General features: G+C 49.4%; 3 protein-coding genes across 9 annotated transcripts in view; 2 read left to right on the top strand and 1 right to left on the bottom strand.

The window, feature by feature from the left end:
* The first annotated feature begins 22,680 nt into the window (after nucleotides 1-22,680).
* Nucleotides 22,681-83,764, top strand: ASB18 (ankyrin repeat and SOCS box containing 18). Its single transcript, XM_077869336.1, has 7 exons — nucleotides 22,681-22,960; nucleotides 24,129-24,131; nucleotides 41,200-41,319; nucleotides 44,789-45,056; nucleotides 64,776-65,280; nucleotides 81,502-81,615; nucleotides 82,383-83,764. Exons 1-7 carry the CDS (start codon nucleotides 22,756-22,758, stop codon nucleotides 82,566-82,568), a joined length of 1,401 nt encoding a protein of 466 aa, XP_077725462.1. The 5' UTR covers nucleotides 22,681-22,755; the 3' UTR covers nucleotides 82,569-83,764.
* Nucleotides 83,765-101,502: 17,738 nt separating this feature from the next.
* On the top strand, nucleotides 101,503-104,328 carry GBX2 (gastrulation brain homeobox 2). Its single transcript, XM_077869672.1, has 2 exons — nucleotides 101,503-102,063; nucleotides 103,114-104,328. The coding sequence occupies exons 1-2, from the start codon at nucleotides 101,541-101,543 to the stop codon at nucleotides 103,635-103,637; spliced, it is 1,047 nt and encodes a 348-aa protein (XP_077725798.1). The 5' UTR covers nucleotides 101,503-101,540; the 3' UTR covers nucleotides 103,638-104,328.
* Nucleotides 104,329-131,832: 27,504 nt separating this feature from the next.
* AGAP1 (ArfGAP with GTPase domain, ankyrin repeat and PH domain 1) overlaps nucleotides 131,833-143,012 on the bottom strand; it is a 529,451-nt gene continuing 518,271 nt past the window's right edge. For 6 of the 7 annotated variants that reach the window (XM_077869332.1, XM_077869330.1, XM_077869331.1 and 3 more), the window contains 2 exons: nucleotides 140,629-140,884; nucleotides 131,833-139,611 (listed from right to left, as the gene is read on the bottom strand). In XM_077869332.1, the coding sequence (XP_077725458.1) occupies nucleotides 139,408-139,611; nucleotides 140,629-140,884 (460 nt within the window). In that variant the 3' untranslated portion in view covers nucleotides 131,833-139,407. Of the gene's footprint in view, nucleotides 139,612-139,904; nucleotides 140,145-140,628; nucleotides 140,885-143,012 lie in introns of those variants that run through there. The other variant, XM_077869329.1, reaches the window with a different exon arrangement.

Raw genomic sequence — 143,012 nt, 5'->3', positions numbered from 1 at the left:
AATGATGCACTCACACCCTGACAGAAGAAATGTCAAGATAATGGTTCCATATGGTCCCATAGCATACTCATTTCAAAGGGACCAAGTCACAGGTGCTCAGGTATTTGCCAGAGTGAAGATAGTAACTGGGACCCAATGGACATGAATCCAGTAGCCGAGAAGTGGGCTCTCCTGACATTTAAGACAGGTTTTCCCGAAGGCAGGGTCTGCAGGAAACTGACTTTCTGCTCAAAAAAGATTCTGACTCACGAAGACACCCCTCAGAGTGCTCAGATCTTCCCAAAGATCGCCACTGTGGGGAACAGAACAGGTGGGGCTGTGTTGCAGGCTGCGACAGGTGACAAGGTGCTAGAGGCCACTGGCTTGTGTGGCTGTGGAGACCAACAACTTGAAGGAGACTTGGCCATTCTGCCTGGTGGAGCTAAGAGCTAATGACTATTTTCATGATTAAGAAAAGCTATAGAATATGCTAAAGACATGGGGGAAATGGGAAAAGGGGCTCAGAAGGTACAAACTCTCTGGTATAGATAAATAAGTCCTGGGGATGCAGTGCATTGAGTGGTGATACTAGTTAATCGTACTGTATGGCATATTTCAAAGTTGCTAGGACAGTAGATCATAAAAGTCATCATCAGAAGAAAAAAATTTCTATGTATGATGACCAAGGTTTGCTAGTCTTACTGTGGTGATCATTTTGCAAACATCGACTCCTTATGTTACACACCTGAAACTACTATAATGTTAAATGTCCCTTATAGCTCATGAAGAAGGACGAAGAGGAAGAGGAGGGGAAGGAGGAGGAGGAGGAGGAGGAGGAAATGTTAGTGACGGTTCTGCTTGGCCTCCTCTCAGCACAAAAGTCACAGGACTGGCCAAATGCCCGGTCCGCTGAGCCCTGGGCTCCCAGCTCAAGACCCCCCGTCCCGGTTCACATGCACAGTATACTTCCTAGTATATGTTCCTCCCCTGTCCTTCTCCCAACTGGGAATCCATGAGGTCAAAGGTTTGAAAACACTTTATTGGCTCCTTGTTGAATCTTGATCACGAGCGACACATTTTTTCACAATTGAAAACAAGTGTACAATCTTCACTTGCACATGCCTAATTGTCTCTAGGTAATAGGAAAAAATATGGAAAACTTTATTGGGAATAGGTATAATTTATACATCTCTTTTTATACACTTCACTCAAAGATGATACTGTTAAAATCGATAGTTAAATCTGGAAATGGTGCCAATAGAAACCCATTAGGTCGAACCCTATTAGATGGGCTTTCCTCAACCACTTTGACCTACAAAAGCACCAATTTCATGGGACTGGACCGAACAGATGCCATGAGCTGCAGCAGAAGCATCTACTCTTCCCCCTTCCCCTATCCTCATCAAAAAAAAGGAGAGAAAAGTGCCAGGGAAATGCCAGACTTTCATCATACCACTCATTAAAACATTATATTTTTTTTTGAATAGTAAATGGTTTAATTCATAAAGTCAATAGGAAAATATATAGAAGCAAAACAAATACAACAAAAACACAAGTTGGTGATTCTAATACAGATTTTTACAAGGATTTGGTCTGATCAAAGTAGGGTATTCTCCAGTTTTATATCAGGTGTTATCTAGGACAATGTTGCCCAATACAAGAGATACCATTTGCCTTTCATTTTTTAAGACTGGCACAGCTGGGTGATACATCGCAAATGGTGCCCCTTGGCATATGAAATTGGTAATATTGCGTCCAGCTCTCATTTCACAGATGTGGAAACTCAGGCCTATGGAAAGGAATCCTGACAGCTTCATAAACCTGGCTTTGAAAGGGTAAGTCCCATGAGTAATTGGTGTTGGCAAATCCTTCATGCCATTGTTCTTGGAATTCTACACATGTTTTCTTATACCTGTGTTCAAGGCTTGATCCATCTAGAATCCAATTGCTTTAAGCTGTCCCCCATGATTTTTTATTTTTTATTTTTTTTAATTTATTTTTTATTGGTGTTCAATTTACTAACATACAGAATAACCCCCAGTGCCCGTCACCCATTCACTCCCACCCCCCGCCCTTCTCCCCTTTCACCACCCCTAGTTCGTTTCCCAGAGTTAGCAGTCTTTACGTTCTGTCTCCCTTTCTGATATTTCACACACATTTCTTCTCCCTTCCCTTATATTCCCTTTCACTATTATTTATATTCCCCAAATGAATGAGAACATATAATGTTTGTCCTTCACCGACTGACTTACTTCACTCAGCAAAACATTATATTAAACATGAAGTAACCAAGCACAGTGAAAGGTAATCACTAGTACACTTTGGTGCGTTTTCTCCCAATTTTTTTCAAAATGTTATACTACCATCAATCTATTTATACTAATAAACATATCTCAGTAGAGCTGTTTATAAATGAAAGAATGCCACAATACCCCATATCTATTTTCTAAGGAGCCATGTGGTGAGCGGACAATTCAATGAGTTTTCACAAACTGAAGCCCCCTGTGTAAGCAGCACCTGAAGCCCCTCTCCAGTTACCACCCCCCTCCAAGCGTAACCACTACCATGATCTCTCCCACCATCACTTAGCTTTGCTTTGTTTCAAACCTTATATAAAATCACACTCTGTGTACGCTTGGTTCTGGCTTCCTCCACTCAAACGTCCTGCAGGGATCATCCACCCCGTGCATGTAGCTGCAGAGGGTTCGTTCCCTCCGGACTGTCCCATGATGTGAACATGTTTATTTTTTTTTTAAGATTTTATTTATTCATGACAGAGAGAAAGGCAGAGGGAGAAACAGGCTCCATGCAGGGAGTCCGATGTGGGACTTGATCCTGGGACTCCAGGATCACACCCCAGGCCTAAGGCGGTGCTAAACCGCTGAGCCACCGGAGCTGCCCCGCGAACATGTTTATTTAACTATGCTACTGGCAGGGTGCATCTGCATGATTTCCAGTTCCTTCTCCGTGTTACAAAGAGCATTCTTGTAGAAGACTTTTGGTGAAAGCCTGTGTGCATATGAGCCCGACATACGCCCAGGAGTAGAATTGCTGGGTGTATGTTCTATTAGGTGTTTTCAGTGTTAGTAGATCTTGCCAAACAATTTTCCAAAGTGGTTGTTCCGACTTACACTTGACCAGCAAAGTACCTGAGTTTCCTGTGCTCCACACTCTAACCTAAGCTAGGATTGCGTGGGTGTGTGTATGTGTGTGTGTGTAATTTGTTGTTGTTTTAAACCACTCTGGTGGCTTGCTATTTGCCATTTTCTCTTTTTTTTAACCCTGTATTCATCCACGTTGCGCTGTAATAACAAAGCTATCACAGATTCAGTGGCTTGTGAACTAATCACCTCCCAAAGGCCCCACCTCCCAATACCATCACACTGGGGGGTAGATTTCAACAGAGGAATTCTGGGGGGAGGGGGACTCACACTTGCAGTCTATGGCAAACCCCAACTGGTAGAGTATTACCAACGTCACCAAGAACATGAAACCATCCCCAAGATCTCCCTCTGCACTAACTCAGGTCATCAAGAGGCTAAGTAAGTGGACAAAAGGGCTCCAGCCCCTGCAGAAGTGATAAGGGCTGTGCCCTCCTAAACCTCTGCTCTTGTTACAGCTGTTTATGGAAAGTCTCCCTGTTTTGCATCGAATAACAGTGAGGCCGACACCCACGCGACCGCTTCACGTTCTTTCACTACTGCGTTCTCTATCCTGAGGTGTCTACTTCTGTAATCTGCTTTTGCTCAGGAAATCAGATACGAGCTAGAGCTTTGACTGCAAATGCCATCACATGGCTCCACTTCTAAATGAAAAATACATTCGAGACCCTACATGCAGGTAGTTGTGTTTTACCCTTTCTCCCTAAACATCTGCAAATCTCAGAGAGAAAAGCCCCCCATTCCTTTACCCATTGGTGTTTCCTTGTCTGCCAAGTCAAATGCTGACGCTGGCCAGGCTTGTCCCGATTCCTTGGTGACTTTACGGGCACCCTGAGCATCAGAATGAACGGGGCCACCCTCGGGGGGAAGCAAACGTCCGTCTTAAATGGAGTAAACGACGTCTGACAGCTCAGCTCTCTCCTTTTTTCTATTAACCTTTTTACTTTGAGATAATTGTAGATTCACATGCAGTTGTAATAAATAATACAGACAGATCCCGTGCACCCTTCACTCGGTCTCCCCCAGGGGTAACGTCTTACAAAATTATAGTACAATGTACAGCATCGCAACAAGAATACTGTCAAGGACACACTCCGCTGGTGCTGTTCAGATCCCCCAGCTTCACTTGTAGTCATTTGTGTGTCTGGGTGTGTGTTTCATTCTATGTGATTTTTTTCACATCCACGTTTCAGCATCCCCCACCACACTACGGACCCAACACATTTCCATCTCGACCATCCTTTGAGTCACCCTTGTGTTAACCCCAGGCCCCTCCCCGGCCACCTCCTCCATACCCAACCCTTATCAACAACAAATATATATATTGCTTTCTGTTTTATTTACTTTATTTTTTTTAATTGGAGTTCGATTTGCCAACATATAGTATAACACCCAGTGCTCATCCCATCAAATGCCCCCCTCAGTGCCCGTCACGCAGTTACCCCATCGCCCGCCCACCTCCCTTTCCACCACCCTTTCCAGTTAGGAGTCTCTCATGGTTTGTCTCCCTCTCTAAATGTTCCCACTCATTTTCCCTCCTTTCCCCTTATAATCCCTTGCGCAACAAATCAACAACCACGTTACTGCCCGTGTCAACAGTTTGTTCCTTTATATTGCTAAGGAGGGCTCCACAGTGTGGATGAACCACAGCCCACTTACTACTTTCCTATTTAAAGACATCTGCGTGAAATGACAAATACCCACCATTTGCTTCGACGTGGATGGAACTGGAGGGTATTATGCTGAGTGAAATAAGTCGATCGGAGAAGGACAAACATTATATGGTCTCATTCACTTGGGGAATATAAATAATAGTGAAAGGGAATAGAGGGGAAGGGAGAAGAAATGGGTAGGAAATATCAGAAAGGGAGACAAAACATAAAGACTCCTAACTCTGGGAAACGAACTAGGGGTGGTAGAAGGGGAGGAGGGCGGGGGGTGGGGGTGACTCGGTGGTGGGCACTGAGGGGGGCACTTGATGGGATGAGCACTGGGTGTTATTCTGTATGTTGGCAAATTGAACACCAATAAAAAAATAAATTTATTATTTAAAAAAATAAAGACATCTGCGTTATTCTATTTGGGGTGATTCCACCTCCCCCCGAAAAAAAAAACTGCTACAAATACTTGTGCAGAGGTTTCTGTGTGAATGTTAAGTTTTCATTTCTCTGGGATAAACGCCCCAGAAACAAAATCTCTGGGGTCTGTGAAAATGTCCCGTTTAGTTTCACAAGAAATTGTCATTCTGGTTTCCAGAGCGGCTGCATCGTTTTAAATCCTCAGCAGCGACGGCTGAGCGCGTCAGCTCCTCTGCAGCCTTGCTAGCATTTGGTGTTGTCACGATTTCTTACCTTAGCCCTCCTGATATGCGTGCGGAGATATCTCCTTGTCGCTATAATTTGCGTCTCCCTGATGGCTAATGATGTTGAACCTCTTTTCCTGGGCTTATTTGCCATCTGCATCTCCTCTTCGGTGAAATGGCTGTTTGCGTCTTTTGCCCATTTTCCCTTCTTTTAACAAAATTTAATTAACTAAAAAACTCAGTGCTGCTTTTAGAGACATAGAAAGCATGCATCCCTGCCAGGGGGGAAAAATCAGAGATGTGCATCCTAAAAGCATTCACAGACCTGCAGGAACAGCCTTTAGAATAAGCTGCACTCACTGAATATTGTCAAGATGAGCATCCAAGCACATACGCCAAACCCTCGATTGTTCCTGCCAGGTCTCTGAAGGTTCTGGAAGAATATTTCTATACGATGCTCTTCAGCAGATTAATATCTGTACTTATCCGGAGGGGGGTGGGTGTGTTCACCACGTGGCTAATGGGTCCCGGAGGCGCCGTTGGGATGCGGTCCTAATCCTAATACCCCGCGCTGACTCTAATACACTGTGCTAGTAGCAGCATATCAGGATGCTATTTTGGTAGAAAGGGACACGGAGGCATGCCTGGCCTACGGTTTTCCAGACCTCAGTCGTTTCTTCTCTGCTCTCTGTTGCAGCATGTTGGAAGACACCTGGGTGTTTGAGAAAGTGAGCCAATCGGAGTTACTTTGTTCCAGAGAAGCCCCAGCTCCGGGGACACGAAGCTTCTGCAGCCCCTCTGAGCAGGCGTAAGGGCCCACGGTGGAAACTGGGCCCAAGACCTGCTCCCCGCAAGTCCACACCCGGGTTCGCAGCAGTGGTATTCGCGAGAGCTGAGAAGTGGAAGGAACCCAGGAGCCTGCCCACAGAGGAGCGGATAAACAAAATGTGCTCTAGCCATATAACGGAATGTTATTCAGCCTTAAAAAGGAAGGAAATCGGGGATCCCTGGGTGGCTCACAGGTTTAGCGCCTGCCTTTGGCCCAGGGCGTGATCCTGGAGTCCTGAGATTGAGTCCCGCATCGGGCTCCCTGCATGGAGCCTGCTTCTCCCTCTGCCTGTGTCTCTGCCTCTCTCTGTATCTCTGTATATCATAAATAAATAAATAAATCTTTAAAAAAAAAAAAAAAGGAAGGAAATCCTGTCTCTTGCTACCATAATGATGAGCCTTGGAGACCTTAATACTAAGTGACATAAGCTGGTCACAAACAGGCAAATACCATATGATTCCATTCCCATGAGCTCCTAGCGTAGTCGAAGTCACAGAGAAAGTCGAAAGGTGGTCCCCAGGGCTGGGGAGGGGCGAATGGGGAGCTACAGTTTACTGGGTACCGAGCACCTGTCTGGGAAGATGCAAGAAGTTCTGGAGCCGGATGGTGGGGGTGGTTCGCGTAACAATGAGAGCAGACTGAAAGCCACTGAACCGCGCACTTCAAGATGGCTAAAATGGCAAACTTTATGTTGTGTATATTTTACCATGATTTTTTAAATGGGCTAGTTCCTTTCGAGCACACTTTGATCCGCTCTTCCCGGTTACAGCCCTGCTTTGATTCCCCAAACCTCCAGGGAAGAGCAAAGCCTGACAACCTGGCCACCACTTCTCATTACCTGACAAAGCAAAGACTGTTCTCCTGTTTGCCAGCAGTTGGGTCCAGCTTGATTAGATCCTCCTGGCAACACTCCTCTGGCCTTTGGAGCGGCAGGAAAAGCTGGCTTTGGAGCAGGGATTTAACAGAAATGCAGGTCTTGTTGGCAGAGGAGATATTTGCTGATTTTTTTTTTTTTTATCTTCGCCATACCTGGTGGACCCGCCTGGGGGGATGCGAAGTACGAACCTGTTCAGATATCAAGGTCTTCCAAACTACAGTGGGCCCTAGAGGTCATTTAATCCAAGCCCACCTGGGGAAACAGACCACCGATCACAGCAGGAAGGGACAGACCCAGGCCACCACCCCGGGTCCTACAGCCAGCCTTGGGTATTCTGTGCTGTTTGTTACACTGTCCCCCGGTGAGGTTGTCACTACAGTTCAAGAACCCTGGGAGGACAGTGCCTGGACTTCTTACCTGTGGCCACTCAGGGGTAGGTACTGAGCACTGTTGTGCACATGAGCCATTAGCTAAATAGATCCGCAGTCTCCTGCGAGGAAGGGGAGAGACTCCATACTCCCAAAGATCCCAATATGCCCACCGTACACACAGGGTGCCACGTCCACGCCTCACTGAACAACGTTCACAGAATCATAAAGGAACATTCACTGCGTCCTTGTCACGGGCCAGCACTGCTCCTCGTGTGTCAGTGCACGAGAAGCACTACATTGCTCCCATGGTATGGATGAGACAACTGAGGCACAGAAGCCCAGTTAACTGCCCAAGGTGCAAGGCTGGTAAAACGTTACCCCCGACCGCCTCCAAAGACTAAGACGCAAGGGGCTTTGCTGACCGATTCAAATCCCAGGTCCTTGTGGTTCCACCCCTAACGACTAACCCCACTCCGCCTTCCGATGGATGGACAGCATCCTGCTGGGTGTGCCCTGTCACCACCTGCAGAGCCTCTCCTACCAGGCCTTTGTGAGGAGGAGTGTTCTAAGCCTGGGTGGGAGCAGGGCCAGTGACCAGTAAGAGGACTGACCGCTGGCCGCCGCTGACCTCTGCTGGGAGGCCTGGACTCCACAGCCACATCCAGGGGCCCACAGCCCCAGCAAGCCACCTTGGGCAGGTGCATGCATGGCCAGCGATGGTGGGGGCAGGGGGTCATCCATCCCATAGGCCTATGGGGGAATGGGTTGAAGGAGCTGGGGTGGATTTCAGAGCACCCTGAGACATCCTCCCCAGCTTCCCACTGAGGCCAGTTGCTCTTCAGCCACCCTAGACCAGAGCCCCCCTTCATCCGAGGGAAGAGTTTCCACCTCACCTCTCCTCCATCTTCCAGGTATATCCAGATCCCAAGATCCTGCCGACACGTCCACTGCCAATGCCCCGGGGCCACGCCATCCACTCCCCCTGAATTGCTGCAGTAACTTCCTACTTGGGTCCCTGGTTCTACCCTCATCCCTGCAGCTGCCCCGAGCTCAGCACCAAGACTGAGTCATCTCTCTGCTCCAGACCCTCCGCTAACATCCTGTCTCCCCCAGCAGAGCTGCCAGGGTCCTTACAATGACCATCGCACCCCTCCGAGCCGCAGCTCCCATTCACTCTCTCACTGAACTGCAGCCCACTGCCTCCTGGCTGCTCCTCACACACACCTAGAGCGTTCCTGGATTGGGGACCTTCGTACCTGCTGTTCTGCTAGTCGGGGATGCTCTTCCCTCCGCGGTCTGCAAGGCTCTCTCCCCCCCCCCCACCTCCCTCCGCGTTGCTCAATGTCACCTCATCAAAGGAGCTCTCCTAATCACCCACAGCAAACAGAGGCCATCCTGGGCACCCACACTTCCCACCCTCTTCTTGTCCTTGGGGGCCCCCTACACCCTCTGTCTCCCATACTGTGGACACTCACCGAGTGTGGGGACCTCTCTTCTTAGGTTCGTGACGGTGCTTCCACCGCCAGGGCTGGACCAGAGGATCGCTGGTCGAGTTCATGAATTGATCGGTCGGCCCTGATCACCCCTTTACCCTCCCCCCTGGGCTTGCTTCTGCCCAAGTGTCCCTACCAGGAAGCCCCCCCTCTGTCTCTCCAAACCATGCTCTGCTCTAAGGCCAGGTTCACTCTCACCTCCTCCAGAAGGTCTGAGGAATGAATCCCAAAATCACATTAATCTTTCTTCCTGGGAACTCCTTCACTTACATCTCTACCACCTTTCCCTTTGATGTAGTTCATTAAAAACATTCTCTGGATGTATGACTGGTTGTCTACTAGTCTTGTCGACATGTTATAAAACCTAGGGGAGGAGAGATTGTGTAGTTTTACTGTTCCCACGCTCTTACAGGGTCAGGAACAAAGAAGGCCTTGAATGCAGATTCATCCAAGGTACTAACTCTTTATTTTGCCCTGACTTCTACACATGGGTGGTTCCCAGACCCAGGGGAGATGGACTCCCACTCGGGGAGAGAGCGACCCTCAGCAATGAGTGGCCTGGAACCCTGCAGCCCCAGACCATCTGGCAAGGCACGGAGGGAGAGAGGCCCCCTGTTCTTTCCCGGCACACCTTCCTCCCCGCAGTGGTAGACCCTGGGAAGCAATGGGATTCCCACTGCATGACGGACTTGCCCGATGGCCCATGAGTCTGCAGGGAAGCAACAAATCAGCAGAACCTCAAGTTCTCATGTGCACGGGAGGCTCCTGCACATTTGTATGAAACCAGTGTCCCCTCCTTTCTATATTCCCTCTTCGATTCCACTCAACCTTCCCTTAGGGGATTCTGAACCACCCACAGAAATTCCCCCAGCTGGGCATGGACAGCCACCACCCTCTTGGAAAGATATCCTAGGTGACCTTGGTTGGTGCCTGGAAATTCTTGATCCTGGGCGTCTAATTTCCTCCAGACACAGAGACCTCAGAACCCTTCTGGAACGCACTCCACCTGGACCCTGCTGTGCTCTCCTCCAGGGCCCTCGCCAGCTGCAGACACAGGGGTCAGGGGCGGCGGGGAGGCGGTGCAGGGAGTGCAGCCAAGAACACAGTCCACATCCTGGAATGGCAACCTCTCAAAGAAGGTCGAAATCAGCCAGGAAGGCAAGTGGCAGCCCAATTTAGAAGATAAGATACCTGGGGAACGGCTGCACGCCTCCGAGGCTCTACGGTAGAAAGTACAGATAATTCTGATTGTTGACTTGCGCTCACTTCCCCTCCGCCCTCCTCCCCTCTCGCCACCAACGGAGAGGGGGCTTCAAGCCAGAATACATTTGAATGGCAAAATAATTTATGCTTAATTAGGGTGCTGGATTTAAAATTAGAAGTTTAAATGCATAATCACATGGATTGTTTAATCTCATTGTTTTGCCACTCATTAGCCAGTCTTTTTAGATGTCTGTGACACCGGGGCCTGCCCCCTGTTCCGAGGCTCCCCTCCTGCTCCTTTCTGTAAACTGTGCCAAATTAATCCGCCTAAAGTACCACTCTGGTCATTTCACAAATATCCTCTAAATAATTGAATAACCGCTCATAACAGCCAATCCCTGGCACCCGGGACTGTGCATGCTGACCCATGTCCCCTTCCCGTGACACCCCGCCTGCACACACACACCTTCCACCCCTGCTGACCTGGTCTACATACCTAGTGGTCTCTCCATGTCCCTTTGCTCATTCTCTTCCTCCATCTGGAAGGGAGCCTTGCTATCCATCAAAATCCTCCCCCTTCTGTGAGAATCCATTCTCCCCACAAATTCTCTGATTATTAGAGCAAGAAGTCATCTCCCCACCAATAATGGTTGGGCTGACCAAGTTCCCTATTATGCATCCTATCTGGCTGGCCCTGGAACCAGGAACCTTGCTCTACAAGTCGTTCTGTAGCCTAAAATAGGGGCTCCCGGAGATGATGCTTTTGGATTAAAGATTACTGAGAGGGAGGCCATGTCTGTCCTTCACCCCTCCTGAGAACAAGACGTTGTGAGCTCAGGGCAGGATGCTTCCTCCACTGTAGGTGCCACTAACACTCGCAGGCTTGCAATGCTGTCCACCAATTTTCTCCATGCTCCTGATCAACCTCTTCCATTAGCCACAGCAAATATTTCTGATTTTCGCTGCTGTGTTCATACTCCCTACCCTACCCCCTCTTCCCTCTCTCAGCCACAGACTCTTACTCATTTCATCCAAAGACAAGATACCATTAGACCTCCTCTCTCAGGAATCTGGACTCTGGGGACAAATGTAATTGGTCCTGGGGGCATCTCTCCCACCCTCCCTCCTCAGCATCAGGAATTTTCCTGCTTTTCTGCAACCGGAGTCTTTTTTTTTTTAAGATTTTATTAATTTATTTATTCATGAGAGATACAGAGAGAGAGAGGCAGAGACATAGGCAGAGAGAGTAGCAGGCTCCATGTAGGGAGCCCGATGCAGAACTCGATCCCAGAATCTTGGGATCATGACCTGAACCAAAGGCAGACACTCAACTGTTGAGCCACCCAGGCATCCAGGGATGGAGATCTCCTAAAGGCACAGTTATATCCCATTATCTCCCAAGCCTCCCAGGTCATCAAAGGTGTTGAGGCAAGTAAAAGACCAAGAGGCTGTCACTGGAGGTCATGTTTGATAGATTTTCTTCGGCCAGAAGATTTCCAGGGCAAGGTGAGAATACAGTCATAATTCCTACCACTCTGGCCATTTGGCTGGACTTGTGCAACCAGAGTCTTATACTCACTCCCATCACCAGCCTTTGTGCTCATCACTGGCCCCAACTCAGGGTCCTCACCAGCCCCTCTGCTCTGTCACCAGCCCTAACTCCATCGCTTACTTCCCCTCTCCAGGGTATTTTCAGTATTTCTCTATATATAAGGTTTTTACCTCCTAGAATATAAAATGCTCAAATCTCTGCATCTCACCATTAAGGTCCATCCTTGGGAAGGTTAATTTTATGTGTTGACTTGATTGGGCCCACATATGTGGTTAACCATTATCCCTGGGTGCATCTCTGATGATGTTTTCAGATTAAGATGAACACTTGAATCCCAAGACTGGGTAAAGACTGCCCTGCCTTGTGTGGGTGGGCTTCATCCATTCCTTTGAGGACCCGATAGGGCACAAAGGCACGGGAAGGGAGAAGCTATTTTCTCCGCCAGAATGGTTGAGCTGAGACGTTGGTCTTCCCCTGCCCTCAGTCTGGAGTTTGCCCCAGTGGTTGTCCTGGTTCTCAGGACTTCGAACAGACTGGAAACACACCACCAGCCTTCCTGGGTCTCCAGTTTGCTAACCACGGATTGTGGGGCTCCTTAGCCTCCATGATCATGTGAGTCAATTCCCTGCAATAGATCTAGAGAGCTAGTCGGGTGATTGGACTGTGTCACGGCACCAGCTGCGCGCCCTCAAGCTTCCGTCTTGTAAAGGAGATGGTCTGGCCTGTGGGTCTTTACTATTTGTGCTGGAGGCCAGAGGCAGAGGTCTTCTCCCCTGGGCTGGACTTGGCATTAGCATCTTGTCTTCTGCTGATCGACCCCCCATCTAACCAACTCCTTCTCGGATGTATTGATTGATTCAGTCATTTTAGAGCTGAATCTTGTGGATGGGAAAACCATTCTCCCTTTTTACATTTTTATATAGACTCTATCTACTGTGTGTTCTCTTCTGAAAGACATAGATGTTCATTAAACACACAAAAAAATAAAGAAAACCACACAATTAAGTGAGCAGAATGTTCTTCAAGTCTTTATATTTTTTTTAAAGATTTTATTTATTTATTCACGATAGCCACACAGAGAGAGACAGAGAGGCAGAGACACAGGCAGAGGGAGAAGCAGGCTCCATGCAGGGAGCCCGACGTGGGATTCGATCCCGGGTCTCCAGGATCGCACCCCAGGCCAAAGGCAGGCACCAAACCGCTGCGCCACCCAGGGATCCCTCTTCAAGTCTTTAAATAAATGTGTGTTTTTATAAATATTGGTTCACAATATGCATTGTTTTGAAATAAGATGTTCACCAACCTTAAACTGTAAACAAATTTCTATGTCATTAAATACGCTACTGTCACAGCATTTTAAAGGCTTTGTACAACTCCACTGAATCAATGTACCATAACTTATTTACCCAATTCCCTTTTGTTGGATATTTGAGTTGTTTCCAATCTGCAGAGGTTCACCAAGTGGACCCTCCCAAAGAGAAATCCCACCACAGAAATGGCCTGCAATTCTCCCAGTGACAGTATTTCAGCTTCAACAATTTTAACTAATATCCCCTGAGGACTATTTCTCCACCATCTCCCCCAACCCATTGGTCTGTTAATTCCCACACGGCACCACACTTCTAATCATTGTCCCTGTGCACCTTCTGGGGGAGCTTGCATCTTTCGTTCCTCAAAGTTTCTTAAACTTGCCCTTAAAAAAAAAAAAAAAAAAAAAAAAAAAATATATATATATATATATATATATATATATATATATATATACCTTTTTCTAGCATGATTACAAAAGTAATTATTACATTGTGGAAAACAGAAAATATAGATAAAAATCTAAAATACTTATTTAGAGATAACCACTGTTAGTATTTAAAATCTGTCTTTCCAATCTTTCTCTAAGCATAAAATCATACATACTTTACCCAAAATAAAATCATGCTATACATTCTGACCTCCAGAAATTTTATACCCACCAGGAGTGTTCATAAATGCCCCTTTTCTTATAGTCACCTCAATACACAAATACGTACATTTTGAAACTTTGTCAGTTTAATATCTTTTTTAATTTGCATTGTTCTGGATGTTTGTGAAGTTTAACATTACTTTCAGCAATTTATTGGCATTTAAACTTATTTTCTGTGAAGCATCCATCAACATTCTTGACTGTTTTTGCCATTGGAGATTTGGAGTTGTGCTTATTGACTATTAAGAAGTCCTTTACATATGAAGGTTTGATTGTCTTTCATATTTCTCACAAGGTCTCTCCCCAATTTGTTTTTTAGAGCTTTTTAATATTTAGGAGTTTAAAGTTATTTGTTTGGGCAAATCTTTTTTTTTTTTTTAAGATTTTTTTTTTTTTACTTATTCATGAGAAACACAGAGAGGCAGAGACACAGGCAGAGGGAGAAGCAGGGTCTCTGCGGGGAGCCCGATGTGGGACTCGATCCCAGGACCCCAGGATCATGACCCGAACCAAAGGCAGACACTCAACCACTGAGCTACCCAGGTGCCTCTGGGCAAATCTATCTTCTTTCAGAATTTGCCTTTATTTTAATATTTAGAGAGACCTTTTGCATCCTGAGGTAATAAAAATATGCAACTCCTATTCTCCTTTAATGGTCACATGGTTTTATTTTCCCTATTTAAATTTTTAAATCATCTGGGATTTCTTTGGGCATATAATGTGACAGATTTGACATTTTATTTTTCAATGATCTCAGCTCAAATTATTGAAATCCTTCCTTTCCTGGTGACTTAAGTGCCTGATTTCACATTCTAAATCTACTTATTGGTTCTGTTTCTGAACTTTCTATTCTCTTCCACTGATCTTCCTTAGATTCTTCTGCCACAACCACACTTTTCGATTTACTGTAGCTTCTTGGACATTGGAATGAATTTATTTTTCCAGGATTCTCTCCTCCACACCTTGCCCAATTTCTAACTTTACTGGAATATAAGTAAGCTATTATCTTTTTTTTTAATTTTAGGAGCGCAATAGGCCAGCTTGACGAACATTTATGGAAGTTCAAAAGAATATTTTTTTCAGTTGGTTCACTTGGGTTTTTCAAATAGCTGCCTCATCTGCAGATAATAACTGGTCATTCTGATTTATTTAAAGATATTTATTGAGGAAGCCTGGGTGGCTCAGTAGTTGAGCGTCTGCCTTCAGCTCAGGGCATGACCCCGGGGTCCTGGGATCAAGTCCCGCATCAGGTTCCCTGAGAATAGCCTGCTTCTCCCTCTGCCTGTGTCTCTGCCTCTCTCTGTGTGTCTCTCATGAATAAATAAATAAAAATCTTTTTTAAAAACGATATTTATTGTTCTTTTTTTTTTTTTTTCTATTTATCACACTGGCTAAAACTTCTCAAGGAGCATAGAATACTGTCAGAGGTCCCCTTGGCCTCGTGCTTCCATATGCAAAACTTGAACTTATATAGTGCTCCTGGTCTCCCTCTCATCTCATAACTTTTTTCTTGGAGAACATTTTATTGGTATCTTTGGGAAAAAGAAATAGCTCCCGTGGCTCAGCCCCTTCTGGATTCTCTACAGGTCTGCCTATCTCAGAGGTTATTCTGATCTCTCTGCGTCCTGGGAAGGGTCAGCCCTAGTTGGGTGTGGGCAGGGAAGGGAGGGTCAGAGCTGCCAGGGACTGTGCATCTTGCCTAATTCAGGGATTGCTAGCAAGCTTCTCTGGCTTCAGATCTGAAGCCACCTTCTTCAGTTGGCTTTATCATATTGAACCTGACATTTTGAGCCGCATCTGTTTGATGCCTCCATTTGATTGATTCCAAACTGAGACAGGAAAGAAACGATGATACTGAGCTTTCCTGTTTTGTTCCTGATCATAGTAAATTTATCTCTATTTCAGCATTAAGTGTGAGGTTAGTTGTTACTTTTAGAAAGATAATCTCTATCATGTAGGAAAATAATCCTTTAATTCTAGCATACTAGACTTTTTCATCAGAAATGGGTCTTAGGCAGTGCCTGGCTGCCTCAGTCAACAGAGCATGGGACTCTTGATCTCAAGGGACTGGGTTCAAGCCCATTGGGTGTAGAGATTACTTAAATAAATAAAAGGTTTTTTAAAAAAAGAAATGAGTGTTAGATGCTATAAAATGTTATTTTCGCATCTATCAAGGTAATTATATTGTTTCTCCTTTGATATATTATGAGATAAACTATATTAGTAGATTTTTAAAGTTAAATTTTGCAATCCTGCAATAAACTATTTGGTCACATGTATTATTCTTTCAATGCATTGGTAGATTTGATTTGTTGATATTTTACATGGAATTTCTGTAATTGTATTTGTAATTGATGTTGGTCTACCTTCCTGCTATGATTGTTATTATGTTTGCTATGTTTTATCTGGGCCTTTTGTAGATATTTCTTTCACAGAATTTTTTAGCTTCATAACAAAATTGATGTATGTTGGTTTTTCTGTCCTTTCCTTATTTGTATTTCTTTTCATTTTCCTTAAAAATGACTCATTTCATTAAAACTTTCATGTGAGTTAAAATATATTTTTCTCAAAGATTTAAAACTATGTTCTTTCTCTAGAGATAGCCTCTTTTTCCCCAAGATTATGTATTTGTACCTGTTCTTTTAGTATTTTATTGCTCTTGCTAGAGGTTTTCTTTAATAATTTCTTTTCAAAATAATGTTGAGTTTTTAGATTATCTTGGCTATTTTTCTATTTATTCTATGTCTTTCTTTTCTAAATATATTGGTCCTACATTCTTGCCTTTTTATTTTTTTTCATTCTTGCCTTTTTAGTTTTACTTTTATATTGCTGTTAAGTTGAACACTTAGTTCCTCTATTCCCTTCTTTCTAGTTTCATAATAAAAATACTGAGGGCTATGAATTTTCTTCTAAGGATGGCTTTGGCCACCTCCAGTAAATTTTGTTATACCTTGTCCTTGTTGTCATTCGTCTGAAGCAATTTCTTATCACTGAAATACTTTTGTTTTTAATACCCAAGTGCTTTGATGATCTTCACTTGTCCTAAAGATATTGTTTTTTTTTAAGAATTATTTATTTATTTATGATAGACACAGAGTGAGAGAGAGAGAGGCAGAGTGTGTCACAGGCAGAGGGAGAAGCAGACTCCATGAGGGGAGCCCGATGTGGGACTGGATCCCAAGACTCCAGGATCACGCCCTGGGCCAAAGGCAGGCGCTAAACCGCTGAGCCACCCAGGGATCCCCATAAAGATATTGTTATATTTTCATTTTATCCACTTGTGGTCAGAGAATATACATACGTTTCTCTAAAAATGTATTACTACTTTCTGTATGGCTTTGGATATGAACAAATGTCTGTGCATCAACAAACACTGCAAGGACATTTGAAAAGACTATGTGCTGTCGATTCACATACCACAAAGTGCACTATATATCTCCTATGTCTATTTATTTGTGATATAATAGTGGCCCATCCAGGACATTGGGCAGTTTCCTACTGATTACTTTCCAGTTTCATCTTGGTTGAGGAATATTTACCTTCACATCACAATTCCATCACAAGTCTCTTGTCCACCTTTCCACTAGGTTGCCTATCTTTTTCTAACTGATTTGCAGGAGCTCCCTTTTCAGTAAGATTTTGGGCATTCAGACCACTAAGAATGAGTTTCCCACAGGTGACAAGTCAATAAGAGGGAGAGGAAAAAAACTGGACAATTTTGGAAACACCAAATATCATCCAAGCCAGATGCTGATTGGCCAATTGGTTGACCTTTAGAACACTGGGTCTAGAAGATGAGCTAAAAGCCCTGAATCAGTCCCCATAGAGCTTCCTAATATTCTAATGGAAAGTCAAGTTCTCCATTTGTCTACAGGGATATTTTCTTCCATTCTCCACCTCCTCTAGCCTATCATTTTTTGTTTTCAAAGCGTGCAAAAACTCTCAGCAAAAGCTCTTCCGGATATTTCTGTCTTGTATCTGTTTCAGCTGCTTTTTTCTTTGAAACAGTCTATTCCTATCTTTTTTATATTATGAAGTACAGATGCTTACAGAAAAGTTCACACACATAGACAGCATAACAGTTCAATGAATTATCACACACACCCCTGTAACCATCAAGCAGTTGAAGAAGTAAAACACTGCCTGAAATTCCTCTGTCCCTTCCCATGCACTACACTACCTCCTTTTTCTCTTGAAAAAAGCAATCACTGTCTTGACTTCCCTCTCTATAGTTTACCTTTGCCTGTTTTTAAATTTTATGTAAATGGTGTCCTATGGCATTTATTCTTTTGTGTCAACTTTCCTTTATTCAACATTATGCTTGTGAGTCAAGCACTTATTGCAAGTGACTGTGGTATACTCCTCCTCATTACTCTAGCTTTTCCCCTGCAGGAATATACCACATTTTATCTATCCATTCTACTGTTGATGACATTTGGATTGTTCCTAGTTTAAAATGGCTGATGTAGGACCCCTTTCTGAAACATGTATGACTGGCCTTCTAAGAAGCCACTGCTGCCTCTGTCTGCATGTGCCAGACATCAGGAATGGAGTGCGACATGAGACACTGGTGTTCTGGGTGCACTGTGGTTCTCAGGGCCTCTCTTTGAACCTGTTGATGATGCAAAATCAACTCCATACTCACCTCAGAGCTCCTCTCTGCATTTCCTTCCAGTCACTCCCACTGTAAGCTGGTCAGCCCTTCCTCAATCTTGCCTGGTCTATTTCCTTTTTTTTTTTTTTTTTTTGAGATTTTATTTATTTATTCATGAGAGACACAGAGAGAGAGGCAGAGACACAGGCAGAGGAAGAAGCAGGCTCCCCACAGGGAGCCTGATGTGGGACTCCATCCCCAGACCCCTGGATCACGCCCTGAGCAGAAGGCAGACACTCAACTGCTGAGCCACCCAGGTGCCCACCTGCTCTATTCCTCACAGGAGTTGCTCAAAATTTTTGTCATGGTGATGCACTCTGCACTAAGTTCAACCACTGACATAGATTTTTTTCTATTTTTCTCCTTTTCCTTTATTTCTAAGATTATCTGAGATGGGAGGAGTTAAGATTTGAAAGCAGATTACCACCTCAAACTGTTTTTCTGCATCCCCAAAGCAACTACACTATCTGCTTTCCATCGGTCTGATTTTCACATTTACTTCTCAGAAGGCAAACATCTCACCTTCCATCATTGTGCTTGATGGATGCTTCACTGTCACCCAATCAATGGCAGTGATACATGTAATTAGCTGTTAAGACTCTTTAAAAGCCCGGTGGTCCAGTCTCAATACAATGTTTGGCTTAAGGGAACACCATCCAGCTACCAAAGATTTTATCTGTCTTTGTCCACTTACAGCATATATGACAGTTGCTCCTAGACCTTTGTCTCCCAAAGTTCCCCAAATACTCGTGTTCCCTGCCTTGCCCCTGTCCCTTTCTTCTTCCTTCCCACTGTTTCCTCATCTTTTCTCACAAGACTCCATCTCAAAAAAGACAAAAGAACAAAAAGGAAGGAGTAGGGGAAAACAGAATACAAGAGAGCAGAATGGGACCTGCAGGGAGGGGGTCAGGCGGTGGAGAAGCTCGACCGGGACTTTGAAGGAGCACACTTAGACTGTGCATATTTGCATCTTAGCTTTACCTCTTGGCAGCCATGTGCCTGCAAGCAAATTGTCTCACTCCTCAGTTTCTCCCTCTGCCAAGTGGCAATAATGATAGCACTGCCTCGAAAGATTGTTACGAGGAGAAAATGAGTTTATACATGCAATATCTTTAGAAAAGTGCCTGGTGTGTGTCACGAACCATATAATCAGTATGTAGTATATAGTATGTTTCACTTCCAGCACATGGAGAAGTGGCTGGCACATATGCTTGGGCTCAAAAGTGTTGGGAGTTGAATGAAACTCATTTGTTATTTTGTCTGTGAGGGTTTCATTAATGGAAATGTCTGCATCTCCAATTGAACAACTACATCCTTGTGCCATCATAAATCATGCTCCAATAGAAAAAAAAAAAGAGAGAAAAACCTTGCAAAAGTTGCAAATGGCTTTCATCACATCTCGTTTGTGCCCATGTCCCATTGCGTTGTTTCAAGCCTTCGAAAACACAAAGGAAATGAAAGGGGCCTCTGTTTTCTCCTTGCACAAAGAGCTGCCCATAAAGACCACATAACAATGCCACTTTACAAAGTGGCTCCCCATGGCCTACTAGGTTGATGGGCAAGCAAGTCCTGCCACACAACGGTAAATACATTCACACAAATGTCCTGGTTGAAACCATCAAGCCTGAAAAGCTATGAGAGACCCATTAAAAAGGCATTTAGGGGAAACTTCAGCCAAATTAAAAAGCTTCCTACCACAGGGAGAAGCATCTGTGTTGCTGGAGCAGGGAAGTGGGAGACTCTGGAATCGGGCTGCAGGAACCAGAGAGAGAAGAATCACAGAATGGTGAGAGATGGGAGGATGGCTTGGGAAAGGAGCCCCAGTGCAACGCTGAGCTGAGAGGGTCTGCAGCTGGATTTAAAGGTGAAGTATAACCCAATAGACCCCCAGGACTAGTGGGGAACTTGTGTGTCAAAGGAGCAGCTCTCCAGAACCTCAGGAAATAACAAGGGCATTTCAGGATCAAAGAGGAAGTCAGTCTCAGAAGTGGATCCGATCCACTTTATGGTCACTTTGAGTTAATCCAGATATGCCCAGTGCTTGCCCCTTAGCCTGAGGTCACAATGGGGTCTGGGGATTTGGAACTGACCATTTCTCCTAGACCACAACCCTCCCTTGGCAACTGACCCTCACTGATGTTCAACCCTAACATGGTGCTGAGACTGAGTTAGACCCACACGGTACTCCTTTATTCAACAAACATTGTGATTTTGCTGCATAATAATTCAAAACCAAAAATATTTATTTTTTTAATCTGCACAGCTACACCAACTTCTCTACCAGCCTGATATCATTTGGATGCAAGCTCTCATGACATAAAAACCTCCAGATAATGTTTGTGCTTTTCTGTAAGGATCTGTGTTATTAGTTCTCAGCTAAACACATTTGTAAACAAACTGACAAAAGTCACATACAATATATCACTGAAAATATATGAATTATGGTGCCCTCCAGTGATTATTTAGACATTAAAGTAGAACAATGAAGCAACCTTTATCTGATTCAGAGAAAGCCAGTATCTGTCTACCATTGATTGCTTAAATACATTCTGTACCTTTCAAGGACAATCACTGATGGAGGTAGTCACATATAAGAGTTCCAAGAAGTTGGAGGGCGCAGGTATTGGTGCTGAGCTCCTTTCTTCTCAAATAATAGCCAGGTTGTAGGGCACTGAGGCAAGGTGGGCAGTGGAGAGGGTGGGTCACATGGGCGAATCAAAAAAAAAAAAAAGAAAGATAAAGAAATAGAGATTAGAAGATTTCACACTGAAATAAAGAAATTCATGTTGCCTTAAATATAATTTGTGTTAGTTACATTTCAATTCCTAATTTATACATAGCAGGGTTGATAAAGAATTACATTATAACAAAATTAGCCAGAATAATTAGCATAGTATATGTGCTACTGATTAAACACCCAGCAGATAGCTTGGTAATTAAGATCAGCGAGTGCCATATTTTGAGGCTTTGTCATCTTATTATCTGCCTAACAAGTGCTTCATCTTTACCTCCCTTCTGATTTGAAGTTTGATAGCAATCTCTAATAATTCTTGGGTTGTTTTTTTTTTCTTTAAATTACTGTACCGAAATTCCAATAATTTTCCTATGGCTACTAGTCTCACTCTCTTTGTATTTGCACAAAATGGTGCTGATGTTATATTCTTTCTAACTGTAAGGCGTTTGATATGCCAAGTATTTGTGCTTGGAAATTCAGGTTCAAAAATCTCTCCCAAAACTCATCATTCTTTGGCCGAAGGAAGAATCAGAGGCCAACCACACTCTGCAAGTTGGTCAGACATCTGAAGTCTGATCCATTGAGTTAAGATCTCCTTTTTGGGCAAAACCCATTGCCAAGGATTCCCAGAATATCTCTAGCAGTGTCCATTTCCAGTCTCTGTGACACCGGAAGGCAGTCTCTCAAGTGGACCTGGCCACTTGCTCATTGATGACCCCCGCCCACAATGCCACTGCTCCTCCTTCAAGGAGTCTGGCATTGGCTGCTGTCCTTGCAACATACAGTGGGATTTCATCATGGAAGGCAAGAAGAGTTCAATGGCCAAAGACCAGAAGGCTTGGAGAGTTCATCACATCCCTTATTACAGGCTAAGCCAAATATGCTGCATCTCTGTAGACTAAACCAGGACGTTTCCATGATTTTAAAGGTAGAGTGAATACACTACGTATCAACCCAAAATACTTTGAGCTGCAAGCCATTGAAAACTTGTGAACAGTGCTTAAGGAATAAAGACAGGAAGTCTGGTGGCTGGCGGTCCAGAGCTGAAGCAAAGGTCCAGAAAGGTCATCGAGAAGCCATCTCTTCCCCTCCAACTGTTCCATTCCCTTCAGTATGTTGGTCCTTCACTCTTGACTGTCACCTCATAGCTACAATGCAGCTGCCACATCTCCACACACTGTGTCCATGTTCAAGGGAAGAAAGAAGCACCAGCCACTACTACTTCTCCTTTCAATCAGTTTCAGGGGCTGGTGTTGCAAATCATAAGGTCAGCCTCACAGGCTTGCAGTACCCCTCTGGATCTCCCTCTTCATCTCACTTCTGCTAAAAGAAGGCATTGTTCCATAGGACCAATGAGGGCTCTCTTTTAAAGTAGTGTCCCCTTTTCATCTTCCCCCACTTGCCAACATCTGCACTGCCCCATCTCTAGAATAACCCTGAACCGAGACCTTCAGGAAGATAGATTCCCAGGGCCCTGTGGAGAAAAAGGCCACCAGCCAATGCCCTCCCCAGCAGCTGCAACAGGAGCCAAGATTTGTTCTATTTATAACCATGCCCACAGTGCCCTGCATGACGCAGCTGCTACCTTTGGACTCAGTTGAGAAGAAGAGAAGTTTAGTCAATACACAAACAACATTACAATGTCCAACTCCGATCGCCTTCCGGATTACCCGGTCAACTCAGATTTGGTGAAGAGATTAAAGTCTGCCCTGGACACCAAGGATGAAGAGACAGTGAGCCACTTGATCTGCGCTGAAGTGAGGCACGTGGACGCTGTGATAGAACTGGCCAATGACGACTGGATGAAAGACCCCTCTGCTCAGCTCCCCGCCAGCGTGCTCGTAGGTAACCAGGATGTACCTGACGCTAAATTCCCTACCATGAGCGCATGCGAGGGGTGGGCCACTCCTGGAGGTGGAAGGCTGAACGGTTGAAAAAGGCACATGAGCTGTGCTCGGCTGCCTGGTCCTTGTTGATATACATACACACACGCTGCGTATAGTGCGTGTATCCGTGTGTGTTGCTGTGCAACAGCTGGCGCGTGATACAAATAATTCAAAAAGGGGGAAAGCACTCCGTGGCACCACCATCTTCCCACAGCATCTGTTTTCATTTCTCCACTTCTGCATGTGGATATGTCCATGCAATTTTGTGTTCTGCTCTGTTGGGTTGATATATCTAAAGTATTTTCCGCGGTGCTAGGTCGTCTTCTTAATTTCAATCACCTATCCAGGTGATGAATCACAAAATACTTAAACCAAATGCCTACAAGAGAGGAATATTTGTTTACGTTTTTTGCTCCTACCAATAAGGCCATAATTAGCATCTCTATTAGCATCCGAATGGCTTTTCAGGTTATCTCCTTAAAATAAATCGCCAGGGGCAGAATGATTGGAACAAGGACAGAAAAATTACCAAACTGTTTTCCAAAAGAAAGGGCTTCTATTTCCTCGACAGTGAGTGTGTGTGTGTCTTACCACACCCTGAACATTGCTGGTGATGCGTATTTATTTATCCTTAAGCCACCCACTGAGTAAGTGTGCCCTGGTCATCGCGCACCGCCCACCCGCCCACAACGTCTCATCCACAGGGTTTTTGGTTTTGTCCGTAGACCTCTTCATAGGTGACGTGTCTATTCAGGTGGGCAATCTCTCCCCATTTCTTTGTATTTTGGGGGAGGTCATTTTGTGGATCTTCTTTGTGTAACATATGGAAATATGTTGCCTGATGCAAGATTTACTTTGAATTTCATGGTGTTGTGTTCTAGCTTGTCAGACGTGCTTGACCCCGACAAAATGCACGGGGCTCCTCTCCACCTGCTAAACGGAGTCCCTCCTGACATACATGTATGTGTGCATGCACGTACGTGTACACCTGCACATATGCACCCACACACGCAAACTCATGCTCACACGTGCAGGAAGTATACCAAAGAGGAGTATGCATGGATCATTGGTGCTAGCCACTGGGACTTTCGTGCGATGAAGAGAGGGTTCCAGATCGGTCCTGCAAGGGGGTGACAATCCCTCGACTCCCTCAGGACATGGATGTACTCCCAGGGCCGCCTTTCACCATGGCCTTAAGCAAGCTGCTTTAAGGCTATAGAGAGAAACCATCCCCTGCTTCTTCTTTTCCTTGGTTTTCCTAATATCTATGGCCACGATCAGGGTGAGGGCCCAGGAGCCACGAGCCCAAAGAACAACACACGTTTGTTCTGACCCCAGCTTTACATAGACAGGCACCGTCATCTCCCCAAGTGCACCCAGTGATGCAGGAGATTGCACGGGGGTAGGAGGAGGGGACTTTGTAATCATAAACTGCAATTTGATCAGGAGCCTTGAGCTCTGTGTTTTGCATTTGCCTCCCCCCTCCCGTGGCCCCCCACAGAGCCCCTCTGCACACTGCCTGCCTTGTGCCTGCCTATGAGGCTGACCTTATAAGTTACATCACCTGCCCAGTGCTCTCTGACTCCTACTGGGTGTAGCTAATGGAAAGTGCTCAGAGGAGCAGGAGAGGTGGGATATTTGCTCCAGGGACCCTTCCCTGCCAGATCTCTGCTGCGATTTGGCTTCATCCTTGTGCCAAAGGCTCAGCCCCTGGCTGACATCCTTTACCTCCCTACTCACCCCTTCAGGCACAGGGATGAGGGCTCCCACTGTAGCTGTGGCCACCCCTCATTGGCTTCCCTGAATCCTGCCTACCTTTATTATACTTCGTGGTTATGACATCTGTTTTCTGCTATACTTAAAAGCAAGTCCCCCCTCTCCACCTCCCCCTTTACAAAGCCATCCCAGCTCATTGGGGATCTTTGTGTTTGGAATCTCCCATTTAAAATATCATTCTTTTCACCTTACTAATTGCCCAGCACCATCTGTACTGTCCCCGCACCATAACTTTGCTGAACTCTTGAAATCAATGGAATTTCTGTTAGAGTTTCATTTTTTCCCACAATGAACCCATTACATTCTTAACCATATTTGTATGTACTTCTCCCCGTCAAACTGCCCCATTCAGAAGGACAAGAACAGTTCATTGCTGATGACATGTTTTAAGGTCTTGGGTTAGTTCGAGGTTGATTTCAACTCAGGGTGATTGTAACACTGAATGATTAAGGCACATCTTGTTACCAGTGACTCTATTTTAGGGAAAGCCAGCCATCCTTGAACCCGAGGCAGAGAGTGCAGCATGCTCAGTCTTGTGTTCTAGGTATGCCGCTCCAGGCACAATGTGAAAGTAAGACTTGAAGGAAACGAGAAAGGGAAGGAGAGCCTATTTAGGAGGTGACTCTCCCAAGTGAGAGATGACAAGGGCCTAAACCAAGAGAACAGGATAAACACAAAGATAAATGGCAAAGATGAGAACTGCATGGGTACCCACCCATGGGAAGGTCTTGGTGACAAGTAGAGGCTAGTGCCGCCAACTGAGACCAAAAAACCAGAGGGACCTGATGGTGACGGTGTCCTGAGCCTATGCAGTGTGCCTGGCAGTATGGAGAGTGGAGAATGCAAACAGGAGTAACACACGGGATGCCTCCTAGGCTCATGGCCCAGGCAACGTCAGCGCTGGGTGGCTATTAAGGGTCTGAAGAAGCTCTTGCCGTGGTGTGGGATGTTCCAAAAGGAAGCTTGGGCTCTGCCACCAGTGAGCTGTGTGGCCTTAGGAAAGTCACTTTCTCTTTCTGGGCCAATGACATGAAATTCAATTAAGGCTTTCCAAACAGGTCCATGGTGGAATGAGCTTGGGAGATGCTTCCTGCTGAGTCACATGCTCAGAAATTGGCACAACGGTATATTAAAGGCTCAGTGTGGTTTTGCCACCAGGGGAATTGGCAGTTTGTATATACTTTTTGGGAACCACTGGCTTGGATCAATGTTGAGGTCCCATCCATCTCCGTGCTTCTCTGAGGCTATGATCCCAAAGACTCATTGTCACAGCCTGCAACAGAGCGTGGGTTCTTTTTTGCTGAATGTGGGAGCAAATGAGCTCTTTCTCCAGGCAACTGTGAGTCCTTGGGGACCATTCTTGGCAGGAACGAGAGCTGTTTGGATTTAAATATACATATGGGGTCTTTAGAATGCTTGAAGAGTGGTCAGAACTTACAGCAATACCTTGAAATGCAGCCCATACTGGGAATGGATACTGTGAGGAGTTTAAATCCTCCAGGGGAAGAATATGAAGATGGGGAATGGGGCTGGGCCAGCGATGACCAGCACCAGGAATGCCCACTCAGGCCGGGAGAGGTAGGAGCCAAATGGCATGGTGGCAAATGCATTTGGGGGAGAGGAGGAAAGTTTCCATCCCAAAGATAACCCTGGTTGGCAGGTTTTTGAGTATTGTTCAAAGATGACGACTTGCAAAAATAAGAAAAAGAAAAGTAATCATTCTCTCTTGTGTGCTTGTCAATATGAACACACAAGGACCTTGTATCTGTCAGTGAAATCACCGTGTTCATTGCACTGTGAACTTATTATTCCATCAAATGTAACACGCAAAAATAATAATAATTTATTTCATTGTATCCACGTCAGTGTTACAATAAAAGCATAGAGAAAGAGAGGCACCAGCTGAGAAAATGGTGGGAACGGCTTTTTCTGGAGAAGTCTCCCCCAGGCGTATATGGCCCCCCTTGATGATGGCAGAGGTCAGAGGAACTTAAATTTTTAGCCTAAGCAGATCATGGGGCAAAGTGCAGAATGTATCCTCCCTACACAGTTGGCAGAGAGACAGGGGAATGGTCATCAACTGGGATTCCCCTGAAGACACAACTCACATAGCCCCTGCAGGGCCATCTGCTCCCCTGCAAGGATAGGCTTGGGATGGACTGGGAGTGGGCCATGGTCCGTCTCTCTCTCTCTCTCTCTCTCTCTCTCTCTCTCTCTCTCTGACAAACTGAACAGGGCTGAGCACAAAGCTCCTCCGTAATCAGCTCCCTAATCTGACCAACAGGAACCTCCCACCAAGCTGCACCCAAATTCTGGGGCACATGAGGACTTCTTCTGCTCACCTAAGCCACTCCCTCCTTCCAGACCCTGCTCAGTGGATGGCTTCTGCCCTAGGGCCACCTCTGCCCATCTGGCCCACAGACTCTCTTCCCTCCACAAGGGCATGAAGCCCTCAGTCTCAATTAGTTACTGAAACACAGGCCTTGCTGGGCTAGTTGTTATATGGACTAGATATTTAAAACTTAAAAACAGCTCCTTGCAGATGAGATCCCTGTCTAACACTTATTGGTATCCAGAGCCTAGCACATGGTCTTTGCCCTGAGGAGGAGCTCAAGGTCCGTGTGTCCTGCCTGACATGGACAGGCTAAATGCCTTTGCTGACATTTAAGGTGAGTGGACACAGATCGCCTTCCCACAGACACTACTAGAGTTAGTCTTTCTACAAAGAAACATTTAATTTTACTTTCTGCTAAAACCAAATCTCTACTGTTTAATATTAATGACAATTGCATCATTTGTCCTTGCATCTCTTCAGTGCCTATCAGCTCACTAACCACCAAGAACATGGGAAGGGAGAAAGGATGGCTGGGGGATGGGTGGTGAGACCCATCTTGTCCCCAAATGCATCAACTGTACAATTTGGTAACTGGCGTAATCAAACTACTTAAGAAACAACTGATTACTAATTGCTATTATTAAGGATGTCAGCATTCCATGATTTTGCTGCTGATATATTATATACAAGTCAAGATGCTACTTGAATTCTTGATTGAAACAGAAAACTAGAGACATTATGTTGTGTTTGGGGTAATGGTATTTAAGCGTCTGGAGGCGAGTTAAGAAATACTAATTGGGTTTTTATTAAGAGATCGCACCCAGCAGCACATATAGGTGGGGAATGAGTGTGGGGAGTGTGTGATAAGCGTGTGCATACATGTCAAGATGGGGTCTGTTTGTGGAATATAACCCTTATCCAACCAGCACCCCTGCAGACTTGACACCAAGTCCACCACCACATTAGGGCAACATCCACCACTCCTTCCCTACGTATGGAGGAGAATATAACCCAGGGCAAACCAAACAGTCAAACATCAGTTAAATGAGCACAGCCCCTCCCTTGTCGTATTCAAGCCTACAACAGAAGCATGCACACTGCTGGTGGCTCTGAGATTTGATGTATTGGGGACAGCAAGAGACTAATACTGAGATGATCCAGGTTCTTCCATTGGCTCTACCACTGCCTCTGTGGTCTTGAACTTGTCAGTCCATCTTTCTGAACCTTAATATCCTCACTTTAAAAAAATGAGATTGGTCAGGCCATCTCTCAGGGTCTTTATAAATTGCACTAACTAAGGTTTTGAGACCATTGACTTGTGTTTGTGGAGGACATTTAAAAAATCCCATCTCCTTCATGTGTTGCATCCTAACAGAGGCCTGTGTAGATCCCACCCCACCTACAAAGAGATGGCTAACGCCACACCCATGGGAGAAGGAAGGTGTCTCCTGGAGTGCTGGTAGTTTAGGAACTTGGCTCAGGGCCAGGCTATTCTAATTGTTGGGGTGAATACGTCCCCAAACCAGAACATGTTAGAACTGGATCACCCCTAAGTAGAAGCAACAGAGAGGAATCACAGGTAGTGAGGACCTTCATGAGGTACATATTTCCCAAGGGCTTTTGTATTTCCCACTTACCCAGCTGAGGAAAACAAGGCTCTAAGATGCTGTGTTACACACCCGGGGTCCAACAGCTGGTAGAAAGTATAAACCCAATGCTCTTCCCAGCATTCCATGATCCCAGCATTCCATGATGTGTATAGTTCTTCAGTCCTACATCTGCATTTTACAGATGGGGACACTGAGGCTCACATTTGTTCCTCCACTGATCAATAGCCAGTTAGCAACAGTGTGTAAACAAGGTATGTTTCCTGAGTTTCAGGCAAATGCTCTTGATATCTCTCCACCCAGACACATTTTGCAGGAGCAAATTTCCCCACTGAAGCTGCATACAACCCTTTGATTTTACCTTACGCATGCATATACTCACACCCACACACGTCAATAGCATGGAGTCTCTGGCTTCAAATAATTCAAATATGAGTATTAAGAAAAGACATGGATGAATGAGTGGGGTCCCTGGTTGCAGAATAAAAACAGAAATGGCAAGCAGGAGGTCAGTGGTGACAGGGAAGCATAGACAGGGAGGCACTCCACCATCTCGGCTGCACACCCTGAGCAGAGAATGTGGGGGCAGGGAGACCCTGCTCGAAGCAAAATGAAATTAAACCTTTCTAAGTACTTATAAATCAGCACCTAATGACACTATCCCACCACCAGCCGGAGCATTGCTCTTATTACTTTGATTCACAAGCCAGGAAAAGATCCGGAATTATGCACAAATTATTGTCCCATCTTCTTAATTAACACTGATTGCAAAATTCTTGCTAAAGTCCTTGCTAACAGACTCAATTATGCGCTGCCTGAATTGATTCACCCAGATCAAGTGGAATTTATTAGAAATACACTTTCCTACAATAACATCAGATTATCTTTGAATATAGTTAAATTATTTAGGAATAAAATGGCTCCAGCAACCAGCCTGTGCTTTAGATATAGAAAAATATCTCCCACCACCTAGAATAAAGATATTTCTTTGCTTTCAACCAGATACACACCCTAGGCTCTCTTCTTTCCCAGAAGCAGGTTGAAGCACTGTGATGAGATGAGATGCATGCCTTAGAGCTAATGGTCCAGCTTCAGAGCATATGGGGCAGGAAGAAAAATCCTACAGGGTCACGTCTCAGCTCCCCCCAGTATGGATTGTCACTGCCTGTGGAACACAGTGAAATTGCAATTAGACTAAATCAGGATATTTTCAGAATCAAAATTGAGAAACAGGCTAATAAAGAAATAATGTATGCTGATGACATACTTCTATTAGCATCACTCCCAAGCACACTGGAGAGTTTTGAAAGAACAAAAAGAAATGAGGATGATAGCAAAGAGGCTTTTCTCGTTCCCAGGAGGATGATGGTTCCTGCAATGGTGCGTTCTGCTTAGGAAAAACATTCCTAAGGCACTAATTGGAAGTAGCAAATGCACTACCTGTAGCCTGGTTCTCCTTCCCAGTCCCATTGCCCATTATCTTCCAACACCAAATTCAGCAACTGGGTATAAACAGGGGCTGGATTTGTCCTACTCACCATGTCCTGGCTCACAGTAGGTACATGATAAATATTAATAAACCAAATAGCATATGGATGACACTAAAATTCTCTTGGGTTAGCCTTTGATAGATGGATATGTTCTTAATAGGCTGGGATTGAAAAGAAGGGAATCCAAATAAAAGGAGCAGAGTGAGCAAACGTGGAGCAGACAAGGTCATACTGCCCTGTGCAAGGAAGAGGGACCTGCCTGGAAAGGAGGGTGTGTAAATCAGAGCAGAGGAAGAAAGTCAAGGCAAGTAAGTTGGGATAATATTACGTGAGGCCACAAATTCTAGACACAGATGTTTACACTTATTTGGAAAAGGCAGTGAGGATCCATTCAGCAATGGAATGAGAGCATCTAATTTGGAAAAAAACAAAAACCCTTTTACATAGGAAGGATGGCAGTGGGGGCCAAAATCTACTCATTGAATCCCTCAGGCCATACAACACTCCCACCTCTCTTGAAGCCAGAGTTGGCCTTGTTCTAGTCAACAGTGGGCTCAGCAGTAGATCCAAGATGACAGAAGGAAGTCTGTGAATTTGCAAATAGATCAACAAAAAGCATCCAACCTGAAGAACAGAAAGTAATGTGATGGAAAACAAAATGAACAGGGACTGTGGGACAGTTTAGAAGATCTAATGTACCCAAATAGAGCCCAAGAAAGAGAGAAGGAAGTAATGGAGAAGAAAAAAAATATTTAAAGAAATAGACACCAAACATTTCCCAAATTTGATGAAAGACATAAATTTACAGATTCAAGGAGTTCAGCAAGCCAGAAGCAGGATTTGGGGAGGGAAATAAGTCAACTGTGTGCCAGGGTACCTCGATGCTCTGCGACTATGGTTGAGTTGAGTTTGTCTTGAGAATAGAAAGGAGGTTCACTGGAGCGAGGGGAGGGAAAGGCACACAGAGAGCAGGATGCAATAACAGTTTCCTATTCAGAAGTGCATACCTCTCCCTTTCCCACAAACCTGCAGTGGCTCCCTACTGCCTACAGCAAAGGTCAGCCAACCTTGACCTGAGACCTGGCTACCTGTTTTTTACAAGTAAAGTTTTACTGGCCATGCTCATTCATTTTCATATTCCCAATGACTATTCTTGTGCTATCATGGCAGAACTAAAGAGTTGCCACAAAGACCATAGGACTTGCAAAACCTACATTTACTATCTGGCTCTTTACAGGAAAAGTCTGGTAACTCCTGTCCAATAGCTTCCAGTTCAAATTTTATAGCAAGTGTTCAAGGGCCTGAAGGACATGCCAGGAGCTATCTTACCCCATCACTTGCTTCTCCCAGCATCCTTTCACCCACCCTATATTGCAGTGAGTGATGGATAACAGCACCAGTGAGAGCACAGGTGATGCCCTGCCAAGTGTTTGCCATGGAAATGACAGTAGGCATTTAAAAACATTGATAGCAGGCAGCCAGGAGGCTTAGCGGTTTAGTGCTCCCTTCAGCCCAGGGCATGATCCTGGAGACCCAGGATAGAGTCCCACGTCAGGGTCCCTGCATGGAATGTGCTTCTCCCTCTGCCTGTGTCTCTGCCTCTCTCTCTCTCTCTCTCTCTCATGAAAGGATAAATAAAATATTTAAAAAATAAAATAAAAACATTGACAGCCACTTGACAATTAATATGACAGTGAAGATTCCTGGACTTTTTTCCACTGTATTTTTTCTTGTAATTAATTTTAATTGTATTTTTTAAAAGAATCAGTCCATGGCAAATTGAGACAAAAAAAAAAAAAATCCCAGGTCCTTCAGTAGTTGAGAAACTCTCTCAAACCACACCCTCAGTGATACCATCAATCCCTTACGCCCTTCTTGGCTCTTGGGCAAGCCACCTCTCTGCTCTCCTGTTTTCATCACCTGTTCTTTTTTTTTTTTTTTAAAGATTTTATTTATTTATTCATGATAGTTACACAGAGAGAGACAGAGAGGCAGAGACACAGGCAGAGGGAGAAGCAGGCTCCATGCAGGGAGCCCGACGTGGGATTCGATCCCGGGTCTCCAGGATCGCGCCCCAGGCCAAAGGCAGGCGCCAAACCGCTGCGCCACCCAGGGATCCCTCATCACCTGTTCTAACAACACGTCCACCCATCCTTCCGAGTGGCCCCGGAGCTTCAGGGGCTCACAGTCTAACACTGAGTGGAGTTTGCCCCACAGGATATTTGCAGAGCATGAACACCTGTGAAGAAAGGGCAGAGTAGAGGTTGATCTGTGACACAGGCCCCACAGTGCCATGCGTGGCCAGCTCTAGGGGAGCTCTGGAGCTGAGACCCTTCTCATAGTTTTCCCACATTGGGTCAAGATGGCAGGACCTCCCCATCCTCCACAGCTGAGACAAACCCCAAAGGGAAATAAGACCTCCCTAACAGCAGGGCCTGGGTGGCCTATTTCCATGTCCACCAAAGATCTAGTCTCTACCACTCACCTCGGCTCTGACCTCCCCTGGGCATGCTGGCTGCTGCTTCTTTTCTACCCATATCTTCTCCTCTGCCTGGCCCTCCTTCCAGACTGCACCCATGCCTCGTGCAATGCAGCCCTGAGGCTACTCCTTGCCTCTTGCTCAGCCAAAAATAATGGGATACAGTCCCTCGCTCCCACCATAGGTATAGGAAAGGAAACAGACACCCTCCAGGGGACATGAGCCATCCTGGTCCTTCAGCTCCCTCTGTGCTTTGCACAGATGCCACCTGTGGAAAAAGCCTGTCCCATCCCTACTTCCTGTCACAATAACGCTCTGCTTGATACATTCTTCCCATCGGACCTGTACCTCTTGTTAGCACCAGTTACTGGTTGCCTCATCTATCTCTCCCACCAAGTGCAACACTTCCTAAGGCAAGGACTTTACTCTTTGCCTCTGTAGGCTGCTGGTACCTGAAAAATCCCCTGTACTTATAAGCTCAATATGGAAATTTACCCTTCCACTTGTAAACTAAGAAGCATCAGTTGTGCCTGTTTTCCAAAATTCGATTTTTTAAAAATCTTATTATTTTAACTTGCATCTGAAATCCGTGGAATTGTATATTGTGTGTGTCTTTAACAGTCATTTATATTTTTATAATGCCTTTTTCCTATCTTTCTGTTGGAAACCCAAAGTTTGCATTTTTCTACCAACAGAAAAATAAGTGAAGTCGGCTTTAAATCCATCCGATAAAACTGGCCCCAGTCTGCTCCACGCAGAGCTGCAAAGCAACGAAGCAAGCCCACCAGGAGCCCTCCCTCCTCAACCACAGGATCAGTCAAATTCTCGTTTCTGGAAGGGATATGAAGGGTGACAGGACATAATGATCAGATCAAAGCAACTTCAAGAGAGAAGTATTTTGCTCCCTGTGTGAGATTCATAAAAAACAATCAGTCTTAACATGCAATTTGTCTCAAGAGGCAGTAGCTGCAATTTTATCATGTAATTAAATCCCCATGACAGTCGTAAAGAAACTTCGTCACCTTTATCAGGGAAAGCTTCGATAATATGCTTTCCAGCAACGTCCCCAGAGTCTATAAATGTCCTTCCAGGGCTATTTACTCGTGGCTGTGCATGCTGAGGACCTGGCTGCTCTGTTTCACACTCCACCACAGTGGATATGCAGCACTCAAGGGCACCTTTGTTTCTGAGCTTCCAAAAAAGCCCTCCTGGGCTATGGATGAAAGCAGCACTTGACCTTTGGATAAGATCACATTCATAATGAGAAGTGACTTCGTTGTTTTGCGTAATCCACTTTGGGCTGGGTAGCAATGTCGGGGAAAATAGGTTATCGAGGTGTTTCCCCCACCCCCCCACCCCCGCCATATTGTGTTCTTCTACATGATGGGAATGAGATTTCTTAATAATGTGGAATCAGTACAGACAATTTAAGTCATTATTAATAGATACACTTGATCTGAGGAAGTAAAATGTTTTAATGTTTTGTTAAATGAGGTGTGCTGTGCTAACATTGTTATTCAGAGAAAAGGTTGAGATATTTTAACACTTTTTTATATTAATGTCTGTGTGACTAACTCTGGTGGATGGGTGAATGTGTCCTGGAGCTCTTAAAAGCAGAGCCTTACACACCCTCCTAGTTTATTATTCTAAAAACTTTTTTTTTTTTATTTGAAACAGCTACAGGGAGTGGGGATGAAGGAGGAATGGCCTTTAGAAATTAAATGGGAGAGTGGGGAACCAAAATAAGATAAAATGATCTACAGGGAAAGTAAATTCACTGTAAGACCTTTGCTATTGGCCAAGCGGTATAGTAATGCGAATATTCTAGGGTCTAATGGGAATTTCATACGTGGCCATTTACAGAAACGATTCGTGTAGGAAGTATGAATTGACCAGGCTAACAATATACATTCACATATTTGAGAACATGCTCAGAATCTCACAATGTCCACCTGAGGAATGACTTCCTGCCCTAGCTTGTCCATTTACTTGGACGCTTGACCCCAGAAGGAAGTTGACATTTGCCCAATGGCACAGGAAAGCATCCACCCATTTGGCTGTCTCCAAGAACACAAAATAATGGCAGGACATCTTGCGGCCTGGGGAACTCTACCTTGGGGCCTGAACACATGGAAAGTCTCTGTCCTGGAGAAACAGCCTGACCCTGTAATAAAATCCACATTTCAGGCTCAACTAGATTCTCCCACTAAGTACCACAGAGCTCATCCTCAGATACTTCTGAGCAAAAGAAAATCATTCATTGATTCAATGGCAGGATGCAAAGATTCTGACATCACTTGAGAATAATAACTACCATTTATTCAAACACTATCATTTGTACATCTCATAATTTCAGGGTGGATTTTACTTTTCCATCTCATTTGATCCCAAGACCAAAACTCCTTCTCACTAACTACCTACCCTTCAAGGCTCTGTGTTGAGAGCCAGTTTTTCTGTCTCCTATGGCTAAAACATTATAAGTCCCAAAAATATTCTTTGCAAAATTACATTTAAGTCCAGTTGACTACCTGGATAGTTAGTAGAGAGATTTAGTCCATTCACTGGGCCGTCCAGATAGAAGCTGGGTATCCACCCCATTTGGATTTTTGTCCTTCTTTTCCCAGGATTACTTCACTGTATGCAATAAAAGGCCACCACAATCAAATTTGTTTAGTATTCTGAAATGCTCCAGAGATACAAGTTAAGTTCCTCCATCAAACAGGTATCGTTTGATAGCTCTTCTGAAGAACTAAAACTATTAAGCGTGTGATTTGGAGAAAATTATTTTCATCAGAATTCCTCTCTTTCAAGAAGGGCATTGTTTGCTCAGAAGAATTTCCTGGACCAGGTCCCTGGAGTTGAGGCTAAAACTGGCAGGGATGAGAGAATGCCTGAAACCACAAGGAAGGGGAAGGATGGGGGAGGAGGGACTTAAGTGGTTGAGCCAGAGACAGAGGAAGTGTGGACAGAGGAGAGAGGTAGGATATGGTGCCAGATGCTTCATACCCTCAGGATAGTCACCAAACTCCCTGTGTGATGTTGGTAGTGGACTTAAAAGCAAACAAACCCAACCAAAAAACTAAGGAGCTAATTTTGTGCCTCAGTCTGGGGGCAGGACAGAGCGTACACAGTCTGAGCAAACAGGGAGCCATCGGGGTTCCAGGGAGGACTCTGGGTGCTATGAAGCCCGGGGTCCCAGTGAGGAAGGAAACTCAAACTGACATCTGGCTGACATGAGCGACTCTGTAGCCATATGCTTTGAATGGTTTAAAATAATGTCAAATAGGGCAGCCCAGGTGGCTCAGCGGTTTAACGCCGACTTCAGCCCAGAGCCTGATCCTGGAGACCTGGGATCGAGTCCCACGTCGGGCTCCCTGCAATGGAGCCTGCTTCCCCCTCTGCCTCTCTCTCTCTCTCATGAATAAATAAATAAAATCTTTTTTAAGATTTTTTTAAAAAGTCAGTTTGCTGCATTTATGTCACCTAAATTTGGGTATAAACATTAGCAATAACACCACTAACCTCAGACCCTAAAATCAAGAAAAAGGCAACTCTAGTACTACAAACAGGAGCCCCCAGCAGGGTGCAACAGTCTCAGCCACCTGACCCAGAGGACAAAGGAATCCTATGTGCCTGGGGTTTTAATGTTACCTTGGGGCATCAATTGAATCAGCCCATTGCTCTGGCCTGTTGAGATTTTTCGTGACTGTGATTGTGTCAGGCTCTATGTCAACCACTGTCAATCTGATATCCACCCTTCCATATGTTCACATAAATCATCCACAGGCATATATCATACGAGATCAGAATGAAACCCTTATCTACACATTAGAAGCACCTTTGGGGGTTGGGTGCGGGTATTCTAACAGACCTGATGCCCCGGCTACACTCCCCAACCATGACACCAGGACCTCTCAGGTTGGGATCCAGACAACTGTATCTTCTTAATGTTCCCCAAATGGTTCCATCTTCGAGCCAAGATTTAAAACACTGGTCTGCAGATATAGATATTATTTCTCAAGTTAGAGTTTTTAGCAAGGTTTTCCTAAAAGAAGACCCATATTTTTTTTTCCACCTTCTCTAAAAGGTTTCCAGGAAACTTTCTACTACAGGTGGAACTATAACCTATGCCTCATCCCCTCTACATATTAATGAATAATTCCACGTCACAAAGGAAAATTATCTTATGCACTGTGACTTGTTCCTAGTGACCCACAGAGATCCAAGTACCTGCACTCCCTTTTCTAAATGTTCCCAAACCATCTTTTTCAACCCTTTTTAGGGATCTTGCCCAGCATTGATGTCAATTCAGACTTTGAGGAATCAAATTCTTTATTTGAAAACTAAAACTCTAGTCTTTCTGGTTCTTCTGTTTTCTCATAATTGCCCAAGGATTTTGATAATCATATACACAGCACATACAAATTCACTCTTGGAAAAAAGTTTTCATATGGTGGTATCCCTGGATGGCTCAAAGGTTCAGGGCCTGCCTTTGGCCCAGGGCGTGATCCTGGAGTCCCGGGATCGAGTCCCACGTCAGGCTCCCTCTGCCTGTGTCTCTGCCTCTCTCTCTCTCTTTCTCTCTCTCTCTCTCTCTGTCTGTCTCTTGTGAATAATTAGGTAAAATCTTTAAAAAAAAAAAAAGTTATCATATGGACTGAAATAGGCAGAGAGGATAAGGTTTGAGTTGTATCTTCAAGCTTATGCATTGGCTTTGACTAAGCTGAGAAGGGTGAGAACAATGAAAATGAAATTAAAATGGCCTGATCCAAGCACGGTATAGGTGGAGAGAACTGCTGTGCAATGAGCAAGAAGGAATCCAGTGCTGGGGCAGGAAATAGTGCCATTCACCTGTCACTAAGGGACATTGTTCAGCTGGCCGGAAAGAGGACTAAAAACTCCTGTGTGTTAGGATCCTGTGGTCTGGGCTTTTTCCCATGCGATCCTTGGTGGCAGGATTGCTGTATTTTTTTGTCTCTGTATCCCCAAAACCTAACAACACACCCTAGAGCATAATATTCCGTGAATTCTTATTGAATGATGAACGAATGGATTGGTTTGCAAGTGTTTGTAGGTTTTTTGTTTTTTATATTGTTTTTTAAGTGTAATAATCACACATATGGCTATTATTGCTCTTTAAAAACAGAAACTAAACACTTTTGTTATGCTCCTGAAGTAATCTACATGTCCTACTCGTGCTGTCTCCCATGAGCTATTTTTAAAGCTCTCACATGTCTGTTCCTGGACTACTACTCTCAACCCACAGAAATCAAGCTTGGATATTTAGGGCACTGTTGACAAATATAATGCATGGAAAGCTAAATTTAGCACAGAACACAGGCCAGAATGGCTCTTATCCCTGGACTCACCTCCAATTTTCCCACCCCTTTTAAAAATAACCCATGACAAAAGAGTTCAGGAACAAAGACATTCTCCAGTTTAAAGTGAAGCATAAGTTGGATCATAGTGTAGCTGTGTATGAGTAAGTCCTTCAGAAAGAATCTAATCACAATCAGTCTGAGAAAAATAACATGGCAAATGGCTAAGCTTATAGAAATGAAAATCCAAAGAATTAATAGAGCAACTGCATAGTATGTAAATGAAGTCAGGAGAGGGCTTGGCTTTATTCTAGTGTCTATATAGTGCTGCCTTTCTTCATTTTCTGATGCACGTGTTTCTTATGTCTGATGGAGGCTGTGCGTTCCCTGCAAACATGGTCCATATATTCTTTACCACTGCATTGTCCACAGTACCCAGCAGTGTTAGAGGCACATAGGAGGCCCTTGAAAAAAATCTTGGCTCTTCCACAGTTGACACTGATTCTATCTTTGCTACTGATCTGGAGACAAGAGAGACAAAATTTAAAACATGTAAAACGAAGTTTCAAAGAGCCCTCTTATGGATCAGTTCTTATGGATTGAGAAAAACCAGTATTGTTAAAATGTCCATAACACCCAAAGCAATCTACAGATTTAATGCAATCCCTATAAGAACATTTTTTAATAGAACTAGAAAAAATAATCCTAAAATATAGAGAGAACAGCAAAAAAAAATTCAAATAGCTAAAACAGTCTTAAAAAAAAAGAAGAACAAAGTTGAAGTGGAGGTATTACAATCCCAGACATCAAGATACAATAGAAAACTGTAGTAATCAAAGCAGTATGGTACTGGCACAAAAATAGACACATAGATCAATGGAATGGAATAAAGAATCCAGGAATAAACCCATGATTATACAGTTAATTATTCTATGACAAAGAAGGCAAGACTATCCAATGGGGAAAAGTCTCCACCAAATGGTACTGGGAAAACTGGACAGCAACATGGCAAAGAATGAAACTGGACCATTTTCTTACACCATACACAAAAATAAACTCAAAATGGATTAAAGACCTAAATGTAGGGCCTGAAACCATAAAATCCCTAGAAGAAAACATAGGCAATAATTTCATTGATATCAATCAGAAACATGTTTCTAGATATGTCTCCTATGGCAAGGGAAACATAAACAAAAGTAAACTATTGGAATTACATCAAAATAAAAGACTACTGCATAGCAAAGGAAACCATCAACAAACAAAAGGGCAACCTACTGAATGGGAGAAGGTATTTGCAAATGACATATCTTATAGGAGGTTAATATCCAAAATATATAAAGAATTTATAAAACTCAACACCAAAAAATAATAATCCATTAAAAATGAGCAGAGAACCTAAAAAGACATTTTTTCAAAGTAGACATACAGATGGCCAACAAGCACATGTAAAGATGCTCAACATCACTGATCATTAGGAAATGCAAATTAAAACCATGAAGAGATACACTTGTCAGAAGGGCTAAAATAGAAAACACAAGAAATAACAAGTGTTGGCAAGGATGTGGAAAAAAAAAAAAAAAAACAACCCTGTTGGTGGGAATGCAAATTGGTGCGATCACTGTGGAAAATGGTACAGAGGTTCCTGAAAAAATTAAAAGTAGATTCACCATTTGATCCCGTAATTCCACTACTGGGTATTTACCTAAAGAAAACAAAACCACTAATTCAAGAAGATAAATCCATAGGGCACCTGGATGGCTCAGTTGATTAAGTATCTGCCTTCGGCCCAGGTCATGATCCCAGGGTCCTGGGATTGAGCCCAGAGTTGGGCTCCCTCTGTCCCTCCCCCTGCTTGTTCTCAATCTCTTTCTCCATCTTTCTCGAATAAATAAATAAAATCTTTTTAAAAAAGAAGATATATACACCCTATGTTCATTGCAGCATTATGTACAAAAGATATAGAAGCAACCCAAGTATCCATTGATCGATGAATGTATGAAGAAGATGAGATATATAGATATATAGATATACACACACACACACACAATGGGATATTAGCTATAAAAGAGAGTGAAATCCTGCCGTTTGCAGCAACATGGGTGGATTCAGAGGATATAATGCTCAGTGAAATAAGCCAGTTAGAGGAAGATAAACACCACATTATTTCAGTCATATGTGGAATTTAAGAAACAAAACAAAGAGAAAAAAGACAAACAAAAAAAAAAGACTCCTATATGAAAACAAACTGGTGGTTGCCAGAGGAGAGGTAGGTGGGGGGTGGGTGAAATAGATAAAGGGGATTAGGAGTACACTTACCGTGATGAGCGCTGAGAAATGCACAGAATTATCAAATTATATTATATACTGGAAACTAATATAGCACTGTGTGTTAATTATACTGGAATAAAAAATGAAGCGCCCCCATGAAGCCTTCAATAGACAGTCGTCTGAAACTTGGTAAGGCATCTTGACATGTGGGGAAAGGTAGGGTGAAGCCCACAGGTCTGCGGTAGAACCCCAGCCCCAGCATCCGAGTCCCTGTCCTCAGCCAGCCAAGGGTCCAGGTTACCACCCGAATTCCCTAAGGGAAAAGGGTAGCAGATGGCCAGGAACGAGAGGAATTTAAATGGAGTTGGGCAAATTTCAAGGACATCAATCCATTGGTTCTTTCACCATCTGCAGGGAGGACCAGATGAGAACCACAGTGACAACACTGTGGTAGGTACTAGAACTCCACGCAGATGGAGAAGCAGGAAAAAAGAAGGCCTGCCCGTTTTCAGGCGTCTGCCCTTGTGTGGAGAGCTGTCTTGGAGATAAACAGATGTGTTTGTCTCTGGAAGTCGAATCTATATAATCACAAAGGGGTGGCTGAGCACTCTGGCCTGTCAGTGGTCACATGATACTGGTCATATCAAGTAACCAGGATCACATCGGAGCCCGCAGGAGTTATAAATACACCACCACCGAGCCCCAACGGGAGGACAATTGAGTAATGACAATAGAAATAGCTCACGCTCCATAAGACCATCCTTGCCCTTCCTGAAGAACTTCTCTGAAGTCAACGGCATTGCAATGGAGAGATGGTCAGAGCCAGTTAGAGGAGAACTTCAAATCTTTCAGAAGATGGACAAAGAGCCTCAAGCTAGAGCCGGGTCCCCGGTGCTGGAGTACCATGCTGCCTTGGTCACGGGAGACCTGAGCCGTCTGGAGCAGCTCATGAGCCGGTTCTTCCAAGATGCCAACGTGGTGTTTGAGATCAAGAAGGACGAGATGGAGTGGCAGGTGAAATCCCCAGCCACATTTGGACTGTCAGGTACCCGTTGGCCTTTAAAGCTCAGCTATTTATGTGTAGGGAGCTACTAACTAGCTGGACGTGTAACCCTGGTGTGTAGGCTGCTCACACGGGCGCTGCATTTAACCCACGCGAACCAAGGACGTCTATACATGAAATTTGGTTTGTGTGATGCTTTCGACGATGGGATGCGAGAAATCAAATTGGAAAGGCCAAAGTGTGGATGAGAAGTTGCTCATCCGATGCTGGAGGTGCCTCTTGTCAGGGAGCACTGGTTTGGGTGCTGATCCTCCAGTGCCTGCCTCTGGCAGCCGGGGAGGCAGGTCCCCTGGCACGCAGCTCTGTGCTTCTATGAACCTGTGAGCAGCACGGCCACAGCAGGGTGGCTGGGGCCCAGCGAGCGTCAGCAGAGGGACAGCCCTTAGCAGGTGCTCCTCCTGGAACCCAGGGGAGCCTGAGAAGGGAGAGGGAGGGGAAGAAATCAGAGGCCCCCACGTCTGAGTGCATTCTTGCAGCCTGAACTCTCTGCTATGTGCTGGGCCGGCAAGAGACTCCCCCACATCAGGGAGAGAGACACCCCCTTCCCCCACCTGGGAGGAAGAGACTTGGGGACCACCAGGCCAGGGCTTTCTCGGCCAACACTCCACATTGGGCACCCTTCCCCCGGGGTGTCCAGATCCAACACATTTACCAAGAGGGTTCATGTGTTGGAACCCACAGCACCTCTGCCAGCCCAAAAGGATTTGAGACTCTGTGGTCAGCGGGCCAACCGCCAATGTCCCGTGTCCCATGTGCCTGACTTGTGGGTTCAGACAGGGAAAGAATGCGGAAGGTCGGCTTCCAAAGAACGGACATCATCCTGTTTATACCTACACGGGGGGAAGGAAATAAACCCCAAACTGTCAAAGGACTAAGCAGCCCATAGCAACCAGTGAGGCAGCGGGGGCTTCCTGGAAGGCAAGTGCAGTTCTGGTCTGGGCCACAGCACCCCCCAGCTCAGGGGGTCCCGGAGCCTTTCTGGGCCTCCCCTCCTTCATCTGTCCCAGACAGGGGCACACATTCCTCCAAGGAGCTGGGTGGTGATTCGATCAAGAATGCCAACTGCCTGAATGCTCGAGCAATGTTTATTTTTTTTTAAACACTTGCCTCCCAGCCCTGGACACACTCACCCACGCTCAAATGTTGCAATTTCAGATACGTATTAACGTTAACCCAGGGTTTGAATCCAAAGGCTCCTTCCTTTTTTTCCACCTTACTCTTTCCACCCCTGAGCTCTGCTGGTTTTCTATGGCACGCCGGAACCGCAGAAAGTTGGGGCATGCTGACCAAGGCGGGAAGCCGTTGCTGGGAAGGGGCAGCCCTGAGAGCCAGCGCTGGCCTGTGGCCTCCCTGCAGATGGGGAAGAGAGGGTGGGTGACGCTCGGGATGGCCACATCCCATGCTCGTTGCTGCTCCGCCGCCCCACTGTCCCTGCAGATGACCCAAGCAGCAGAAATGACCAAACACTGCTTGGCAGCAGCACTGTCTCTCATCTGAGGACTTCCTGGTGGCCAGTTTCCATTCCCCCTGGAGGGAGCCATGGGCAAGGGGGTACCCTGGCACACCAGGTTCACAGTGCCAGTCTGCCAGCACCTAAGAACATCCAGGAGGGAACACTGGCCCCACCCAGCTCGGGTCCAAGGACAGCGCTGGCACGAGGAGCTGATGTTTAGAGGGATGGGCCACATGGGGAGAATCCTCCGTCCCTGTTCCTCCTGGGCCAGGGAGTGGGGATTATAGGCAGCTGATTCAGGCGTTCTGTTCCAGACAGCTGCCTCACAAGGCAGGTTTTCCTGAAGGCCTTGTGGCAGCTGGTCACCATCTCCCAGGACCTGGACAGGAGGGCTGGCCCTGAGCCATGGCTGAACCCAAGGGCCTCAGAGACCTCTCCCATCAGTCCATGGGAAGTCCCAGGAATCCAGGGTGGGTGAACAGAGCTACTGGGGTGGGTGCAGTTAGGCTGGGCACGTGGTGTGCAGCTGGGGAAGGGAGCACCTCCTTCCTAGCCCCCCACTCACCAGTAGGTAGACATCCTGGTTCGGGAAAATGAGGACAGTCCAAACCAGGAGCTGGCCCCCGTAGGAATGTAGACCACGGCTGTCACCAGGGACTCTATGCATCCATCCCCCTCCAAATCAGACCTGGGCTTCACTGGGAAGGGGAGAACAAATCCGTGCAGGCCCACATTACCAGGCCCTCCAGCCACCATCATCCAAGGCCAGGACAATAGGCCCCACATCCCCCACCGAGTGCACAACAACCCTCAGGCCGGGCCTTGGGGACTCGGGGCAGGCTGGAACCCCGCACCACATGCAGGTAGGTAATTATGAGTGGTCTTTCAAAACCTGCTCAGCATGGGTCCCAGGAAGGAGGTGGCTTGTAAAAAGGGTCTCCTCTGCAGCTCATTACAGCCATGGTATCGATTCTTCCATCATTATCAGAAGGCATTCCTGCCATGTGAAATCCTGTCCCTTGAAGTGTATTCACCAGGGACTGCTTCCCCCATTTCCACGAGCGCTCCTGGCCGCTAACAACCTTCCACGGGCCTTTTGAAAGCCCAAAGTTTTCAGACAAGTACAATGTATAGCACCTGCTCCATTCATCCACCAAGAAAGAGCAACCCTATACGCGCGCACGCACACACACACACACACACACACCCCTAAAAAGCGCAAAGAAACAAACCAGAATTGTGCTGAATGTGGACACCACATCAAAGAGAGCCTCTGAAACCCAGCGCTTCCAAGAGGACTAAACTTTCTAAGGCCTTTCCTTGAGCAACCTTGGTGCGGCGGGTCAGTTTGTTCTGTCTGCTGTCTTCTCCTGTTAATGATAAAGGGATTAAGTTTGGGGTTCAACGGGAGAGAGCCGGATTCCAGAAAAATCCACAGCGCACTTTCCTGCCTCAAGCAGTCCCTAATTCAGAGCCTGGAAAATGTGAATTCCTGGCTTACATTCTCCCGCCATCCACCTGCTGGGCCTCAGATCCCCGCGGAGTCCCCAGTCACCCCTATATTTGGCACCTCTAGCTTCTCCGTACCTTCCAATCCCTCTGGCTCAGTTTCGGCCCTATTAACCTCCCTTTATTCCTTTACTCCCCCTGCCGGCTCCATCTCCCTCTCCTCCGGGTGCCTCTCCTGTGCCGGGTGACTCTTCTCTTCCCATTCCCTACGCTTGGTTTCCCCTCAAGATCTCTCTCTGCCCCTCTCTACCTTTGTCTTCCCACGTCCATCTGCCTGGGGTGGGAGATACATATCCACCTCCCCTTATCTGTGGAACTCCCTGGGTTTCCCTGGGTTTCTTGGTCCCAACCGTCTGCATCTAAGATACCTCTATATAGTCTATGTGCATCTTGATGCATCTACACCCCAACGAGGTGGCTACTTCTAAGAGGTGGTTTCACCCCATTTCGGCCTCAAGGGACCCCCCACTCACTTTACCTCTCCCCCAGGCCTCTGGACCCTGGAGTACAAGCGCGAGCTCACCACGCCCCTGTGCATCGCCGCGGCCCGCGGCCACACCACCTGCGTGCAGCACCTGCTCAGCCGCGGCGCGGACCCCGACGCCAGCCCCGGAGGCCGGGGAGCCCTGCACGAGGCCTGCCTGGGGGGCCACACGGCCTGCGCCCAGCTGCTGCTGCAGCACGGCGCCGACCCCGACCTGCTCAGCGCCGAGGGCCTGGCGCCCCTGCACCTGTGCCGCACGGCCGCCTCGCTCGGGTAAGGACACGCGGCGGGGGCCCGGACCCCGGACCCGACCCCGGACCCGACCCCAGAGCCGGCCCCGCCCCCCGCCCCGCCCCCAGGCCCTGCGCCCGCGCTGCCCGCAGCCCCGACGCTGCTCCCAGCCTGGGCCCGTCCCCCAGGACCCGGGCACACCCCGCGTCCTCACGCCGCCCAGGATCCGCCCCGGGGCTGTCCTCCCCACCTCCGGACCCCGCCCCCAGGCCCTGTGGCCCGCGCGCCGCAGCCCACCCAACTGGCCCCGCGCCCCGCCCCCACACGCGGGACCCCGCCTGCACCCCCGCCCCGGTGCACCCCAGCCCCGGTCACCCGGCCTGGCCCCGGGCCGCCACCGCCCTTCCTCCCTGCCCCGGCCCCGACCCTGAACCCCGGAGCCCGGAGCCCGGACCTACGCGAGCCCCAGCCCCTGCCCCGCGACTCAGATCCCGAACCCCTGAGACCCCGGACCCCGACCCCACCGCGCCCCCGGGGAGCACTGGCTCCTCCTCCCCGCGCAGGGCCCCGGCCCCCGCGGCCCCCGACCCCCGATCCCCAGACCCTGAACCCCTGAGACCCCGGACCCCGACCCCACCGCGCCCCCGGGGAGCACTGGCTCCTCCTCCCGGTGCAGGTCCCGGACCCCGCGGCGCCCGGACCCTGATCCCCGGACCCCGGACCCGGTCCCCGGACCCCAACCCCTGGACCCCGGACCCCGACCCCACCACGCCCCCGGGGAGCACTGGCTCCTCCTCCCCGCGCAGGGCCCCGGACCCCGCAGTCTCCGGACCCCGCAGTCCCCGACCCCCGGTCCCCGGCCCCCGGCCCCCGGCCCCCGGCCCCATCCCCGGCCCCGGCCCCCGGGAGGGTGTAATTAGCGCTTGATTGCGAGCGGGCGGGAGGCGCCACACCGAGGTAATGAGCGCGGTGATCACAGGCCTGCAGACGCCGGCGCTGAAGAATGCTAAAAGGCCACTGGCGGGGTTGGAGGCTGAAAAATTAGGGTTTTTAATGATAATTTTATGCAGAATAATTGTCACAGTGTGACATAAATGGTTAGCTCCTCGGGCGGGGCCTCGGGGTCCCACTGGAAGCCGCGGAGTCTGGGCCGGCCCAGCCCCGTCCTGCAAGCTCCGAGGCCCCGGCAGGGTCTGTCCCCACGGGGCCCCCGGGGGCGCAGGAGGGCGGGGAGGGGCACAGGACTCCTGCGTGGGCTTCTCAGCTTGTTGTTGTCATCCTGACACTGCCTAGTCCAGGCCCTGGGGGTTACATTCCCTGGCCTTCTCTCCCTGGGATGAGGATTAAAATAAAATGACATGTTAAGAGCAGGCAGGCAGGGCTACAGGGCTCTGGGTGACCCACCCAAGCAGGGGCACCACCTTCCAGTATCACTTGAGAGGAAACCAGGGACTCAGAAAGGCACGAGGGCCACCGCGTCTTCAGAGTGTTTGAAGGAAACAATATTCTAATATATATATTTTTAAGTAGCTTTGCTCTGCTTTACTGGCATCCAGTAAACTGCACATGTGCACAATCTGGTAAATCTGGACCTACATAGCCCTTCCTGGAACCATCCCCAGGATCAAGACAGCGCACCCACCCATGCCCATCAGAAGGTCCCCTGCCCCACTGCTCTCTCTCCTTCTCTCCTCTTCCATTATCCCGCCGATCTGCTTTTTGTCGCTATAATTTCCTCTGAATTTGCCAGACTTTTCTGTTTTGCCTGGCTTTGTTCATGGAACGTAATTACTTGGGATTCATCATATTTTTTTCGTGGATCTATGATTCACTCCTTCTCATTGCTCAGTGGAAATACCACCCTTTATGTGCGTGTATCCATGCATATGTTGAAAGACGTTCGATTGTTGCCGGTGGAGGCTATTACAAATAAAGCTGCTATGAAGGTTTGTGTATTAGCCTTTGTGTGGGTGTTTGCTTCCATTTCTCCTGGATGTACACGTAGGATTGGAAGGGCTGGTTCCGTATGATACGATTAAAAGATCACCTTTTAAGAAACTGCCAAACTGGTTTCCAAAGTGGTTGTGCAATGTCACGTTCCCACCAACAGGGTTCTGCTGCTTCACATCCTCGGTAGCACTTGGTATGGTCACTCATGTGGTCGTTCTGATGGGTGCGTAGAAGTATAGTATTGTAGTTTTGATCTGAGATTCCTTAATGACAAGTGACGTTGAGCATCTTTTCCTGTACCTATTTGATACCCATAGATCTGCTCTAGTGAAGAGCCTGTTCAAATCTTGTGCCCATGTTTTTCAATTGGGTTGTTTTCTTCTTAAATTTTGAGATTTCTTTATATATTCTGGCTAAAAGTCCCTCCTCAGACATGTAATTTGTTAATATTATCTTCTAATCTATGGATTATATTTCCTTCTCTTAAAAGTGTGTTTTGAAGAACAGCAATTCTTCATGTTGGTGGAATCTAGCTCATCAATTTCTTTTTCTGTTAGGGATTACGTTGGGTTATTATATCTTAAAAAAAAAAATCTTTGCCTAACCCACCTAAGATCACAAACATTTCCTCCTGTATTTTCCTCTATAAATTTAATAATTGTATATTTTACATCTAAGTCTGTGACCCATTTTTAGTTAATTTCTGGATACGGTATGAGGTATGGATTGAAGCTTTTTTCTTTGCATGTGGATGTCCTATTGTTCCAGCACCACTTGTCAAAAAGCCTTTCCTTTCTCTGCTGAACTGCCTTTGTACTTTTGTCTAAAGTCAACCGACTACATACATGTGTGGATTTCTTTCTGGACTCTCTTGTCATGTACACACAGGACAGGACAAGGTCTGACTGTTTCAACTAGTAAAGACCCAAAAAGCCACCCTTAAATTCAGATCATTTATCACTTACAGACACAGTGAAAAGAGGAAGAGTCAAAGGTGCCAACTCCTCATCCCACACACCAGGAAGGACATCTCTAAATGAAAGGTGCTAGATGATTCACAGTATGAGTCGTAGGACATCCAGTGGCAGAGCAGCCAACTATAGAGCTCAGCTGAATGGCCTTATAGTCTGCAGCTCTATTCTGAGGAGGCAAGGCAGGAAGTCCCAAACCTCATCAGTACCCAAAAGATGCTGACAAACTATCTCATGATAGGGAGGCAAGTGGCAATGGTCTTACAGCAGCACCTTATAAGATCCCCATCCATAAAGATCACAGGGTGGCCTGCCAAGACTTAGATCAGCAGTGGTTCAAGACTTTTGCTTGCATGGCCTATGTGGATACACGCAAGGTTGCCAGGGCTCCATGACAGAGCCATTCCTTATATTTGTATTCTATTTCATTGATCTATTTGTCAATTTTAACACCAATTCACATTGTATTGAATACTATATAGTTCTATAAAAAAAATTCTTGAAGTCAGGTAGAAGGTCTCAGGCATTGTTCCTTGTCAAAGTTGTTTTGCCTACCCCAGCTCTTTGCATTTCCATATAAATTTTATTTTTTTGTTTTTTTAAAGATTTTATTTATTTATTCGTAAGAGACACACACAGAGAGAGGCAGAGAGACAGGCAGAGAGAGAAGCAAACTCCCTGTGGGGAACCCAATGTGGGACTCGATCCCAGGTCTCTGGGATCATGCCCTGAGCCAAAGGCAGATGCTCCACCTCTGAGCCATCCAGGTGCCCATCCATATAAATTTTAAAACCAGTTTGTCAATTTCTATTTTTAAAAAAATCCTGCAGGGCTTTCACCTTGTTAAACTCTCTAATTGTTCTCCTAACTCATTGTGAATTCCATAAGATTTCTATGTAGGCAGCCATGTGATCTTTGAATAAAGTTTTACTTCTTTTTCAATTGATGCATTTTATTCCTTTTTCTGGCTTTATTGCACTGACTAGAACCTCCCGTGCAATGATGAATAGAAGTGGTAAAGAGCAGAAAACTTTTCTTATTCTTGATCTCAGAGGAAAGCATTAAGTTTTTCACCATTAAGTATGATATTAAACATTGGATTTTATAGATGAACTTTTTCAGATTGAGAGCTACTTTCTATTCTTGACTTGCTGAGAGTTTGTATTATGAATGGATATTGAATTTTCTCAAATGCTTTTTCTGCACATTTAGAAATGATCATATGGTGTGGTTTTTTATTCGGTTAATATGATGATTTACAGCGATTGTTTTTCAAATGTTAAACCAACCTTGCCTTCTTGAGATAAACTACACTCCATCTAGAGTATTATCCTTTTTAATAAAATCTTGGGTTTGGATTAGATGGAAAATTTTTTTAATCTTCATTTATGTCCATGAAAGGTATTTGTCCATAATTTTCTTTTCTTGTAATATATAGCTAGTATAAAAATTGTTATCATTTCATTCTTAAATGTCTAGTAGAATTCATCACTGAAGCTATCTGGGTCTAGAGTTTTCTTTGTGAGAAGGTTTTTAAACTATTGATTCAATTTCTGTAATAGCTATAGTTTGCTACTTGAAATATTTCTTTTTGAGTGAGCTTTGATAGCTTGTATCTTTCAAGAGACTTAGCTCTTTCATCTACATTGTTGAATTCATTGGCATAAGTTGTTCTCTATTATCCTTTTAATCTGTAGAATCTGTAGTAGTATCACCACTCTCATTCATATTCAAATTCATTATATTGTTTCCTTTATTTTCTTCCCTGATCAGTCTTGCTTTTGATTTTATTGATTTGTTTGTTTGTTTTTATAAATACACAAAGGCTTTATTATACACTTATGTCTAATTGAAATCCGTGTAAACAGTTACATTTAACACATTCTTTATGCACTATACTTGAAAATATAAAACACCAACCTAAAGTGCTTCTCAGATTAAGCCATTTTTTCTTTTTTCTTTTTCTTTTTCTTTCTTTTTTTTTTTTTTTTTTTTTTTTTTTTGGCTTTCTTTGGCACCGTAATAAAATGAAAAAGAAACGTACGTAAAAAGAAAACCATTAGGTGAAATTTTTAAAAACTTAATTTACCTATCATACTTAACATTCCCAAGTTTTACTGTTTTCCATTTCACTAACCTCCCCTATGGTCTTTATTACCCTCCCTTCTTTGATTTTCTTGAATTTCGTTTGCTCTCCTTTTTCTAATTTCTGAAGATAGAAACTAATGTCATTGATTTGATGATTCTTTTTAATTTTCTAATATAGGCTTTTGGTGCTATATATGTCCCTCTATGTATTACTTTAGCTAAATCCCACAAATTTTAATGTGATATTTTCACTTTTAATCAGTTTTAAATTCTTTCTAATTTCTCTCTTGATTTTTGTCTTTGAATCATAGTTGTGTAGAAGTGTGTTATTTAGTTTTCAAATATTTGGGTATTTTCCAGATATCTAGTATTGATTTCTAATTTAATTGCATGTGATTAGAGAACTTACTTTGTATCACTTTACTCCTTTTAAATTTGAGTCTTATTATCCAAAATATATTTGGTCCTAGCAAGTGTTCTGTGTACACCAGAAAGGAATTTGTATCCTGCAGTTGTTGAGAGGAGTATTCTATAAATGTCAACTGAGTCAAGTTGCCTAATGGTGTTAAGTCTTCTATAACCTGACTGATTTTCTGCCCACTTGATTTACAAATTGTTGAGAGATGTTGAAATCTCTGACTACAATCTTGGATTTGTCTCTCTACAGTTCTATCAGTTTTTGCTTCAAATATTTTGAAGCTTTGTTATTAGGTACATGGATGTTTAGCAGTTATGACCTGTTGAAGAACTGACCTCTATGAAAAGATGTGTTTTTAGATTTTATTTAAAGTCAAGTTAATTAACAGACAATGTAATATTAGTTTCAGGGGTAGTGTTGAGTGATTCATCAGTTGCATATGACACCCAGTAACATTCTTTGCTCTAAAATCTACTTTGCCTTGGCGTACTTGGGTGGCTTAGTTGGTTAAGCATCGGACTCTGCTCAGATTGTGATCTCAGCCACATGTCAGGCTCTGCACTTGGTGTGAAGTCTGCTTGAGATTCTCTCCCCCTCTCCCACTGCCCCTCTCTACCCTGCATGCTCACTCTCTTTCTCTCACTCTTGAATAATCTTTAAAAAATAAAATAAGTAAATTTGAAAAAATAAAATCTACTTAGTCTCATATTAATATATCTAGCCTGATGTGAATATAGATTTCTTCTGAACAGTGTTATCATAGCATATCTTTTTCTAACTGCATTAGTTTGCTATTGCTGCATAACAAACCACCACAGGGGAGCCTGGGCAGCTCAGTCTTTTAAACCCCCAACTCTTGATTTTAGCTCAGGTCTTTATTTCAGGGTCACAAGTTCAAGCCCCATGTTGGGCTCCACACTGAGCATGGAGCCCATTAAAAAAATCACCACAAACTTAGAGACTTGAAACAACACACATTTATTACCTCAAATTTTCTGTGGGTGAAAAGCTTGGGAATGGCTTAGCTCAGTTCTCTACTCCAGAGTCACTCACAAGACTGCAACCAAGACATCACCAAGCCCTGGGGTCTCATCTGAAGGATCAACTGGAAGAGAATCTGCTGCCAAACTCATATGGTCATCAGCAGAATTCAATTCCTTAGGGACTATGGACTGAAGGTCTCCAGGGTTTTTTTTAAGCTTTATTTATTTATTTTAGAAAAAGAAAGAGAGTGCTTGTGGGTGGACAGAGGAAGACAGAAAATCAAGCAGACTCTCCACTGAGTGAGGAGCCCAACACAGGGCTGCATCTCACAACCCTGAGATCATAATCTGAGCTGAAACCAAGAGTCCAATGCTCAACTGACTGCACCATCCAGGCACCCCTAAAATTCTGTTTCTTCCTGACAACAGTTTGAAGGCCAGCCTCAGTTTGTGTCTTTATATTTAAAGTGGATTTTTTGTAGGCAGCTTAAAATTGGATCTTTTTAAAAAATCCAATCTGAGGGCAGCCAGGGGGCTTAGCAGTTTAGCGCTGCCTTCGGCCCAGGGCGTGATCCTGGAGACCCGGGATCGAGTCCCACGTGGGGCTCCCTGCTTGGAGCCTGCTTCTCCCTCTGCCTGTGTCTCTGCCTCTCTCTGTGTCTGTCATGAATAAATAAAATCCTTTTTAAAAAAAATAATAAAATAAAATAAAATCCAATCTGATAGTCTCTGCCTTTTAATTGGAAGCTTAAAGCATTTACATCTAATGTAATTTTGATATGGCTAGGTTCAAATCAAACATCTTCTATCTTTGCTATCCATTCTTTGTTCCCTTTATCTTCTTTTTCTCTACCTTCTATATTAATTGAGGTTTTTTTCGTGAGTCCATTTCATCTCCTTTTTTGGCTTATCCTATACAACATTTTGTTCTGTTATTTTAGTAGTTGCTTTGGTTTATAGTATACATCTTCACTTTGCCAGTCTGCTTTCAAGTAATACTACTACACATAGAGTACAACAATATACCTCCACTTCTCTCCTCCTAGCCTTTGTGCTACTGGTATCACATATTTTACTTCTACGTATAAGTCCCACAATGAATTATCACTGTTTTTGTTCTAATAGTCAATCATCTTTTTCAAGATTTTATTTATTTATTCATGAAAGACACAGAGAGAGGCAGAGACATAGGCAGAGTGAGAAGCAGACTCCCTGCAGGGCCCCCGATACAGGACTTGATCCCAGGACCCTGGGATCATGACTTGAGCCAAAGGCAGACACTCAACCACTGAGCCACCCAGATACCCCTAGTCAATAATCTTTTAAATATACTGAAATAATAAGAAAAAAATTTTTAGGTTTACCCAGGGAGTTCCTATTTCCTATTTCTAATTTATTTCATCCTTTTTGAAAATCAAAGATTTAATCTAGTATCATTTTCCTTCTGCTTGAAGGGCTTTCTTTAATATTTTTTACAGTGAAGATATGCTGGTGATGAATCCTTTCAGGGTCTGTATATTTGAAAAAGTCTTTATTTCACCTGAGTGTTTGAAAGGTGCTTTGTTAGGTAGAGAATTCTGAGTTGGCAGAGTTTTTTTCTTTTGGTGTTTTAGACATAACTCCACTGTCTTTCAACTTGCTTTTTTTTTTTAAATGAGAAATCTACTGTCTTCTTTATCTTTGTTCTTTTGTAATAATGTCCTCTTCCTAGCTTAAATCTTTTCTCCTTATCACTGATTATAAGCAATTGGATAATAATGTATTTCAATGTCATGTTTCTTGTCCTTGAGATTCAGAGGGTTTCTTCGATCTGTAGGCTCATACTTTTCATCAAATTTGGAAACGTTTTGGCAAATATTTCATCACATTTTTTCTGTATGATCCCCTCTTCTCTTATAGGAACCCTAATTACACGTATATGACACCATTTGACCTTGCTCCACAGGCTCACTGATGCTCTGTTCATTTTTTTCTTCTATAATTAGTTTATCTTTTGTTCTAAAATACCTGCTCTACCATTATTCCCATCCAGTGTATTTTCCATCTCAGACATGGTTTTCAACTTTAGAAGACCAACACATTTACTTAATATGTTCTGTCTTTCCTCTAGCTTCCCAAACATGAAAATCGATGTAATAAGTGTTTTACCTATCCACTAATTCTATCATCTAGGTCAGTTTTAATTGACTGAGTTTTTTTTTTCTTTGTTTATTTCACCGGGTGCTGGATATTTTTGTATCCCTATCCATATTCTTGATCTCTTCTCTGGAATGTAAAATTACTTGGAAATACTTTATAATCTTTTTGGGTCTTGCTTTAAAAGTTTGTTAGGCAGGAGCAGAGCAGTATTTAGTCTAAGATTAATTTTTTCCCCACTACTGAGACAACACCCTTCTTAGTACTGTAACCCATGACCCATTATTTTTTTTCATATATATAGAAATATATTTATGGTGATTCTAGGGGATTCGATAAATAATAAATCCCTAACATGTATACCTAATTCTCCATATGTATGTTGTTGTCAGGTTTTTTAAAGAATGTCAGGGGGCTTTTTTGGGTATATATTTTTATTGGAGTTCGATTTGCCCACATATAGCATAACACCCAGTGCTCATCCCGTCAAGTGCCCCCCTCAGTGCCTGTCATCCAAGCACCCCATCCCCCCGCCCACCTCCCCTTCCACTACCCCTTGATCATTTCCCAGAGTTAGGTGTCTCTCATGTTCTGTCTCCCTCACTGATATTTCCCACTCATTTTCTCTCCTTTCCCCTTTATTCCCTTTCACTATTTTTTATATTCCCCAAATGAATGAGACCATATAATGTTTGTCCTTCTCTGATTGACTTACTTCACTCAGCATAAAACCCTCCAGTTCCATCCACATTGAAGCAAATGGTGGGTATTTGTCCTTTCTAATGGCTGAGGAATATCCCATTGTATACATATACCACATCTTCTTTATCCATTCATCTTTCAGTGGACACCAAGGCTCCTTCCACAGTTTGGCTATTGTGGACACTGCTGCTATAAACGTTGGGGTGCAGGTGTCCTCATGGCCCATTATTTATGAGGTTTTACACTCTGGTTGATGAGGACAGGCACTATTCCTGAACCTGAACATATTATGGGCATGATTCCCTCTAATCCTTTTGGGGGGGGGGCTATTTCTCCAGTCGACCAGTTCCCTCACACATATGCACTAATCAGTACTCAAATGCATACTCAAGGGGACCCTCTGGAAAGTTCTTTCTCTGTAACTACACTCTCTGCCCAGTATTTCACCTTGCCAACACTACGTGCCTTGGCCTCCCCAGAATCCTAGATCCACCTCCTCAATTCTGGGAGTCCACTGGGCTCTGTCTGGGATCCCCTCATGAGCCCCAGTCTAGGAGCACAGAGGCCCTTTGAGAAGTCAAGCAATTCAGTGTTTACCAATCATGTTGCTAAGTTCAAACCTTGTGATCCATTTTTATCTTCAGCTGCAGGCATTCTCCACTTCCTAGCTTAACTTTAGGGGAAGCTGAGTGAGGGGCAGTTGGAAATTCTCTGTGCTACCTTTGTAACTCTTCTATAAATCTAAAATAGTTTTAAAATAAAAAGAGTTTTTAAAACTGAGTCAGCTTCTCACACCTTAGGCTCCAACCTCCCACTTTACAACATCAGAAAAATATTGCTTTTTACTAAGAAGTGAGATAGAAACACCTACTCAGAGTACAAATTATTGTGAATCCCATCAATAGCTCTTCCAATAAGCCAACAAGCTCACATTTGGATATCATGAAGAGCTGAGGTATATGCAGACCATTAGAGCCACAGTTTATACACTGTGTGATTGAAAGTAACTTCCTGGCTTGAGTTAGTTTTTCAGAAATCATACAAGTCCAGAACATTTCTTAATAAGGACTTTTAAAGTGCCTTTGTATTAATGTGGAGCTTTTTAAATCTCTTGTCTTTTGTCTTCCTCTTTATCCTCCTCCTCCTCTTTTTCTCATTTCTCTCCTGCCTCTACGTGTTTCTCTATGTGAATCTTTCTCCCTGGTGAATTCATTTGACAGTCTTGACTTATTTAAATCCTGGTGATTGGGGGAAAGTTTGAGATAAGTGATGAATATACCAGAAGTTCAGGCAGAACCATGCAACAGCTGACTTAGAATCCCTTCGATATCAATGATTATAATGGGAAATGCTGGCAGATTCCATTGAACACCTCTACAATAACATAGCCAACTACCTTGAAGGATAAAAAGGTAATAGATGTCAGAAAGGGCTTGGGGTTTCGACCACAGCTTTTCAGCTCTAAAGAGTCCCCCTAAAGTTAGACTCCGAGGAGGTCTGGCTTCAGGTAGTATAAACATATTATCACTTTGACAAGAAAGAGCTACTTTCTCCAGAATCTTTTTATACATAGTAGATTTTAGGTCATCCTTAATTTTTTTACCGTACAGTAGAGAGGGGGTCGTTGACCTACATACAGAGCCATTTCATTTTCTTACTCTTGATGACAATGGTCTCCACACCTAGGGACCCACTTCTGCTCCAACCCCTTTTAGTCAGCAATTCACCATGGGTGCAGGACTTTAAAACCTTTGAGTCTCTGAGTTCCTGGGATTAAAAAAGAAAAATTATCTGTGCTTCCTTCCAACCAGCAAGCTTCAGAATTCAGAATTCAACACACAAAAAGGGATATCGAAGCTTTAATCTAGGAGCCTTTTGAAGAGATTTTCCCAAAAAGAAAAGTTCCAGTAAAGTTACTCTCTTCACGTTAGTAGCCTGCATGTCAGCCTCGCCCTATTTATTATCAGACTCCTCTCCTTGACCCTTTTTTAAATTCTGAAATAATTAAAATGAGAAAAGAATTAGGAAAGTCCTGATTCTTTTTTTCATCTAAAGTTATCTTGACTTAAACAGAAGTGAGGAGGACTCGCTTCCTTCATGAACATATTTGTAAAAAGCGTGCGTGCATGTTTACTTTTTTTTGGCCCCAGGTAGGTTCATTGAACTTGATAAAAAAAAAAATCATAAGCCAGCATTGAACCTGTGAAAGCAGCTAATTACCTTAAAAATCGTTGAAGAAAGTCATGAGACAATGCTTTTCTAGCTCAGACCAGGCAGGCTGAAATCTGAGCAGAGAGAACGTGGGTATTACTTTTCTTTCCTGAGGCAAGAAAGGCACTTTCTGCTCAGGTTCAAGCATGGATAACTGTTCAAAGTACTCACACCAGCCCCAAAAGTCTCCACCGGATAACAGGAAGAAATACCTACCTGTACAAGGTGCCAGGCTCACAGGCATTGATACATCATCCAGAAAACTGTCTGCTCTTTCCACACCCTAGATGAGTGAGTGATTTATAGAGGGGAAAAAACATGGCCTGACCCAAAAGGAATTATTAGGCATCATAAGGATACTAAAGAGCAAGGTGTCAGAAAGCAAGGTGTCACCCCATCGAGTGGTCTGATTCTGTGCAGAACATCACCCATTCCTGAGCACTTGCAACTGTCTTACTGCCTACAGTCCTCCAGCAGACCTGCAAGGCACAGTTATCCCCAGTCTACAGATCAGGAAACTAAGGCTCATCGAGGGCCCGCGTTTTGCTAGTGAGGTGGCACACAGTGGAAATTGTCAAAAGCCAAGTCTTGTTATAAAGACAAGTGCTGAACGATGACCTCTCCCTGGTTCACTTAAGTTCTCTTCAAAAACTGTGTATAGTCCGGAAGTAGCTCTGTTCACCTCTAGCCACCACCTTTCAGACTAGTTCCATCACAAGTTTATGCCCCCTCCTTGACCCTGGATGGCCTCTCAGGCGTATTTGTCAGCTTTCTGGTCACTTGTCAAGTCCTATTTGAACATCTACAACTCATTGTCAGGAATGAAAAGAGGTAATGCAGGCCAAATCAAACCTTTACCCTCTGGGCAAAAGCCTTGATCAAACACTTCAAGAAAGACATACAAATGGCCAATAAGCCAATGAAGAGGTGCTCAACATCATTAGTCATCTGGGAGATGCAAATTCAAACCACAAAGAAAAACTTACTCTTTCACACCCAATAGAATGGCTAAAGTCAAAAACGCTGACAAATACTGAACTTTGGCAAGAATGCAGAACTCTTGTACGTTGTTGCTGGGAGGGCATAATAAAAAATGTTTGGCAGTTTCTTTTAAAGTTAAATATACACCTGCCAGCAATTCTACTCCTAGATATTTACCCGAGAGAAATCAGAAAATATGTCCTCAAGAAAACCTACACAATGATGTTCATAGCAGCTCTATTCACAAGAGCCAAAAACCAGAAATACCCAAATACCCGTCCATATCAGTAGAGGAGGGAATTTGAAAGTCGTAGTATGTCCATTCAATTAAATATGACTCGGAAATAAAAACGAATGTTACACATGCAACAATAGGATGAATATTGGAGGCATCATGCGGAGCAAAAGAAGTCAGACACCAAAACGGAGAAAATTCTAGAAAAGACAAGACTCAACCATGAGAGAAATCAGAAACCAGGTTGCCTGTGGGGGGTGATGACTTAAGGCAAACACAACGGAACTTCTTGGAGAGATAGAAATACTCTACGTCTTTGGGGGGGCCTGGGTGGCTCAGTCCGTTAAGCATCTATCTTCAGCTCAGGTCGTGATCTCAGGGTCCTGGGATGGAGGCCCTGCTCAGTGGGGAGCCTGCTTCCCCCCTTCCTTCTGCCCCTCCTTCCTGCTTGCTTGCACAAACATGCACACACTGTCTCTCTCTCTCTCTCTCTCAAATGAATAAATAATCTTAAAAAAAAAAGAAATATTCTACGTCTTGATTGAGACGTTACACAGGTGTATTCCTTTGTCAATATGTATAGAACTGTAGTCTTACGACCTGTGCATTCCTCTGTATGCAAAGTTTCCCTCACCTTAAAAATCCATCCATACATGCATTCGTGCGTATATATACACACACACACATAAAACTTTTCTCTCATCCGATTCAAAGTTCTCCCACCTTATTCCTACCCCTCCTTAAAAGGGGAGTTGAGTCTTTTCCTTCTTCTTTTGCCTATTCTTCATTCTGCTCATCATTCTGATGTTTCTGGGCCTTCCTCCTCATCCAGTGTATTGGGACCAGGGGAGGAGAGAGAGGTTGTCCATTTCTTGTTGAGGAAGGGACACAAGTGAAGCTTCTAGAAAGTCAGACACTGCTGCAGGGGCAAGGGAGGCAAACAGTGGAACTGACGTCCCACTGTGCTCCTTCAATCATTTCTGTTTGCCAAGATGCAGGGTTTCGCTTGCAATCTGGGGAGAATTTGCCCAAAATATCATCACAGCCACAACCATCGATCACTTCAGAAAAAAACTGAAGTGGTGGCCATAGCTCCAAGAGAAACCATAAGGATGGGAATGGCCGGCCGATCTCTCTCTCAATCTTCCCCCTACCCTTAAGGATTTGTCCGTTCACATCAGCCATTTCGATTGTAAACACTTATGCCTGTTAGTCTCACAGCTTAGCATCCCTGAAGAAAGAGAAGAAACCACAGAACAGAAAGGGGCGGGTGGCAGGTCCCCGAAGGAGAGCCTCAGCAGAAGGTCCAGGGAAATAAAGTGGAACTGCTCTTCCATCAAAGTCTTGGGGCAGTGGCTTCCCCGTCCTTCATTCGGAGCCAGCTGGGGAGTCTAACCACGGGAGGGAAATCCCTTGCAAGGGCTTCAGTAGAAAACACGGCTCTATTTTCCTCCCAAGTCTCTTCCCCGTGGCCCTTGCCCCCCACAGGCTGGCACTCGCCCAGCGCTCAGACGGTGGCTCCCACCCCCTTCCCACGGACCTGGCCTTGGGGGTCCGGCCACCCTACCCTGGGGACGTGTCTCCAGCCCATCAGCCTGCATGTCAGCTGTAAGGAGGAAACATAGTAGCAACGATGATCCAACCAGACTGGTTCATAACACTCACCGCGCACATCATCTGGTGTGAAACCCCCTCTGCCTGTCAGCAGTCGTGGGCAGCAGTCGTGTAAGGAGGACGGTGAAGGGCACCGGGATTGTCCAAGGGCTCCGGCGGCCCCCGGCGATAGGAAACGCTGCTCAGGAGGCAGATGCTTAACACACCAGCGAAGTGCCTAGAAGCCCTGTCTCCCCGCGAGGAAGATTAAGTGATGTTTCTGAATCTTGAATTTCACGTGATTTTGGAGAGTGCCTCCTCTTTGTCGCATCGCTCCTTCGGTCCGGTGTCGGGGGGTGGCTGGACCATGCTATTATCCAGTGACGGCTGGAGTTCACATCCCAAGCCGGATGTGCTGGCTGTGGGTGGGCTCACCGTCATCACCCACGTCCCTACCCTCGAGATCATCGCCCAAACCTCAAAAACTGAGTCCAGCTGGGGAGAATGAGATCTCGCGTGCAGAGGTGCTAGCACGCCTGGGTGAGAAGCAGGCTGCTGTCCCCGCCCCGCAGCACCAAGTCCACAAGGCCGATGACCTCCCTCGCCTTGTCCCTCCGTCTGGGTCCTGCCCCAAGTCTGTGTAGAAATTCTCGTGAAGTGCTCAGACAGCACACACTTCTCCCTGCCTTGAGGACAGTACCGTCCACAGCACGCACGGTGTTCCCTTTTACTGAATGAGTGAACGAATGCATGAAGCACTAACAGAAGAGTCCAGAAATAACTTCTGGAAGATGCCTCGCACAGTGCCTGGCACGGAGAGAGTGCCTAACAGATGATACCAGGAGGAAGAGGCAGCCGGCGGGTGGCATGGCTGAGAGCTTCGAGCCAGGGGAGGAAGACTTGGCTCTATGGCTCTTATGCAAGTCACTGGTCTTCTAAGCCTCAATTTTTCCACCCACAAATGCCACCCAGAGTGCAGAGTTGTTGCAAAATCTGCAGATAACATTTTTTAAAAATAAATGTTAAAATCAAGTACTCGGGACCTCTCAGCTCATGTCCAGGGGCTGTGAGATCCCACTTTTGAGGGCCTTGTGTAAACCGAGTAACAAGGAGGAGGGAGGACAGCTCGGATGAAGGGAAGCCTTGAGCAGGCGCTGTCTCACGGGATGCAGGGAGGCTTGGCAGGTGCTGTCAACCGGGACGGAGCGAGTAAACGGCAGGAAAGCCCAAGTACTGGTGTGGACTTCCACACCTGGGAGGTGACCACGCGAGGCCTCAGGGTGGGAGCCGTGTGTGGGACATGGGCTCCCCACTTAGAAATAAGTTAAGATGACGTGAAGTCAACAGCCTTTGATAGGCTCATCTCTACTAACTCCTGCCTTTTGGCTCAAGCTCGTGTTCTATGTATTGTGAACCCCGGGCCCCTGTATGGGCCTGTCCCCACGATCAAAGACGGCGATGAGGAATGGGGGGTGTTAGTGTTTGCCCAAGCTGCTTTGTATCGGAAGCCGTTCAGACAGCACAGTGTCTCCTTAATCCCTGCAAGATAGAGACGAGTGGTTCTGACATCGCCTAGGTGGGCTTATACCCCTGGCTCCCCACAGTGATGGCCCCACCCCGGCCCCGGGCCTTCCTGATTCGCCCGTCAGGAGAGTAGGAAACCTGCTCCCCGAAGCTGCCCCGAAGGAAAGGACTCAGCCGAAGCCGCCGAGTGGCCCACACAGTCCAGCAAAAGCTCGGGTGGTGCTTTCCTCGCTGGGCCATTTCTTCTTCCACCCGAGACACTGAATCCACAGGCCAGGTCCGGGAGGTGCCCCAAGACTGTCATCACTTACCGCTCCGCTTCTCACGGCCCCTGCCCGCTCTTTCAGGTTCTCCTTCTCGGAGGTACTGGCCATACATACTTTCTGAGATGGTGGCTTGCACCTGGACAGAGAGCCATGGAAACTTGGAGCACGTTCTGGGGACCTGGAAAGCTCAGCTGACGTTCTTAAAATCCACAAACTGCTGCGGCCGGCGGGGGATGGGTTTGTGATAGTGGGCCTCTCTAGATGTTCCCTTCTCTAACGCCGATTCATTATGGAAATTTTGAAAATACAGGCAAGCAAAGAGGACATAAAAGCACCCCTCACCCCATCATCCATAGGTAAACACATTGGCCTGTATGCTCCTGGGCTTGCTTTCTCTCCATGCCTGTATGTGTCTGCTGTTTTTTTCTTTTTTAAGAAAAACAAGGCTGTTCACTGCTGTTTTGTACCTAATCTTTTCACATAACCACCGCAAATAGCTTTCCATGCCATTAAACAGGCTCCCACACCTTCATTTTTGATGACTGCCCAGTGTGAGCCACCAGACATCTGCCTCCCTCAATTGTTTGTGTTAGTTCTCTCACACCTGTGGTCTGCGACTTACATCATTACCTGCTCGAAGGAAGTGCCAAGGCTTAGCCAATTAGAAGCTCTTCATTAAAAACGAAAAAGGGCACCTGCAGCCCTCCAGAGGGTGGGTGGGTGCCCTGGTTCTTCTGAAGGGTATGCCTGTTGCAAACAGCAACCCGGCCATCAGCCAGTTAGGCTCTGGACGTGCAAAAGAGCCCGGTTGTATTTCCCGGGGGACTTCTTTGGAGAGGCGGGGCTGCTTTAAAAAAAAAAATAGGAGAAGGAAATGTTTTGTGATTGTTTGTGAGCACACACAGGCTCAGCGGCAAAATGAGACAGAACCCTTGATTTCTAACCTCCTGCTGCACTGCTCGAAATGCCTCCCAGAGAGGCAAAGAGGAAGCTGCTCTGAAGCACTCTGATTGTAAAATTTGCATCCTCTCTTAGCTGGTTATTGTCCCAAAGGACATTTCACATCCAATTGTACTTGTTTGTAAAGATTTTTCACCCAAGACAGACCACTTCTCCAGATACTGCTGATAGGGAGGCTGGAGAAATAGACAGGATTTAAAATACTGGGAGTCCCGGGGTAGAAATACGAATGGATTTAAGGACACCAACTTCCAGCCTGGAAAGTGGGTGATCTCGTTCGGAGCCCGGCCAGGTAAATAACAGGAGAAACAGCAGCAGCCCGGAGGAGAGCTTGAAAGATGTTCATTAACGAGCTGCGTTCGTGCAACGTGCTTTCAGGGAATACAAATTGTGGGCTAGCTCTGCCGCGGGCACCAAGCACAGAGATGAAAAAAAAACAAAAACATTTCAACACTCAAGGAGCCACCAGTCTTAGGAGTCAGATGTGCTAATGAACATTTGAAACATGGTGTGATAAATGCTATGCCCCGGCACTTAATGCCCGAATATGACCATACAGAGGTGTGACCCTCTGCTGGCGGCACTGGGAAGGCGTCAGAGGGGAAGAAGAGGGGAAGTGAGGAATGCATGCATGGTCAGATGGGGTGCAGCACCCCAGGAAGAGCAGCATGCCAAAGCCGTGAGGGCACGACACAGCAGGTGTGTTCTAAGAACGACACATAGGCAGGATAGAAGCACAGGATAGAGCGCCAGGAAATAAAGGTGAGGCCCAGGGGAGCTGGGGCAGGCCGCATCCTGGGTCTGGAGGCAGGGAGAGGGGCTGGGGGAGAGGAGCCGAGCTTTCTGCAGTGGGCAGGAGGAGCCCTTGGCTTTTCAGCTGGCCCATGTGTGATTCAGGCTGGAAAGGCTCTTTCCGGGTGGTATGGAGCGTGTTGGATGGGAGCAGGGGGCAGAGTAGGAATCTGGCTCGGGCTCAGGCAAGAAATGGTGTGGGCCGTGGAACGCCTGGGTGGCTCAGTGGTTATGCGTCTGCCTTTGGTTCAGGGTGTGAACCCGGGTCCTGGGGTCGAGTCCTACATCGAGCTCTCCACAGGGAGCCTGCTTCTCCCTCTGCTTGTGTCTTTGCCTGTGTCTCTCATGAATAAATAAATAAAATCTTTTTTGAAAAAGGAAATGATGTGGGCCTTAAGGGCAGTGCCAGTGGGAGCAGAGGGAGGAAGCCGCCCCAGTGATGCTTAAGGAGGTGGAGTCCACGGCGCTGGGTGGCCAGTTGAAATGCAGAGCAGCTGGGTGACAAGGAAAAGGCAAAGAACAGAGCAAGACCCCCTCCCCACGTCCCCGGCCCGCCGAGGCAGGACAGGACTACATCTGGGGCCAGACCATCAAGAGGGACTTCCTTCCCAGACATATGGGGGAAGGACGGTTGCAGAAACAGATCCTAGTGGGTGTCAGGGTGGACTCGTGGGCAGCAGGCAGGCTGGGTGGCCGCTCCTGAGAGAGCCCGAGGTCTGGATGAAGCAGGACCCCAGGGCTGGCAGAGACGACAGGAGAACTGGACAGGGAGCAGCGGCTGACGACGTTTGGAGTCGCTATCAGAGGGCAAGGAGGGAGGAGCAGGCCTTCATCACTGGACTGTTGGGCGAACCAAATTTCCCGAGGCCATTATTATTATTCCCGAGGAATATATAAATAAAACCTTTATATATATATATATATATATATATATGAATTTCATTGATTTATTCATGAGAGATGCAGGCTCCTTGCAGGGAGCCAAGAGGCGGGACTTGATCCCGGGTCTCCAGGGTCACAAGCTGGGCCAAAGGCGGCGCTAAACCGCTGAGCCACCCGAGCTGCCCAAATAAAATCGTTTTTTTTTTTAATTTTTTTATTGCTGTCCAATTTGCCAACATACAGAATAACACCCAGTGCTCATCCCGTCAAGTGCCCCCCTCAGTGCCCGCCACCCAGTCACCCCCACGGCCCTCCCACCTCCCCTTCCACCACCCCTAGTTCATTTCCCAGAGTTAGGAGTCTCTCATGTTCTGTCTCCCTTTCTGATATTTCCCACTCATTTTTTCTCCTTTCCCCTTTATTCCCTTTCACTATTTTTTATGTTCCCCGAATGAATGAGACCATATAATGTTTGTCCTTCTCGGATTGACTTACTTCACTCAGCATCACACCCTCCAGTTCCACCCACGTCGAAGCCTATGGTGGGTATTTGTCGTTCCTAATGGCTGAGGAATATCCCATGTATACACAGACCACAGCTTCTCTATCCATCATCTGTCGATGGACACGGAGGCTCCTTCCACAGTGTGGCTACCGTGGACATTGCTGCTATGAACATCGGGGTGCAGGTGTCCCGGCGTTTCCCTGCGTCTGCATCTTTGGGGTCACCCCAGCAGCGCAGTTGCTGGGTTTGCAGGTGCGCTCTCACTGCGCTCTCACCTGCGGCCCCTTAGCCAAGGTTGCGAGCTGCGTCCACCGTCTGTAACCCCGCGGGCCGGGCAGGGGGGGGCACAAGCTCAACGTCGCGCCCCCCCACCCCACCCCCACCCCGCCCCCAGCTCAGCCTGAACCCCCAGGCCCCGCCCTCCAGGGAGCCAAGGGCCCGCAGGGGTGGCGCAGGCGAGGGCGCGGGGAGCGCGCGGGGCTGGTGCGGGAGGGGGGGCGCGCGCGGAGGGGACGCCCCGGGCCCCCACGGTGACCCTCCCCGCCCTCCCCGGCCTCCCCGCAGGTGCGCGCGAGCGCTGCTGGAGCACGGCGCGTGGGTGCACCGCGTGGGCGGCGCGGGCCGGGACACGCCGCTGCACGTGGCGGCGCAGCGCGGCCTGGACGAGCACGCGCGCCTCTACCTGGGCCGCGGCGCGCGCGTGGACGCGAGGAACGGCCGCGGCGAGACGGCCCTGAGCGCGGCGAGCGGGGAGCCCGGGCGGCCCGAGGAGCGCGCGCGCCGCCTGCACCTGTGCGCGCTCCTGCTGCGGCGCGGGGCTGCGGCGGACGCGCGCGACGAGGACGAGCGCAGCCCCCTGCACAAGGCCTGCGGCCACGCGCGCGCGGGGCTGGCGCGCCTCCTGCTGCGCCACGGAGCCGACCCGGGCGCGCTCGACTACGGCGGGGCCTCGCCGCTGGCCCGCGCGCTGCAGGCGGCCGCCTGCGCCCCCGAGGCCGCGCCGCAGCGCACGGTGCAGGCGCTGCTCAACCACGGCTCCCCCACCGTGTGGCCCGACGCCTTCCCCAAGGTAAGAGGGCCCGGGGCGGGCCTGCGGCCTCTCACGCTTTAGGGGGCCCCGCAGCACCCCCGCATCCCGGGGGACTCGTCGGGATGCAGCCCTCCAGGTGCGGCAGGCAGGCGGGGAGCGCATCTCTCCCTGGCTCCCAGGTGAGGCCCAGGCCGCTGGGCTCGGGGCGCACTTGGAGGCTTGGGGACGCCCAGAAGCCCCGAGGCCTGAGTCACTAGGAAGTTCAGTCGCCCCCTTAGCTCTGCGGTGGAACAGAGGGCCCAAGCAGATGACCCTTAATCCCAAGGTCGTGCGCTCCAGCTCCCAGCTTGGGTGTGGCACCTACTTAGATAATAATTTTTTTAAGATGTTTATTTATTCCTTAGAGACACAGAGAGAGAGAATGGCAGAGACACAGGCAGAGGGAGAAGCAGGCTCCATGCAGGGAGCCCGATGCGGGACTCAATCCCAAGACCCCGGGATGATGCCCTGAGCCACCCAGGAGCCCCTTAAAGAATAATTTTTAAAAGAGAAAATTGGTTACCCCGGGGACACCAGGCACTTAGTTGGGTGACATCACGGCTCAAAATGTTGTGGCAGCTTATCTTTCGGTGTAATTGGTAGGCAAAGTCCGCCCAGTGTTTGATCTGAAATGAAATGTTCAGTCGGACCACCTGCCTCGCTAATGAGATTAATGAAAGAGCTTGACTCCTTTGCAGATCACCGTCGTTCAATCCAAACCACCACTCGTGGGAAATAGGCCGGACACCTGAGGTTCTCCTTCCATGGGTTTCAACCGGATGGAGTGGCCGGTTCAGGATCGGGGCGGCATTGGGACCTCAGCCCCACTCTGCAGGCTTGACTCTGAGCCGGCCTGCCACTTTGTCCACATGGCAGGTCTATCCTGAAATGACAAAGAGGAAGAGTAAAGCTTGCCGGTCAGAGAAAGTATTTCAAAGATGGGAAATGTTTCCAAATGTGGGTTGCAGTAAGAGTTGATCTTCCCAAAAAAGACTCCATGGAAGGGAAAGATTCCCTTAGGTGTCAAATTGGGGGTGCTCGATTTAAAAATTATCCCGGGACTCACTGATCATGTGCAGGAGACATACCTTGGCCTGGTAAGTTTTGAACAAATGGCTGAAAAGCTTCTGCTTTAGAAGGACAGCGCTCTGGATGGTCTGAAATAGTGAAATGCACCCATCTCTCTCAAATGCCAACTTTGCCTCGGAGATGCATGCAGAGTAACGCTTGTGTCTATTAAAACATAGGTGAAAGGGGGAAAAAAAAACCACCCGCACGACTCCCCTGGGTGTGTCCTCCCCTCACAAACACTGTGACAGGGTTTTTCTACCCCTCCTAGTATCTTTGAGTTCTCCGTGGCACTCCACTAAGGTAGGATTTCAATATGACAGGCTCTTGAAAGGGAAGAAACATCAGCACTTTTTTATATATCCTCTAACACTTACCTCTGTAGCCATCATTTACGTTGTAACGTGCCCCAATATTAGCGGTCTTAGTTCATCAACTGATAAAATGGAAATGGGACACACCTGCTACCCCTCCAGTTCATGCCATGTTTGCATTAAATCAAGATGCTCACTTCACCCCTCCTGGCATGAAACTGCATAGGGAAGGAACAAGAAACAAGCAAAACAAATGACTTTATGTGATGGACCAAAAGTGAAAAATAGGGGTGCCTGGGTCCCTCAGTCATTTGAGCATCTGCCTTCGGCTCAGGTCATGATCTCAGGGTCCTGTGGTCGAGGCCCCTACCCCGTTGCATCAGGCTCCCTGCTCAGTGAGGAGCCTGCTTCTCCCTCTGCCTCTCTCCTCCACTGGTGCTCTCTATCTCTCTCAAATAAATAAATACTATCTTTATTTTTTAAAAAAGTGAGAAATATTTGGGGCCAGTTCTTTAAAAGAAAAAGTCAATATATTTCAGGTGTGACTGAAACAGTCATGTGTTAGGCTTGGAATCATGCAGTCTGTGTGATCTTTGTAGACTTCCAAGTCCTAGGTGCAGCCCCACGGACATCATCCCTGGAGATAGGACCTCTAGTGTCTGAACTCGGTCCTCAGAGCTGTAAGAATTACCCTAGCTTGGCCTCAAGATGCAGGGCAAGGCTCAGTGCCTCCCCTCTGGGCCTCCAGGGGCTCTATCCTGGGATTTCCCCACACCTGTGAGCGAACAGGTGAATAGAGCATGGTCAGTGGGGGCTGCAGGCTGCAGGGAAGTTTGAATTTGGAGGTTGTTTGTTATAGCAGGGACCAAGAGGCTATGAGAAGTGCTTGGCTCCTGGAAGTGAAAATGAATCTCTCAGCTATTTAACACCATTGGGGAAGGAATTGGAGCTTCCTTGAAATATCTTAATATTTGGAGGTGTTCACACAAAAGCATTGCCACCATTGTCACACACATACACACACAGACACACACACACCTACACACACACGTAGCGTGGTGCCTGCACCTGCAATCCCTCAATCGGTGTTTGTTGAATGAATGAAGGGAATTTCAGCAACTCCAGGGCACAGGGGCCTGCCAGTTACATCTTGGGGAATGGGGATCCGACTTCTCTACGCTGAAGTCCCCCACACCTCCAGGGGGCATCCACGAAGGACTGCAGATGGGGCCCAAGGCCACCAGTGCTCAGGTCTGGAGCAGGTTTCAAAGGGGAAGGCGTTTACCATCAAGCACCCAGCATCCTGTAAACAAAGATCCAAGCAAGTGTCCCTGTTCTTGCAGCCCCAGGACAAACAGAGCAAACTCGGGAAATCAGGCAGCAGCGTGTCCCTCCCCCCACCGGGTCCCCGCAAGTGGTCCGCCGGGGAAGGGGTCTAATCGCCACTCCGGACATCAAAGGTACAGACCCGACTCTGCTCAGCAGACTCGGGGAGTGCGCAGCAAACACTGAAACGAGCCACAAAGATGCTCTGCAGGCAAGACTCAGCGCCGTGGCGGGGCGTACACAGAGGCACCAGGGAATGTCACAGAGCACGCCGTCCGTGGGCAGCAGCCGTGCTTTAAATAGATGTAAAGAGACACCCACGGAGCTCAGAATTACTGAGGCAAAGGTTTCACAGCGAGCTTATGACATAAATCACAGCTCCCCCATGCCCAGACAAAGGCACCGTCACCGCGGCAGGCGGACTCGAAGCATCCATCGGAGCCGTGCGCAGTGCTCTGCCCCGAAAATCAAAGTGGTGTCACAGCTTGGGAAGCAAGCATGTTGACAGTGCCAGGCCTTTCTGCCCGGCTGCCCGCTAGTTAACACCGGAGTCAGACGTCGGGGCGCAAGGGCAGGTGCAGGCGGCAGCCAGGTTTGGATTCTGGAAGTTGTCGGATGGGGCCTGGCCTGCGGGAGGGCAGGCAGGAGAGCAGAGAAACACACACCCGGGGACCCAGGCGTGTTGTGCAACTGTCACTAGTTGACTGTGAGTCGGATGCTTGGTCTGGAGTAACGGGCTTCGCTCACTCGCTTCTCGTGCCCCTGGCCTGGGCGGCCTAAACCCTTCAGACTCGGTGCAGGAGCACACACTCGTTCAGCAAGCATTGCTAGGAACCCCTGTGCTCGCCATCGGAGTCAGGGTTGAACCTCGTCACGCCTCGGGGCTGCCTTTGCAGAGCTGCCAGGAGGACAGCCTTGCTTCAGACAACCACACACCCAATGTGAGGGAGCCATGGCCCCACAGCGACACAGCCCAGGCCCTCTGTAGCTTGAAAGTGCTGAATAGAGGGCCTGACCCAGCTGGGGCCACGGGTGGGGTGAGAGGCTCCCCCCAAGCACTTAGTGAGCCCAGACTTTAAAGACTAAAGACTCAGCTGTGTGAAGGAAGGAGGAAGCACCATTCCAGGCAGGAGGAACAGCACAGGCAAATGTCCTGGGGCCGAAGGGGCACTGCCATGGGTGCCGTTGAAAGATGGCCCAGTAGCTAGGAGGAAGCAGCAAGAGGGAGCAAGAGGCAGGGGCCTCGAAGGTTAAGGGTTTTAGCCTTTGTCTTAAGCACAATGGGAACGTATTACATCATTTTAAGCAGGAGACTGTGACGTAACCAAATGAGTATCGCGGATGATTTTTCTGCTGAAGTGCAGAGAGCATGCCAGGGTGGGGGACTGGCGGCAAAGCAGACTGCTGTGGCGGTCCGGGTGAGGCACGCACATAGCTTCAACAAGGCGAGATGAAGGCGGGCGGCGAGAATGACAGATTCTAGAAACATCAGCAGAGCTCAGGTCTTGCCTCGCCTTCCGGGCATCGACTGCGCTGGAAGAATGGACCTCGAGTTTTTGTGTTTTCTTTTTACCTGATTGCAGAATTAGGCAAAGCGACCTCGCAGTGTCCCCCAATTTCACGAGCTTTTTCGTGGGCGAACCCCGGGGTTGCGGTAGTCAAAAGCCAGATCCCGTTTCCCGTCTGGGCAGAGCTGCGGGTACCCCCCTCCCCAGCGGCAGGGGGAGGCGAGCTCTCGTAAACAGCTCACCTCTGTTTTTCTTGCTCTTGTTTTATTTCTCCATCTACATATAGAGCAATGTGCCTGTGCGATTTTTTTTCCCCTTAATTTTCTTTCTGCCGCCTCATTAGCTGAGGAGAGTGTGCGTGGACCCTAATGACACCAGGATGTCAGGGTAGTGGAGCAGCCGCTTCTCCGCAGACAGCAAGGAGGCAGCGGAGATTTTTAAACTGTGTTGGCATAAAAATAATGAAAGCAGCCAGCTGCCTGGCAAACATGAGGGGGCACAGTGCCGGGGGATCGGGGAGGGCCGGGGAGCCCCAGAGAGGTGGAACAGAGGAGAGACAGGAAATGAATTTCCAGAGACAGGCAATAAGACTTGGTCACAGTCTGTGACCCAGGGAGGAGGGGCCCGGGTGGGGGGCGCGTCTGCGGAGGGAGGGCAGCTCCTCCTGGGGGCGGGTGGGGGGGGCAGTGCGGGAGGAGCCTCCCCTTCGCATGCAGTCCCCAGGGACCATTTAACATTTTGCAGGGAGAACGGAGAGGGCCAACCGCAGGGTCACTGGCGGGGTGAAGGCGGTGGTGGGGGGGAGATCTGAAGAAGGGGGAATGGCTTAGACTAGGTCTGGAGGGGCTCCAGCGTGAACCCCTCCTCTTAATGATGTGGTTTCCTCCCAGGGCAGAAGGGGGACGATTGACACCAGAGACTGCCATGCTCCAGGAAATGGCATGATAGCGGTGGCTCATGTGAGCCAGAATTATCCACACGTCGGGACACACTGTGCGGTGGTGAAGGAGTAAGGTTGGGCGAGGCTCGGGCGGGAAGGCGCTTGCCTGCCTGGCCCTCCCTCTGCCCCCCGGTGTCTCTCCTTCTCTAAAGCCTGCTTATGTCCCACTCTGAACAGACAAAAAAATGGGACAAAAAAAAATTTTAGGTAGGTAGGGGGCCCAGAGATGATCATCCTTACGATGGCAATATGATTACCAGCTTCTAAAGGGCAGCTGTTCCTGTCTTCGTTCTCTAATATCTGCAAAGACAGGCAGGAGGAGGGAAGGGAAGACGGGCAGGGAGGGGGAGGAAAAGCAAATCCACAGCACCAACCAGATGACCTCACGTCTGAGCCAGGGGGCTCAGGCTCCTCGGCTGCACTGCCCTAAGTTCTCAGGCAATCAGCAGACATTACAAAAATGTTTTTAAAGTCGACCAGGCAGGAGAGGAGGTCTTTGGAGATGCAGTGCAGGCTAGGAGATGCAGCAAAGTGCAGAGGTGGAAATGGAGGAACCCGGGTTGCATAGCAACTGCTAACTCTGCTGGGAAGAGGGTAGGGGAAGAGGCCTCCCGGTGGGGCCACAGTCAGCAGGTGGATGTGGAAGCAGAACAGGGCTGGGCATCGTCCTCGTGAGCCTTCCTCCACTCGGCCTCTCCACCGTCTCCCAGGTGGAATGGGAACAGCACCACCACCAGCTTCTCCTGCATATTGGCAGACCTCATGTCCGGATCTTGCCTTAATCCAAGATGAATAGGGAGGTAAATAAATGGATTCACGATGAGGGAAAGGGAGGCAGAAAAACGGAAAACAGGGACAGCATCCAGAGATGAGAAAGGAAGTCCATGCCTCTCATCGGAAGATCCAGAAGGAAATCTGAGAACCCATGTGCCGGGTGTGCCATCATCTACAGAGTGAAAGAAGACAGCCTCTGAGTCCCTCAAATAGAGCCCGTTATGGGGACAAGGCAGTAGGATGACGTGAAGAGGAAGACGGAGGAGACAAGGTTGTAGTAGGTGGTAGGTGGAGAGCACGTGAAGGGAAGGAAAAAGCAGAACTGATTCGTAGAAGGAACTGAGCTGGTGATGGAAGCAAGGGAGCTGTGCTGTTGGCACGCGTGCCCTCAGATCCACTCCCGGGTGTCCCCCAGCTCTGCTCTGCATGTGGACGGGGTGGGGGCCGCATAGCTGGACCTCTCAAGCTGAGCTCAGAGTCCCTACCGGCCAGCTTCTGGCCGGCTTCTGCTAAAGGAGACACCATGGAAAGCTAGGTGTGGAGGGTAAAAGAAGCCAGGGTGTTTCTCCTTCACTTTCTCTGCCTTGGTAGCTTTGCCAGCAGCTCCTGCATGTCCAAGGCTCCAGCACCCAATGGCACCCTCATGGTCACAGCCCCCACTGGCAGCCCCTGACTTGGCTCCAGCCTCCGTATCTCATATAACAAGAACTGGGGGAGCAAGGATAGGCTTTGGGATTGGTTGTTTCTGTGTCCCCATGATGCCATCAAGGAACCAGATTTTTCCAACCTCAGTGAGTCAGCTTTGTCCTGAGAATGGCTCATCTCTTGGTCATAAGGTGGCTTCCAGCAACAACTGGGCCAGCCAGCTTCATATCCAGTTGCCTTTCTCTGGAAGCCCTGAAGAGGCCCTCCTGTGTTTCGCTGGCCCCAGCTGATGTAAACATGCACTTCCCCAAACCACTGATGGCAAGGGGAATGGAGTTGTCATGACTGGATTAAAGGAATCCTTTGGAGTGTTGGAAAGTCAACCACAGTGTGTTCACTGCAAAGGAGGGCTAATGTTAAAAGCTCTTCCTAAGTGCAGGAGAAAAAAAAACAAAACCAAGAAACTAGAAGAGAAAGTGGTGGTCATGAAGAGCAGAGGGTAGAAAGCTAGCCTACGGAAAAGTGATACTATTGAAGAAGAGCCTAGAGCCAATGGATCAGAAATGGTAATCAAAAACATAATAGAAGAAAACTTAGCTGCCCTAGAAGTCTTAACTCCTAGAAGTTGAATGGATATTCTCTGCAAATCAGTGATGGGAGACACATTCCTTCTTCTTTTTTTTCTTTTTTTTAAGATTTTATTTTTAAGTACTCTCTACTCCCAACATGGGACTTGAACTTACAACCCCAAGATCAAGAGTTTCACGCTCTATCAGCCAGGCATCCTGGGAGACACATTCCCATATAAGTTCTAGCAAAAGTGTTCTGAAAAACCATGAAAAAAATCTTGCAAACTATCTGAAGAGAAAACAGATTATTCATAAAGTAATAAAACTCAGGCTGGACTCTGATTTCTCTGCTACTATATTATCATAAGACAAGGAAATACCATCTTTAGATCTTTAAAGAAAAAGTTTAGGTGCTAGCCAAGATGGTTTTCATTTTGATGGCAAAACTAAGACCTTTTTAGATATCAGGGGCTCATAAGACTTGCCTTCCATGGGACGCCTGGGTGGCTCAGCAGTTGAGCGTCTTTAACTCAGGGCGTGATCCCAGGATTGAGTCCCACGTCGGGCTTCCTGGATGGAGCCTGCTTCTCCCTCGGCCTGTGTCTCTGCCTCTCTCTCTCTCTCTCTCTCTCTCTGTGTCTCTCATGAATAAATAAATAAAATCATTTTTAAAAAAAAGACCTTCCTAATGCATCAAAAAAATACTTCTATTTATTTGATTATTTAGTCAACAAATATTAATTGAGCACCAACTATGTGTCAGCAACATACTAGGTGTTTTGGATACATGAGTGGACAGTTCAGGGGGGGAAATATTTCTGCCTTCATAGCACTTACATTCTAATGGGAAGACAAGCTTTAAACAATGAACATAATAAATGGGCCAATAAAGTGATAAAGACTAGAGAGAGAGAGAAAGTGGGGGTGAAGGGGGGCAGTTGCAGTTTTAAGCTCAGTAGCTAGGGTGGGTGGCTTTGGCTCAAGACTTGAGAGAGGTGAGGGCATTGGCATTGCAGGGGTCCAGGGGAGAAGGGACCAGCCGACCCAGTATGCAGCCTGAGGCCAGAGTGGGCCTGACCTGTGTGCAGAACAAGGGGACCAGTATGGCTGATGGTGGAGAGAGCTGGTGACAGTAGGAGATGAGACCAGAGGTGGAGGAGAGGCACAGATGGTGTGGGGCCTTGGAGGGCACCGTCACGACTTTGGCCATCAGAGGGTTTTGAGCAGAGTGGCAGGACCTGATTGACATTTGATGGGGACCCTCTGGCCTCTGTGCTGAGGAAATATGTCAGGAGGAGGAGTGCGGAAGTAGAGGGACGACTTAGGAGGCTGTTGCCAGGATCCACGTGAGGGGTGCTGGCGGCGAGCACAAGGGAAAGGCTCTGATTCTGGATGTTTTTTGGAGGTGGAGCCACCAGGATATCTTGGCAGATCGGATGTGCGATTGGAGAGAAAGAGACGAGTCAAAGATGACTCCAAGGCATTCAGCCTGAGGGGCTGGGAAGATGGATTTGCTGTCGGCTGAGCTGGGAAGGTTGTGGGTTGTGGGTAGAATAAGAACTTGGGGGTTGTTTTGATACCAAGTAAGCAGTTGGCTCTTCCAGCCCAGAACTTGAGGGAAGGATTTGACTGACCTGCAGATACATTTTGAGCACTGGTGGCATGTGGATGGTATTTATTGATTTTTAGTCAAGTATAATTAACACCCAGTGTTATATTGGCCTCAGGTGTACGATAGAGTAGATTTTACAATTCTGGACATTCCTCAGAGCCCATCACGATGAGTGTACCCTTAATCCCCTTCACCTACTTCACCCATTGCCCACCCTCCCCTCTGGTAACCACCAGTTTGTTCTCTAGAGCTAAAGGTCTGGGTTTTTGTTTGTCTCTTTTCTTGTTATGTGTTTTGTTTCTTAAATACTACCTATAGTGAGGTAATATGGTATATTGACTTATTTCACTCAGCTTTATACACTCCAGCTCCATCCATGTTGTTGCAAATGGCAAGACTTCCATCTTTTGGGTTTTTTTAAAGATTTTATTTATTTATTTATTTATGAGAGACCCAAAGAGAGAGGTAGAGACACAGGCAGAGGGAGAAGCAGGCTCCATTCAGGGAGCCCGATGCTGACCTCGATCCCAGGGCCCCAGGATCACGCCCTGGGCTGGAGGCAGGTGCTCAACCACTAAGCCACCCAGGAACCGGACTTCCATCTTTTTTATGGCTGAGCAACATTCCATTGTGCACTTGTACCACATCTTCACCTACGGATGGTCCTTAAAGCCAGGAGACTGGATGGGACCACCAGGAAGTGAAAATACACAGAAAAAGAAGAGGAAGGAGAGCTGGTTAAGGGGTGTTCCAATGTCAAGAAGAGAGAGAGAGATGAGAAGACCACCGAGGAAACAAGAGGAGTCAGTGAAGGAGGTGGAATGAGAGCATGGCTTCCTGGACACGAAGTGAGGAACATGTCACAGAGATGTGGCCGACCCAGCCTGGCCGAGGCAGAGCACTGACCACCCGAGGTAGCAGCCATCAGTGCTCTTAGCCAGGGCGGGCTGCTGAAGGCCGGTGGGATGGAAGAGGTGAGGGGAAAGCCCATCCCAGGGATGGGAAACTCAAGCCTGCAAATGCCCTCAACTCCACCTCCTAACGGTCTCTCGGGATCTTCCTCCTCTCTCCATCCTGGTGGCCACCAGTAGAGTTTTGGCTACCACCCATCCATCCTAGGCTGTGGAAATGTCCCCTGGGCTGGCCTCCCAGCCTCCAATATTGCCCCGGAAATTGTTCTCAGCGCTGTAGCCATGGTGATGCTTTGGAAATTAAAATCTGATCCTGTCACTCCCCGAGGTGCAGTCCCCCAGGGCTCCACTGTGTCCTCAAGGTCATGTCCGCCAACATTTTCAGCTCCTGCTCACCTCCAGGTTTGGTCACTGTTTTCTCCACCTGGAACACTCTTGTCCTCAGAACCCTCCATACTTTTGTGACTCCTCCTCCTTAGCCAGGTCTTGGGTCCAATGTCATGTCCTGCAGAAATCTTCCCCTGACCAACTCACCACCCATAGCAAATCCATATCCGACTTAGGTACCATTTCTAGTACGTTGTGATTCCCCCTCCATGACACTGTGGCACCTGTTTTCTATCGTCATTTTCTTTTATTTGGGACAGTAAAATTCTGTGAAGGCAGAGCTTGCCACTGTATCATGCAGATGTAACAATATCCCCAACTTCTGGTAAGAGTTTGGTAAATATCTGGGATGCATGGCTTCCTGGATGGGGGTGAGCAAACCACCCAGTGAAAGAGAAATAACTTTAGTAGTTAAAAGGCAGGTTGTAAAACTAAATGCTACTACCAAAAATTATTTCTGAAGGAGATACATAACATAAAATACAATCTTGTAATAATGGCAATCTGGGACTAAAACTCTAGATGTTATTTTTTTAAGATTTTATTTATTTATTCATGATAGACACAGACAGAGAGAGAGAGGCAGAGACACAGGCAGAGGGAGAAGCAGGCTCCATGCCGGGAGCCCAACGCGGGACTCGACCCTGGGACTCCAGGATCACGCCCTGGCCAAAGGCAGGTGCTAAACTGCTGAGCCACCCAGGGATCCCAACTCTAGATGTTATTAAGGAAAGAGAAGAATTGGTTATGAGAGGAACAGGAGAGTAGAGACAATGCCATGTCTAGAACACAAAAGATACAGTGTTGATGTTTAGGAAATATAAGCCATTATTTTTTATTTTGAAGGTAACCACCTAATGGTGGTTTGGAAGGATACGTGCTTCCAAAATATAAAAATACAAACCTGTGAAATGGAAATCAGACAACAAAAGAAATGAGCATAAAAAACCATAAAGAATAAAATGAGGGGCACCTGGGTGGCTCAGTTTGTTGAGCATCTGCCTTCAGCGCAGATCGTAATCTCAGGGTCCTGGATTCGAGTCCCACGTCAGGCTCCCTGCAGGGAGCCTGCTTCTCCCTCTTCCTATGTCTCTGCTTCTCTCTGTGTATCTCTCATGAATAAATAAATAAAATATTTTTTTAAAAAAATAGTTATATAATTGCAGAATAGTTAAGAAAGACAGAACACTGTGCCTCAAAACGTATGGCTATGACCATACCTATGTTCAAAGGAAAATCCACACCATTTTAAAAGTTGCTTGTATTATGACTCGGAGGGAAAAAATGTTACTAAACTAACTGAGCAGTCAATCCAAGGAGGCAGAAAGAAACAGGCAAAGGAATTAATAACAGTAAATGCAAAAATTAATGGATTAGAATATTTTAGGGGCGCCTGGGTGGTTCAGTCGGTTAAGCATCTGCCTTCAGTTCAGGTCATGATCTCAGGGTCCTGGGATAGAGCCCCTCATTGGGGTTCTGTCTCTCTCAAAATAAATAAGTAAAATATTTTTTTTAAAGATTTTATTTATTCATGAGATACACAGAGGGTGAGAGAGGCAGAGACACAGGCAGAGGGAGAAGCAGGCTCCATGCGGGGAGCCCGACATGGGACTCGATCCCGAGGCTGGCAGGATCAGGCCCTGGGCGGAAGGCAGGCGCCAAACCGCTGAGCCACCCAGGGACCCCAGTAAAATCGTTTTTTAAAAAAGTTTAGAATATTTTAAGAGAGAACTGGTCAACAAAATCCAACAGGGGATTCCTCGAAAAAAACAAATTAAAGAAATTCCAGCAAGACTAAACAAGGAAGAACATTAAAAATACAATTATAGTGAATTTCAAATGAAAAAGGATGCTTACTCCTCGATATAGTGAGGGTATCTCCCCATCCAGATTTACTCTCCATCTGCTTGGACACATTGAGAAGGTTCTGGGCCCTCTGCCTTCCTGGGTTTCACCAGTACAGTCTCCAGAAGACAGTGGGCAAAGGGGCATGAAGTCAGAGGGTGTCTCCACGTGGGCCCCTCACTGCCTCAGGCTGGTTGCATGTCCCCAACCCAAGGTCACTACTCCTGATAGCCCACCCAACTCTCCAATCTTCAGGCCCAGAGGTGGAAATACCTGTGCTTCCAGCTCCACTTTAGTCCACTGTCCCTTGACATCGCCTGTACTCACACCTGGCTAAACAGCCCCTGTATCAAAAAAATAGAATAAAATAAAATAATAAAAATCAATAAAAATTTTTAAAAAATTATCCTGGAACAATCCTATATCAACATGTCATCTGTTTCCTACTGGAACCCTGATGGATACATATGCAATGCTAAATTTGTTTAAAATGAAGATTGTTGCCATTTGCAACAACATGGATGGATCTAGAGACTGTAATGCCAAGTGAAATAAGTCAGTCAGAGAAAGACAAATGCTATATATATGATCTCACTCATATGTAGAGTCTAAGAAACAACAACAAATGAACAAAGAAGAAAGGAGACAAACCAAGAGACAAAACCCCTAACTATAGAAAACAAACTGGTGGTTACCAGTGGGCAGGTGGGGGGAAGGGTGAAAGAGTTGATGAGGATTAATAGAATAATTATCATGATGAGCGCTGAGTAATGTATAGAATTGTTCAATCACCATAGTGTACACCTGAAACTAATATAACACTGTATGTTAACTATACTGGAATTAGATTTTTAAAAAAATGAATAACATAGGGATCCCTGGGTGGCTCAGTGGTTTAGCGCCTGCCTTCGGCCCAGGGAGTGATCCTGGAGTCCCAGGATCCAGTCCCACATCCGGCTCCCTGCATGGAGCCTGCTTCTCCCTCTGCCTGTGTCTCTGCCTCTCTCTCTGTGTCTCTCATGAATAAATAAATGAAATCTTTTAAAAAAATGAATAACATAAAATTAAGATTGTTTTCCAGGGAAATATGGATTTAAAATTGATTCAAGAAGAATTCAAGGGATGCCTGGCTGGTTTAGTCAGTGAAGCATGCGACTCTCGATCTCAAGGTTGTGACTTCAAGCCCCACATTGGGCATAGAGATTACTTAAAAATAAAATCTTTTTTAAAAAAGGAAGAAATCAGGGTGCCTGCGTGGCTCATTCGGTTAAGCATCTGCCTTGGGCTCAGATCATGATCCCAAGGTCCTGGGATTGAGACCCACGTCAGGCTCCCTGCTCAGCAGGGAGTCTGCTTCTCTCTCTCCTTCTGCTGCTTCCCTGCTGTGCTCTTTCTCTCTCCCTCTCTCTCTCTCTCTCTCAAATAAATAAATAGAATCCTAAAAAAAGAAGAAGAAAAAATCGAAACAAAATAGACCAATAATCATGGAAGGAAGTGAAAATATCAAATTATTACATGCGGCTTCAGGCCAGGCTTAGACAATGTTAAATGCAAGATCTGTTGTGCCTTCTTAATTCCAATAAGTATGTACTTTTAAAATCTTCCAGGATGTTAAAAAGATAGAAATTTTCTAAATTGACTAGTTGACATAAAGTGATACTAAAACCTAACAAAAGTAGCTTAAAAAATGAAATGACAAACCACATTTAGTTCTTAAATACAGAAATCTTAGCAAATTGAACCTACCATTTTATGTGGAATAGTAAAAGAGAGTCTGTGCCATGAAGACAAAAATGGGTCAATATAAGGAAATCCTGTATCAACTTGGTTAGAAAAAGGCAAAAATTACAATTAAATCCTTAAATTTGTAGTAATTTTTAAGATTAGAAATATACTTCCTTAATTTAGAACAGATTATCTATCTGAAACTAATATCCAAGGTTGTATTTATGGCAAAACATTAGAGATAATCTTATTAAAATTAGGAATAAGATGATGAAACCTGCTATCAATATTGTTATTTAACATTGAATTTTAGGGGCCCCAGGGCGGCTCATTCAGTTAAACATCCAACTCTTGGTTTTGGCTCAGGTCATAATCTCAGGGTCCTGAGATGAAGCCCCTGGTCGGGAGGGAATCTGCTTGAAGACTCTCTCCCTGTGCCCCCTCCTCACTCACATTCTCTCTCTCTCTCTCTCTCTCTCTCTCTCTCTCTCTCTCTCTCTCCCTAAAATAAATAAATCTGTAACATTGGACTTTATAGCTCTGGTCAATGTAATAAGACAAGAAAAATAAATGTGAAATATTTATACAGAGAGAAGAAAATGCTATCATTTGCAAAAATGACTATCTGACTGAAAAATAATATATCTACAAATCAATGCAAAAAAAAATGAACATATTGTAGAAAAACTGAGCCAAGGATGTAATTTAGCAATTTACAAAGGAAGACAAATGGTCGACCAAAACAAGAGTAAATATGCCATATTGTGATTCGGGTAGGGGGAAAGAGGCACTCTCTTTTCTTTTTTTTTTTTTTTTTTAAAGATTTTATTTATTTATTCATGAGAGACACAGGGAGAGAGAGAGTCCCCATGTGGGACTCGATCCCGGGACCCCGAGGTCACGACCTAAGCTGAAGGCAGACGCTCAACCACTGAGCCATCCAGGCGCCCCTTCACAATTGATTTTGAGGGGACAAAAATCAAGTTTCAAAATAATAGGCAAAACAGCCCACTTTTACCGTATATATTAATTTTTGTCTAAATGCGAAAACGTGAGTACACACAAAATGCTAATAGTGCTTATCTCTAAGCAAAGAGATATTAATTTCCTGTTTTATTTTGATATCTTTTAAAGGGATTTCATATCTGAAGGAAGCTCAGCAGGTTGTGAATGGAGCAACCATACTTAGTGATTTAGATCATTCTTCTATTTCTGTTCAGAGAGCCCCAGTGAGCTCAGCTGATGGCCCTGCCTGTTAATTGTCCGCTTAGATATTTGGTGCCTGATCTTAAGAAAATTGCTTAATCTCAGTTTTCTCAATGAAGAAATACTAAGAATAATTTTAACAACACTTGGTAAATCTTAAACCTCAAAAACAGAAGACTATGAAGTTGCCCTGCCCCTCCCCAAAATCAGATCTGAATTTGATCCATCTTCCAAGTCCAACCACTAATTTATGAAAAGCAGAAGAGCATCGTGTTCCAAAACCCTACAGGGAATACAGTGAGCAAAATCCCAACACAGAGGAACTCTGTGGGACAAATAACCTCCTGTTATTTGTTGCCTCCTGGGACAAATAACCCAGTTTCTTCAACAAATAAGTAACATGACACAAAAAAGTGAGTGATCATATCAACCAATCTCAACCCTGCTGGCTTTCTTCGGGTTCTCATTCAAAGAACTTTTTTGTTTGTTTGTTTGTTTTTTATATATTGGCATTTAAGAGAAATCTGTGAATTTAAACACTGGCCATATATTAGATGATGCTAAGAAACTTGTTAATTCCTCAAGTCTTATAATGATGTGTTTCTCTTAAAGTGCCCCATGAGAGTCTCACTGAAATATTTATAGATTAAATGACAGGATACATTGCATTGGCTTTAAAATAATATGGGGGGTGGCGGTGAAGGGCTGTGGGATGGGGCAGGGCTGGCCATGGGCTGATGGTGGGTACTTGGAGGTCATCATACCATCCGGCCTACTTTTGTGCTCATTGACATTCACCATCCCAAGAAACTTATTTTTTTAAAAAGCAGATAGTGCTCTCATCTTCATGATGAAACTGACGAACCTGAACTTGTAAAATTTGCTAATACGACAACCGGAATCCTTGGCCAGTGGGGACTGGAAATAAGATAGAGAGGCCAAGCCAGGGGGAAATTTGACAACAAAGCAATTCTCCCTCAGTGTCCCGACATATTAGAAAGTTGACATGAGAAATGGTGAGCACCAACCTTGGACCAAACTGCCCCCCACACCTGGCCCCCAGCAGAACCTCCTTCCTTTGCTCTGGACAGCCATCCAGGGGCCAGGAGAGCCCCTCCTGGGCAAGGTGCCCAGGCAAGGTGCCCAGACTTGGGATGTGCAGCCGTCCCCACGCTAGGCCAGGCCCCTTCCCAGAGCGCCCACTTGTGCTTGTCTGGGAGCTAACTCCATGGCCCTGCTGTCCTCGTACGGTGAGGGCTGTTGTTCCCCATGTGGCATCGTGAGGTCCCACAGCCAGAAGGTGAGACCCCCACAAACCCCCGTATCTGCGGGCCCTTTCCCCACCTGGACCCCAAACCCAGTAAGCTTGGTGTCCCACCGCTTCCACCCAGGTGCTGAAGACCTGTGCACTGGCCCCCACAGTTATCGAGACTCTCTTCAACTCCTACCCTCAGCTCCGTGTATCCGAGTCCTGGAGGGAAGTGATTCCTGAGGAAGTATTTCAGGTAAGGGAGCCGGCCCGTCCCTGCAGCCCCGCTGTGTTTCTGCTCGTGTGCGCAGTCCTCCCAGGGCCCCTGCAGCCCCGCTGTGTTTCTGCTCGTGTGCGCAGTCCTCCCAGGGCGGCGGGAAGTGCAGAGCACCTGAGGAAGGGCACGGAGAGGGCGAGTGCAGGTGTGTGTGAGTATTGCTGCTTCGCTTCTGGAGGAATCACGCAGCCAAGAGCTGTTGTTGCGCTCGGGGTGCTGTTGGCTGCAAGGAGCAGAACCCCGACCCTCACTCGGCTGGAGGAACGTCAGAGCTTGAGTAACGCCCCCATCCCACTGGAGAAGGGTGGGTGCAGGGAGCACCTGAGCCCACAGGCTCTGCTCCTGTGTGTCCTCTGCCCACCCACCCCAGAGCCTAGATGTGGCCGAGGCAGCTGCAGGCACCTCACAGGGACCCAACAGAGTCTGCAGTCACTGTCGATTAAGAAACAGGGAGGGCCTTTTATCCCCCCAGAAGCCTCCAGAAGACTTCCCCCCAAGTGTCTCATTCACTTGAGTTGGGGCTTATTGCGCAACAGCAGATGCACTGGGCGGTGCGGGGAGCAGAGCGGGATGGGAGATAACCCATATGGGCTGTCTCCCCACCCAAGACGGGCTTCCCTCGGACCCCACGGGAAGTGCGCCTCCGAACACTATGCGCACCCTCTCTGTGGAGGGCGCTGCTTGCCTGGGGCCTTGGGGCCGTCGGCCCAGCACCTGAGTTTACACCCCATCTGCCTTCCTTCCAGATGCACCAGGCCTTCTACCAGTCCTTCTTTGCCTTGGCCCACACCCCGCGCTGTCTGCAGCATCTCTGCCGCTGTGCCATTCGGAAATTATTCGGCAAGAAGTGCTTTCACCTCGTGCCCCTGTTACCGTTGCCAGAGTCCCTGCAAAATTACCTCCTTTTGGAACCAGAGGGTGTTTTGCACTGAAAACCAGAGCGTTGGGACCAAGGCTCCGGATCTCACTGCTGCCCTCCGCGGAGGCTTGCGCGGAGGCAAGCCCGTGAGGACGAGGGGCAGACCCGGAGGGCACCTCCCACGGCCCCTGGTGGTTGCACAGACCCTGCTGAGCCTCCCGGGCACTTTGGGAGGGAAAGGGTAATACAAGGCCTTTCTGCCTCTCAGGGTTGCTTGCAAGGCTCCAGGCTGTGATACCCTAGTAGTTGTATCGGAAGGTACTCTTCGACAGAAGCTGAACTAAAAGGTACCCCTGTTTTCCCTGCATGGGCTACCAGCATCCATGCTGCCCCCCAGCCTGCAGACTCTCTGCCTCTCAGGAACACCCCACCCCTCCTGGAGCCTGGCCACCTAGAAAGGCTCTGTCCCCAGCACATGTGCATGTCCACACTGAGAGAGGACACCTGTTCCCGTAACAGGGACACGCCCCCCGCCAGGAGCCCCCTGGTGCTTCCCAGCACATTACAGTCCAGAACTCCCCAAAGGACATCCCGGGGATGGCGAGCCCAACGTTGTGATCCCTTGTGAGTCTTCTCTCTGACACCCTCACCAAACCCCAGCTGATTCGGCTGCGGCCAGCAGTCCAGGAAGCCAGACGCCGGGAAGAGACAGGTTGGTAGAGGTTGGCCATCAGCCCAGCCTGAGCATCACATACAAGAGCGATGTTCTGAGGTCAAGGACTGTATAGACCACGTCTTTCCTTTTCTGTATTCTGGTGCTTTGATACCTGGGACCTTGCTCACCCTGGAGGGACTGTCCCCACCCAGGGTAAGCCAATTCCTAGAGACAACAAACAACTCACCCTCAAACATGCTTTTCAAATGCAAACCAACCAATCCAGAGCTTACACCCCCAACCACCTCCTTCACTAGGCTACTAACCACCTCTCCTAACTACTAACCACCTGTCGTAACTGTCCTGGGGCCCGGTGCCAGACAGGTGGGGATAGCCCTGATATCTCAGAGCCTGCTGAAGTTACTCAGACTAGCTGATCCTAAGCCCGACTATCCTGCCTGGTCGTTCCTTCCCTGGAAAACACAATAGTGGCTTCTGTCCCCATCCCCTCCCCCAACCTCCTAAGCAACCCTGGTGCTTCCCCATGTCCCCCCATGGTACCGTGTGCCCCTTCTCTTGGGAATGGTGAGTAATAAACTATCTTTTCAATGGCAGTTGTCTCTTGATCTGTTGGCCTTACCAGACCTCAAAGTTTCTATTAATATCCCTTATTTTTTTAGAGAGAAAGCATGAGTGGGGGAGGGGCAGAGAGAATTTTAAGCAGATTCCACACTCAGTGCAGAGCCCAACAGGGGGGTCAGTCTCATGACCCTGAGATCATGACCTGAGCCAAAATCAAGAGTTGGGTGCTTAACTGACTAAGGCACCTAGGAACCCCTACCCCTAGAATAAGAACTCATGATGATCATTCTCTGAGGATGAGCAGTGAGTCCAGTTTTGCACTTTGAGCGAGCACCAGGTGCTGCTTAGACAAACCTAGCAGGGTGGGCCAGGGCGAGCTGTGCCTCCCATTGTCTCAGGCTGGAAGGTGTGCAGCCCGGTGACCCCTGCAGCACAGGTAGGATATTGCGTGCACCGTAAGGAAGCCTACAGAGGAGGTGGAAGGGCCCAGATGGGACCTACCCCCAGTGAGGGCAGACATCCTGGAGCAGGGAGGGAGCTGAGCCTTGATTTTAACACAGTGGGCCAAGAGGGTGATAGGACCACATCCCCTAGCACCTTCAGCTGACCCACCTTTTTTTTTTCTAAGATTTTATTTTTATTTGAGAGAAAGAGAGTGGGGAGCGCAGAGGGAGAGAGAGAGAAAATCTCAAGCAGACGCCCTGCTGAGCATGGAGCCCAATGTGGGGCTCGATCTCCTGACCCTGAGATCATGACCTGAGCTGAAACCAAGAGTCAGACGCTTAACCGACTGAGCCACCCAGGTGCCCCCTGCCCACCTCCTGCCCTTTAAGACAAAACAACTCACCTGACCTAGAAAAGGCCTGTGTACACATGGCTTCGGGACCCTTCACACCCCCACCCAGGCTGATGGCAACATGCAGGAAAGTATAGGGCGTGATGAGGGGACAGAGATTCATCCTCCTGGAGGGGAGGGTCCCCATGCTTTGGCAACTGAAAAGAAGAAAGGACGGGACAGCATGGGGCAGATTGGGAGGGCCTTGGCTTCCAGACTAGGGATTCTGAACTCCACCAGAGGAGCCATCAGGATCCACCCAGCAGGTGAGTGATGTGGTCACAGCGGGACTCTGGGGAGATTGCTTTGTCCCGGAGAGGCATGCAGCACGCCGCAGGACAGGCGGGAGCCCACAGTGACCCTTGAGATGGGGCCGCCCCCAATCAAGAACAGTTACTTAACAGAAATCGGATGTGATCTGCTCAGCTGGAAGGTACAAGTATCTGCACCCCTCTTGTTGGGTCAGGATTCAGTGAGAGACCTGATGGGAGGCAGGGCTTCTCCAGCTTGAGAAGGATCTTGTTGAATTGCAGATTCGGACTCTGGAGGTCTGGGGTGGCGTCCCCACTGAGTGCAGAGATAGAAAAGCCCCAGGTCCAAAGCCAGCCCAACATAGGAACTCAATAAATAGTTCCTTCTGTTGTTATGATTGCACTATTTTGAGAAGAAAATGGCCTGATAAAGAGGTAAGAAGTGGAAAAGCAAAGTCATGTTATTGATAAGAACAAAGAAGAAGGGCAAGAGTACAGGGTAGGTGAGAGAGGGAACCCTGTCCTCACTGCATTTTGCAAACGACAACCTGAGCAGACGTGCTGTCCTGACAGGACGGAGTCTTCGGCCACCCTCTCCGTCCCACCCACCGTGGAAAACAGTCAGGTTGTATTTGTGAAGTGCATTCACATTTATAGATGTTTTAGAGTCTGGGAAAAAGAACTCCTTTAAAACATACTGATTTTACTTTTTTAAAATATTTTATTTATTTATTCATGAGAGACACAGAGAGAGAGAGGCTGAGACACAGGCAGAGGGAGAAGCAGGCTCCTTGCAGGGAGCCCGGTGCAGAACTCGATCCCAGGACCCAGGACCAACGCCCTGAGCCAAAGGCCATCAAGCCGCCCCCACATACTGACTTTATATTTCTAAAATTCTGATGAATGATGATCAATTATTAGATTTCCCCAAACACGTTTTTTCCCCAAATGGCACACGATTCTCACAGGGAAGCGCGGATGGCTCCCTATAGCTGTCCTGGAGGAATGGTTCCTTTTTCGTTATTTTCACCTCCAGGAATTTTCTCTGAGCGTGGAGATGTTACCGGAAGAGCTAATCCAGAAGGTTCCTCGGGTTTCATCACTCACGCACCGAGTCAGCCACTTGCTCATCGCTTTGACCCCAGGGACTGAGCCCGCTCGGCTGGGGCTGCAAGACGGGCTCCTCCCCTCGGGCGCCCGGGGCCCAGCGGGAGCCCCACTGTCAGCGCGGCTGCGGGAGAGACCAGCTGGCCCACGCGGGGCGGGCCCTGCACAGGCCGGGGCCCTCGTGGCCGCCTTCCTCCGGCTTCAGCTCCGCGTCGAGGGAGAGATGCTCGTTCATCCCCAGGGCAGGCGGAAGCTCCAGCACCTCCCGGTCCACCCCCGTCCCCACAGTGTCCTCCACAGTCATGGAACCTTCCAGAACAAGCAGCCCCACCGCACCCCACCAGCCACAAGCACGTGCCGTGTGGCCGGTACCTCTAGTCCAGTGCTCCCGGTCACCCTGGACCCATGTGCGACAGAGACAAAGCAATGATATCAGTACTTTACTGCCTCCAGCTCATCCGGAACATGACATGGCAGCTTCACCAGAAAAGGTAGAAAATAAACTGGCACTAGAAATTCATGCCAGGTGGGGATCCCTGGGTGGCCCAGCGGTTTAGCACCTGCCTTCGGCCCAGGGCGTGACCCCTGAGTCCTGGGATCGAGTCCCACGTTGGGCTCCCTGCACGGAGCCTGCTTCTGCCTCTGCCTGTGTCTCTGCCTCTCTCTGTGTGTCTCTCATGAATAAATAAATAAAATCTTTAAAAAAAAGAAAAAGAAAGAAAGAAAAAGAAAGAAGAAAGAAAGAAAAAGAAAGAAAGAAGGAAAGAAAGAAAGAAAGAAAGAAAGAAAGAAAGAAAGAAAGAAAGAAAGAAAAGAAAGAAAGAAAGAAATTCGTGCAAGGGATGGCTGGGGAGCTCAGGGGTTGAGCGTCAGCCTTTGGCTCAGGATGGGATCCCGGGGTCCTGGCATCAAGTCCCACATCTGCTTCTCCCTCTGCCTGTGTCTCTGCCTCTCTTTCTCTGTGTGTCCCTTATGAACAAATAAATACAATCTTAAAAAAAAACTTATTTTGATGACTGTATCTTGCATGTTCAACATGTATTAGGAAGTTCTCAAATCAAGGGGACTTACATAATTCTCCATAGATAAGAAAGAGAAGTAGGGGGGAGGGGAAGGACAGGACCAAGAGGAGGGAGGCAGGGAAGGAAGGAAAGAAGTCAGCTAGGTGAAACATCCGAAAAGACATTCTACTTTTTTTTTTTTAATTTTTATTTTTAAGTAATCTCTACACCCAAAATGGGGCTCGAACGCACAACCCGGAGGTCAAGAGTCGCATGCTCCACCGACTGAGCCAGCCAGGCTCCCCAAGACGTTCTACTTTAAAGCCAGAATTACCCTGGCTGACTTCTCTTCCAGTGAACCAAATGTACCTTGGTATTTTTTTTTATTATTATTAAAGGCTCTAAAAATGTTTTCCATTCTTAAGCAGTTCCTGTGGACATCATTACTTTTCTCTTTGGGCAGATTACATAAGCCCAATTCCACAAGCCCTAAATTGGTTTCTTTATAACCTCATATTTAGTTTTTAATGATGGAGTCACACGGTTCAAAAATCAGAAGGTAACAAAAGAGTAAACGCTGTTTCCACTAAAAAAAGATAACAGAGGAATAGTTTCCTTCCGCTTTTCCTGAGCGTCTTTGACGACACTACTTGTCATCCGGCCACTGAGAATTCAGAAAATACACAAGTGAGGTTCCCCACCAGCAGTGGTCCCGAGGACGTGGGCCTCCATGCATCCTGGCTGTGCCCCGCGCAGGGCAGACTGTCCTCAGGACGCCGCCCGCAGCCCCCAGGCAGTCAGAGCACGGACGGGGCACCCCGGGACGTGTTAGGTCTACAGTTCTGAACCCGGCATTGGGCCGGTCTTCTAGGGTCTTTGTGTCTGTTTAATTCTAAGTTACATGGTAATCCTCAAGGCAGCATGTTTTGAAGAAAATCGAAACCACTGACTATTAGGAAGCATTTGCTAAGCCCAGTAACTATCTATAATTGTCACATTTCCAATCTCCGAAATCACCCTTTAGACACACGTCGACGGGGCAGGCTGTTGAACTTCTGCAAAGAACACTTAACCCTCCACAAAAACGGTATAAAATACAGGCTTGGGGAATGAGCTGGTCTGCTCCAGCGACCGGTCCCGATGCGGGGGCAACCGAAGGGAAGCTTAATCACTGCAATTGCAGATATTATTAGCTTGCCAAGTGCTTTTCATCTCTTAAGGGCTGCCCGAGGACCAAGTGATAAACCAGGGATATTGCATCTTTTATTCCATTATTTCAAGAATACATTACTCCTTAGTCAAGTTTTCGACGCACACTCGGGCTTTTCCAGAAACGCCCAAGTTTCAACTGTGATCAATACTGCATCTCACTTGTTGGATTTAAGTATGCTTTGCAAACTCCGGGATTTTGTCTCGAAACTAAACAAAAACTAATTTCGGGACGCCTGAGTGGCTCAGCGGTTAAGTGCATCTGCCTTCGGCCCAGGGCGTGATCCCTGAGTCCTGGGATCGAGTCCCACGTCGGGCTCCCTGCATGGAGCCTGCTTCTCCCTCTGCCTATGTCTCTGCCTCTGTGTGTGTGTGTGTGTGTGTGTCTCTCATGAATGAATAAATAAATAAAATCTTAAAAAAAAATACTAATTTCATTGAACTGCTGCAACAAGCCCGAGGTGACATTTCTAAAGCCCAGCAGAGGATTCCAAGTATTGAAACTCCTTTTCATAGAGTCCTGCAGGTGGCGCCATAAGCAAGCGCTCTTACCCTGGTCCACCAACCCTCTCTCCCCAGAATTAAAGAGAAGAAAACAAGATTTTAGTTCACATGAAAAAGGGGGAGGAGAATATAGGAAAGCTATAGAACTGTGACGTATCATATAGAACTGCGCTGCTATAATAAAAAATTCAGTAATTAAAATATTGATTATGGAATCGCCTACGTCCTTTGTATTAAATGTGCACATTTTATAGGCAATGTGTTTATAAATAAATATAATTTTAAGATGACTCTTTTATGACGCCATAATGACAGCCCAATCCTCATTTGTGTGTTAAACGTGTTCTTTAACAAAATTATACATTCGCCGTGGCAATGTGACTAGCCCGGCTTCCAGCCTCCATCTAATCTAACAGAATGGTATTTCTGCAGTCCTAACACTCTGTTTAATCACGCCAATAAAAAGAGTAGATTTCTTTGTAATGCAATTTGTAAGCAATAAACATGATTGAGAATGCAGTATTTGCTGTCGACTATGTTTAATGCAGGGTTTTAATTTGGTGTGTAATTATTCATTCGGTAGGTACTTTTTCCATTCACATGCCTTTGCCCCGCTCTAAAGAAAGTTGGTAAGTTTGCCGAACACTGGGGAAACGGGGTCTCCGCGTACTTTATGCAAACCAGAGTTGGCTGCAGACGTTATGGAAAAAAGAAAAAAAAATTTTTTTTATCTGCTAAAGACAGGAGGTCACATTAGCTCGTAATACAGACACATAAAAATGTGATTATGGGTTCTAAACAGAACGCAGTAGGCTCCTAGTTAACACAATGAGATTTCTAGGAAGTGATGCATAAATTCTTCAAAAATGACACATTTCTCACGTTTCATTCCAATTAAATTACTGAGGCAGCTAACAGCGATGAGCACAAAGTATGGGGGTAAAATGAGGGTTTCTTCTTGTAACTGTATCGCTGTGAAAGTATATTTTTATGAGAAGCAGTTAATATTAAGCTATTATTTTTCAACTGTGCTGGAAGGGATGTCTCGAGCCTTCCTTGCCGAGCTCTCCCCCAGAAGAGTCTGCTCCTTTGTTTCTTGGGTGCGCTGATGGGAAGAGAGACCTGCTGGGGACCGCACCCCCCACCCCAGCTCCCCCACCTCTGCCCTGGTCTCTCTTTCTATGGGGTCAGAGGGGCCAGCCAGGAAAGGGGGGCCCCCCGGGGCCTGACCCCAGGCCCCAGATTGGGGACCAATCGCGGATCCCTGGGGACTCCAGGGTGCCCTGCGCCCCCACTGGCTCCCGCAGCGCGCAGGCCTTGGGTGCAAGCAGCAGGGCCGCACCCTCCCGCGCTCCACCAGCTCTTGAGGCTCAAGCCCCGCGCCCCGTGCAGACCTCGTGGGTCCCCCGCGCCCCGCGGCCGTGCAGGGGGGGCTCTCAAGGGCTGGCCTGGGGGCTGGGGCTCCAGCTCTTGGGGCAGGTGGGGCTCGGGGGCCGCTCCCTCCCCAAGGAGCCCCGAGGGGGGCCGGGCCGCCCCGGGGGCAGGGGGGGGAGGGACGTCGGAAGACAAAAGGATGCGCAGCTTTAAATGCAAAAAGATGTTTTTTGAAAGCCTCGTCCTGGGGTTTGAAAGGCGCACGGAGGACAGCGGCAGAGCGATCCCAATCAGAAATGCGATTTGAAGTCCTAATGAACTTGATTGCGTGAACATTTATAATCCCCCATGGCCCTAAATGAAATCAGATATAATCAGAAGATACAGGGAAGGGAGTGTTTACAGCCGACGCCGGGCGGCTGCGGGACGGGGAGATGCGGCTCCGGTATTGATGTCGAAAATGATGGATAACGCGGGAATGGCAAATATACTATTTGTCTAATGGCTCGGCAATTAAATTCCCCTGTAAATGACCCATGCCTCATTTCATCCTAATCTATGGAATTTTGATTGAATTCGTCAGCTCTAATTGAAAAATACTGCACTTTAATGTCTGCATTGCAGTTTCAGGACGAGAGTGGTTTTAATGAGACAGTGCCCCCCTGACCCGGGAATATTTGAGACTTTTATTCGGAATTTAAAGCCAGAAGATTGCTCAACTGAGCGCCGCGATTTCCTCTCCTGTATCCACGTCCCTCTAGCTCCAGACGCGATTTAATAAACGCACTTGGGGATCAATGCGCGGCCCCCCCCACCCTCGCGCCAAAGGGGAGGCCCTAACCTGGAACAGGACCCGGTGGGGGGGTGGCCCTGGGAGGGGGGGCGCTCGGAGGAGAGGCTGCCCCCCTGGGGGGGGTGGCCAGGTGCTCCGCCCCCGCTGCTGCTCTGGTCCCCAGGGGCCCAGCTGCAGACTGAGGGCCCCCCACCCCCTCCTTCCTGGGCCAAACCCAGGCGTTCCCCCTGGAGGAGGAGGAGAAGGAGGAGGAGGCCCAGCTGCCTGCGACCTGGGCACCCCAAGAGGGGGCCGGCCCCCGACGCGCTTTCTATGCAAATGGAGAGGCGAAGCCATCCCTGAGAAATTAGCTACTTGCTGAAGCATATTTACTAGATTGAAATGAGTTAAAGAGAAACATTTTAAGTCGTTTAAACGAGATAATTGGGCCACATTAAAACCAGAGATGTTTGCTCCTCTCCAAAAAAAAAAAAAAAAAAAAAAAAAGCCGGGGGTTGGGGGGGGGCGGTTAAAGCGTGCACCCGCGCGCGCACACACACCGGAAACGGGGACCCGAGGCACCTGCTGGTTAGAGACCCGGAGCGCGCGGGACCCGAGCCCGCGACCCTCTGCCCCCGCTCCGAGGACCGATCCCGACCGCGGCCCGCAGGGGGCGCCCTCGAGCCAGGGTCCTGCACCGACCGCCGAGCCCACGAGAGGAAACCCGCGGTCACCCTCGGTCCTGGTCGCGCACCCGCGTCCGGCCCCCCAACCGCGTCCACCCCGGCGCCCCAGCCCCGTTCAAAACTCCGGCGGCGGGATCGCGACGGGAGCCCTGGGGACCTGGAGCTTGGGGGGAAGCAAAGTGCACGGGGTGCCTACCCTCTCCCCCAAAGAGTTGGGCATTTAGGGTTTGTTCAGCGCGAGAACAGAATTTAGAGCTTTTATTTAAAGTAAGGTGATCTAAAATGCACCGAGGCCATCCCGCCCTGGTGCTCAGCCCCGGGGGTGTGTGTGTGTGTGTGTGTGTGTGAGAGCTCCCGGGATGGGGGGGGCGGGAGCTGCCTCTGCACCTGTCACCCACGGAGCCGACCCAGGGGTGATGCTTTGGGACCTCCCCCCTCCACCCTACCCGCTCCCCGAGGCGTTCAGTGTGTTAATACTACACTGCATCCTGTTCCCTCGGTTTGGTTTTAAATGCTCCAAAGTAGGGATCCCTGGGGGGCTTGAGCACCTGGAGATCCTGGAGACCCGGGATCGAGTCCCGCATAGGGCTTCTCCCTCTGCCTGTCTCTGCCTCTCTCTCTCTCTCTCTGTCACTCATAAATAAAATCCCAAAATAATAATAAATGCTCGAGAGTCGTGATCCCAGGCTGCCCTCAAACTGATGCTCTCCCTCTGCGCGCGCGCGCGTGCGCCCCTGGCCGCCCCACGTCCCTCCCGCGCCCTGCAACGCCCGGGGCTGGCGGCTGGGCGCGCAATCCAGCTACCCTACCAAGCAATCACTCTGGCCCAGGCCTCCTGCGGGATCTAATTCGCTCCCCGCGACAACCCGTGGCAGAAGCGCTTTATTAATTACCCCCGGGGCGGCTGGTGGGAGAGAGCCGGGGTCCTGCCCATTACGCAGATGGAGCGACAGAGGCTGGGCGATGCGCCCATGCCAGGCAGGCCCAGGTCTCAGAGGGTCTCTATCCCTCCAATTCCAGGATGAGTCAGAGTCAGGAGCACTCGGGTTCTAAAGAGAGTCCAGGTGGGGTTTCTATGATCACATCCAAAATTGGATATTTCCTAACACTTTGCGCAAACATGGTCTGATGTTTCCCTCTGCTCGTTTGTGACAAAGGCTTCTCTTGTGTTCTAGACGTTTATAATGGGCAGAAATGGGGACTCTTTTTCTTATGCAATTGGGGGGCACGAAAAAAAATAAATAAATAAGCGTCTCAGCCCTTCTATCCCCAAGAAGGGGTGCCGGGGATCCATCTACTCCCCTGGAACCGCGGAGCCCAAACAGGCTCCAAAGCAGATGCCATTACTCCCATGGCCCATAGGGGGCGATGCGGATCCCCGAGCGCTCTGCACACCCAGGTCGCTTTTCAGGAGGTTAATCCTTTGGAAACTGTGAAGCCTCAAATAAAAATGTTTCCTGTCATTCCCTCATTCACTCATTAAAATACGTAATACACATTTGGGTTCTGTTTACAGATAGGAAATAGCCTTGTTACATCATTACCTTGACAATGTGAAATTTCTGTTGCAAAATACAAGAAAGTATTCAGTCCATTACATCTTAAAGTATAAATTTCCAAATAACATTCAATAATACAGAATGAACTGAATTTGAATGCTGTTTGGGTTAGAATGAAGTTGAACTTTTAAAAGTCTCTCATTTCTTAAGTGTCCTGGGGTCTTTCTTTCTTTCTTTCTTTCTTTTTTTTTTTTTTTTTTTTTGTTCTTGTTCTTGTTTTTTTTTTTTCCTTTGGTGGTGGTGATGCATGTTTGTTGCAATTTAAGGGGGTCTGAGAGAAACTTAGAATAGGTGGAAATTATAATAACCAAAAGATAAGGGAGGACTATCACAGCACAATGACAAACAGGTTCTACAATACTCATCTTCTCAAAAACAAAATTATTGAATAAAAGGAGAGGACATGGTGACCAAGGTGGGAGGAGGAAAGTCCCCTGAACTCAGTGAATGCATCAGATTGGTCACATGATGTCAATCACCCTCACTCTCTGCGCCACCATGATCAATTTCTGCTGCTTCTGAAGCTGCACGTTCATTATTGTCCCAGACTTCAGAGAACAGAAGGTTTGTCCGGGTGGAGACAAGCAGGATTGCTTCTGGCTTTGGCTCATTTCCCAGCAGAACCTAGTTTTTCACACATGCCCAGGGGAAGGGGAGAGCTGGAGACCGAGGCCTATGAGAGGCCCGCTCCCCAAACCCTGCCCCTGCCCCACTATCAGGCCTGCCATCCCACCCTGATGGCTGCTCTGCTGGGACCCCCAGAAGCAGCCCCCAAACCCTTCTCCTGGGGTCCATGGCAACATCCTCACAGGCAGCCCTTACCTCAGTGTGGTCACCCATGTGAATAACTTCCCCTCGAAGGATGTTTCAAAGTCACTGTGGAGAATAAACACTGGATAGTAAGGTATGAGCAACATGCTTTCTCTCTGTTCAAAGGAAGGAAGGAAGGTGGGAGGGAGGGAAAGAAGCAAGGAAGGCAGTCACTCTCAACACAGACACATGTACAAGGGCAACATGCCCCACAAAAAAAAAAAAAAGTTTTCCTTTCCTACAAAATCCTGAAGTTTCCCCTAGGACAGTAATGGGACAGCGTTCGAGTTTTCTGGATTTTTCCTGCTGGGCCTCAAAGAGCTCCTCTCTCCTCATTCCCTTTTTCTCCTGTGTGATGGACAAGTGCTCTAGCAGTTTGGCCCCTGGATGAAAACACTTGGGGATGCTTGAGTTTGCTCTCCATCCTTGCTCTTGGTTTCCTTTTCCCCTACAGTTCAGGGACCTCATGGTTACACGCATAAGGGAGATAACCGTTGGCCGCAAAGTCAGACAAACTCAGTCTCCCTGTATTTTTCCAGATGACAAGCAGGGGAAATTCCAAGTCTCTTCTGTTTCGGAGGCCTGGCAGGTCAGCATCTCCAATGATTTCTGCAACCACCACCAGTGAGGGGCTGTAAGTTTAGGGAACCTGAGGGAGCAGGGACAATGAAGAGGCCTAAAAACAAGGATGCTCTCCTTCTCCTACCACTGCGAGCTTCCCAGGCGGTAGCAGAGAGCAATCAAGACGGGGGCGTGCACGATGTAGCCAGGGAACGGTTTGAGACTGTCCCCGCCTGGCAATACAGGTGCCTACTACTCACGTTTCACTTCGCAAGCCTCACCCAAGGAAACTGGCTCACACTCCCTCATGGCCGATGGCCAACCGCTCACCTCAGGTCCTTGAGCAAAGGGGACAGGTGAGTCAAAGAGGATGGAGAGGAGTGGTAAGTTCTGTGGCCAGTCTCTACTGACTGCCCTCCTCCTGGACGCGGGTGCTCAGCATCTTGTCAGCCTCTCAAACAAGAGTCAAGGATGCACACTGGGGTCTATCTCCAGTGTGGAATGCGTCCATCCCAGTGGCTCTGGAGCCAGCACCTTTCCTTTCTCGGTTCTGGAAACTGGGTGCTCTGTTGTAAGCAAAGGGTCCCTGTCTGCCTTTTTAGAAGGGGTTGGCCTCTATTGTTAACTTCCCAGAATCAAGGGCTAATCGAAGGGCTCTTCGCCCCCAGCAGCACACACCCCTGCCGCCCTCTCTTTGGGAAAGCCTGACATTTCAAGGGGCCCCTCTTTGCACCCCTGTCCCTAGAAGAAGTCAAAGCTGTCTTCTGGGAAAATCTCAGTGGAGGTAGGTTGGTCAGGTACACACATACCCACCCACCTGGAGCTTTTCTAGGTGAGCTGACCGGGAAGGGAAATTTCACTGAGACCTTTTGCCCTGAACTCCACAGGAGTGACAGAGGCCATTCTCAGGCTCCCTCCCCAGGTAGCCAACGTCTCTCCCTCGCGTTTGCACCCAAAGCCTCCCTGGAAGCCGGTGTCCTCCTCTCTGGGAGACGCTTTCTAATCGGAAGGAGCGGGGAACCAAAGCCCACGCGCGCTCTGGTTTGCAAGTCTTTCTGGAAGGAGCAACGGAGAGCGATGGCTGCTTTTGATTCGGGGACCCCGGCAGGAGTGAAAAGTGGGAGGGATGCTCCTCCAGGCGGGGCGGGCAGCTGTTGATCCCAACGCTCCCTGGATCGCCCCGGGGTGGTTTCGAAGGGGTTAAATGGATGAAGTCGAGGTGAACCTCTTTAAAAGACCACCGGCCCGCAGGGGTCCGGGCTGTCGGGGGTGGGGGGCCCTGCTTTGCGAGGCCCTGGGGAGGCAGCCGCGCGCGAGTCCTCGGCCGGCCTCCCCCGACGCACGGTCCCCTCCCGGGAGCTGGGGCGCACGGGGCGCACGGGGCGCACGGGGCGCGCCGGCCAAGGGCGGCGAGCCCGACGCCCCCGACCTCAGCGTCCATCCGTGCCCGGCCCCGGGCCTTCCCGGGGAAGCCCCCCAGGCCCCGGCCGGCCTGCGCCCCTCCTCACCCCTCCGTGCCCTCTGCGCGCCTCCCAGGCCGCCCGGTTCGCGGCCCCGGGATTAGCATATCTGTGAAGTCCCGCAAACAAAGCCCGCTGTGCGGGGAGATGAAAGTCGGGCGCCGGGTGGCGGGGGGCCGTTTGAAGTCCCCGAAAGGTGGGGCCGCGGGAATCCGCGGGGGCAGGTGGGAGGAGACAGGTGAGCAGCGCCGCGCCGCCAGCGCCTCCCTCCCCAGCGCCCAGGGCGCGGCCTTCGCGGACCGCGCGGCCTCCCGGACCCCGCGCGCCAGCCCCGGCCAGACCCAAGGCGGTGCCGGGTCCCCCGCGTCTCAGCCTCAGGCTCCCACCTGCAGCCCTCAGGCCCGGCCTCCGCCTGGCAACCCAGGGGCGGCCGGGTGTAGGCCCTGCAGAGGATCCCCCTTGCTCCCCACCCCGACCCCCACCCCGGGTTGGGTGCTCCCGGGCGCCCGCGCCGGGCTTCCAGGACCATCCAGGACCCCCAGTAGTCACGCACCCCCCACTCCAAGCTGTGGGGCTGTTCCGAAAAGCAATGAGAACTCCCTGCCCGCGCCTTCGGATGCCTCGGCCGGGGGTCTGGAGCTGAGCCCAGGTTGGGGGGGGCCAGGTCAGCGTGTCCACGCCCGCAGCCCCCACATTCCCGGGCGGTGCAGGAACCCCAGACTCTGACCCCTAGATCTCACGAGGGCACAGCTTGCAGGCCCCCAAGCCGTGGCTCCCCCTGTCCCCCACCCCCCACCCCTGCACTGGGGTGGGGAGGGTTAGCGCAGGTGTTAAGGGTCAGGTTTCCGGGCCTTCAGGCCTGCGGAGAACATTTTCCAACTCCCCTAAGAAAATGCAAAAAAAAAAAAAAAAAGTCTCCTCCCCTTCACGTTTCTGGTTTGTGGTTTTGTTTCTGCTACTTTGAGGGTGGGGGATAAAAAGCAAAACTTTCTCCATAAGAATGTCGCAGCACACACAGTCCCGCAAAGTGCTTCTTCTTCAGGGCGCTTTAGAAAAACCCCCTGTCCTGCTTTCTGCATGGTCAAGGAGGAGAATAATGAAACCAAAGACTTTCATTTTATAAACCACTTGATCTTTGCTTGGGAAACTCTATTAATTGAATGGGTTTGCCTTTTTTGCCAGTCCCCTTTATCATTATTTATGGGCTTTAAATTGTTTAAAGTTCCCTTGACGTTCAATTTACAAGTTTGGGGACTTTTTTTGTTCTGCCTTTTGTCCTGGAGAAAGACATCGTGTTGGAAGTGCTTTGAAAAGCCAAACAGGAGAGGTTGGCAATGAAAGGGAAGCGGGCGAGATCCCTTTTAATTCCGTTCTGTTAGTGAATGGCTCTTTTACATAATTGCAGGAGCTATTTCAAAGCCAGCCAAGGGCTGACTTCACTTAGAACCACATGGAGTCTATTTTGGGCTTTCAGATTAAAAAAAAAAAAAAAAAAAAAAAAAAGGCTGAATAAAATAGTTAAAAAAGATGAGGCTTCAATGCTTTCTGCTACTTGCAAATTGGTGTGTCTGATGGGGAATTTTACACAAGCACCCCTTTGTAAGCGCGTCTTGGGCTTGGGAGGGAATGTTGTGGGTTTGCTGGGTGTGAATCCCAATTGCCCTTCCATAAATAAAACCCATCCCAAGCTATTTCCCAACGATTGCCAGGAGCAAGAGCTGCTGCAATGACCGAATGATCAGGCCACTCAAAGTCTCTATAAATAAAAACAACACGGTTGCCAGAGAAACCAGCCTGTCTCCTGGGACTGGGTGGCGGGTGGGAGCACCCAGCCCGTTGGGTCTGCGGGTTCCTCTGCACCCATGGAGATCCGGGGCGCCCACGGCTGCCCCTTGTCCACAACCGCCCTCTACCTCCACCCTGGCGGCAGCAAGAAAACGCGCGGTTCGCAGGGCTTCCTCCTCCGGGCTGGACGCGGCAGGCCAACGCAAGTTTGCTCCATGAATATTCATTTACTTGTGCATTTAGCATTTTATACTCGGCCGCCATACACCTGCATGCAAACGTTGACTGGGACAGCCCCGAAGCGTGGAGACAACTTAATTACCATCACTTTTACTGACGTCTGAGGTTTTAAGTGGCATAATGCGATCTTGACACCAGCTTGGCACCGCCGAGGAAAGTGCCCAAGGGGTGGGCCAACTTCATCCCCACGGGAGCCTTCCTAAGGGGAGAAAAAAAAAAGTTCGCAGAAGTTAACTAGAGTTTGGAGGATCCAGATGTGCCTGCAGTGGGGTCCTTCCTTTTTCCCACTCCGAGGGAGCTAGGGGTGGGGAACCTCCGAAGGCAAAATTGCAAAGATCTGTGCCGGGTGGAACCCCCCCACCCCCACCCCCCGCACAGCCTGGGCCGAGCTGAGTCACCCCAAGGGCTCTGCCGTTTGAGACAGTCCCGAGGTGAGCAGATAGGAATCCGGAGGCTGGATAAACCAGGTACCTGTCGCTCACTACCCATCAATCTCTCCGAGGAGTCGAGGAAGAACTCTAAGGGCTTTTATTACCCGCAGTCCCCGCGCTCGGAACGCTTTGCAGGTAGCTGAGGTGCCCCGAATGAATCTTGTTAATCACGGCGAAACACAAGAATCCTTTTATGACGCGAACAGTCGTTTTCTGAGCAGTTAAGCATTAGATGAGAAAATATTACTGCGTTGCATCCGCGAAAAAGCACACTAGTAAATAAAATTCATATTGATGAGAATTCTCTGAACTCACTAATAAAAGAAGATTAGTATTATAACCCCCGCAGTCAATACTTTCCACAGCAATTTATGGATGCAAATAATATGCCATCAAATTATTTCAAGTGTAGCTATAATTCAACGGACCTAAATCTTCTTGCTGAACTTTAAATGTAGAACTATCACCAAAATAATCAAAGGAATCCCTGTCTCTCGGAGGGTAATCAGGCGACGGAAGTCCCTAGAACAATATTTTTATGGCGAAATAGCAAAGTGCATGGCAAAGCTGCCTAGGTAAAATGAGTAACAGCCTACACAGGCACGCCAGTGTCAAGCGCCGAAGAGACCCGGCTGTAGCAACGTAAATCAAGCAAGGAGTCGAACAATTTTTTTTCTTTTTTTGGCCCTTAGTATTGAAAAAACAAGGTAACCAGAGACTGTGTGCCTGTAACTATCTCATAATGAGAGGGAGTATTTATTATGCTCATAAAGAAATCAGCCTTTTGCCCCAGGCTTCGATTTTTTTTTTTCTTCTTCTCCCTCTCCCTCTCTCCTTTTCCTTTTCTTCTTTTTCTTCTTTTGTAGGAGTGCAGAAGGAGGGAGAGAGCTTAGAGACCCCACAGACACCTCCTGCCCGGCGGATGCCAGCGGTTCCCCCTCGCACCGCCTAGGCCACCTCGGGGTCTGGGCGTGAAGGGAGTGCAGGCAGTACAGTCAGCAGCGCCCTAATGAATTCCTTTCAAACCGCCTGCCGCCGGAGCCATCTATTACTGCGGCCTGGAGTGGGGAAGCGCGCTCGAGACGTCTTTGTCCGGGTGGGGAGGGGGGCGAGCGGGACCGGGGCGGCTGGCGGCGGGGCCTGCGAGTTTCCCCATCCCTCGGGGAGGGGGGGTGCGCCGGGGATGCACCCTCCTCGCTTCCCTCCGGGGGCCCTTTGGGTGGGCAGTGGGTTCCCGGCCAGACTGCGCGGCTGAAGAGGTGGTCTGGAATTAAGACGTCCCCCCTCCCCGGGGGGCCTTGGGGTTAGAGCGAGAGAAAGAAGAAGAAGAGCGAGAAAGAAGAGCTTCAAAGAAGAGGGTCGATAAATTCATAAAGATCGATTTATCTTTATCTCCCAATTAAATGTGCTTGTAAGTGATACATAACACACGTCCAACACGGGCCAACTCCCCAACCACTAGCTCCTGGCGTGAGCTGATTTTTAATGACTGATACAACAATGCCCTGCTCTCCTCCCCCCCACCCCACCCCCCCAGCCAGGTGCTCGGCGGCCGCTCCGGGAGAACGTCTAGACCCGGGGAGTTGGAGCCGAGGCCCTGGAGGCGCGTGGAAGCCCCGCGCGCGCTGGCGCGCACTGCACCGGCTGCCCTCGCCACGAATGATTCCTTCCTTCCGTCCTTCCTTTTTTTTTCTTTAAAGGAGAATCCAAGAACTGGAAGTTCCTCTTTTTTGTCACTGAGAAGGGGTGATGAGCATCCTCCCTCCCGCCCCCTCCAGGTCCCACTCCCTCCCCGGCCAGTTCCCAGACTCCCAAATTCTCACGTTTTACCATTGTCTGGAGGGAACCGGCTCCATCCTCGGCAGGCAAAGGGGAACCGCGCGCCCTCGAATCCTCGCGCAGGGAACCGGGCGGCGGCGCCGGGGTGAGCGCTCCCTCCGTTCTCAACGTGCCTAATTAGCGCCTATTTACAAAACGCAGCTTTTATTTGAGCAAACATCATAAAGCTTTCATCAGGATAATCTCAACGTTAGACAATCCGGAGGCACCGCGACTCCCCCCTTCCTCCCCGAGGATGGAGCCAGATAAAGGACTCGCTCTATTATCATAATTATCGTGGCTTGTTATTTTGGTGCGCGCGGGCAAAGTGGGTAAATAGGTGCGGTGATTACGAACGTCGGTGAAAAACGAGAAGGGGAGCGCTCGCAGGAGGGCCCAGGTCGGGATGCGGGAGCCTGCGCGCTCCCCGCCCCCGCCCGGGCGCGCGTGGCTGCGACCTGCCGGCTCCCGACCAGCGCCCCGGGGGCGGATGCGAAGGGGCAGGACCTTGTTCCCAACTCCGGGAACCTCTGCTGGGCCGCGGGCGCAGCAGCAGCAGCAGCAGCAGCAGCAGCAGCAGCACCCAACGCTGCGTTGGTTCCAAGGCGCTTGCGGGGGTAGTAAGCAAGCGCCCTGGGCCCGGTCGCGGCGGGTCGCAACCCCGGAAGCTGCCCTCCACCAGGCTGGCTGCAGCTTCGGGGCCGAAAGCCCCTTTCAAGTTTGCGCGGCGCGGGCCGGGCGCGCAGGCTCCGACTCCCGGGCCCGCGCGCTCCGCCGGTGGCGCCCGCAGCCTGCTCGGGGCCGGGCCTGGCGGCGGGGAGGGGGCGGAGCCCCGTTGCGCCCCGCCCCCTCCCGGCGCAGCCAATAGGCGGCGGCGCCCGGCCCCACGTGAGCCGAGCCAGGCCGGGCAGCAGGCAAAATGTGAATGAGAAAGAGGAGCGCGATTTAAAGGTGCTGGCGGCGCCCGCCGAGGACAAGTGCGCCGGCTCCGCGCGCTCCCCGGCGGCCCGCGGGAGGCGACGCACGGCGGCCGCGACAGACGGACGCACCGACGGCTGCGAGCCGGGGCCGAGGGTGGCACACGCGGCGCGCGCGCGGGCTCCGACGGGGCGAAGCGGCGGGTCCGGCGCGCCCGCGGGGCCCGGGGGGGCCCTCTCCGCTCCGGGGCGCACGGCCGCACCCCGCGCACCGCCCGCTCGCGCTCGCGCTCGCGCTCGCGCCCCCGCCGGGCATGCACGCGGCCCGGGACTGAGGGTCGGCGGCGCCCGCGTTCCGGGTCCCGGGTCCCGCCCGGCCCCTGCCCGGCGCGCCCGGCTGTGCTCCCGGCGCCCGGCGGGCTTCCTGGCAGCGGCGCGGCGCGGCGCGGGGACTTTTCGCCCCTCGCTGGCCTCTCCCGAGCGCGTCTATGAGCGCAGCGTTCCCGCCGTCGCTGATGATGATGCAGCGCCCGCTGGGGAGTAGCACCGCCTTCAGCATAGACTCGCTGATCGGCAGCCCGCCGCAGCCCAGCCCCGGCCATTTCGTCTACACCGGCTACCCCATGTTCATGCCCTACCGGCCGGTGGTGCTGCCGCCGCCGCCGCCGCCGCCGCCCGCCCTGCCCCAGGCCGCGCTGCAGCCCGCGCTGCCGCCGGCGCACCCCCACCACCAGATCCCCAGCCTGCCCACCGGCTTCTGCTCCAGCTTGGCGCAGGGCATGGCGCTCACCTCCACGCTCATGGCCACGCTGCCTGGAGGCTTCTCCGCGTCTCCCCAGCACCAGGAGGCGGCGGCCGCCCGCAAGTTCGCGCCGCAGCCGCTGCCCGGCGGCGGCAACTTCGACAAGGCGGAGGCGCTGCAAGCCGACGCTGAGGACGGCAAAGGCTTCCTGGCCAAGGAGGGCTCGCTGCTCGCCTTCTCCGCGGCCGAGGCGGTGCAGGCGTCGCTCGGTGAGTCGGCGGCGCGCGCGACCCGGGCGCGGGGGCGGGAGGGGGCGGGGGCGAGCCAGCTCCGGGCTCCCGCTGGGGCCGAGCCCCCGCGCGACCCCGGCCCGGGCCTCCCCCTCCCCCCCGGAGCAGCCGGGAGGACGCGGCCGAGCTGCACCGCGAGGCCTCCGGGGGGCATTTAGGGCCGAGCAACAAGCTAGGGCAGGGGGGCCTGGGGGTGCATTTCGCTCCCGGGACCAGCTGTCTGGCGGCGACTTTGGATGCGTCTGTCCCCCCCACCCCCTCCCGCCTCCCGCCTCCCGCCTCCCGCCTCCCGCGCGCCGTGACCTGGGGTCCCGGAGAGGTTTCGGCCTTTAGGGGTAGCGGACTGGGCTGCGCGTCTCCGCGGTGCGTGTGCTCGGGGGCGCCCAGACCTGTTAAACCCCGTCACTGGGCTTGCTGCTTGCCCCGGAGAAGCGGATTCCGGGAGGCTGTGCGTCTGCGGGTGTGTTGGGGTTCCTGGTGGGAACTTCTCCTAGGGCTACAAAACTTCCCTTCGGCCAACATTATCTGTCTCCCCCCCACCCACCCCCCCCCAAAAAAAAGACACGGTCTGGGATCTGTACGTCCCCCGTGCCCCCACTTTGGCTGCGGTGTCATTGAGGTTCAGTAAATTTTCACCGTGGAGGGGGGGGGCAAGATGGATCATGAATTTCCCTGTCCGTCCTCACCCAGCCCCCACCCCGGGGACAAAGAGGAAGCTCTCCTGGGCCTCACGCCTCCTGTTCCTTCGGCCTTAGGCTGCCGGAGGCTGGGAGGATGCAGACGTGGCCTGGCGGCCCCTTGAGTGATGGTTCTGGGCAAAGGGCCGCCGTCTGTACTGTCTCCTCTCCTCCTTTGAGCTTTCTCACGCCCCCCCCCCCTTCTCTGCCCCTCAAAGGCCAGGAAATCACAATGTGTTAATGTCATAGAAAGACAATCCGCTAAGGGGGGAAAGGCCCAAGTGACGGTGGGAAGGGGAGAGGAAGGCGAGTGTGCGAAATGTAATAAAACGCCGTTTGGTTTTGCTTTCAGTAGGGGCTGTCAGAGGGCAAGGGAAAGACGAGTCAAAGGTGGAAGATGACCCGAAGGGCAAGGAGGAGAGCTTCTCGCTGGAGAGTGATCTGGACTACAGCTCGGATGACAATCTGACCGGCCAGGCGGCGCACAAGGAGGAAGACCCGGGCCACGCGCTGGAGGAGACCCCGCCGAGCGGCGGCGCCGCGGGCAGCACCACGTCCACGGGCAAGAACCGGCGGCGGCGGACTGCCTTCACCAGTGAGCAGCTGCTCGAGCTGGAGAAGGAGTTCCACTGCAAAAAGTACCTCTCGCTGACCGAGCGCTCGCAGATCGCCCACGCCCTCAAACTCAGCGAGGTGCAAGTGAAAATTTGGTTCCAGAACCGCCGGGCCAAGTGGAAACGAGTCAAGGCTGGCAATGCCAATTCCAAGACAGGGGAGCCCTCCAGGAACCCCAAGATCGTCGTCCCCATCCCCGTCCACGTCAGCAGGTTCGCTATCAGAAGTCAGCATCAGCAGCTGGAGCAGGCCCGACCCTGAGGGCCCAGGGCGAGCCAGGGCCTGGGCCACCGTGGAGAAGCCACAGCTCTGGAGGGAACCACGGTGGCCTCTGCTGTGTTTGAAGCAAAACTCAAAGTCACACCCCCCCCAACTTTGGACATCCCAAGCACATTGAGAGTATATTCATTAAAAAGGCTTAAAAAGACTGCTTTTGAAGGGGCTACAGCTACACCCGAAGACACACTAAATATTTATTATACTATCCTACTTTGTACATAGATATCTATATAAACTGGATCTCAGCTGCAGTATTTTGAAAGTTATAGGACCAAACAACCCAATAATATTCTCCACTCACATTCCAGAAGAAAACAAAACCTCTGCTGTAATCCGCCACGCATAGCAGCCACCTTTCCATACTTTTCCAAAGGTAAACATGACACTCAAGAACAAACCATAGGGGTTTACGCTCATTTTTGTTTCTATCTTGGTGGGGTTTTTTTGTTGTTTTTTCGTTTTTTTAGTTGACTGAAAAGCAGATGTTTTTGGGCAGCCTGGAAATTTGCTTTGCTTTGGTTTTGCCTGGCTTTCTTTCCTGGGGTTGCACATCCTATCTGAGCCATGTTTGAAGCACGTCTCCGTTGTGTTTAATTTATTTCAATGTAGCTTATTTTCTTATAAGTTATGACATTTAAACAATCGCAGTCTTGTGAATAATAAAAAGGAAAGAGAGAGAGAAGAAAAAAAAAAAAAAGGCCAGTCTCTGGGTGTCATAAGTGTGTCCAGATTCGACTGCTTCGAGGGCACTGCGAGAGGGTGGCCAGGCAGCTGGTCTGGGGCCAGGACTGGATGAAAGTCCCCTGTCCTGGTCTCTGCAGGCTGGCTGGACATGAGCCACCCTGCACCTTACCAGGTTTTTAATTGGAGAGCAAGAGCTCTAGTTGGGTTATAAATTTAAGGGCGCCTCGTTTTCATCTTAGAAAGCTGACATCTCCCCTATTGCACGGGTCTAATCAATACCTAGGAGGCTGGCGAACTTCGGCCAGACGAGGAGGCGGGCGCCCGCAGGAGGGAAAGCGAGTGCGGGTATTGGTGGCGTCTCACAAACTCCTGATGCTCTAACTGGACCACAGCCAGGGAGGAAACGCGTTTCCCTCCAAACATCCCCGGTCCGAAAAGGAGCGGTGCTCGCTCCCCGAGCTGGGCCGAGCGCCCCTAAGTCAGGCTCCGGGCGTTACCCTGCGGCGGGGGCAGAACCCTCTCCGGGCGGGGTCGGAGGGGCGGGACCCGGCCGCCGCCCCACCCCAAGGGCTCTGGGGCCCTCGGCGGCACAAAGGGGGTCGGGGAGAGGGATGCAGGCCGGGCCGCCGGGGCGCCTGAGAGCGGGGCAGCTCTGCGGGGCGGCCCCGGGGCGCGGGAAGCGCGTGCCCCGGCCCCCGCCCCACTCCCGCCCCCGCGCGCCCCGCGGCCCCGCGCGCCCGCTCCGTTCCCGACCCCGACGCGCGCGGCCCGGCCCGCTGAAGGCCGTCGTGGACGGGCCCGGGGTTCGGGGGTGCTCCGGGGCCCGCAGCGGGCGTGCACCTGCAGCGCGAGGGCGGAGAGGAGCGGGGCGCTCCCGGGCCGCGGCCTCCGGCGAGGGGCGCCCCCCACGGCGCGCAGCCCCACGAGGGGGACCCCGCTTACAGCCCGCCCCCTCCCCGCGGCGGAGGGCCTTGGGGCCAGGCCTGCGCCCGCACTTCAGGCGCAAGGCGAGGGGCCCTCTGCGCCGAGCCACCGTTGCCCGCCGCCTTCCCGAGCTTTCCAGCGGCCCGACGCGGCCCAGCCTCGGGCTGTGAGCACAATAAAACAGTGGCCGGTCCTCCGGAGGCCTCGGGGAGCCTGGGGGCTCCGTGCTGTGCCTCACGCGGAGCCCGGGGCCTGCGGGGGACCACCCCGACCCCGCCAGGGGCCCGCGGGGCGCGCACCCGGATGGCCCGTTGGCGGCACCTGCTCCAGGCCGGTTGCTGCTGGGGCATCTGAGGCTGGCGGAGACGCCGCCCCCGCCAGGTCCCACACCCCCACCCACACCCCCACCCACACCTGAGCGCCGCAGCCCCCGCGCAGGATGCAGCCGCACCCCCCCTCTGGGGAACAGCGGGGTCCCAGCCCCAGGAGCCGCGGCCTCCCGGGCGGGGGGGGGGGGGGGGGGCGCCCCTACTCGGCCCTCCAGCCTGCACGCAGAACCCCGGGTGCTGAGAGCGGGGGTCCCCGCGGCAGATGCTGGAGGGCGCCCACTTCCCAGAGACCCTGACTCCCTGACTCCGTAACAGGTGTAGCTCGTACCCATGGTCTCCAAAAGCCCACGGTAGGGATGGAAGGCCCAGAGCGGCCCTCAGCCTTGGCTGCACCAAGGGGAAAGGGGAAAGTGACTCCCCCTAGAAGCGGGGGGGGGGGGGCACCTTCAGGGATCCCCCCTGGGGGAGGGTGGGGGGCACCCAAGCTGCGCAGCCCTCCCTGGCTGTGAGGTCTGGGCCCTCTGGATGCAGGAGGGCACCCTTGCACTGGGCTCCCCCAGCCTTGCCGGTGGCGCCACCGCCAGCCCCTCTGCCCTCTCGGAGAGCTGCCCCCCTCCTCCCCAGCCCCCGAATGCCGGGGCGCCCCGAGAGCCGGGTGCGGAGGCCGAGGCCCGAGAGACAGGCCAGGGGAGGAAGATAAACAAGCGGCGCTTGATGGCCGCTGTCATCATGGCCGTCATCATGGCTTTCATTTGGCTGCCTAATGAGTCACATCACAGGCAGAGAGAAAAATTGTCAATCGCCCGGGCCCTAATGAATTTTTTTGCAAATTGTAATCAAGCCAGGCCGTCTCAGCTGGCTGATTAATGAGACCCACGAGGCTCGGCCAGCACCTCAGCTTTTTATTCCATCCCGTCCTCCCTGCACTAAATTAACAGCAACTTGTCTGAGCTTCAAATTAACTCCCAATGATTAATTCTGATGGGGGGGTCTGAAGAATAGCTTGTTCTAATAGGCTCTGGCCTGAGATGCTGTTGGAAATTAATACACTTCCCCTTTGGCTGCCGGCTTTAATCCAAGGTTGGGTTTTGACATCACTATATTTGTTGTTACAATAAATTCCACTTACATCTGCAGATCAAATAATTACGCTTGGGAGCTCCCGGCCCTGCGCCCCCCAGCCACCCGCTAGAGCCCCCCGGGGCTGCTGGCACCCCTCGACCACCAAACGTGGGCAGGGGTATGTAACCTGGGGGGTGAAGGAACAGCCAGGCTACCCCGGACCCTTTACCCTAGCTCCCCAGGGAGTTGAGTGACCTCCCCCCCTACACACACACACCCTTTGGAGAACCAAGGGTACCCTGAAAACGTCTACACAGTCCTTGAGCAGAGCCCTCTTGAGATTGGTCTTGGGCCCCAAGCAACCTCTCCCACCCTCCCTGCAGGAGCTGGGGGTATCCTTGGGGTGTCCTGGGCCACCAGAGCTTGGATCTTCCCCAACCCCAGTCCACGGGGGGAATTTCTGGGATTTAGCACATGCTTCTACAACCAGCTTTTGCCCCCTACTCTTCAGCCCCCTGAGTGGTTCTTCCACAGGACCTGTTTCAGCTGAAGAGAGTGGACTGGGGTGGGGTGGGAGCCCTTCGGGGCTGGTGTGCCTCCCGAGATCGCCCCGAGTCTATGGCTGGCTGAGCACCAGCCGTTCCCACTCGGCCTGTAGCTGGCCTGAGCACCTGCATTCCAAGACGCGGTTTCTCTTCGGGGTCAAAGCCCGCTTAGCCTCCCGTCTGTTTGTTCGAGCTTAATTGGCTTAATCATTTCAGCTGTGTCTGGCAAGCCCAGCACAGGGCCTCTGGGGCTGCTCCCTCTGCCCTGGGGCCTGTCCCAAGCGGAGTCTCTTGCTATCCCCCCTTGGCAAGGGCTTCTGGATACGCCGGAAGCCAGGAGGGTCACTTGGTGGACCTCAGGATCTGGGCACCACCTTCCTTGATCCTGGGCCTTCCCAGATCCTATCTGTCCCCACCCCCCACCCCACCCCAGAAAGCTGGAGGTGGCTTCCGGCAGCCCCGCAGTAGAGTCCACCTCAACTGGCTCTCCTCCTCCGGACTGTGGGATACTGTGGTGACAATGCAGCCGAGTGGCCTGCCCACGCGCAGCCATGGCCTCCCTGGGAGGGAGGCTCCTGTACGCCTGCCTCTGCTTCTGTCCCCAGAGACCTCGGGCCTCTGCTCAAGCACACGGTCTGAGCAGGCCGCCTGCCTGGACCCTCTGCAGTGCCAGTGAAGCTTCCTGCAAGGCCCAGGCTGTCAGGGCCTCTTTCACCGGCAGCTCAAGGCTCCGGGCCGGGGCTCTCGGGTAGCCAGGCTCTGGGGGTCTAGGGGAAGCTGCAGTCTGGGGTCTACTGGGAGCAGCCCCAGGCAAAGGGAGGAGGCATTAATCTTCATTTTGGGCCCTTATGGTGTAAACAGGAGAAATATGATCCTGGTAACCTAACGTGAATGCAAATCACACCGTCAGAGTAATAAAGCACCTGAAAGCCCGACACACAAAAGCAACACCATATGTATGAAGACAACCTGCATAAATTATAAATTACATCATAAAAATTGATTGCCTATTTGAATAGTTCCAAAGTGAGACACCTAAGCTGACTTCCGCCCTCCGTGGCTTTGGGGAAAGGTCAGGGAGCGCATTCCCCCGAGTGGCCGCGGACGGGGTGACGGCCTAGGGTCTCCCGGCAGCGCAGCGCCGCGGACCAGCCTGGTGGCACCAGGGACAGGGAGCGCACTGCCAGCTCTGAGCCACAAGGAGGGGACAGGCCCACAAGCACAGGGGCCCTGCGAGGCCCGGGCCGCTGGGGTGAGAGGCGTCCCTGGGGCTGCTGTGCGTCAGGGCCAGTCGGGGTCCTGGAACCCCCCTCCGGCCACCCTTCCTGACCCCCAGGCCAGAGAGGTTGCCCCTAAATCCCAGCCCCTGCGGCCGGCGCGTGCTGCTGCTGCCCAGAAGCCGCTGCGATTTCAGCTCGGACCCAGAGGTCCCGAGGGGTGCCTCTGCCCCAGGAGGGCTCTCTGTGGCCGCCCGGGTGTGGGAGTGTGCGCACGGGCGGGGTGTGGGCGCGGGGAGTTGTGCGAGTCCCTGCCCGTCTACACCTGCCTGGCCAAGAGGCCCAGGCCCCTGGAGGAACCGAAAACGCCCTCCAGGGCGCCTACCGAGTGGAGCGCCCACTGTGCCCTCGGGTCTGCGCCTCCAGGCTCTTCTGACTCGAGGACCGAATCCACCGCCCGCCACCCCTTGGAGGGGCCTGCGCCCCTGGGGTCCACCCTGCTTCTTTCCCGCTGCGTGGAGGCCCGGAGTCTGGCCTCTGGCCCCCACACCCCGCCCCGACCTCCGTGTCCCCCCACCCTGCTGGGCCTCTGCGATCTCCCCCCCACCCCGACCACCCCCCTTCTCAGCTTCGGATGACCCCCTCGCCGTACACCACCCGCCCCACCCATCTGGCCTTTGAGCTACCCCGAGCGCCGACCCTGGGCGCCGCCTTCCCAGCCCCGAAGGCCGCACCCACACCCCCACCACCCCCACCTGCACCCCTTCCCACCGACCCCAGAGCTGGAGCTGTGCGGGGTCAGGGAGGGAGAGCCCAGGCCGGGGCCGCGAGGGGAGCCCGTTCTGACCGAGTCTTCGCGAGCCCCATGGGCCTCAAAGGAAACAGGAGCCAGTGGGGTCGCACCCCCTCCCCACAGCTCGGAGCCCTACGGAGGCAGGGAGGCCATCGGTGGGCGCCACCACCCATCCCGAGACTCTCCATCTCCACCCTGGGCGACCTTGCTGGGGTAACTCTCCGGGGGCCTGCGCCCAACACTGGGGGCCCTGACCCACGGTGTGCCCAAGGCTAGAGAGAGCGGCCTAGGGTCCCCGCTAAGGCCTGCGTCAGGGCCCAGCCTCAGGGGCCCAGGTCCCGCTGGGCGCCCACCCTCCCTCCTCTACCCGCCTCCATCTCCTGATTTCCCGCCACTGGATCCCTCGGGGGCCTTTGTCGTGCCGGTCTGTCTCTGGTGTGGCCGCGCGTCGCCTTAAAGGGCCCGGCCCCCCAGCTCGGTCTCCGCGGCCACCGGAATGACAAAGGCTGAAATGGGATTACACCAATCTGATCCCATTAAGCCTCCCTCCCCCCTTCCCTCCCCCACCAAGCCAGGCCTGGGCTCCGGTGAACTCAGATCCCCTGCCCGGTCCCTCACCCCCGGCCCCCAGCCCGACTTGTGCCCTAGCACCTGCAGTGGCCACCCCGCAGTGAGCTGAGCGCCTTGGGGGTTTGGAAGTGGCTGCTTGACCCCAGGGTGGGAGCGCGGCCCTGGCTCTGAATGACAAAAGGCGAGCCTGCCCCAGCTCGGAGGGTAACCCTTGGTGTGGGGGGGTGGGGGCGACCGCACCAGGCCTTGGACGGGCCTCCCTGCAGGCAGGCGGGATCCGTGCAGCCCAGGCTGTCTGTAACCAAGCTGGGTGATTCAGCCTCGGAGCTTCCAGGACAGCGGCCCCACCGTGCCAGCCAGGTAGCTGGGGCCTAGGGTGCGAGTAGAATCAGCGATGACGTGGCCCTGTACTCAGCGCTTTCCCTGCCCACTCCTATCCCACAGTCGCTGGGGAGGCAGGGGTGAGGTCCACTGTCTGCAGAGGTAGTGGCTGGACCACTAGGAGAAAGGGGGCCTCCAGCAGGACAAGGCTTGCCGTGGGGTCTGTTCCGGATCTCTCCCAAACCTGATCTTTGTCTCTCCACAAGCCTTGGGTGCCGAGGACAAGACCACTGGCCCCCTCCCCGGGTCAGGGGCCTGTTGGGGATGGGGTGGGAGGTGGAGGGCAGCAGAGGGAAGGGCTTCCAGGCAGCCCTCTTGCTGGTGGTTATGGGATGGTAGGGTGGGGACTGGGGGTACTTTGGTCCTGTTTCTAGTTTCCCTTTTTCTTAACAGAATCCAGCATCTTTATTTGGAATTGGCCAGATGCTGCGGGAGAAGGAGCCCAGAGTAGTGCAAAGGGCACAGGAAGGGGGCGGGGTGCAGATCCTAGTAGAGACTCCCCTCGGCTAAACTGGACCAAACCAGTTCACCCATCTGAATCTTTGTTTGTTTCTTCATCTGATGACCCAGCCCAAGGGTCGAACCTTCCAGAAGTCTTGGTGTCCGAGATGTCTTGGTCTCCGGGGAGGTTAATGATGTAACACAGAGGAAGTGAATGGTAACATCAGGCCACGGTAGCAGCCCAGCTCCAAAGTCAGGCCGCCTGGGCTCCCATCCTTGGGCAGTTAACTCTCCGACCTCAGCAGGGAGCCTCCTCTGTGCACTCCTGAGGACCCTCTCAACCTGTGCGGTGAGACGGTAGCCCCAAGGCCGAGAGCCCCTGGGCGTGGCCCTGCGGTTCAGGAGAGCCCTGCTCTGGCTCATTCTTAGTCTTCTGCATGATGCCAGCAGGGGAGGTCTCGGTGGATGTGTAAATCATGACTAATGACGTGAAGTCTCATTTCAGAAAGGCCTTCATCATTCCTAATATTTGCAGTGACTCCTTTGCACAGACACCCATCTCCCTCCAGAGGTGGGATTCTTTAGGAAGCTGGTAGGAGCCTGAGCATTGAAAAACTTAGAACGTAAATGCTGTGGGGTCACCACCCTCGGTCAGAGAATCTCCAAGTTGTGAACCCTCTGGCTAGACTCATCACTTGGGGCTCCGTGCCATCCGGAGAGCCGACCTTCATGGGGTCATCGGGAACACAGCGAAGCAGTCATTTCACAGGTATGTATGTGATTTTTTACTTTTAGGCTTTAGAGTATTGATCATCTTTTAAATGTTTATCAATAGTTTTGAAGTGGAGTCCCATTTTCCATGACCATGGCTGGACTTTTCTCGCCAATAATTTTCATATTTCAGCATTTTGAAAGCCATAAATTGCCAGAAAAGAATGATAATCGCCCATCTTTAAATGAGAAATTGTTAATTTGGGATTTATAAAGGACTTTCCTTAATGAATAATAGTGAAGACAGATTTGTCTTCCTGCCTCATTTTGCAAAGTCACATTTGTAAAGTCAGAAGATTTCCATTCTTCCCCCTAATTACTCTCTCCCTCCAGGAGGCAGGTCTGCAGCAGAGTAGAGGCCGCCCTGCCCCGGGGATGAGGCCAGTGGACTCCAGCGGTGCCCTGGGTTCCCAAGAGCACCTCTGGAGGCCGCCGTCTGCCTCCCCCAGCACCACCTCTATGCAGAGCACCTCCATCCGGAATGTCCGGCATTGGTGGCTCAACAGTCTTTGTGGTGGTTTGGCACTGTCCCACGAATGCCAGAGGTGCCACCCAGTCACGTGACAGCCAAAAGTGCCCGCAAGGAGAGGGGAGCTGTCCCCAGCTGAGACCTCTGTTGGCACTGTGCTAGGCATGGGGGACCCGACAGGAGTCTGGGTGCTGTCCACACCGTGGGCCCTCGGCGCCAAGGATAAGACAGCTACTTCCAAACTAATGGCAAGGCCCTCATCCCCAGCCAGCAGACCGCCGTGGGGTGAGCAGAGGCCTTGAGCCGGGCGGAGGCCGTGGGATGAGCAGGCCTTCGCCAGCACCTCTCCCAGCTCCCCAGACAATGAGTCTGTGGAGGAGCAGCTCCAGCCCCCGCCTTGAATCCACGCAGCAGGGCTTGCGTCCAAGACTGTCCCAGACTGGCTGCCTAGAGCTCGGTGCCCTCTGGGGTCACCCCGGTTCCTCCACTAAGACGCCACCTTGGCTCCAGTGTTCCTGCTCCACAGAAGTCACATCCGCTTCAGAAGCTAGAGGAGCCACGTCACCCTTTTGAGCTGAGCAGCTGGGCTGGCTCCTGGGGAATCACAGTTCTCGGGCCACCTGGGCTTAGAGCCCACAAGGAACCCACCCTGTGGGCAGCGTCTCTCTCTTCAGAGACAACTCCTGCTCTGCAAATGTTGAGACACACTTGGTTCAGTGTCCCACTTCCTTGGACTCAGGACAACAGTGCCCTCGGGGTGTCTTGGGGACATGAGGGCCCCCGTGGTGGTTGTCCCCGGGCAGCCCTGAGCTCGTGGGGGTGTGTTGGCCCCGCTCCCCACCGGGTCATGTGGGCCTTTGGGAAGCTTTCTCAAAATGAGTCGATACTAATACTAATAACGCTAATGGTCCTTCCACCCCACATTACCCTGCTCCGGCCACCCGACAGCCACATAAATGGAGGGGTGTCCAGCCTCATTTGGAGACATTTAGCCAAGTCCTTGGTGAGGTCAGAGCCCACAGATTCCAAGCAATTCAGCACATTAAGCCCGTAGCCGGCCAACATCCCCACACTTGCACTGCTTCAGCTGGAGGAATTTGGTGATGCTTTCAGGGAACTTTATCATTGGCATGATTTCTTCTTGGCACAGTTGCCTTGGTCTTGGAATACTGATTTGGTAAGATGAGCCCATGTGCCCCCCAGGCTTCAGGTCAAATCTCCCTGTCTCTTCCTCCAGGTGGGAGACATACCTGATGTGGAAACATGAGAGGAGACCGGAGTCAGCTGGACACCAGCCAGTGGCTGGTGAGAAGACAGGAATCAAAGCTGCCAGTGCTCCCCAAATGAATTGATTACCTCCATGTGCTCCCAACCAGCATTCCAGAAGATTCATCTGAAAATGAGCAAAGATTCCAGGGTACATCTGAAAAAAACCAAAATGATGAATGTGGCTGGGGATTTTTTAAGGAGAAGCATAATGAGGAGAGGCACTTGCTCTAATAAAAGCAAACAACAAACGTCCATGGGTGATGCGCCTTCTTCTGAGCACTTGACATTCATTAATTAATTGAATCCTCACAACAATCCTACGAGGTAGGTATTATGTTTAACTGTATGAAATGGCTGGTAGTTGCTAGCATTTTGGACCTATAAAGTGGCAATTTTGTATTATTGTCACCCACATTTTACAGATGGCAAAATGTGGTGACACAGAGAGGTTAAGTATGGTCCCAAGTTCGTCCAGATACCCTGGCTGCAGGGTTGGTGCTCATGAGGTTACATTATATAATTGACATCTTCAGAAATAGAATCTAGAATACATGAAGATTTAATCTATGATAAAGAAAGCTCCACAAACCTGTGGGCCAAGAAGAATTATTGCATATACGGTATTTGCTAAAACTGGCTAATTGGGGAAGAAGATCTTCACCTCCCACCTTACCATGGATCAATTACAGATGGATTACAGAATTCAGTGTATAAAAGGAAACCTTCAAAACCTAGGAAAGAGGATTAGCTAAATAATTATCTGCTGAGTGGGGAGGACACAAGGAAAGAATAGCAAAGCTGTCTATATAAAAAACGGAAGCTCCTGTTCATTAAAAAGATCATAAAACAATTAAAAATACCAGGAACACTGGGAAAAATACTTGTCAGAAACATGACAAAGGGGATTAATATGTTTCCACATCAATGACTAGAATAAAAGGGAAAGGAAGTTGGGAAGGGGCATGGATGGGCATTTCATGGAAGGTGAAAAGCAAACTCATTGATCCCACACATATTTATGGGGTCGCATTACTTGTCAGACACTGTTCTGGTCTTTTTGGGATGTAGCTGGCATTCTAGGGGGTGAGAGTGACACTAAACAAATCAATAAATGGATGTCATATAATACCAGGTGTTATGCAGGTGATAGGAAGGAAAACAAAGCTAGGTAAAGAGGTAGAGGGTGGGAGTACTATTTTAGATAAGGAGGTCAGGGTCAACCCTGTTGATAAGGTGACAATGGGTAGCTCCCTGAAAGGAGGGAGCAAGAAATGCACAGATCTGGGGGAAGAACATTCTAGGCAGAAGGATCAGCAATGAGACTACTGTGCCTGGATCAAACTGGCAAGGAGTAGAAGGAGAGTGGTGGCTGAGACAATGGGGTTGTAGCCAGACATCTGATGATGGAAGGCTTCGGAGGCTCTGGAAGTAGTTAGGATTTTATTTCAAGTGATACAGGAAACCATTGGAGGGTTGAGAGCAGAGGAATGCATACTTTTTTCTTTAATTGCTAATAAACATATACAATGGATCAAATTCAAAGAGATATAAATTAAGACCAAAATGAAGTAACACTTTAATCCTTTAACCAAGTTTTTAATATAAAAGTAATATAAGAATTTATAATAGGAAAAGTTTGTAAGACCAGACACTGATACAGTACAGTAAGGTGGCATCATTCATGGCTGGAGGAAGCACATCCATTCGATAAATAATGATTGAGCAGTCACCCTAAGCCAGACAGTCTTTAAGGAGCTAGAGAGATGGCTATAAACAAGAGAGACAAGGGATCCAGGTTCAGAGATAGGGCACATTTTTTTTTCTCTCAGTCTATTTTAAATCTGTAAGCAACAAACTTTACTATCAAAAAATGAATAAAAAAACCACTGTTACTACTTTTAGTCAGCATTGTAACTAGAGGTTGTAACCAAAGCAGTAAGATAAGAAAAATGAAAAGGTGTAAGGATGAAGAGGGGGAAATGAAAGCATACATTTTTTTTTGAAAGCATACGTTTAAAAAAAACAATAAAAATATAAGATAAGGGGCTCCTGAGTGGCTCAGTCGATTGAGTGTCTGCCTTCAATTCAGGTCATGATCTCAGGGTCCTGAGACTGAGCCCCACACCAGGCTTCCTGCTCTCCCTCTGCCTCTGCCTCCCTCTCTCTCTGTCTCTCATGAATAAATAGATAAAATCTTTAAAATATATGAGATAATTGGGGAAAATTACAAAAATTTTCTCGAGATACATTAAAGAATATAAAAAGAAATGGAGAGAGACACCATGATTGTCGATGGAAGGATCCAGTGTCATAAATGTGTCAATTATTCCCAAACTGTTTTATAAGATTCAGCGTCATTCCTTTCAAAACCCTAGGAGGATTTTTAAAGAATTTGGGTTAAGAATAAACATGATACACCTGAAGAAGAAAATACAAGGGTATATCCTATAAGATATCAAATTCTAGTAAATGAGGAAATGTAGTATTGCCATCAGAATAGACAAATTGAACAGTGAAACAGAATTGAAGGTCCAGTGCATATAATACCCCATGTATATGTGTAAAATTGATTTATCACAGAGTTTTAAATAAATAGTGCGGAAACAAGTGATTATCTCTCCAGAAAAAGTAAAACTGGGGACGTTTGCCTTTGGCTCAAGGCGTGATCCCAGAGTTCTGGGATCAAGTCCTGCAACAGGCTCCCCGAAGGAACCTGCTTCTCCCTCTACCTGTGTCTCTGCCTCTCTCTCTGCATCTCTCATGAGTAAATAAAGAAAATATTTTTAAAAAATTAAACTGATGCTTCCCTCACACACCACACACATAAATTACAATTAGATTAAAGATATTGATGTAAAAGACGAAATTTTAAAAATAGAAGCAAATATAGAAGAATATTGTTTCCAAAAGATTTCTTCAACAGGTTACAAAATGCATGGCTCATCAAATGACAGCATTTTTTTTTAAGCCACAAACTAGAAGAAAATCTTTGTAAGGAATTGGTATAAAGAACAATAAAAGAGCTGCTACTAATGAAAAAGGAATAGATTAATCAGTAAGAAATAAGAAAAGTACATATTTCATAGATGAGAAACATGATTGGCAAGTAAATTTATGAGTATATGCTCAATCTAATTTGTAACCAGAAAAATTTAATTAAGGCCACTATGAAATATCATTTTACATCTATCAGATTGGCAAAAAATTTAAAAGCCTGACAATACCAAGTGGGAGCAAAGGTGTGGAGACGTGGAACCCTCACGTACAGATGGTGGGATGTAGATTCATACAGCCATGTTGGAAAATGATTTGTTTATTGTGAAGTGAAATATGTGCACAGCCATGTGGCAATTTTATTTTTTAGGTATTACTCTAAAACAGTGGTGTATACAGACTAAATATATAAGGAGTAATGAGAAACTGATGGTTTTAAGGAAACCTATTTAGTTAAACTTCCAAATGTCCTCCTATCTGTTCTGCTTTCACCAAGGCATCCTGTTCCACTTTCCCTCCACCACACCCAGTCTTTAGTGCATCACTCCAGGTTGTAAAAAATATTGTAGACTGTCAGGCAAAGGTGCAATGAGAGATTCTGGTGTCAACGTTATAAAAGAGAATGTCCCATAAACCTTCTGCAAGTCGGGATCCCTGGCTGGCACAGCGGTTTGGCGCCTGCCTTTGGCCCAGGGCGCGATCCTGGAGACCCAGGATCGAATCCCACATCGGGCTCCCGGTGCATGGAGCCTGCTTCTCCCTCTGCCTGTGTCTCTGCCTCTCTCTCTCTCTCTCTGTGACTATCATAAAAAAAAAAAAAAAAAAACCTTCTGCAAGTCAAGTAGTTTCCGATTTATTGTTTTCAGAGACACGGAGGGGAACCAAATCCAGTTATTAACTGGAACATTGTTAAAAAATACTGTTTAACAAGTAGAGAAATAAGATCACAGGAAGTTAAGTTAAAAATAAATTTTAAAAAAGATTTTATTTATTTGCTCATGAGAGACAGAGAGAGAGAGAGAGAGAGAGAGAGAGAGGCAGAGACACAGGCAGAGGGAGAAGCAGGCTCCATGCAGGGAGCCCAATGCGGGACTCAATCTCGGGACTCCAGCATCACGTCCTGGGCAGAAGGCAGGTGCTAAACCGCTGAGCCATCTAGGGATCCCCATAAAAAATAAATTAAAAAATTTAAACATCTCTGCATGGCAGAGACATGTAATAAGGTGACCAGTAAATGACCTTTCAGGATGCAAGTATTATGATTAAATTTTGTGGAGAGAATGAATGGAAACGCAACTTCAAAGGGGAGAAAGGGAGCAATGTAAGCTTTCTGAGCTTCGAAGACCCTAGTCATGTCATTTTAAGTGGTATGATGCCCCATACAAAATTGCTATGGTGCTTGTATTCCACTGGACGTATTTCTACTCTTATCTGGTTTTAAAATTGAAGTATAATTAACATACTCCGTTATATTAGTTTCAGGTGTATAGTATGCAATTCAATCCAACAATTATATACATTCCTCAGTCCCACCAGCGTAATCATAGTCACCACTTGCACTGGACATATTTATTTTTATTTTTTAATTTTTTAAAAAGATTTTATTTATTTATTAATGAGGGACACACACAGAGAGAGAGGTAGAGACATAGGCAGAGAGAGAAGCAGGCTCCATGCAGGGAGTCCAATGTGGGACTCGATCCCGGGTCTCCAGGATCACGCCCTGGGCCAAAGGCAGGCGCCAAACCGCTGAGCCACCCATGGATCCCTGGACAGATTTTTTTAAATGGTATACCTTGAAGAGCTATCAGAGCTAACTCTAAAACGAGACAAATAACAGTGTATTTACTAGCCATTCACAATCAGATTAGTTATATTCCTTCTTTGTATATTTGACAAAATTCCTTATTTTTTCCTTTTTTCCTTATAGAACAGGAATGACGTTAAAGACAGTGTACTTGGAATGAAATGAAATAAAGCTATGTTATCTAAAGAAATGCTATCATTTTAAAATGTTAATATTTACAATGTATCAAAATTCTATCCTTTTCAACTCTTAAACCGATGATAAAAATCTGAGGTTTCAACTTATTTATTTATTTTTAAAAGATTTTATTTATTAGAGAGAGAGATAGCAAAAGAGAGAGCATAAGGAGGGGCAGAGGGAGAAGCAGACCTCCCCCCGCCCAGTGAGTAGGGAGCCTGAGGTGGGGCTCAATCTCAGGACCCTTGGGTCATGACCTAAGCCAAGGGCAGATGTTTCGCTGAATGAGTTACCCAGGTGCCTAAGATTTCAGCTTTAAAAAATGGAAGAGGAGGGGCTCCTTGGTGGCTGTTGGTTAAGTGGCTGCCTTAGGCCCAGGTCATGATCCTGGCATCCTGGAATGGAGTCCCACGGTGGGCTCCCCACTCTACCAGGAGTCTGCTTCTCCCTCTTCCTCTGCCCCTCCCCACCACTCGTACCCTCTCTTTCACTCTCAAATAAATAAAGTCTTTTAGAAAAATGGAAGAGGATATATAATTCTTCAAATTCTTTTAGAGAGTAAGAGAGGGGAAACTTGGAGACCTTGGGCCTGCAGGAACTCTCCGACACCTGCACCGGAAAGGTGAACAAGAATATTCTTGGCAGCCTGCATGGTGATGGCCAAAATCTGGGATTGCAAATCAAGAGGAGAATGAATAGTAAACTGTGGTCCATTCACATTCTGGAATAGTACAAATGGATGAACTTCAGTGACACACAGCATAGAGAAATCTTGGAAAATCAGTAAGGTGGAAAAAATAGGCTTTCGGATTTATAAAGCTCAGAAACAAACAGAACGATGTGGTATATGACTAAAGTATTTTTTTGAAGATTTTATTTATTTATTCATGAGAGACAGAGAGAGAGAGAGAGAGGCAGAGACACAGGCAGAGGGAGAAGCAGGCTCCATGCAGGGAGCCTGACGCAGGACCTGATCCCGGGTCTCCAGGATCACGCCCTGGACTGAAGGCAGACGCTCAACCACTGAGCCACCCGGGCGTCCCACTAAAGTTTTTTTTTTTTTAAGCAAGGAGACAATTAGCACAAAATTCAAGATAGTTATTACCTCTGGCAGAGGCACTGGGATAGTGAGTTACTTTATTACTCATTTTCTTTTTTTTTTTAATTTTTTTTTTATTTTTATTTGTTTATGATAGTCACAGAGAGAGAGAGAGAGGCAGAGACACAGGCAGAGGGAGAAGCAGGCTCCATGCACCGGGAGCCCGACGTGGGATTCGATCCCGGGACTCCAAGATCGCGCCCTGGGCCAAAGGCAGGCGCCAAACCGCTGCGCCACCCAGGGATCCCACTTTATTACTCATTTTCATAGCTGATTACATCTATTTCATTCATCTAATTTCAAATGTTCACCAATTTTTATTTTGAAAATCTTCAAACATATAGGAGAGTTGAAAGAACAGCAAGCGAACATCTATATACACTTTGCCTACATTCTCCATTTGTTAACAATTTATTTTTATTGCTTATGGCTGTGGAATCATTCTAAACCTTCATGTACCTTCTGAGAATAAAGACATTGGCCTACGTTACTTGAACCATCATCAGTCTAAGAAGACTGACAGGAATTCTCCAACAGCATCTCATGTCCAGCCTATATTTGGATTTCATCAACCATCTCACACTTTTTAAATAAATTTTATTTATTTAAATAAATAATTTAAAATTTATTTAAATAAATGTTATTTATTTATTTGAGAGAGGGAGAGCACAAATGGAGTTGGGTGGCAAAGGGAGAGGAAGAAGCAGGCTCCCTGCTGAGCAGAGAGCCTGATGCGATGTGGGGTCTCAATCCCAGAGGATCGAGATCATGACCTGGGATTGTGATCTGAGCCAGAGGCAGACCCCCAACCTACTGAGCCACCCAGATGCTCCCACCCAGATGCTCCCCCCCATCTCACATTTGATAACTTCATGAACGACCAGCTTCCAATCAAGGTTCATTAAGTTGCCCTTGGTTATTATAAATTTTAGTCTCTCTTACTCTAGAATTATGCACCTGACAATGACTTTTTAAAAAAATATGTATTTATTTTTGAGAGAGAATGAGAGAGAGCACAATCGTGAGGGGCAGAGGGAGAGGGATGGAGAATCTCAAGTAGGCTCCACACTGAGCACAGAGCCCAGTGTGGAGCTCGAACTCATGACCCTGAGACCATTACCTGAGCTAAAATCAAGAGTGAGATGCTCAACCAACTGAGCTACCCAGACGCACCCTGACATTGACTTTTTGGAGACTTCAGGCAATATTCTTATAGAATTCCTTCCTGACTAGCATTGTCCAAGTAGTGTTTCACTATCCTCTGTGTTTCCTACAGGTAATTAAAGTCCTTGGGGCGTGGGATGGCTCTAGGAAAAGAAAAACAATGCATTTTATTGCATAAGAGTCTTTCATTTTTATGTACTCAAATCTGTCAATTTTTCTAAGCTTTTGGTTTTTATATCTCCATGAGACAAGACTTCTCCAGGATTATAAAAATATTCCACCTATTTCTAGTATTTTTGTATCTTCTGTTTTTACATTTCGCCTCAATCTATTTGGAATTTATTTTTGCATATGGTGGGGTAGGAGTTGAAGTATACTTACCCCTAAAGGCATAGCCCGTTATCCCTCCTCCCCCCATTAAATGGCTCATACTTACCGCCGATGTGACGTGCTACTTTTATCATGTCCTATATTCCCATCTATCTCAGTCCATTTTATAGAACCCAGGAAAACTCAATCTATTTGTTACGGGACAAGGAAGAGAACAGGAGAGGGAACAACATGTGCAAAGATGGGAAGGCAATCAAATGGCACCTTCTAGAAAAAGCAAGGCCAGCGTGCTTATGGGAGGGTGGCTTGTGGAGGGGAGGTCAGAGGAGGAGTGGAGCAAGATCACATGGCACTTGTGCAGGACGAGGTAAGCAACCAGATTTAATTCCAGGGATGCCAGAAGCCGCCAGCATTGAGAGCACAAGTATTTCAGGAGCTGACTTACATTTTATTTATTTATTATTATTTTTTAAATAATAAATTTATTTTTTATTGGTGTTCAATTTGCCAACATACAGAATAACACCCAGTGCTCATCCCTTCAAGTGCCCCCCTCAGTGCCCGTCACCCATTCACCCCCACCCCCGCCTTCCTCCCCTTCCACCACCCCTAGTTCGTTTCCCAGAGTTAGGAGTCTCTCATGTTTCTGATATTTCCTACCCATTGCTTCTCCCTTCCCTTCTATTCCCTTTCACTATTATTTATATTCCCCAAATGAATGAGACCATATAATGTTTGTCCTTCTCCGATTGACTTATTTCACTCAGCATAATACCCTCCAGTTCCATCCACGTCGAAGCAAATGGTGGGTATTTGTCGTTTCTAATGGCTGAGGAATATTCCATTGTATGCATAGACCACATCTTCTTCATCCATTCATCTTTCGATGGACACCGAGGCTCCTTCCACAGTTTGGCTATTGTGGACATTGCTGCTAGAAACATCGGGGTGCAGGGGTCCCGGCGTTTCACTGCATCTGCATCTTTGGGGTAAATCCCCAGCAGTGCAATTGCTGGGTCGTAGGGCAGGTCTATTTTTAACTCTGAGGGACCTCCACACAGTTTCCCAGAGTGGCTGCACCAGTTCACATTCCCACTAACAGTACAGGAGGGTTCCCCTTTCTCCACATCCTCTCCAACATTTGTGGTTTCCTGCCTTGTTAATTTTCCCCATTCTCACTGGTGTGAGGTGGGATCTCATTGTGGTTTTGATTTGTATTTCCCTGACGGCAAGTGATGCAGAGCATTTTCTCATGTGCGTGTTGGCCATGTCGATGTCTTCCTCTGTGAGATTTCTCTTCATGTCTTTTGCCCATTTCATGATGGGATTGTTTGTTTCTTTGCTGTTGCGTTTAATAGTTCTTTATAGATTTTGGAAACTAGCCCTTTATCTGATATGTCATTTGCAAATATCTTCTCCCATTCTGTAGGTTGTCTTTTAGTTTTGTTGACTGTATCCTTTGCTGTGCAAAAGCTTCTTATCTTGATGAAGTCCCAATAGCTCATTTTTGCTTTTGTTTCTTTTGCCTTCGTGGATGTATCTTGCAAGAAGTTACTGTGGCCGAGTTCAAAAAGGGTGTTGCCTGTGTTCTCCTCTAGGATTTTGATGGAATCTTGTCTCACATTTAGATCTTTCATCCATTTTGACTTTATCTTTGTGTCTGGTGCAAGAGAGTGGTCTAGTTTCATTCTTCTGCATGTGGATGTCCAATTTTCCCAGCACCACTTATTGAAGAGACTGTCTTTCTTCCAGTGGATAGTCTTTCCTCCTTTGTCAAATATTAGTTGACCATAAAGTTGAGGGTCCACTTCTGGATTCTCTACTCTGTTCCATTGATCTATGTGTCTGTTTTTGAGAGTTAGAACAAATTATTTTAAGATTTGTGTGGAATCAGAAAAGACCCCGAATAGCCAGGGGAATTTTAAAAAAGAAAACCATAGCTGGGGGCATATCAGTGCCAGATTTCAGGTTGTACTACAAAGCTGTGGTCATCAAGACAGTGTGGTACTGGCACAAAAGTTGACTTACATTTTAAAAGGAGGTTTGATGAAAAGGGCAGCGGCAGAAGCAGGAAGAGCAGCTTGGGGCTTTGGGAGTAACCTGGTGCTTGGATGTGTGTGCTGAGCTGGAGAGGATGAGGAGTAGGCTGGTAAGGAAGGAGAGAAGTCCCCCACGGCCCCTGTGCATTTGGGGCACGGGGTGCTGGCGAGGGGTGCTGGCGAGAGCGAGGTGCTACATACTAAGATGAGGCATATATGAGGGAGGGTTATGTTGGGAAGGAATGCTGAATTTTTGTTGTGGGAAGTGCACTCGAGGTGACTCTTAGGTACCAGAGGCGCTGTGGTTGGCCAACCCAACGCCTCTTCCCAGCCCCTGTTTTCTCTTTCCCACCCACAGAACAGAGGCTGGAAAAGAGAGGTACCATATTTGCTCTTGCAATGTTTCTGCATACGGCCACATGACCAAGTTCTGGCCAATGAGACAGTTTTTTTTTCTTTTTTTTAAGATTTTATTTATTTATATGAAAGGGAGAGAGAGTGAGCCAATGAGCACAGGAGCAGGGGGAGGGGCAGAGGGAGAAGCAGACGCCCCACTGAACAGGGAGCCCAATGTGGGGCTCGATCCCAGGACCCGAGATCATGACCTGAGCTGAAGGCAGACACTTAACCGACTGAGCCACCCAGGTGCCCCCTCAATGAGACAGTTGTAAAGGGAAAATTTGCTGGAGAAGGTGGAAAATCTGGGAATGGCTTTGCTTTCCTGATCAAAAGGGTAGATGTGGCTTTTGCCATCCCTTTATCTACTGATGTGAATGCAATGTCTGGAGCTGGGGCAGCCATCTTGCTAACAATAACAGCATGAAAGAACCTGATTTTTTTTTTTTTTTTTTAATAACACTGCTGAGTCACAGCGTCAGCCCTGGACTGTCTGCCTCAAAATATTTTCTGTTCTGTCAATTCAATCTCTTTAATGCTCAAGCCTCCCTCTGATACTTGAGTGTTCTTTTATTTGTAGCTCCGAGCACTCCTAACCATGCAATGGCCAAATATCTACTTAGCAGTGGGTAGAAGAGTCTAGAACTCAGGAGAGAAGGACAGCTAGAGATAAATTTGGAAGGCAGGGGCAAATATTGAAAGGCTTGAGCCTAGAAGAGATCATTTAGGGAGGTCCTATAGGTACAGAATAGCTCAGGGCCTGAGCCCTGGGACACTCGATATTTGGAAGTCAAAAGAGGAGGAGGAGCAGCCAGCAAAGAAGACCAAGAGGGACAAGAGTGTGTTGTGTGTGTATGTATGTACGCACAAATACATCCTTGCTTCGGGAGTCACATGCTAAAGGTATGTGCACTGCTCTGCAACCTGAACATTTTATTTAGCAGTATATTCTGGAAACCTTCCCTTGCCAGTACCTTATTCTTTGTAACGGCCAATTATTAGTCTACTACATGGAAATTCCATAATTTATGTGTATTTATTTATTTATTTATTTATTTGAGAGATAGCGAGAGAGAGAGAGCACAAGCAGGGGTGAGGGCCAGAGGGAGACGCAGACTCCCCGCTGAGCAGGGAGCCTGATGCAGGGCTCAATCCCTGGACCCTGAGATCGTGACCTGAGCTGAAGGCAGACGCTCAACCAACTCAGCCACTCACGTGCCCCATGTGTCATTCACTTAATAAGGACTTTCCTCCTATTGCTTATAAATGGAGTTGGTAAAAGAAAAAATAAGGGAATTGGTATGATTAGCTAACCATCTGCAGAAACAGAAGATTTTCACAAATGGAAGAGAGATGAAAAGTTTGACTGTAACAAAGTTCCAGAAAGCAACGGGAGGTGTCCTAGAAGAGAAATGGAGGTTTCTATCATTGTGGGTGAGGAAAGACTTCTTTTTTTTCTTTTTAAAAAATATTTTATTTATTCACTCATGAGAGACACAGAGAGAAAGAGGCAGAGACACAGGCAGAGGGAGAAGCAGGCTCCCTGTGGGGAGCTCGATGTGGGACTAGATCCCAGGACCCTGGGATCACACCATGAGCAGAAGGCAGATGCTCTACCACGGAGCCCCCCAGTGCCCCGAGGAAGGACTTTCTAAGTGTAGTAACCAAGGGCTTGTCACACGTGTCCAAAATCTGCACATTAAAAAATTGCAAAGTTTAAAAAGGAAATGAAATGAGAAACATTTAATAACATGTGACTTGTAGGGGGGGTAATGCCCTCCCCGCTTGTGCATCATTAAGAGAAAGATAAATACTCCAAAAGAAAAGTGAGCAGAGGACATGGAGAGGGGACAACTACAAAATGCCAAGTGTCTTTAAACATAAAAAGATAAAACACTACTGCAACCCAGCAGTGTTGAAATGCAGAAGAACCAAGAGATCCTCATTTTTGCTTTTAAAATTGGAAAAACTTAAATAAAATGTTTAGTCCCGTATTGGGGAAGTGCTGGGAACCAGGCAGCCGCATTCCTGGCTGGTGAGTGTTTAAATCATATTAGCTATTTTTTTTGACATGAAAAGTTGTTCATGCTCATTTAAGTTTAAAGAAGTAGGTTATCGTGACAATTAAGGGCTCCGTGTGATTATTGATTGGATCTTGGATGAGAGGAAAATCAGCTATAAAAGACATTATTGGGACAATTGAGGAGATTTGAATATGGACTGCATATTATATCATATCAATGGTAACTATCTGGGGAGTGATAATGGTCTTGTAGTTACGACAGAGAAAGTCCTTGTGCTTATTTATTTAAGGGTGAAAAATCATGATGTTGGTAATTTACTTTCAAATGGCTCTGCATAGTGTGTGTGCTCATTGTCATCTATGTATCGTCCTATATCGTCTGTGTGACATCTATCTGCAGATCACCAAGATGTGAAAATGTTGGGACGCCTGGGTGGCTCAGTTGGTTGAGCATCTGATCTCGGCTCGGGTCATGATCTCAGGGTCCTGGGATCGAGCCCTGTATGGGGCGGGGGCATGTCCCTGCTCAGCGGGGAGCCTGCTTCTCCTTCTCCCTCTGCCCCTCCCTCCATTCATGCTCTCTCTCTTTCAAAAATATAAATTAAAATAAATAAATAAATAAATACATACATACATACATACATACACAAATAATAAAATGGATCTATCTTTAAAAAAACCCATAAAAGGGATCCCTGGGGGGCGCAGCAGTTTAGCGCCTGCCTTTGGCCCAGGGCGTGATCCTGGTGACCCGGGATCGAATCCCACGTCGGGCTCCCTGCATGGAGCCTGCTTCTCCCTCTGCCTATGTCTCTGCCTCTCTCTCTCTCTCTCTCTCTGTGTGACTATCATAAAAAAACAAAACAAAACAAAACAAAACATAAAAGATGTGAAAATGTGAATAACTGGTGAATGCAGATGAGGTTTCTCTGAGTGTTTGCCGAAATATGCCTTTCTGTGGGCTTGAAAAACTTCAAAAGAAATACTTGAAGGGAAGAGTAGGCTACAAGATAGCTTGAAGAACGTTATTTTGTGTTTTAAAGATCTGTTTGTTGGGGGGTGGGGGAGAGGCAGAGGGAGGAAGAGTGCGGGGCTCACAAGCAGGCTCTGGGCTGAGTGCAGGGGCGGTGGCGGGGCTCCATGTCATGCCCATGAGCTCACACCTGAGCGGATTCAAGAGTTGGTTGCTCAACCGACTGCCCATATGTTGACTGCCCCACCACCCAGGCACCCATATATTTTTTTAGAGTTTATTTATTCATGAGAGACATGGAGAGAGAGAGAGGCAGGGACACAGGCAGAGGGAGAAGCAGGCTCCATGCAGGGGGCCCTACTTGGGACTCGATCCTGGGACCCTGGGGTCACGGCCTGGGCCGAAGGCAGGCTCTTGCCGCTGAGCCCCCTTGGCACCCCAGATTAGGGGGAATCTTAACGTTGTATCTGCTATGGCTTATCTGGGTGTCCCGAGTTTTCTGTGGCAATTGTGATGATGGTGCGTTTTGATGCTTCCTGGAAGCTCTGTAAGGACCACACTCAGGTCTAAGTTCTTTCCCCGTATTATTAGGCCATTGAGTCCTCATGAATTCCAGCATGTGCAGGTGAGCACTGGGGCCCGGGGCCGGGCTCTGGGTGCACAGCCCGCCCGTCACCATCATCGTCACCGCCGTGTACCCTCCCCTGCGGCAACTGGCAATGGCTCGGGTTCGGGGAGTGGTTTTCCCGAGTGAGGCTCAATGGAAGGGAGTGGAAGCGACCAGATGCCGAGCATTCTGGAAGTGCACACACCGCAGGCTCAGGCCCCGGGCCACTCTCCCAGCCGGCGGTGCACAGTCCCCTGCACAGACGGCACAGGCACCCGCAGCCGCTCTGGGCCTCCTCCACCGAGCATTTCACACCCCTGAATGCCTCAGCCCATGGCAATGGGATGCCAAGTCCCCATCCTCCCTGGTCATGTGTGTGCGTGTGCATGTGGGTGTGTGTGACGTGCATGTGGTGTATATATGTGATGTGTGATGTGTGTGTATGTGTGTGACGTGCATGTGGTGCATATGTGTGATGTGTGATGTGTGTGCATGTGGGGTGTGTGTGTGAGACGTACATGTGGTGCATATGTGTGATGTGCGTGCATGTGTGTGTGACGTGCATGTGGTGCATATGTGTGATGTGTGTGTGCATGTGGGGTGTGTGTGTGATGTGCATGTGGTGTATATGTGTGTGTGATGTGTGTGTGCATGTGGGGTGTATGTGTGTGAGACATACATGTGGTGCATATGTGTGATATGTGTGTGCATGTGGGGTGTGTGTGTGATGTGCATGTGGTGTATATGTGTGATGCATGTGTGTGGTGCATATGTGTGGAGGTGTGTATGATGTGTATGTGTGTGGTATGTGGTCTGTGCATGCATACTGTGTATGTTTGATGGTATGTGTGGGTCTGTGGTGTGTGATGTGTGTGTGCTGTGCATGTGGCAGGTGATGTGTATGTGCATGTGCATGGTGTGTATGTGTGTGGTGTGTGTGTGTGTGTGTGATGTGTGTCTGTGGGTGTGTATGGGGTGTGTCTATGTGTGTGGGTCTCTGGGGTGTGTGGGGTGTGTGGGGTGTGCGGTGTGTGTGGTGTGTGTGGGGTGTGGGGTGTGTGGGGTGCGGCGTGCCCGTCTGGGGCCATGACACGCGTGGCCAGGAAGCGTCGGCGGCGCGAGTGGCTGGAGCGCGGTCACCACCATATGCGAATAAATAAGCGCTAATTGCCTGCCGAGCCTCTGGGTGGCAGGTGCGGCTCCTGGGCCACATTTATGGGCCAATTAGGCGCCTTGCTGGCCCCGCGCGGTGATGAACTGCGGCGGCGGGCACGGCTGGCACGCGCGGCCGGGCAGGGGCACCTGCGGGAGCGCGCCGGGCACTCGCAGGAGGGCGGCCCGCTGAGCTGGGCACGTCCGTGTCCCGGTGGGCGCCCAGCAGGGTGGGGGAGCCCAGGGTGCACCTGGGAGCCCGGGCGGGGCAGGTCCTTTCCACACGCGCTCCTTGGTTCAGGGCGGGCCCCGGGGTGGCGGGCGGGGGGGGGGGCACCCAGACAGACCCAGGGCCCGGAACCACCGGAGGCGCAGGATGGGGGTGGCTTGTCCCATAGAGAAATGCACGGCGAAGGCCAGGGAGGGCGCCACGCGCAAAGGCAGGGAGACCCGGCTGGGGGGACGGGGCTGAGTGGACGTCTCTCAGAGGGACCTTTCATCTGAGACCCCAAGGGTTAGAAAGAGTGAGCTGCACACAGTGGGGTCCTCCCAGGGGGAGGGAAAGATGCACAGAGGCCGGGAGCAGGCCAGGCCGGGACGCTGGGGCAGGGCCGGAGCGGTCGGAGAGTGGCAGAGGGGCAGGAGGCAGGTGACGGGGACAGAGCGGGGGGCAGCACAAGCCGACAGTGGGGACCACCTTTAGAATGGCGGACCTGCTGTCAGAAGTGGAGTTGGGGTGCCGGGTGGCTCAGCTGGTTAAGCTTTGGACTTGATTTGGGCTCCGGTCATGATCTCAAGGTCTTGGGATCCGGTGGCGGGCGGGGGTGGGGTGCTCCTAGCTCAGCGGGGAGGCTGCCTGACATTCTTCCTCCCTCTCCCTCTGCTCCCACTCGGGCTCCCCCTAAAAAATACCTGAATGAATCTTATTAAAAAGAAAACAGAAAACAAGGGGGCACCTTCTTTGCTAAGGGTCTGCCTTTGGCTCAGGTCATGATCTTGGGGTCCTGGGGTGGAGCCCTGCATCCAGCTCCCCACTTGCAGGGGAGACTGCTTCTCCTTCTGCCCCCTTCCTCTGCTTGTGCTTTCTCTCTCTGTCTCAAATAAAATCTAAAAAAAAAAAAAGAAAAAAGAAAAAGACGTAGGGAGCTGTGAAGGGATCTCACACAGGGAGTAGCGAGATCAAATCCCCAGGACTGTTGGGTGGAGGGACAGGAGCAGGCAGAGGGAGTAGCTGTGATCCCCTGGGGGAGGGGCTGGAAGGGAGAAGCACCTGGGAGGGGAAGGGAGGAGGCCAGGGGTGCTGGGTGGCCAGGCCTTCTAGAAGCTTCTATGTGCAGTGGGCCAGCAGTGAGTGGTCTCTTTGAACTTTGTTCCTCAGATTCTGTGAATTACGGTTTGCTCTTGGCCTGAATGTTTCCTAATTTTTAATCAACCTGTTTCAGGCGTTTACTTAATCAATTAACCAACCTTTTCTCCGATTTTAGTATGAGTGAAAAATGTATTAATAAAAAAGAAAAAAGCCACTATCTCCAAAGTCAACGGCAAACCACGAGCTTGCAAATATATCTCAAAATAACTTTTTAAAAATACTTTCTTATGGAGAAAAAGTGGACAGTAGAAGGAGTAAAATAGACACCATCCAGAACTCCCCATGGAGGCGGCGCTGCAAACATTTTGGATTCTTTTTTCTTCAAAATGAAATAAGGATATAAAAATATCTTTAAGAATATTCATTTTTTATTAAGAGAGTCTTAGGTATATCTTCTCTATCCTAATTTTAAATTTACATGGTATCCCTTCCTCAAGCGATAAGAACACATTCGAAGTGACTCACCTTTCCGGGACTGAGTTAACTCTCCCCCTCCTGTTGGGCTTTGAGCTCGTTCCCCATATTTTGTTATCACAAATGCCATAGTCACGAACATCTCTTACGGAAACGTTGAAGTCGTCGTGTTACTCCTCGGCCAGATTCCTAGGCATCGTATTCGTTCATGGAATCAACACATATTTACGGGCTGGAGCCGTGTCTGGGCCTGGTTCCTGGGCCCGGGGGCGGGGGGAGGTTTTCAGAGCCTTTGCACACAGATCCATATGGCTTTGTGGAAATGCTGCTTCTGTTTGACTTTGTTTCCCCCAATGGCGTGTCGGTGTCAGTCTCACTGTAGCCGGGCCAGCCCTGAGCACTATCACTTAAAAAAAAAAAAATCTTGGCTGTAAAATCTAGACCTTCAGTCTTGTTTTGTTTTTTTAAAGATTTTATTTATTTATTCATGAGAGACACAGGGAGAGAGAGAGGCAGAGACACAGAGAAGCAGGTTCCCTGTACCGGATGCAGGACTCCTCCCGGGACCCCGGGATCACGCCCTGAGCTGAAGGCAGACGCTCAACCGCTGAGCCACCCAGGCGTCCCTCGTCTGGCTTTTGTTACCTGGCCGGTCGACAGAGCTCCTCAGGGCATCCGGTGCATGCACCTTGGCTTGCACAGGTGAGTGGGCGCGAGGTGACCCCCCGGGGACTGGATGGGCCCCTCGGAGGCCGACTCAGGAGCACGGGATGGAAGGAGGGGCCAGAGTCTCGGCGGGGCGGCGGGAGAGGAGGAGCCGCGGCAGGGCCGGGGCAGCCTGCGCACTGGCCATCTCTGCGGGAGCCCCCGCGTGGGTACTGACGGAAGGTGTCTGGGGGGCCGCAGGGTGCAGGCTCGGAGACCCTGCGCTGCCTGCCCAACGCCCGCCCCCCCCTTCCTTACCACCAGGCCCTGCCCCAGCGAGCCGCCGCGTCCCCCGGCCTCCTTCTAGCCCCGAGGGACCTTGTTCCCGTGTGGCCAAGGAGGAGGTGCGGGGTCCATGGGCAGAGTCATGATAGGCTTAGGGGACACTGGATGGGAGAGGCCTATCCGGCTGTTTCTCTCTTTCCTGCGTGGAATGCAGATGCGGGCGGTGGAAGGGCCTCATGCGGGTGCCCGGCGGTAACACACGCCCACGAGCCACGGTTGACCAGATGGTCCGGGGGAGGCAGGGCCCGGGTGCCCTCTGATGGCCTTGCCAGCCCTGGCGCTACTCAATCCCTTACGCCATTTAAGCCATACGTTAGCAGAGGCCAGAGAACCAACACGCGTGTAAGTGGAATTGGTTCCTCCTAAAGCGTGGAAGAGGAATCTGGTCCTCCTTTTCCCCGTATCCCCCAGTCCGACCAGTAAGCTCCGTGACGTTTTGCATTTGGCCTGCTGGCTGTGGTGTGACCGCGTTGCCGGCGGCCGTGTGAGCTCGTGCGGCTGGGTGGGATGTGCTGTGGTGTGACGGGCTGTGCTGGCACACACGGGCCATGAGGCACGGCGGCGCTGTAGGGTCGCCGTGCCATCGGGAAATCTCCGCAGGAGACGTAACTACGGACACGTCCTGGGACCATATGGCTTTATATGCATTGCCCTGCAAGAGTGGGTGAGGGGGTGGGCCTCTGGCTGTGTGCAGAGAGAAGCATCTGGAAGCATCTGTGTTCCCCAAAATTGCTGACTGTGGTGATGCCTGGGTGGTGGCAGTTGGGTGTTTTAATGTTCGGAGTTTGAAGGTAGAGATACGATGTATCTTGTGTGAGAAGAGTGGGATACTGTTAGTGACGGGAGTACTGGTGAGAGCATTCTGGAAGGGCTTTCTTTCCTAGCCACCTGCCGAGTCCTTATCACACACCCGGGGTAGCGTGGTCCAGCGCAAAGATACTTCACAAGCGAAGCCATGGCCCCTCAGAGTTGCTTGAAGATGCACAAGTTGGAAGAGATGCTCCTTATCGTCCCCTCACGCCATGGCCACAGCACGTATGTGCCAATTTCCTCACGTGAGAGGCTGCCCGGCCTAGCACGTCCCTCTCCTCTCTCTCCTCCCCGGAACACACAAATCCCATCTGCCAGGACAGATGACTGACACCCCCTGGCACCCCCAAACCCCAAAAAACCTCCGCAGAAGCAGTGTAGACATATTTTCATTTCTTTATTAGAAAGAGGTCTCTACACTATAGCCACCTCTCCCCATTACTTTACACATTTCTCTTTTTCTCTTTTTCTCCCCCCTTAGAATACTGTACAGCGGACACAAAAAAATCCCAATGCAGGAAAATACAAACTGGCATATTTAATCAAAACAAAATCATATGAAATAACAAGCAAAGTGAAATGTCTGTCAATGGTTTTAATTACAGTACAAACAATATAAATAAAGCATCATTGAGTCATTGTGAAACAAACTTGCTGAATGAGGTAATATAAAAACAACCGAAGGAAAAAAAAAAAGAAAAAAAAAAAAACCAAAACCCCAAAGAAACCAAACCCACCTCTAGATAAACCCCAGGCCGCTCTTCCATCTTCTATACATCACTATTTACAGAAACAGAAAAATGTGCTGCGGGGGGCAGAGACTCGGTGTCCCCTGTTTCCCTCCCAGAAATGCCTCCCTCGTCACCTTGGACCCGCTCGGGCTCCCGCTGGGAAGCACACCAGCTGCCACACGAGCACCCCCCACCCCCGATTCAGGGTCACAGGCAGGAGAGTCGGGGCCGCGTGGGGCAGGAAGCACTCCCGACACCCGACGGCCGGGCCTGGGCCTGGGGAGGCCGCTCCCTCCGGGCCCCGTGGAGCGGCCTCGGTCAAGGGCGCAGGGCACCGTCCCCAGCACGTGGGTGCTCAGAGCAGGGCAGGGGTGGCAGCCTCAAGAGGCGCACGTGCTCAGCACAGAAGCCCAGCTGGGAGGAGGGAAACGGGGGTGCTCCTGAGGTTTAAGGAAGGCAGGATTTCCAACCTGGAGCCGCGTGACGAGCCGCAAAGCCCTTTTACGCATCCCGCTGCCTGGGCGCCTGAGCAGCCCGGTGACCCCCTGCTGTGCACCCGGGGGCGGGGCTGGGGCCGGAGGGTGCCCCGGGCTCCCGCAGGGTCAGCAGGCGAGCTCCCGCCCTGGCTCCAGCTCCGGCGCCCTTGGGCCCCTCTGTCCTCTGTGGCGGGATGGCGGCCGCAGGGCTGGGAGCAGTGGTCACCAGCTGGGCGCCCCCCCGGCCTCTGGCAAAAGGCCTGTCACTCGGGATTTCTACCCCCGGGTGCCCGGCCAGGGGCGGACAGCCCCAGGACGTCCTTCCTCAAGCCGGGACACGCACCACCTTACACGGGGCATCAGGCACGACTACGTGACCTCCTGGGGGTTGGTGACCCGCCTCGTTACTGGAGTTTGGGCCGGCCCAGATGCTGACTTCCCGGGCACCGTGGCCACAATCTGGTCCGGGGGATCAGGGCACACTCTGATTTAGGGGCAGCTGCTCCCGACACCTGAGCGTTCCGCTTGGAAGATTCCTCGAAGCTCTTACGTCTTATGTGGTTCTTTTCTTTCACCTGCGTCTCAAGGTGAAGGACACGGAGTTCCTGCTGACAGTGAACCCTAGGCAGCCCTCACTTTGGCAGGCGAGTCTCTATCATATGGCACCCCCCGGGCCCTCGGGGGCGTTCTCTACAGAAGCCACACACCAGGCCAGAGTAGAACACAAGCCCTGGGCTGACCTCTCGCACCATGCACCCCCCCGCCCCCCCGCGACGAAGGCGGCTTGCCCTGCACGTACCCTGCAGTGCCCGGCACAGGGTGACACCTGCTAAACCCCCGAGCTTGTCTGTTGCTTGGCAGGGGCAGCTCACAGCGGGGCGCCGCTGGGCACACCTGCCTCCCCCTGCCCGCCTCCTGGCACCGCAGGCCCTTTGGATGGGATGGGGGCCCTCGGACAAAAGCATTTTTACCAACCAGGTGCAAGCCCCAGAACCAAATGCTGTCGTTTGACAGCAAAATCAGCACCCACCCCCCCCCCCAAGTGAAGTGCGGAAATGAGGGGTTTTCAAATCTGCCGTCCTGAATCCTTGCTTCGGGAGCGTGTTTCCCACGCTTGTGAAACTCAACTACTTCTGGAACTTGGGCGTTTTAAAAATCACAGGCTAAAAACCAGACTTTCTGGTCTTATAGCATCCTGTGCCGGTGGAATGTCCTCTAATTTCCCCTCTGGCCCACACGGAACAACTGGAACTGGAAAGAAGTGCCAAATCTAGGTTCAAAAAGCAGTAGGCATCCAACATTCAATAGGGAATCCATTAATATTGTTAAAAAAAATCTATGTAAGGACAGCCTTTCTCCTCTAAGGGGAAGAACATGCGTGTGTTTGAAATACGAATTCCAACCTGTTCTGTGTCCTTTCTTCCTGGAGGGGAAGGGGGAGGGGCCCAGTGTGGGGGGTGTGGACCCCCAGAGCCGCCCTGCTGTTCTCTCCTCTCCAGGGTCCTGGCCATTCTGGGTCCCAGGGGTGCCTTCCCGGCAGCAGTGGAGAGAAAAGCCAGACACCACTCCCGTCTACTCCAGGGACCAACCCACGCCCCCTTCTCTCTTCTGCGAAATTGGAAGCAATTCAACGTGTTGACTGAAAGGCCACCTGATTTAGATGCTTGAACCGCGAAGGAGCCGTCAGGGTGCAGGGCACGGAGCAGAGTGGGGGCGACCCCACCGCCAGCCCCCTGCCCACTGTGAGCACCACACCCCGGGGGCCCTGGCCGGGGTGGCGGGGCCCACGCCGAAGACTCACTGACCACAGGCCTTCCAGAGGAAAGCCACTTGGGAATTCAAGAAAGCAACACGTCGATAATGGTCCAAAGTGAAAAATCCGAGCCTGGATGCCAAAGGCCCTTATGTAGCTTTTGGTGAAGGATGAGGGTGAAAATCACTTGAAGACAGGACTTCACAATGTGTGAAACCCACGTTCGAGGAGGGAGTTAGAGATAAATTATATTCCCTGGGAAAGAAAGATGTGTATCTTCAGCACATTGCTATTTGAATTCCTTCCTGACTGGTTTTCAATTTGTTTGTTGAAGGACATAAATACAATCCAGGGGAGTTCTAGAAAGTCACACCGACCTTGGGGGGCGCGTGAGGGATGGAAATAGAGCAGATGGGGGAGGGCAAAGCAGCCGGTGGAGGGGTAATGGATTTGCTTTCCAATTATCTTTGCCTTTCGAGAAGTTTTGGAGGTCTGAGCATACTTACTTTTGGAGCCTCTACCCTCCCTAGGTGGGAATGTGGAGTTATTTCCAGAGCATTCTAAATGCAAGGAAGGTTTGGCAGAGCTGGAGCCTCAGGGATCCACATCCTTGAGCGCAGTGCGGGCTGGGGGCCGGGCAGGACCCAACGGCCACCCTGGAGGGGAAGAGGTGTTCACCAAGCGTGGGCCCAAAGGAAGCTAAACGCCGGCCTTGACGGGGAGGGAGGCCGTAGAGCCCTGAGCCCCGTCAGCATGGTGCTCTCCAGCCAGCTCGGAGAACCCAGTGTGGGGAGTGTCCCAGCAGCCTCCTGGCGGCTTCTGAAGGGACGGAGGCCTGTCTACCACAGGGTGCAGCAGAGATGCGGTCAATGTTGGGCCTAAGGTGACCTTAGCGAATGCACGAGGGTAAGACTCAACGTTTTCTTTGTTTCTGGGAAATCGAACTCTGACAACAGGAATGGAGGATAAAGGTCAGGACGTGGGCAGCGTGGCTCTCCCCTCAGGGGAGGGGCTCTTTGGGAGTAGGGGCTCACAGAGAGCCTCACCCCCTCCTCTGACACTGCTCCCAGCACATGGGGGTGGGGAAGGGCACCGACTGGCTCGGCAGAGGAGAGGCCCGGAGGCTCGGGGGGCTGGCAAACATGCTGTCGCTGACTCCCTAGGGCACTGGCTGGAGGATGCGCTGCCAGCGTCGAGGGGCAGCCTTCCAGGCACGTGCCCTGGCTTTGGGGCTATCAGCATTCCTGTTCCTAATGGACACTCCCATTTCCTGAGCATACAGCCCCTGGCATTTATCACATTGGTTGGAAACCAACTGGTCATCAGATCCTGCGAGGCCACCCCAGTGTCACTGTTGTAGAAGAGGCCCAGAGCTGGGTACCTGGCCAAGGCTACACGGGAGGGGCAACAGAGCCCAGGGAAGCCAGGTCTGCTCTCCCCTAATGAAGTTTGTGACCGCTCCTCTGCAGATGTACAGGAAGTGTGCAGATGTTACAAAACTGGGCAGACTGGTCTGTAGGCCAGACGGCAGAGGCTGGGTCCAAGCAGACCTCAGCAGGCTAGACAAAACTCCAGAGGACAGGTGGAAAGGCACGGCCGGCACAGGTCCTGGGAGGGCCACCCACTGCCTGGGCTCAGGGGCAGAGAATGGGCTTGTAGGATTCTGGTCAAGAGCAATCCCACAAGGGCGCTCGGCAGCCCTGTGATCGACAAGCACCCCCACTGCCTTCCCCTGCTTTCTGGGGTAATTATATGCAACGTGCTTTTACTGGGACACATGGAACTGCACCTGCTCATGGGGTCAAAGACTCATGAAAATGTCACTTGTGCACCCTCAGGCTGCTCATCTCCTGAGACGACAGGAGACAGAATCAAGGCTCCTTCCCCTGCAGGAACCCCGCCAGATCGTGATGCTACATTCCCTGGTGACCACATGCACCCGTGCCTTCCGCAGCAGGTGACTTCAGGTTAAGGGAACTTTAATTCTGAATAGAAAAGGCTATGTGGACTGTGCAGTGGTGTCTTCTCATCACCGTCACTTCACGGAACCTTCCGTGGGAATAAACAGTGACAACAACACGACCCCCTTCCCAAACTGGTTGTTTCTAATGCCAGCCCTTGGCTTTATCTTCCCCACCTTGGTGTGAGAGCAAGGCTTTAGGATGGAAGTGTGAGCACTGTACAGGCGAAGAAAGGCCTTCTGGTGTGACGCCGAAATACAGATTAGCCACCGGTCACTTTTATTTGGAGAACGACCCTTGAAATCCACCACCACCTCTCCCCTGTTGCCCAAACTCAGGCTCAGGAAAGCCGGCTGCCTCCTGGAGCAGATCAACGTTGCTAAAAATAGCAGAGGAAGGGTCAAGTTTTCTGAGAAGGAATCCATAAAGTCCCCATGCCGGAGAGAGAGAGAGAAGAGAGAGAGAAAAACCAAACCAAACCAGACCAATCTAGCATTCAGGTTGTGAAAGGCTACGTGAAAAAAAGTCGTTTGGGAAAATATTATATTATAAACACATATAATAATATGTACACACTCATATACATCTCAGAAGCCTTACAAGGAATTTTCCGTTTCTTTTCAAAACGAGGCTTTGCTATATGATAGAGCATTCCTAGAGCGGGAATTAGCTACAATGAAATAATTTAAGAATTTCATTTATACTATATCTGCGTTCACTATGTAAAGTCTAGGCTAAAGGCTGTGCGGAGGCGAGTGTGGATAGCTGGGTTAGCACAGTAACGTGTTCTTCAAAAATAGGCAATGACATTTTTTTTCTATTCACATTTAAAATAACTACACAGTGATGAAACACAGAATTAAAAATCGGGGCTGGAGGGGAGGATTAGGGACCTGGTGTCAAGGCTCTCAGCCTCGTGGCTTCTGTACCTGCTATTCCTGGAGCCTGCTGGGTTCCACGCAGCTGAATCAAGGTTACAAATGTCCATGAAACACTGACCCACATATAAATTCAGTGTAAAGATTTATTTTTTTTCCCCACCTACTTAAATTTTTTTTTTTAAAAGTGAAAGAAGAGAAAAACTCTTAGAAAATAGAAGGTTTAATATATGAGAGCAAGGAACTTGCCTGGAGGCTGCCGGGAGGACGTGGCCCTGCTCCTGTGCTGACAGCGGTCCAGAGTCGCCTTCCCAGTAGGATGACCTCTCCCAGGTCACACCTGCTAATGGGCTCTAGGCACAGCCACCCCTTCTTGTTTTAAACCCAAGGTGTCATGACCTGGTTTACTGCGTTTGCCCACCATGCTGAAGGTGGCTGGGGTCTCAGGCAGCCACAGACACAGGGACGACGGCAGGCCAGGTGACCCAATGAAGGAGAGGCGGAGGGCCTGGCCACCAAGTCAGGGGCCAGCCAGTGCCACAGAACCGTGGGTGGCCGGTCAGGACCCGCCTCCGCAAAAGCACCCGGGTCTGGTATTCAGAAAATCATCCCCGGCTTCTCCGCGGGGCCCCTTCCTCTGGGCCTGCAGAAGTGGTATCAGATCTAAATAATGAGAAATCACATGCCTCCTTCCCCCACTCTCTCATAGGCATCTAAGTGTCTTTTTTTTTTCCTTTCTCGATTTTAATAAGCAAATTGTACCACCGTCTTCTTCTGATATGTTCCTTTTTAAAAGCTGTCGATCACATTAATGGAAGTGTTTGCTGCTGGGAGTGTTTCCCAGGTACAATGATCTGTAACCCTCTTATTTCAACTAGTTGCATGCTATTTGTTCACATCCAGTTCAATTTATAAATTAACAGAGGTGCCATTTGTCTGTACAAAAATCAATGCATATTTATGAACTTCTTTTATTCAAATAGATTTTCACAATCTTATCTAAAGACATGACACAGAAGCCTGTGTGACACTCCGGTGTGGCTCGGGACTGGCCGAGACAGCCACCTTAGCAAAAGGGAGTGAAAGCTCTCTCATATTTGGGGGTGTGGCGGGGGGGTGGGAGGTGGAAAAAAAAAAGCATTTTATGCATTGACTTAGTTCACTACATGGCCTCAAAATGTTATTATTAGCTTGAATTTGTGATTTCCTTTTGAATTTGTGACTTAACTCTTATTTATTTTTTCCATTTTGTTTTTGCACCCAAGGAGACTCCAGTCAAATAATACTCAGCAACTGGTTTCCCCTCTTTGGACTGAAAAATTAAACAGATACTAAATTATGACAGTGAATTTAGAAAGGAGGGCTCCAAGGGCTCGAAAGAACATGTCTGGGATAATACGATGCTTCTAAGAAGTATTGCAATCACATCGTGGCAATCATCAGAGCGTGCTGCGTAACTACCTCCTCGGCTAATATGCTTTCTTCTCGGTGATGACTAATCATGTTCTATTAAACAGCGGTAATGCTGGAAGAACTCAACTATACAAGTGTAATGAAGCCAGTATTCTCCCCGGACAGATTAGCCACAACTGATTTGACACATACCATCATAGGGGCTTCAAACCTGACAAACTCTGCTTGCTTCTGATTTATGCCGTCAAGCTCCTCGGAGAGGAGATGAAATCCAAGTGTTCCGTTTGGTAGAGGTGAAATGTACTGATGTGCTTAACTGCCAGTTAAGGAGAGTTACCCTTCCCCTTGCTCCTTGCCCACCCTCCCCCTCGCGTCCCCGTCCCTTGTGCCGTGCTCTGTGTCTACAGGGCTCTGTGTCAACAGGCCGCCCGACGCGGGGGGAGGGGGGGAAGGGAGGGTCCCTCGCCGTGTGCTATCATCAACAAACCAAGGCCCGCCGGTGGGTCCTGCTTGTTGTTAGGGGAGTTCATGAAAAGGAATCCGTTCGGCAGCCTCCTGGCCTCCTCTTCTGCCCCAGGGAGGACGGTCAGGTTTTGTGATTTGTGCGTGGAGTGAGGGCGGGTGGGCGGGCAGCCACCAGGAGGAGAGTGGGGACGTGATGGGACTCACGTGTCGTGACTTCCAAGAGGGGGCATGAGGCTGTGGGTGCCCGGGTGCGGCGGGCAGATGGGTGCGTGGTCCTCAGATGATGGTGGGCACCCTCCCGCTGCTGTTGTTCCGGTTATTGTTCTTCCGGGACAGGTTGGGGGTGGCCATGAGCACGAAGCGCTCGTCGGGGCAGCCGTACTGCAGCAGGACGTCGATGCACTCCTGGCTGGAGGCCTGCCGGGCGTAGGCCAGCGCCGTGTTCCCGTGGGCGTCACGGGCCATGACGTCCACCCCGTACTGCGGAGGAACAGAGGGCCGTGAGGTCACCGGTGGGAGTACGCCCTCCCAGGGACAGGCTACAGATGTGAACTGGCTGGGGAGGTGGGCAGCCCCACGGCGTGTTCTCTGAAAGACCGTGCTTAACAACTAAAAGGCCCTCCTTTCTGCAGGAGACCAAGGATAATTCTAATGTTGCTAACTCTGTTTTGATGTTCCAATTGTAAAAACATAAAACAACTGCATTTTGATCTCAGAAGCGATTCTTTTCCAGTGTAGGAAATACATACGTAACACACAAGAGCACAGGGACAGTGGCTACCCCCGCACTATCCGGGTCCTATAACTGGCCAGGGTTTCCCTCTGTCCACCCCCTGCCCCCCCCCCCAGGGAGTTCTCTGCTGCCTCTGGACCCCTGGATGGGGACTCACGGTGGCCGCCACGGTGGGGCATGGACTTCTCTGAAGCAGCCCTGCTCCTTCACATACTCCCTTTCCTGTCTCCATTCGGGCATCATGACTAATGCTTCCATAGAAATGTAAGAAATCATATTCCTAGAAGAAGTTACCAAGAACAGGCCAGAAGAAGCCCTTTGACAAAGTCCTACCGTATCAACCATCACACTCTGGGCCCAGTATTTTTATGTCTGGTAAAAGAAAAACCACATACATAAACTAGCTGTGTCCCTGCTCTCCGCCCCCGTCCAAAACAGAGATGATGGGAGGGAACAAGAGGGACACCTCTGCCTGGCTTGACCCAGGGGGGTCATGAGAAGCACGAACTCTGCAGACACCTTGGCTCCTTGCTAGCGGAGCGTGTCCCGCTCACTACCTTCCTCCCTTTACTCAGTCCTCAAGCACAAGGGGCGTCCTCACGTTCGGGAGCTGGGGAGCCAGGGGCCTCGGTCCCGGAGCCCTCAGTGCCCCAGCCCTGAGGCCTTCCATCTTCAGACCTGTACCCTTCCACCAGAAGGATGCCCGCAGAGCAGACAACATGCCCGTGGCAGCTCTGCTCCATGTGCGGCACCTGGTGACCTACCCAGATCAGGAGCTGCGCCAGGACCACATTCCCCTTCCGGCAAGCCAGGTGCAGTGCTGTGCGGCCGTCGCCCTCTCCGCACGTCTCATTCACCTCCTCCCGGGAGCCGTGCGCCAGCAGCAGGATGACAGCCCGCAGGTCCTCGTCGGCGGTGGCCCGCAGCAGGTGCTGACCAAGGGACAGCTCCGTGCAGGGAAGCGGCGCCAGGAAGAGTTTCTGCTCATACTTGGCCCGGATCCACCGCTCCTTCTCTTCCCTGTAAGACCCAACCACACGGGTGCAGTCACAATCAGGAAGGGCAACCAAGGCCGAGACCCCTCTACCCAGAACCTGTGTGGTTCGGGGGCGTCCGGGAGGAAGGGCAATAGCAGGAGATGGGTATCTTCAGGGAGCACAAGGAAGCCCCCTGAGGGACAGGTTGATTTTTCCCAAAGTGGGGTCCCTGACCAGCAGCATCAGTAACCACCTGGAAAATTGATAGAAACACAGATTCCCAGGCGCTGCCCCAGACCTCCTGAATCGGGGCCTCTGGGGGTGATTTAACAAGCCAGGTGGGGGGTTCTGATGTCTGAAGGTGTACACAGAAGCCCTGGCCGTAAGTTCACAGGTTTTTTTTCTGTTTTCGCGCAGAGCTGTGGCCAAGAAGACCCTCCTGCCTGCCTGAGATCTGGGACGATGCAGGGCGGATGCCACAGCCCGGGGGTCTGTTCTGTGGGGAGCAATGACAGCGTCTAGCTGGGACTGCAGGACATCACTGGAGGTTAGGGGCAGGATGGCCAGTGGGCTCCCCCATATGGGTGTGACCTTGAACTCTTAGCTTGTAACTCCTCACCCTAGAAGGGAGTGTGTGAGCCCCCTGGGGGCTCCCAATACTTCAGTTAAGGACCATCTCGCTCCAGGCCCACGTATGAAACCAGACACCCCAATGGGGGGAAGGTCTGGAAGAGACAAGCAGACTAACTCAGCTACTCTCTGGATACCTGGGGAAGGTCAAGGTGTTCCAGGGCCCAGCCCCGAGACAAGGCAGGCGGCCCAGGCGGCCAGAGGCCAGAGCTGAACTAAGGGCGCAAGAGGGGAAGACCCCATTCTGCAGCAGCGGCTGCCCCTCCCCCTGCAGCGTGGCCTGCTGGGAGTGTGCCCCCTGACCTGGGGGGGTGTCAGGGTCCAAGCTGGACAGGATGCTGCCTGTGACCTCTGGAAGGAGTGCTGGGCATACGGGGGGGGCGGGCAGAGGGGGGCAACGGGAAGAGGAGGTAAAGAGAGAAAGCAAGAAACCAGCTGCAAGGTGTGTTGGTGGGTTTCAGTTTCTACAAATGGCCTGTGAGGGGCACTTAAAGCAGCCCCGCCATCCTCACAGCTCTGCAGCACCGCCAGGGGCCAACAGGAGCCGCAGGAGCAGGAAGGGAGGTTTCACAAGCAGCTCTTGAGGTGCGGGGGTCTGAGGGCTGAGTGAGGTGAGTGAGGGTGGGGGCCGAGCCTGGGGAGGGCTCCCAGGAGGGTGAGCCTGGCAGAATTGTTTAGGGGTTGAGTCTGGGGGGTGAGTCTACGGGTGTGAGTCTGGGGGTGCGAGTCTATGGGGGGCATGAGTCTGGGGGGCAAGTCTGGAGGGGGTGCGAGTGCCCTGGGGTGCAGGCAGGTGGGACGCCCTTAGCTGGACTGATGTGTTTTGATGAGGACCAAGAGATGAAAGGACAGCCCTACAGAGGAGTGACTGTCATTACTGAGACAAATAATAACACAGCTTCGCAACTGCCCCCTCCTAAAATCCAGCGTTTCCTCCCGGGGAAGAGTCAGGGTACATAGCTACAAACTACACAGAGAATCACTTAGGGCCTCCGTGATACTCTAGAAAGAAAACTCATTAACCATGACATTTTTTCTTCCGAGGTACAGAAAAAAGGCCTTGTTTACACCTTTTACCCGTGTTTACATTGTTCCTAGTGATCTAGTGTCGGGTTAGCCCTAATCTGTTTTTAAATACTTAGGCAAACAAATACTTCCAGGAGTAAATCTGGATTAGTTTTGCTTCACTTCCTGGTACATGCGAGTGACCCCAGAGTGACCCCCGACCCTTTTCATGCGGAGATTTCCAGGACAAACACTGGGCTGCAGCTGAGAACCTGCACCCGCACTGTGTGCCCTGTACCCCGCGCCCCGGGACTCTGTGGTGCAGGCAGCAGGCACCCTCTCCCTACTTGGGCCAAAATACAAGCACAAAAGCATTGGGCAGGACAAAGGCAAAACACTCCAAACAAATCATGTTTCTCATGGTGTTAAAGAAACCTTATTTAAAATGTATTTAACATACGTTGATGCATTTCATAAATCACCAAAGAGCAGGAGCAAGACGTGAACGAAATGAAAAGGGACAGTGGTGAAGGATG

Source organism: Canis aureus, chromosome 24 (genome assembly GCF_053574225.1).
Source record: "Canis aureus isolate CA01 chromosome 24, VMU_Caureus_v.1.0, whole genome shotgun sequence".
NCBI lineage: Eukaryota > Metazoa > Chordata > Mammalia > Carnivora > Canidae > Canis > Canis aureus.
The sequence above is the reverse complement of the archived record's forward strand: the minus strand, read 5'-3'. Positions and strand labels throughout refer to the sequence as shown.

Bases quoted from the DNA above. Each gene is read 5' to 3' on its own strand.
- ASB18 (XM_077869336.1), top strand. From the start codon at position 22,756: ATGTCCAACTCCGATCGCCTTCCGGATTACCCGGTCAACTCAGATTTG. The intron at 65,281-81,501 runs GTAAGAGGGCCC...GCTTCCACCCAG, and splicing joins GGCCCGACGCCTTCCCCAAG to GTGCTGAAGACCTGTGCACT. The intron at 81,616-82,382 runs GTAAGGGAGCCG...CCTTCCTTCCAG, and splicing joins TTCCTGAGGAAGTATTTCAG to ATGCACCAGGCCTTCTACCA.
- GBX2 (XM_077869672.1), top strand. From the start codon at position 101,541: ATGAGCGCAGCGTTCCCGCCGTCGCTGATGATGATGCAGCGCCCGCTG. The intron at 102,064-103,113 runs GTGAGTCGGCGG...TTTTGCTTTCAG, and splicing joins GGCGGTGCAGGCGTCGCTCG to TAGGGGCTGTCAGAGGGCAA.